This window comes from Ursus arctos, unplaced genomic scaffold (assembly GCF_023065955.2).
Source record: "Ursus arctos isolate Adak ecotype North America unplaced genomic scaffold, UrsArc2.0 scaffold_22, whole genome shotgun sequence".
NCBI classification, from domain to species: Eukaryota; Metazoa; Chordata; class Mammalia; order Carnivora; family Ursidae; genus Ursus; species Ursus arctos.
The window spans coordinates 22,454,760-22,598,938 of NW_026622897.1; positions in this window are offsets into that span (position 1 = coordinate 22,454,760).

Genomic DNA, 144,179 nt, shown 5'->3' on the forward strand with positions numbered 1-144,179 from the left:
CAGATTTGCATCTTCTAAGGGATATGGACATAAGAGGGATGAAGGCAACAGTTGTACTGACATTTGTTTGTGTTAGCACGTGAATGAATGGTGGCACCACTAGCTGATTCACAGAATCTGGAAGAAGACCAGCACCCAGCGGGAGATCACCACGTGTAGTAGACCTACTCTGAAAAGTCTTTATGTCTTCCAAGTGTATGTGTCAAATGGAGACTTAGATGATCAGTTCTAGAACTCAGGAGAAGTCAGGGCTAGAAATAAATATAAATTCGTGAGTCATCAGCATGTAGGTATAAGTAAAGTTGTGGGCAGACTGTGAAGTCCAATCCTGAGTAAATCCTGAGTATTAGTCTGTGATCAAAAGTTCCATGCACATGGGAGTGAAAAGCAAGTTGGGGTAGCAATACTTATATCAGGCAAAATAGACTTTAAACAAAGACTATAACAAGAGACAAAGAAGGACACTACGTAATCATAAAGGGAACAATCCAACAAGAAGATAAAACAATTGTAAATATTTATGGGCCCAATGTGGAAATGCCTAAATACATAAAGCAACTATTAACAGACGTAAACGAAGAAATTGACAGTATTGCAATAATAGTAGGGGACTTCAACACCCCCACTTACATCAATGGATAGATCATCCAGAAAGAAAATAAATAAGTAAACAGTGGCTTTGAATGACACACTGGACCAGTTGGACCTAATAGATATATTGAGAACATTTCATCCCAAAACAGAGAAATACACATTCAAGTGCACATGGAACATTCTCCAGAATTGATCACATGTTAGGCTGCAAAAAGAAGTCTCAATAAATTCAAAAAGATTGAAATTCTATCACATATCTTTTCTGACCACGATGGTATGAAACTAGAAATCAATCCCAAGACAAAATCTGCGAAGAACACAGATACACAGAGGCCAAATAGCATTCTACTAAACAAAGAGAACATCAATGAGGACATGGAGACATGCAAATGAAACCACAATGGTCCAAAATTTGGGGAATGCAGCAAAAGCTGTTCAAAGAAGGAAGATAATAGCAATGCAGACCTAAGTCAAGAAACAAGGAAAATCTCAAATAAGCAACCTAGCCTTACAGCTAAGGGAGCTCGAAAAAGAACAAACAAAACCCAGAGCCAGTAGAAGGAAAGAGACAATAAAGATTAGAGCAGAAGTAAATGAAATAGAGACACAGAAACAATAGAACACATCAGTGAAACCAGGAGCTGGTCCTTTGATAACATAAAGAAAATGGATAAACCTTTAGCCAAACTCATCAGGGAAAGATGAGAGAGGACTTACACAGATAAAATCAGAAATGAAGAAGGGAAGCTAACAACTGACACCCCAGAAATACAGAGGATTGTTAGAGAATATTATGAAAAATTACATCCCAACAAATCGGACAACCTAGACGAAGTGGATAAATTCCTTGAGACAGATAACCTTCTAAAACCGAAGCAGGAAGAAATAGAAAATTTGAACAGATGAATTACCAGCAGTGAAATAGAACCGGTCATCAAAAACCTCCCAAAAAACAGAAGTCCGGGACCAGAGGGCTTCACAGCTGAATTTTACCAAACATTTAAAGAAGAGTGAATACCCATTCTTCTCCAACTATTCCAAAAAAATAGAAGAGGAAGGAAAGCTTCCAAATTTTTTCTATGAGGCCAGCATTACACTGCTGCCAAAAAAAAAAAAAAAAAAAGAGTTGAGGTTCTGAAGCCAGATTGCCTTTGTCTAAATTCTGGTTCCTTCTTATACTAGCTGTGTGGCCTCAAGCAGTTCACTTCACCTCTTAGTACCTCTGTTCCCTCCTCTGTAAAAATGGAGCTAATAATACTCATTCCCTAGGGCTTTGTGAAGATTAAATGAAATAACACATGTAAAGTTCTAAGGACAATGTCTGGCACATAATAAGCCCTTACCAAATGTTAGTTGTATCTTTTGCTGGTTCTTGCTCATTATTATCATTACTATCGACACGAGGCAAAAGAAAGTGAGTCTGCAAAGGAGACACGGTTAAGGCAGTTAACATAAGCATGGCTAACACACAGATGGAAATGTTTGAATTGAGAAGTAGAGCTACAAAGAGAAGAGAGAGAAGGACTGATGTGTTCTAAGAAGAAAAGAATGACTAGGCTCCAAAGCCGAGGTCAAGATATTGGCCTTGGGTAGGAGGCTGACAGCTCTGCTATTGAAACAGGAGGGAAGGGTGGGAACAGCTGCTCATGGGGAGTGGAGGGAGCACACATCTGATAGCTTCTAGGCTTCTGTTCTTTTAAAAAAAAGTGAGATCCTCTCCTGAGAAAGAAGGTTGTCAATGTGTGTGTGTATTGGTGGGGGGGGTGCAGGGGTATGAAGGAGGGAGAGGGAGAAGGAGAGAGAGTGGCCGAGCATTTGGGGAATGTGGAGAGAGAAGAGTCCTGTAGTTGTTGAGGGAGTGAGCTGACTTGGTAAAATGTAATACGAACCTTGGCAGTTTTGTGGGACCATTGGAGGTTGGTGAGAGTAAATTTCAAGTAGAACCAATATTGTTTTTATAACTTTGCCCATCATATGTTGGTTTCATGATGCAATCAACAGACCTGGGAGATGTTTGGATTTAACAAAGAGCAATGATACTTCGAAGACAAAGGGATTTATGGTACTATTGAAATGAAGGACGGTGCAAGCTGGATGAAGGGGGACCTGGAAAGGCAGATGGATGCGAGCAAAGGGAAGGGTCCCTGATGAACTCTGACAATGACATGATGAGGGCCTGGCAAAGAGCTGAGGGGGAGCAGGCTAAGGTGAGAGAAGATGCCGGGGCTCCAGCCGTGGAGAGAAGGCACCACGGGCAGGTTCTCCCTAAGCGTTAACGCCTTCTCCACAGAGGCTCCTGCCCCACCCTCCCACGCACACTGAGGACATCTCTATACCAACGGCCAAACCAAACAGAACGTCACCATTTGCAAGCACTGAGCTCATCTAGGTGCCGTATCACTGGTCACTTTTCTCCTTACTGTCAGATCAGTAAATAAATGAATCATATATGGTGCTCTCACCTCTCTCCTTTCGTTTCCTCAGGAATCTGATCTCTGTCCCCAACCGTGCAGAAATTCCATTCTCCACTCTTCAGTGTTACCAGTAGTCTCTCTTCCACTAACTCCAGTGATATTTCCCATTAGTCATCCTCCTTGAAGAAAAGTAAAGACTTTGAGAAGCGAAGAAATAGAAAGGGCATTTCAGGTAGAAACATGGCTTTAAAATAAAGTATGTAGGCAGAACTAGGAAAGGATTATTCAAGGCCAAAAGCAAAGCCTGTGGGCAGTGAGGGATGCTGGAGACATAGGACATAAAATTGGACAAGTGGGACAGGGATGATCTCAGTTGTCTTTTGCCTACTGGGTCTCCCTGAGTAAACTTAATTCTATGAGCAATGGGGGATACTAAGAATTGTTGCTAGCAGAGAAGTGGCATGAAGACCGTGCTGTTTTAGGAAGATTAATCTGTTCAACTTCAGAATGAATTAGATATGGCTGAAGGCTATGGATTTAGTTAGGACGATTAAATGCCATTCAACAAGCCTTCCTGGGGACACGTGCTGTCCGTTGTCCTACGACATTGTCTAAAGGACAAGCAATGTGCTAGCTCCAGGTTTAACACAAAGTAAATATAATATGACATATGTTCCTTAGGACATTATAATTCCAATAATGGGAGCAGTGGGGAAGAACTTCAGATAAATAGCTCTAATGTAAGCATAGGAGATATTTCAAGCCAGAAATATTCACTAAATTTTATGTAAGTTTCAAGGAGCAATCAGCTAATACCAACCGAAGGGCAGGGTTCGGAGAAGTTCTCACAGAGGCAGCATGCGTGGGATCTTGAAGGAGGACAGAATATCTTTTGGTGGAAGGGATTACAACTGCACAAACTTGGGGGGGTTGCCACTATTGCTCTATATTTTCTACAGACTGGCTTTACAACTCCGAGCCCCAAAGTGTGGCATTGGCTTGGAGTTTCAGTTCCAATGGTATGGAGAACTTGGATATGACCTGTGTTCCATCTTCTAAATGTCTGACTTGATGGAAATCAGAACAAGGCTGCTGGAATGACCTGATTCCTGCAGTGATGAGATATTGTTGACTATTGATCTTCCAGAAAACTGCATTGATGACCTGTCCTGTTGGTAACTTGGGAGCAATGAGGAGAGAACGGTGGCCACAGAGAGTGTAGGTAATGAATGATTCAGGCCTCGAGTCCATTCAAGAGACTCTGATTCTGCTTCCTTCGGGTTCAGGGTTTGGGGGTAACAGGTTAGCACCTCGATGGCAGCGAGGACTGCTGGTAAGAACAGAGAAACGATCCGCTACATCATTGACCTGTTCTGTGTTCTCAGGCAAATAGTCTTTCCTTGACTTATTGTCCGTCCCTGTAAATTGAGGATAATAATCCGTGGCCCTTCGTTATCACACTAAGTGGAAAATGAGATCCTGTAGGTGAAGGACTTTGAAGTCACAAAGACAAAGGAGCTCTTACATAAAATTTCCAGAGAGTAGTGTCAGCACCAACTAACATTTATGAGCCCTTGCTCTGCGCAGGGGACCATCTCGTATCACGTACACTGGATTAACTAAAACTACAAATTGTGCCTGTCTGTGGAACGTCTGTCCTTCCAAAATGGTTGTAGAGGCGACAAAAATAAATTCACAGAGGAGATAAAGGTTTTGAAGGAAGAAAATATTTTTTTAATGACCAAAACTCCGTGTTTGGCGGACTTGAGAATTTTGTTTATTTTTACCACTTATATGTCTTGTGCCCTACACCCCAGGAGCAAGCAGGGCGCACTAAGAAGTCTGATCCTGCAAACTTTGTAGTCCGCTCTGGACTAGCTGCCTGTCCGCTGTGGAGCGGCAGGCGGGCAGCAGAGAAAGGCCATTGACAGACATCGATAGCAGGTACTAAGCTTGAAATCCGTCCTGGCTTGGGGAAGTGGAAACAAGCGGAGGAAGTAAACAGGCCCGTGGGCGGCGGGATCGTGCCCAGAGCGGTCTTTGATCCAGCTGTGGGCTGGAGGCTTCTGTCTAGTGGCAGCAGAAAAGAGAAGCTTCTCTCTGTCTAGGGGCTGGAAAAAGGTGGGCGCCCCACACTGCGGGGCTGGGTGCCTCAGGAGCCTCTTATCTGATGTGTGACTGCAACTCTTTTCCCAAGAAAATTAAAGTGACTTAGTCAGTTAACCTGAAATTCCCAGCAGGGTCCTGGTGGGGGATTGCAAGTTTTCTCAGCGGACTCTGGGAGCCGAGCAAGCAGGAAACGCTGAGCCCGCCAGAAGTGGGCTTCCACTGCCACCTAGTGGGCGGTTAAGGGGCTGCTTCCTTGTCCCTCCGCTCCAGAGAAAGTCAAGGTGACTTGGAAGGAAGCAGCCAAGTCAGACGTTAATTTAAAGCCCTACTGAGGGCTACAGGGTCTCGTAGGATGATTAGTGCTTCCCTCCACCACCTGAGGGACTGCACCTCTGACGACTCTTTGAGCCTGCTACTCTCCCTGAGGGGTTTGGCCCCTGCCATCCAGAATCATGAGATTCACCCAGCCTCACCCGAGAGAACCTATTTTCATATTTGAATCCAGGGAGCTTAGTCGTCTACTACCCATTCATTCACTGAAGTCAAACACTGTAGTCTAGTAATTTCTGTGTCCCTTACTGCCATCTGCCTTCTGTACTGAACATGTCACTCTGGGAACACAGTTCGATGGCAGGTGCTGGGCTCACAGTTTTATATGTGAAAAGAAGAGATGCTCATTACTCTATGGTCACAATGACACGAAAGCTTAGGGCCACTGCTCAGAAGCGGTTTATATTTTAGAGGAGAAGGCAGGCAAGTGAACACGGAAAATGTGAGAAAAGTCTGTGGTGGTGAATTCTACAGGTCAGTTTGGCTAGGTCATGGTACCCAGTTTTGAGTCAAACACCAGTCTAAATGTTGCTGAGAAGGTCATTTTTTGGATGAGATCAACATTTACAATCAGCAGACTTTTGAGTGAAGCAGATTATCCCACAAAATGTGGGTGGGTCTCACCTAACCAGTTGAAAGCTTTACGAGAGAAGATGACCATGGTCCCCAGTGAAAAAGGAATTCTATCTCCACATATCCTTTTAACGGAAGCTGTAACATCAACTCTTCCCTGGATCTCCAGCCTGCAGATTTTAGACTCGCCAGCCCCCACAACTGCGTGAGCCGATTCCTTAAAATAAATCTCCATCTATCTACCTATCTGTCTATGTTTCTGTCTGTCTGTCTTTTCATATCTCCTGTTGAGTTTGTTTCTCTGGAGAATCCTGACTAATACAGAGTTGTAACAGACAGCTGTTCAAAGCATTCCAGCATCACCATCCGTTCTGCCTGGTGGATTTACAGTGGAAACTTCGGTTATTTTTTCAAGGACAGACATACTGAGGTTCCTCAGATGATAAAAGAGAAATGAGTTTCCTAGGCAAAGGAAAGAACCAGAAATGGCCCAATCCGGGACACATGCTATCCAGTCGAGGGGTCCTAAATAACTCTAGTCTATGGTGTTCAGGATGGTGAGAGCCTGGAGATGAGAGGACAGAACAGGTTACCTAGGACCAGGTTGTGAAGGGCCTTGATTGCTAAGGGTTTGGCCTTTATTAGAGACAGGAAGATATCGACTTCATGGGTGTGAATATGCAGCACAAGGTGAAGGTAAGAGCCCAACACACGGCTTGGTCCCAGGACCCCAAGATCATGACCTGAGCTGAAATCAAGAGTCAGCTGCTCAACCGACTGAGCCACCCCAGCACCCCAAGAAGTAGGATTTTGAGTTGCATCTAAGATTGCTAGGGATAGACAAATAAACTCTAGGAGGCTTATTACATTTTTTAGTTCACATTCTAATAAGAATGATCTGTAGATGTGAACACTCAGCAATGGACCAAAAAGAATCCTGGAGAAGCAGAAATGAAATCAGTCTTCTCTCTGTTTGGGTCTTATATCTCAATGGAAGAAAGTAGAGGATGAAGGTTAAGAGGTTCCCGTATGCCATCTGACTGTGCTAGGTCAGGGTCTCCCCTCCTTTGGTTAAGTAATCTTGACCAAATTAGTCTCTATGTCCCAATTTCCTCATTGATAAATAGGATGATAACAGCACCTGCTTCCAAGGCATGTTGAGGGGACTAAATGGGATTATGCATGCAGAGTGCTTACCCCAGCACCGGGCACCTTGCAAAAGCTCACTAAACATTATTTATTATTGGGATAAGGCTACTGAAGAAAGACCCTAGCACTCACTGCTTGATACAAGGTTGGCAATTAAATAAAAGGGCAGGTGTTAGTTTCTAATACCATTCTTAAAATGGTGGCATATCAATCACACTGGCATATTAATGAAGAGCATAGACATTTGTCTTCTGTCTTTGAAGATGATCCACTTGGGCTACAGTCATCTCACCAAAGGGAAAGAAGAAAGACACCTCTTTTGAGTGTTTCAGTCAATAATCGTGGGTACAGAGAAGTTCAGAGAACATATTACTTACACTGGTGTTGACCTTGTCATCAGACCCTTAGGGCTTCCAATGGGCCATTGTGGGATTTGTGTGTAAGGGCAGTCAGAGTGTGTTGTTCCAACGTCACGTTTTAAAGGAAAATGCATTCCATAGACTCTTGACCATCTCAAGCTTCCTGCACTTTTGCTGTGAGCTCTAAATCTCTGCAGTGGGGACTGTGGCTGGGACGTGGAAGGATCAGATGTCTGAGTGATTGAGAAGTAGCCTTCTGGAGAGCCTGCGGCAGCCCAGGCCTCATTAATATATCCTGTTCAGGCCCCTGGGGCAAGAGTGACAACTGGACAATTGCACTTGTCATCTGCCTAGAAGTCGATATCAGAAAAGCGTTTTCTCCTACAGGGTTAATGCTTGTTGAATATTCCTGGGGCACCTACAGATGGGTACGGCTCAGAACATGTGATCAGCCGAGACATTTTAAGACACTACAAATTTGCACAGCTCTATGTATGACGATTCAAACATGCACACACAGTTACGCACACAGAGACATATACAGCCCTCCTCCCACCAAGTGTCACATGAAATTTAGGGCTTCCTTGTCTGCCATCTGCCAGAGAAGTTCCCAGATAAACCTATATGCCAGGTGGGACTCTCCTGAGCTTGGGATTTAGCTGTCTGACGTCTTGGTCTTCTTAAAGAAGCATTACGAGGGCTGTTGAGCTCTGAGCCCTATTTGGCTACCAGAAAGTTCAGAGTTAAGTTTTGTGTTCAACAGCAGTAGCGATTTTAAGATGAGGATAGAGACATTTCTCTTCCTTCCCCCAGACATACACTCCTTTTGATTTCTCAGCTCTTATCTTTTATTTTTGTGCTAATGATTTTCCAATATTTCATGTTTACACTGTATGTATTAAAATGCTTTCTATTTGAGGCAAGTGTTCATAGATGCATACTTGCCTCATATCTTACAGAATGAGAGTACTACTACTAACATCCCAACATCTCCATTTTCATGCTGCTTTTCAGGGAAATACACATTAGACTATAATTTATACCATATCTAATTTATAACCATGAAAGTTCTCTCTAAAGGCCTTCATGGTTATAAATCTTACGAATTCTATTTCTATAAATCCCAGAGTCAGAGTAGATTCTATGTCTTCTATGGCATCTCCAGTCCCTACCTGCCTAGCGGGGTGAAGGCTGGAGTTTGAAAGTACCCGTGTTCCAGTTAAGGGTCTGGGGGTTATTTCTCTTACTGGTACATGGGTGAGACTGTGAAACGGGTATGGTCACCTGGCAATTAGGGCGGGAAGAACTAGAGACAAAGAATAGATGCAGAAGTGGGAGATAAAGGGGGTGCCTGGGTGGCTCAGTCAGTTAAGCCTCTGCCTTTGGCTCAGGTCATGATCCCAGCGTCCTGGGATCAAGCCCCGCATGGGGCTCCCTGCTGGGGGGGGGGGGGCGGGGAGACTGCTTCTCCCTCTGCCTCTACCCCTTCCCTGCTTGTGTTCGCACTCTCTTTCTCTCTAAAATAAATAAATAAAATCTTAAAAAAAAATAAATCAGAAACTTTGAAAGACACTTAAAGATGAAAAAATTTTCAAACAAAATCTTGTGATGAGGCCAATAATAATAATAATAATAATAATAAACATTTTAAGTATTACTAAAATGGGTGGATGCAATAATGTGAGACCCACAATTTCTCCTTTAAGTCATGAAGGACATTTCCCTCAGCCTCCAACAGCAGACAGCCTTTGGCTGTCAGACATCTTTGGGGGCTGCCTCACCCCTGGTCCCACCTCCTATAAAGGCAGCCTTCAGGCAATGACTGATCAATACAGCATAAAAAGGCTGGATCCGTTATTTCAACTTATGACAGCTCCAGAGCTTTCCATGGGATTGGCCAAAGACTTAGCCAGGGCTTCACTGCAGCTGAACTTGTCCTTCTGTCTGAACCCCCTTCCCTTCCCTCCCTTCACTCCTGTGTTGATCCAAGAGCGCTCCATAATAAATGTCCTGCTCTCTGACTCGGAGCCCACTCCCGGGAATCCAGTTATGATATTAATTAATATTATACTCTTGTTATGCTCCGGGACCTATGATAAGCTTTCTCCATCATCATCTCACTTAACACCTGCAGGCCTCTTACTCGGGAAGGCGGGATAGTACAGAAGATAATATCATAATCATTAGGTTGTGTTAGCCCGGGTAAGTTCTATCATGTTGTAGTATGGAACTTTAGACCATACTTTACCTTTCTCAGTCTTGTTTTCTCATCAGTAAAATGAGCCTAATACTGATATTTATTAGTAATATTAAATAAGATATGTTTTCAAGGAATCGCATCCCAATGGCATTTAGTTTTACACGAATCCAAGTACATCTGTTAACAGAACTTCTATTGTACCACTTATGCCAAATGGGCGGTAGGGGCGCCTGGGTGGCTCAGTTGGTTAAGCATCTGCCTACCGCTCAGATCATGATCTCGGGGTCCTAGGGTCGAGTCCCGGCTCAGCAGGGAATCTGCTTCTCCCTCTCGCTCTCTCTGTTCTCTCTCTCTCTCTCAAATAAATAAATAAATAAATAAATAAAATCTTTAAAATAAATAAACAAAAAAATAGGCAGAGGAAACAATCTACCCTAAAATCAGCACACACAGCAGTAAAGGAAGGGGTTCTAGGGCCTGCCTGCTTGGGTTCACGTCTGGTGCCATCTTATGACTTGGTTTCCCCATCTGTAAAATAAAGATCATAATAATTATCATAGCATGTTTTGGGGGTTTGGGTTTTTTTTGTTGTTGTTGTTGCTGTTTTAGAGAGGGGGTGGGAGGAAGGGACAGAGGAAGAGGGAGAGAGAGAATCTTAAGCAAGCTCCATGCCCAGTGCGGAGCCCAATGTGGGGCTGGAACCCATAACCCTAAGATCATGATGTGAGCTGAAATCAAGAGTCCAACACTTAAACGACTGAGCCACCCAGGCTCCCCTATCATAGCCTATTTTGAACACTGAATGATTTAAGATACGTGAAGTACACAGAATAGAATCTAGCAAACCCAGTAGTAAATAATAGTAAATAGTAAATAAATGATAAACTCAAAAAATGTCAGCTACTAAGAAGTCATTGCGTGTTAGATAAAGAATGATTTTAAGAGTTTCTGACCACTGATATTAACACCATCAGTTTTCAGATGGCCAGGTGAGTGAGTTAAAATTGTCTCACCAGCACACTTGAGGAGAAAAATGAAACATTAATTGAGGTCCATTAACAATTGCTGACTTGCAAAGAGTCAGGAAAAGTCAGACAAGCCTAGATTCACAAAACCCTGCAAAAAGTATTAGATTTTATGAGAACTTCAAGGAATTCTCAGGGGTCACTCCAAATATATGTACTTCCTTTACCTAGAGCTGTCTCTAGGATTTAACACTTTTGGATTTCTGCTATAAAACAGTGCTTCTCGCATTAAATGTACATAATCAAATGATTAATAGTAAATAAATATAACGTGCTTACGAGGATGCCCATCACCTTGTAAATGCTATATAAAATTTAGTTACTATTATTATTATCCTTATTTTACAAACTGAAGCATATTGATGCTGACTTAACCCTCTAGGCTCCTCCCTACTTTGCTGCATTTAAAAACATGAAATCGGTAAAAGGAGAGCTGTCTAGCTGGAGGGGTGAGTGGGTGGGAGACTCTGCCCAGCTGCCCGACCTCTGCCCCTGCACCTCCTAAGTGGACCCTGGTCCTGTGGTATTCTGGGGAGCACAGTCTGAAAACCCACAGAGTACCGTGATCCTTCTAGCTCCGAAATCCTATCATCACTAATAACAATGGGTAAATCCCGGCACATTTCCAAGCCAGAGGGCCACTGTCAAGGTGGCGTCTCTGATCTAGCAGTGTAGCAAAACTCATTTCTATGAGCTAGACAGGTCTGACCCACATTCTTAGGACCGACAGAGATAGCAGTTGACCTTCCGGCCTCACATTCCATCTAGACCAGGACACGCCGTCTAGCCACAGAAGCCAGAGAACCATGGCAAATGTTCCACCCGCCCATCTCTGCTGTGTCTTCCCTGCCAAACAGTGGGAAGGAAGGACGTGGTTAACACAGGTCCAGATGCACAGATATTGAGAGCAGAGAAGAAATAATTAAGTTTTTCGATGCTTGTAGAACTTGGCTCTTGGAAGGGTATAGACTCTCCCAGTAGACAGGAAGATCTTGCCATCTGTCCTCTGACATAGCCCATTTGAACTTTTTTTCTTGCTGTCAGCCACAGGTTCTCTGACCTCCGCTCTCCAAGAAGGACTTAACCCTGTACCCGAGAGCGGCTGTAAGAATTACTGCTGAACTTTGCCCATCTGGCAGCTGCTGAACCAAACCCTTGCCAGCTGGAACCACCGACCCGTTATTTTGTAGCTTTTCCCACTGGGTCAGAGGCAGCCCTGTTGCCCAGTGGACCTGCGACCCTGCCTTCTAGAAAGAGGAAGGAGGAGAGTTCACGAGGCGTGGCTGCAGGTGCCGGCCCTTGGTTTTCCCCAGTAGGACCAGCCTCGTGTTTGAAGGAATTGCAGGAAGTGAATGTAGTAGATGACATGCCATTTTATTTATTTTTGTTTTTTATAGCAATGGCAATCATACTGTTCTTTTTTTTAATAATAACTTTTTATTATATTATGCTAGTCACCATACAGTACATCCCTAGTTTCCGATGTAAAGTTCCATGATTCATTACCTGGGCACAACACCCAGTGCACCATGCAATATGTGCCCTCCTTACTATCCATCACCAGCCTATCCCATTCCTCCACCCCCCTCCCCTCTGAAGCCCTCAGTTTGTTTCCCAGAGTCCATAGTCTCTCATGTTCTTTTTTTTTTTTTTTTAAGATTTTATTTATTTGAGCGAGAGAGTGAGAGAGAGCGCATGAGCAGGGGGAGGGGCAGAGGGAGAAGCAGACTCCCTTAGCAAGAAGCCGGAAGCCTGGCTTGATCCCGGGACTCCGGGATCATGACCTGAGCCGAGGGCAGTCGCTTAACTGACTGAGCCACCAGGTGCCCCGAGGACACGCCGTTTTAAAGCGTGTGAATTAGTCTGTGCGAAAACACTTGCGAGCTGAGTATCTAAACTCCCCCACGGGTTTGGGTCTGGAGTTAGGAAGTCCTACAGGACACAGAGGGCATTTGGGGCAGTCCAGCATGAAGCCCACGGAGAGCTGAGAGGGCTTCTGGGGGAAGAGATGAAGCAACTCAGTAATCCCATCAAAGATGCCCTCGATGCGGTGTGGAATTCGGGGTGAAAAAGTCCAAGGCTCAGGAAGGGCATTGAGACCCCACACGGGGCTTGAACAGGGGATAGGAGGCAAGGCCCGCAGGGGATCCAGGGGACTTCAGAGGCTTTGTCCTGTGAAAGAAGATTCCAAAAGAAAGCGTCACTAAGAGACTCAGTCACAGTAGGGCCCAGAGGATATTGACGAAGCCGGTCCTCTGTACCTCTTCTGTTTCAGTTTTGGAAATACCAAGGATTTTTTTTTTTTTTTACTTTTGTCAATTACAGCTTGTCAATTACAACTTCACTATAGCAACCAGACCACCTCCTGGAGCGCATTCTTCTACAGGGGACTGAAGTAGAGATAAGGTAACACCTCTTGGCTCAATAGCCAATCCTGCCTTAGACAGTCAGTGTAAACAGCGAGGACCAATCAGGATTCTCCCAAAACAACTTACATCACCTTGTGGTTTTGCCTTGATAAGCCTGCACTCCCCACTCACAATTCCCAGTTTGGGAGCGCACTTTCTGTCTCTCAAATTGCAATCCTGAAAACATCAAATAAATGCTTTGGGTTGCTTTACAGTTCTGTGGTCTTCTTGGTTGACAGTACAGAGAGGCTGGGGATGGCGGGCGTCCTTAAGGGTCACTGAGCTGGCAGAGGCGCTGAGGGCCCCCGGAGAGGTGGATCTGATGAAGGAGGCAGACCCTTGTTTGCCATGCGCCCCTTGCAGTGTTTGATCTCTGTGCCAACGCTCCCAGGGCTGTGAGGATGAAAACTTGTAATGGTTTTGCTGCACAGAGTTATTTGTGTCCGTTCTCAGCATCGGGGAGTGAGTTCATGAGGAAGAAAGAATCGATACCAAGGAGCAGCAAGGAAGGAATGGGGGCGAGGGTCAAGGCTATTATTTTCTGGTCTGGTTGAATGCCTGTGGCCCAAGGGTTTCAGAAAATGATTTACAAAACTAACCCAGTTTGACTCTGCAGGCTATCATCAAGTCTTCTTTAGGAGAAGATATGCTTTTTGTTCCCCTAATGGCTTCTATTTCTGGATTTTTTGTTTCTCTGTCTCAAACCTCATGTATATTTTTGATGGAAAAGTATATACAATGAAGTGGGGGGTTGGGCATTGCACCCATCTGGGATGCTGCAGGTGTATGTTTTCAGAAACACGGACACCAGGAGCTCAATCGAAGGAAAGGGCCGCTTTTCTTCTGGATGGGCCATCCTGGGGGCGCCTGCTCACAGGCTTAACCAAGTCAGTCCCAGCTATCACAGGTCTCATCTTACAGCTTGAACCACAGCATTACTGCGGGAAGGAGCAGAGCAAAGAAAAGACAGCACCTGTGCCATTAGGACCAGGCTTCCCCAGAACACCACATCAAGCCTCCTCAGGTCTCCTAGGCCAGGCTCGTGCTGCCAAAGCAAGGGTGTGGCCCTGGCCAGTCCGCAGATCCTGCCCCAGAGGCAATACACACTTGTGCAAAGAGAGACGGAAGAAGAGAGAAGAAGGGAGAGAGGGGAAGGGGAATAAGAGAGGAAGAGGAAGGAGAGGTGGAAGAGGTGGGAAGAGGGGAGGGAGAGAAGAAAAGTAGAAAGGAGGAGGAGAAAGAGAGAGGGAAGAGAGGGAGGGGAGAAGGAGGTAAGGAGGAAGTCTGAGCTTAAATTAAGAAGAAATGCACTTCTGGGGCGCCTGGGTGGCACAGCGGTTAAGTGTCTGCCTTTGGCTCAGGGCATGATCCCGGCGTTATGGGATCGAGCCCCACATCAAGCTCCTCCGCTATGAGCCTGCTTCTTCCTCTCCCACTCCCCCTGCTTGTGTTCCCTCTCTCGCTGGCTGTCTGTGTCTCTGTCGAATAAGTAAATAAAAAATATTAAAAAAAAAAAGAAGAAGAAATGCACTTCTATGTAAGTCTCATTGTTACCTAACTATAGAGACTTGAAAAAGTCAAATTCTTTGATCTTATAAAGTGTGGATACTTCTATCTACTCCACCAGTACATTATGAAGGTTAAATATTTAGAATACTAAAATATTTAGTATAAAAATCATTTTATACATTGTCTTGTAGGGCTAATCATTTTTTTAAAAAATGCTCCAACATGACAGCGTGATTTTGGGACCACAGGTTAATTTCCAGGAATCATTGTAATATGGCTTGTGCTTGAAAAGCCTCTGCCCCGACTGTGGACTATGAGAAACAAACTGAAGGCCTCAGAGGGGAGGGGGGTGGGGGAATGGGATAGACCCGTGATGGGTAGTAAGGAGGGCACGTATTGCATGTAACACTGGGTGTTATACGCAACTAATGAATCATCGAGCCTTACATAGGAAACCGGGGATGTACTGTATGGTGACTAACGTAATATAATAAAAAACCATTAAAAAAAAGAAAAGAAAAGAAAAGCTTCTGCCCCTACATGTGGTATAAAAAAAGAATGGGTACATTACCTGTTGACGTTCTCAGGTATTGATTTTATCGAGGCAGAAGGAAATCGCGGGTCATAGCGCAGAGAGACCACTAGATGGCAGCAGAGCCCTTCCCATGTTCCTTCAGATTTCCTAGGGCCGCCAATTAAAGAATAGCAATGTGCTTTTAAAATATGCATGCCACACCCACACCTACACTGCACTTATTTCTCTCTGCAGACGTTTCACAACTTGTTTTGTTTGCTTTCTCCGGATTTGGCAGTTGGCCATCTCAGTAGAGACATGTAGAGAAGCTCAGAGGGATTTGGCATGCCAGACAGGAGACCTTAGCCATCATACTGATAAATGTCAGTTGCATTGCCTGGAAAATGGGAACCACAGTCGAACTTCTCTCCTGGGTATTTGTGAGTTTTAAATAAAACTGTGTGTGGAGGCCCCTGGGTGGCTCAGTCGGTTAAGTGCTCTCTCTTGATTTCCGCTCAGGTCTTGCTCTCAGGGTGGTAAGATCCGGCCCATGTCAGGCTCTGCGCTGGGCGTGGAGTCCCCTTGTCCCTCTCCCTCTGCTCTGCTCCTCGATCAGTCTCTCTCTCTCTCTCTCAAATAAATAAATGAATAAAATCTTTTTTAAAAATCGTGTCTGTAAAGCACTTCGCACAGTTTGGGGGATAAAATAAACACTCAAAAAGGTTGGTAAGATCTCCTCCTCTTTCTCTTTAAACATGACAGCCTCAGGAGCAGTTGGAAAGGTAGGGCAGCAGGAGCAGGACAAAGTGGTGCTTTAGACCCCAAAACTGGTCGTAGCCGTTTCTGTCTTCTTAAGGAGTGGACTCCTTCGTGTCTGGGGTTTAGAAAGGATGCTGGTCTTTGATGAGGTGTCTGCTGTAGGGAGGTGGCCAGGCCAGGTGCCACGACGCCGATGACGGTGAGGCTGACGTTGAATGGCGCAGGGGGAGGGAGGTCAGGAGCAAGTGTGTGAAGGGGACTGTGACTCAGACAGCATCTGGGAGATGAGGGTCCTGAGAATAGTCATGGACTCAGTCGGTCAGGGAAAGAAAAGAAAGGGGGTATCTTGCAAGTAGTTTTGAATTGTCTGTTATGCTATGATACGACCGCCCTTTCTATCCCCAAGCCCTCAGGAAAGGTCTCCTGCACAGCTCCCTGCACGATGGTGCTATGGCTGCCCTCCACATGGGGCGTGGGGAAATGGCAGACCCACATCCCAAGGACACAGGGAGTTGAGAGGAGCTCCAGGCAGTGGCACAGATGGTTGGACTTCCTGGAGGTCTGCAGAAATGCTGGGAAGAGAGCTTTCCCTAAGGTGTGGCAGTGCATTTAAAATAAGCGTTTTATTTGGAAATGATTTCAAACTTAACAGAAAATGGAAAAATAAAAATAGTACAAGAACACCATATACCTTTGGCATAGACTCACCTCATGTTAACATTGAACCCTATTAGCTTTATCATTTGTTCTATCTGTACCTTCTCACACGGCTTCTTTGTTTTCTTCTGAAACATTCAAGGGAAAATTATATTCATCTTTACCCTTAAATACTTAAGTGTGCATTTTCAAAGAACAGGAACATTCCTTTACATGAGCCACGGTATAGTTTCCAACATCGGTAAATTTAACATTGGTATAACGCTAATTGGCCATTGTGTTCCCGCCTCTGTCGAGGGTCTCAGGGCGGTCTGGGAGAGCACTTTTTCTCTTCTAGTACGGGATGCGGGTTAGACACAGTCTTACATTTACTATTTATGTCCTTTTAGCCTTATTCAATCTCGAACATCTCCACAGCCTTCCATGTTTTGAATCACGGTGATAGTTTTGAAGAATACCGCTTACCAACCTTTCTTAAAAAAAATAGAATTCTCCTCATTTAGGGTTTGTCTGCTACTTCAGATTATGCATTTTCACCCAGCATGCAACATTGGTGGTATTGTATCCTTCTCGGGACATCACATGTGTGACATGTGACATCCAGCTGTCCCTCACGGGGGATGGTAATTTTGATCACCTGCTCAAGATGCATGATTTCTCCCCTGTGCAATTGCTACCTTTTCCCCTTGCAACAACATGCAAGCTGTCGGCAGATAATTAACACCATGCAGGTGTCCTGCTCTTCCCTAAAATTCCCCTCAAGAGCTCACCTCTGTTAACAGTTCTTGCCTGATCCAGTCTTCACTGTGATGGTTGCAAATGACGAGTTCTCTGCCCCCAGGCTTCGCTCCATGTTTATTAACCAGCACCCCACATTCTACTATCACCAGAAGCCCTCCTTTCCCCCATTTGTTTACCTGATTTTTTTAAAGGATTTTATTTATATATTTGAGAGAGAGACAGAGAGAGAGTGAGCACAGGAACGGGAGGAGGGGTAGAGGGACAGGGAGAAGCAGACTTAACCGCTGAGCAGGGAGCCCGATGTGGGGCTCGATCCCAGGACCCCAGATCATGACCCGAGCCCAAGGCAGATACTTAACCGACTGAGCCACCCAGGCCCCCCTTATTTATCTATTTAATATCTGTCTAGACTTAATGAATCTCTTTTTTTTTTCAATCGTCTATAGTTCATTACTGTGCTTAATCATTGCGATGCTCAAATTTTCCCAGATCCGGGAGCCCTTTCAAGCTGGCTTCTGTCTCCTTGCGACATGTTCTCTTGATGCTTTTAAGCACTTCCTTACTTTCTGACACAACAAGATATTCTAGGCTCTTCTTGTACCTACCCTATCAGCCATTCGTCTGAGGATCCTTGTTTCCCGAGGATTCTTGTTCCGTTCAGTATTAGCGACCAAGCCTCAGGCACGAGGCACACTCATTGCTCCCGGGATGTCTTTACTTCTAGACCCTTCCAGTAGACAGAGCTAGGAAATATCTGCATGCACAGACACATGCACACACATGCCACACTCACATGCATGTACGTTCATTCATGGATGCACACACACACACCCATAGTTTAGAAATCATGAAATCTCATTGATACCGCTACTGCCCATCCATCCCCATAGGAATTTTTTCTTGCCCTCCTGCAATAGGAGTATATTCCATGTTAATTTAAATACAAAAGCAAAGGTTGAGACTCCAACAAAGTAGAGGATGTGTGGCCAACTTGGCAACAAACAATAGATTACAATAGCAGAAGGAGCAAGGCACGACAAGGGGGTGGAACTGGGGTAAAGAAGTGGGAAATCACTATGGTGATCTTTCCATTTATTTATGCACGCATTTAAAAAATGCTTTTCAGCACCTGCTATGTGTCAACCGCTATTTTAGGTGTCGAAGATACAGCAGTGAGCAAAAAATCACAAGTCTCTGACTTAAACAGTCAGGCAGTGTAAGACACATAACCTAAAGTTAATATAAAATATGGAACAAATGTTCATGGTGAAATGCTGCCAAAGCAGGGAAAGGCGTGTAGGGGTGCTTGAATGGGGAGTAGTCGTTAGGCTGCCATTTTATAGAGGACTTGGGGGGACAGGTCTTTCTGATAAGCTCGTGTGTGAGCCAAGACCTGAAGGGAGTTCAGAAGCAGCTATGAAGTTATCTGAGGCTGCCATTTTATAGAGGACTTGGGGGGACAGGTCTTTCTGATAAGCTCGTGCGTGAGCCAAGACCTGAAGGGAGTTCAGAAGCAGCTATGAAGTTATCTGAGGCAAGAGTTCCAGGCAAAGAGTAGATAAAATGGCTCCTGGTAGGATGTGATGGAGGAGTAGTCAGGGGGCTGCTGTAGCCAGCGCGCAGTGAGTGAGGGCAGGGGAGGAGGAGCTGAGTTGGAAGAGGCTGGGCAGGGTCAGATCCTGCGGGGCCTCACACGCCTATGTAAGGATGTGGCTTTTATTCTGGGTAAGGTGGGAAGTCATTGGAAGGTTTTGAGCAGACCAAGGGTGTGATCTGGCTTCTCTTTAAAATTAGTGACGACAGGGGCACTGGGTGGCCCAGTTCTCTGAGCATCTGACTCTTGACTTCGGTTCAGGTCGTGAGCTTGGGTCATGGGATTGAGCCCTGCGTCAGGGTCTGTGATCAGCATGGAGTTTGCTTGGGATTCTTTCCCCTTCCCGCTCCCTTGCCCTCTGTACCTTCCCCCACTCACACTCTCTCTAAAATAAATAAATAAATAAATAAATAAATAAAATCTTTAAAAAAAATAGTGACTACAACTAAATATATACTAAATATACTAAAGATGGATATAAAGGAAATGGGGAAGTCCATTAAGGGGGGAAATGATAGTAACCAGAGATGAGCTTGAAACGATCGCAATAATCCGGGGATGATGAGGTTGGTACCAAGGTTGACATAAACGTGTGTGCTTTGAAGGTAGAGATAGGCATCCATGCTGGAGGCATTTACTGGCTGTCACTATGTGCCATGCACAACGAATAAGAAGATGAACAAAGCACAGTCTTTGAAGAACATGGTGCGTGAGCGAGCCGTGTATGCAGGATACTAAGAGCCAAAGTGCTACGCATAGCAGTAGTGGCGAGAGTGGTCTGAACCAAGTGCGGTGGCCACACTGCTGAGGGACCAGGGATCCAGATCTGCAGACACAGAAAAAGCTTCAGACAGGTGATTTTGAGAAAGAGAGAGGAGGTCATGGGGCTCTTGACTGAGAGACAAAGGGCATCCTCAGTTCCAGTCATGACCTTCAAACTGAGCATGCTTTCATGAATTGCCAGGCTTCGGGGAGTATAGTTCTTGCAGTAGCTAATCAAGAGAAATGCACCCTTTGAGTAAATGATGGTCCATAATGCCATGGATAGCTGTGTGGATCCCTACAATGTTATTTCACTCACTAGGAGTTTTTAAACTGGAACCAGGACAAAGTATGAATAAGAGTATAAAATACATTTCAAGCAAAAACAATAAAAAGTAAATTAACTGTGTGTGTGTGTGTATATATATATATATACACATATATATATACACATATATATACATATATACATATATATATATATATATATATATATATATATATATATATATATATGGTTGAAAGAGCCCCAATGCATCCTCGTGTCATCTTTGCTGTCTTCTTGGGGTCTTGGGTTAGACTTTCCTTGCGAAGGATTCTAGGGCTATCCATTGATGTTGTCATTAAAAAGCATTGACAGTTTCCCTCAGGTGTTCCAGCGGCATCAAGTATCCCCGGTCTGTCAGAGTCACTCAGTTGTTTACCCTCTTAGGCTTCCCTCTTCTTGGTTCTTACGTGACTGTAGAGACACTGGCTTGTTATCTGTTGGCTCTGAAATAAATCATTACATCACTCTGGGTCTCGTTTTTCTTCCGTGTGTAAATTGAGGAGGTTGTCGTACTCATCTTTTAGTGCCACCTCACCTATTCCCTACCCCCCCCCCAGGCCATTCCAGCTCCCTCACCCAGCAGAACTAGGTTCTGCCTCTGGAAGTTGCATCCATGCTCCCAGTGCAACTGGGCATCCCTCTCTGTTTCAGCAGTTCCCACACTGCCCTGCAAGATGGTTAATTTTCTCCATATTCAGTGAGCTCCTTGAGGTCAGGGACCACATCTCACACATCTTAGAATCCCAAGTTTTGTGTCGAGTGCCTGGCCCCCAGAGGGTGCCCTGCAAACATTTGATGAAGTGGACCCAAGTGGGTCCAAAAGATCACCTATTTGCTTTCCAATCCTAAATACCTTGCCTTTTCTAATTCTTACCAAATACAAAGTCAGACTTGTGTCTCTTTCTTGGTTGTGCGATTGAGTAGAATGTAATGGAAATTTTGTTCTACATCTTATCTTTCTGTTTCTCTCAGTTTATTTTGTTTATGGCACAAAATTTCTATGGGAATGTGGTAAGACACTGTCCCTTTTTTAACAGAGTTAGGAAAAACTGAAAAAGCAGCAAGAGAGGTTTCAAAGCTATTCTGGGAATTCAACTAGGAATGAACTCTGGTCTTTCTCAGTATTGGACCCCAGGGTGAGCAGAGAACACAGAACAGTGAGTGACTGAATCCTGTGGACCAGATCTGTGGTTTGCAGTGGAGGTGTGGTCTATATGACCTACGTGTGGAAAACTTGCAATATCTCAGACCATTCTGCTCCGAAAAGCCCTTGAAAGACCAACTGCAAGTGCACATAGAGCTTCAAAATCTGTGGTCAGTAGAAATGATGTTCGATATCTTCTGGCCAAAGGAGGGTGTGCACTCTGTGTGTGATCTGGGGGGAGCTGCCAAGATCATCTCCATGCGCAATAATGTCATTTTTCATGAACTTTTTAAAAGTCCTGTGGGGAAATCAGCCTTGTGGCCAGCATCCATCGCTTCTAAAGTGAGCAGCAAAGCCATCTTTGGCAAGACTTCTGCTCTCTCTAAGCCAAACCGCCAACAACTATTCTTTCACACAAGGCTTCCTGGCCTGACCTACACTGTGCTAACCACACAGGCAACGCCCCTCATGACTGAGTTGTAGGGAGGCCATCTTGAGGGTGAGTGGGTAGCAGGGGAGAGAGGGCATATGAAACCAATTTCAAAGTGCAGACAATAATTTGTAGAGAGTTGAGTGCAGGATGTGACAGGGGGTGATGAAGGGCTTATGAGTCAAAAATGGACTGTCTTTGTAAAGACAAGTGGGGAAAATGTGACAGGCTTTTCTGAGGGTGGTTTTGATAGAATGCTGTATCGACATATCTCTTTCCTATCAGAAATTGTTGAATCCATCCATCCCTCTTCCCTCCGTATACCCCAGAGTATTTTATCTGTACATTTGCACAGTATTTATGACAGTTGGTCATGTATTAATTATTAATGAGTATGTCAGTTGTCCCTGGCAGACCCTAGTGGGGCAGGCATTGTCTTTCATTGATCTGCATCTCCTTTGCAATGTCTAGAATAGTGACTGATCTATTTTCTGTGCTTATGTAATATATTCATTTAGGTTATTTAACTTTATTATCATAATAAAAGTAAAGCAAAAATCACTGGTGACACTTATTATGGGGAATCCATGAGTAAACCTAATAAAATCCAGAGGTTGAAAGAATTCTTTCTAACTCTTGAAAGTGTGCCATACTCTGAATAAGGTGTTATGTTAAAACAGTCACCTTCTTACTACCTGAGGAAAAAAATTCATGATCATTTGTGTCATTTGATAAACGGGCTTTGGATGAGAGTTGAGATTTTTATGTAAGTCAGTATAGTTAGAACTTCCATGTGCATTTTCTTTTTTTTTAATTATTGAAGTATCATTGACATACACTCTTCTATTAGCTTCACGTGTTCAACACAATCATTGGACAAATCTATACATTACAGTGTGCTCACCGCGATAAGGGCATCACCATCAGTCACCATACAACATTATCACAGCATTATTGCCTATATTCCCTATGCTGTACTTTTCATCCCTCTGATTTACTGTATAATTGGAAGTTTGTACCTCTTCATCTCCTTTATCTCTGTGGATTTTCATTTTAATCCATGTTACCTTTTTTCTAAAATAATAACAGCGTGAGGAAAGTAAGAAACAATGGTAATGAAACCACAGATAGCAAGGCTAAACCGGATCTCACCCAGTTAGGAGAACTGAGGCTCACAGTGCCAGCACCCACTTTGCGTCCATCATAGCCAGACCAAAATCAGTCTTTCCCTTCCGAATGGTTGGAAATGTAAATCTTCAGGCAACATGCAGGAGAAAGGTTTGCCTGTGATATGGTTTGAGACTCCGGGAATGTTGAAACAACTGGTCCTTGAAGCAGGGAGTGTTGAAATAATATGTTGTTTTAAGAGTCTTCACTGGGAGACTAATATTTCAACACATTTGAATGACTTCCTTGCCGTAAAATGTTTAGGCTTAAAACATGAAGCTGGATAAGTAATAGGAGCTTCCAAGAGAAAAAAATCACTCAACTTCGATCATTTCATGGCAGAGAAGTCAGAGACTATATAGTGAGACGCGTTCCCAGCAGGCCTCCCTCACATTGCCTTGTCCCACTGAGTGTCACTTGGAGTTGAACCCATTTCTGAAATTAAAATTTCAGATTGGTGAGAGATAAATTTGATATACCCAGTTTACCATGAAGGAATTACTGAGAAAATGGATGTGTAAGCAACCAAATTTGATTTTCTGAGAATGAGGGAAATTAAGATAAATACTTCTATCCCCCTCTACACAAATCCATATAGTATTTATATCATAGTAATTTAGTGAGTACCTATATGAAAAGAAATCCTGTGCTAGTGTTTCATTTATTGAATTTAGGTGATGATTCTGTTGCGTAAGATTAAAGTTCCCCCCACTTGAGTAGAGAGAATGTGGTCTTCCTCCTTAAAATGAAATTATCTGGGTCACAAAAGCTACACCCAGAACACTGTCTTTTCCCAATATTTATTAATTCCTTACCTAACATAAGCTTTGCATTTTTTAAGCTTTACATTTTTATTCGTTTGGTTTTCATTTATACATTCTTTTGTTTCTGATTCATCAAAAGAAATTGCATTCTTATTATTTTTATCTTTATTGTCAAAGCACATGAAAACAATGGGGATTTTACAAGATAACCTAGATTTCCAGAGCAGCTCGAAGAGGCTTTTATGAGCATCCCTAGGTCTGTAATAAATAGCAGGAACTGGTCTATTCTATTGCATAGGATTTGTGAGAGAAGAAGACTATAAGCAATGTGTTCTTGGCTTCTTTACATTTGTACATAAACCCAGTGTCTTGCGTAAACTAAGTGTGATTGTTTGTTCTTCATGGTCCCTGTTAGAAATGAAAGCGTGTCACTGTAGGTGCGTTTGTTTGAGATGGTTATTCGAATCTGGTACCCAGGAATGCCTGAATCTTGCCTTACAAACTCTCTACTCCCCTCCCCCATCATAGGGTTCCCAAGTGATAGATGTAAAAGAATCAGCAGCCAAATAAGAAACAGAGAATCACTTTAGTGTAAGCAGAGTAAAGGCCCAGACCTCAACACAGGGCTCTCTAAAAAAGTCAGTTTGCCATACCTGCTTTGAGCTAATGTCTGAATTGGGCTAAGTTGTGAGTCTGGCATCTACCTGCCCCGAAGCCAAAATCTGTATCTTGGATGTTCCCCCTGATCAGCTTCGTGAAAGACGGAAATCAAAAGATTGATGGAGAGTATGTGTGTTTGGGGGGGAGGGGGCGGAGAGAGAGCAACAGAGCACTAAACCAGCCCCAAATAATCAGGCCCTCCGTTGCTCATGCGGTCGCCCAGAAAAGATGGAAGAGATAGGGTGCCTGTCACCTACATGATTAATGGGCCCAGTCAATACCCATAGGCCAGTTCCACTGGCAGCTCCCCTCTTCTGGTGAGGAGAGCCAGGGTGGAGCGGACGAGACGCAGGCATATCTCCCCACTCCCAACCCGGAGGTGGAGCTCAGCCAGCTCAGCCATGTGCCTGCACCGACCGGACATGAGCAGACAGAAAAGAAAAAGTCACGACCTTCGGTGACCTTCTCTCCACGGCTCCTGATCTGAGGACTGATAAGGAACGTTTCACATGGTGTCACAGTCCTTCCTCTAGAGTCTGTCCACCTTAATCTTAGAAATTCTCAGGCCAAGGTATTAAAGACCCACTTTTGTGCTCAGAGGAAACAAAAGCTCTGTCACTTCTCCCCCAGCTCTGTTCCTGCTCCAGAATCCTCCTTGATAAATTGGGAAGCACATAGTAAAAATATTTTTATTTTTAATTTTTCAGTCATGTTGTTATGTCAGTAATAACCACCAACAGTTTCTAACGTGAGATAATTCTAAAACTCTTAAAATGAGAGTCTCCTGAAAGTTTTTTTGTTTTGTTTTATTTTTTTGTTTTGTTTTGTTTTGTTTTAAGCATTATATGTTGACAAACTGGCTCTGGAGAAAAGGATTTAGCTTTTCCACACCACTACCATCCCAGATTCACCTACTCCTAGATTCCTAACATTGTTATGTCACAGCACAGTAAATCAGTAGGCTTACATTCTTATGACTATGCAAGCATTGTTCATTGTTGTATCCCTCCTTTCCTACACAGCCTTTGTTATTGTCCTCTCTGGAGTTAATTGTTCCCACAAATTGTCATCTGTCTAGGGTTCTGTGAACAGAATAATTGATTTTTTCCCAAGAGCTCTAATCTCTCTGCTGTAGGCCTATCAATATTATTTTCTATATTCTCAAATATATCTTTATTTCTCTGGTGAACTCCCATCCCTGTGCTTCTGTTCTTGTGTGTTCTGTTTTCTTTCTGGGTCTCTTACCCATCTCCCATCCTGAATATTCCTTTTGGTCACATGTGTTGGATATCCTTTTTGCTGGATAAGAATTTCCTCTTTCTGACACCTTTTTACTTTAATTTTTGTTCAAAAACAAATTCTCATCTCATCCTGAAGAAAAGTGGTAGTGAGCTAATTTTTTCAATTTCAGCGTTTCTGGAATAGTCCGTCACCACATCTGATCATTTCTCTGGGTAAAGAATTTAATGTTGAAAATCATTTGTCAGAATTTGAAACTAAAGCTCTCTTGGCTTCTGACTTCCAATCTTATTGTTTAGAATCTTGTGGCTGAAGGGATTCTCAAGACTTTGGGAGGTAATAGTCTGGAGTGGTTAAGAGTGGAACCACCTGGGCTCAAATCCCTACTCCACCCTCTTGGCTAAGTGACATTTGTAAAGTTACTTAAAAAAAAACAAAACAAAACAAAAAAAAAAAAACACCAAAAAACTCCCTGTGTTTCCTTTTCCCTCTCTGTAAAATAAGGTGTGATAAGATTCTATTTAGGATAGGTCTACGTCTTATATATTATTATCTGTAGCTGGTTTTAACTGAGATGAGGAAGAAAGCATTTTGGGTAGAATTCACCTTTGTGGGACTTCATTCTGTTATGGGTGAACACAATTTTCATCTGATAGTCTGCAATGGAAATTTGCAGTAAAACAGCAACATGTCATAATAAGCACATCCTACGCACCGGAACATAAGTGCACAAAGTTATGGTACATCAAATTCTGGAAAAATAGCATGTATTGGGATAATATTTAAGTTGTAGCCTTTAAGTCATTATTATATTTTAAATATCCAAATTAAAAAAAAAAAAAGTCCAAGAGCCAAGTGTTTTTTTGCTGGGACTCTACCCAACCTTGAGCTCCTCAGTCATAGGGTCACACGTAGGCAGAAGGGGTTACTCTGAAACACTGCAGCTGAGCACAGCTAAGACTGTTGGGATTGAAAGTGGCGAGGGTGGGGGGGTGGGGGTGGGGATACAGAATGGTGCTGGATATGGCCCAGGGCAATATTCCTTTATGGAGAAAAGAATAAGCGCTGTAAATAAAGTTAAATAGGTTAACACATTTAAACAGATTGCCTTGCCCTGTGAAAGGTCTTCTGAAAACCTTTAAAATGTTAATGTGTACTGCACACCTAAAGAGATTCACTAGGCAGCTTTTCATATGGATTTAAGCACAGATTTCCTTGACTTTTGATTTTGCATTGATATTCTCCCAAATAAGTAAACAAGCTGGAGAAAGCCTGCAATTCTATTTCATTTCCAACCAGTTCACTTCCAGATCCACCTCTACGGATCTGCTTCAAAGTTCTGAACATCCCACACAAAAAGGGGTACATTCATCCAAGCAAGAGAATGAACCAGTCAATTCATTTAAAAGGGGGGATATGAAGAGGAAGGGCAGGGATGCAAGTTGCATCATTTCAAACCACCAAGAAGCAGATGCCAAATTGGGAGTGGACATAGGAGACATTGTTGGTGGGGGAGTAGGAGAAGGTAGGGGGAAACTTTGGCTACCCGCAACAGGTCTAACGCCTGTGAGGAGTCCCGCCTCCCACAAGAATGGGCTGGCCCTACTACCCAGTCCTGCCCAGTCATTGGCTGAGAGCAGTGGGTGGAAGGAAACACAGTGGGAATCCAGAAGATCAGCATATGGAGTGGTCTGTCAGTTATGCTCCCCGCAGCAGGAGCTCTGAACTTCACTGTGTCCTGGGCAACAGCGCAAGCAAATTTGTAGTCAAACAATTAAGATGCAAATGTTACAAATTTATTAATTTGGTAATGATTAATTATTTGTTGCTATCCAAGCATAATAATTTATTGTTCAGAAGTGGATTTCTCTCAGTTTATTATGGTAATTAGAGCTGGTAATGTGCTTCACACTCACAGATGTGAGGCTGAATTTTCGAAACAAGGATTTGGAGATGGAAAATATTGGCTGTTTGTTCCACCTCCTTGAGTAATTCACTTAACCTCTTCTCAGTTTCCCTGTCTGTAAATTGCTGCAGCTATCCTATTAGAGCATTCTCAAGGCTAAAATAATTTGTGTGAAAATTCTAGGTAAGTAGTATGAAAATAACTGCTAGCAGGGACTGAGCCTGAGGCCATATTTTCATGTAATATAAGCTCTTATAAAAGCAGAGGCCCTTCTTCATTTAATGCATGGTTATCTTTTAGAGCAGAAATAAATAAGCGCCTGGTTAATGTAATTTCATTAGAAATTCCATGTTGCAAACATTAAACGAGTCTTTAGCCCAAGAAAAAATTTACCACATACTCTGCTAGCTCATGTTTTTCGTGTGTGTTCTTTGTGCCATGATAGCTAGATCAGAAGTCTATGGAAGGTTGTCAGTATGCATTTTGGGTTCCATAGATCTCCTCCTCGCATTGTTGCAGCCATGTGCATGTTTGTCATTTATTTTACTGAAGATAATAGTGATATTAAAGGACATTTATTGGTGATTTACTATGTACCAGGCACTGTGCTAGCAGAAAATCTAACTCCATTTGTTGTCTTTGATATCCTAAGAGCACAATGACATTCCTGAAGCAGCATTAATTTTGTAGTCACTGTTAGATTGTATCTGAAAAACAAAAACAAAAATTAACATAACTCCTTGGGGAAGGGATGTATTGTGCAATACAGAAACAACAAGGTCTCGGAAGTGCCATGAATCTTGGGCACGGTTCAGCTAGAGGAAAACATGTTTTATCCTGAACTTGCCTTTGCTAGAACTTGGGGCTCTACACGTTCAGTGCTGTACAAGATTAAAATAATGGTGATGTGATAATGAAACACACAAAAGGTCAATGATTCAAAATCCAATATAAGCAGGACAGGATGGCTAATATGCAGTGTTTGCTGTGGAAACACAGAGAGGAACCGATAAGTCTTTCATTTTCTGATTTAATTTTTTCCTACTTTGCCTGGCAACTTTAATAGATTAAAAACATTAAATACTAGGATTTGACAGCCTCTGTGGGAAGAAAGGGCAGCCTCCAGTGTAGTGGTTGAGACCATCACCAGATGCAGACAGAGTTTTTCTATTCACTTAATGACTGGGTGACTTTATATAATTGCTGAAACTCTCTAAGCTTCAGTTTCTTTATTTATAAAATGAAACTAAGAATACTTCATAGGGTAATCATGAGGATTATATGAGGACATATATTTAAAGCAGTTTTCACTGTGCCTGATTCACGTGAGCAAATAGTAATTATTAGCTTCATGATAACCAAGGTACTATTTGTTGACTCTTTGTTATAATATTAGCTTTGTGAATATGTCCTCCTTTTATTGACATTTTCACTATCCCTTGTAAATTAAGGAATCTTAAGTTCTCCATCAGTCTTCTTAATCACGAAGGCTCAGGTCCACGGCTTCTAGAAGCACAATCGTCCAGTTACTAGTCCCTCTGGGGATAGCCCCAGTTAGCTCTTGCCCCCACTCTTCTAATAACACGCACTACATCCTTTATTTCTCCTGAAATCCAGCTCCAGAGTTGGGAATAGGCTATCAGCTTCTCCATGAATTCTGCTCTGCACTTCACTCATACATCAGAGAAAAAAAAGCCAAATTTACAAGTACGTTTCGTTCACTGAAAGCAGGTTCTGTAAATCATCCAGAGCTCCTCAGACTGAACACAAAGGAGTTACTCAGTTTATCCCACCCTTCACAAATGATAACAGCACTCGATTGAATAAAGAATGACTTGAAGAGCACCGCAGGATGCAAACTGCTCTCAAGCTTTTGGGAACCTCGGGGCCTCTCCTATCCACTTCTGTATTGGGTAGAGAGATGCTTCGCATCGTCAGGTAGCCTCACCTCAACCACCTATGAACGCCGCGGGGAGAAATTAAATAACACATTCATTAAAGCAACTCGATCCTCAGTAACATGAAACAAAACAAACAAGAACACAAAGCCGTTCAATAAACACTAAACACTTTCTCCAGCACAACACTATACCTTGGCTGATAGCCAAGAACGATAATTTCACGAATTCAGTATAACGGGATTGAATTGTGGAGTCTGTCGAGGTCTTCAATTGCATTGGCGATCTTCAACTTAGGTAAAATCCTGCCAGTTCTATTGCTACAAATACTGGTACTACTAATGATTCTGAAACAAACACAGCAGAATTTTAAAATTTGATTCATTATGCTGATCGTTTTTTCCATAGCTGGGTGTGCTTAAACTAGTTCATGATTTTTTTTTTTTTGAAAGTTAGGGTAAAAATTACTTATGTGGCAGAGTGGAAATTGGGAATTCTGGTTCTGCTGTTGAATAGGTCACTCCTTGTCAGCCCTTAGTTTCTGTCTCTAAAAATCTCTATCTTTGAAAAAAATCTATGAAATTGTTCTGCTACTATTTTACCTGCCTCAAAAGATATAAAGAGAGTTCTTCTGAGAAAATGCCGAGAACAGTGTTAGTCACTGTTAAATCCTCATTAAATATTACTTTTACCTGAAAAATAGCGTTGATAATCGTTACCATTCTATTTATGATACATCCTACCCATGGCAAGAACAATATCAACAGTGACTTTCTAATGCACTTGGTAAGAATCAGCTACTTGTGAAAATGGCTTACAGTGACCAAGAAAAGTGAAGACATACATAGGTTGGATTTATGGACAGAGTCGTAGAGTTTGAGGAATGTTAACAGGATCGCAGTACCTGTTTTAGTCATGCTTTGGTAAAGACTAAATTAAATTTCTCAGATGCAGACAAACTGGCAGAGGTACATGGAGGCTGAGCACATTCCTGTTAAAACAAGAACAAATTGAAACTATAAGAGAAATGAGGACTGCCATGTATCACTTCCAGAAATTTCAGAGAATAAGAAAGAGGTAGGAAAGAGAAAGGAAGGAAAGGGGAACGAAGGAAGGAAGGAAGGAAGGAAGGAAGGAAGGAAGGAAGGAAGGAAGGAAGGAAGGAAAAGGAAAAGAGAGAGAGAAAGGAAAGAAGGAAGGAAGGAAGGAAGGAAGGAAGGAAGGAAGGAAGGAAGGAAGGGAGGGAGGGAGGGAGGGAGGGAGGGAGGGAGGAAGGAAGGAAGGAAGGAAGGAAGGAAGGAAGGAAGGAAGGAAGGATGGATGAGCTTTAGAGAGAAAGTATAAAGCCACCAGCTTTAAAGAAGTAAATAGATATTTCCAGCTATGGCCTCATTTAATAGAATTCTTGAATAGAAAAAAAAGCAGGGGGGTGAAGAATTTGAGCAGAAATAGCAAAAATCAAGGACCAAAAAGAAGAGATTTGCAAAGACAGGATCAAAGCGATAAGGGATGAAGAGTTTAAGGGAGCATCAAAGCTCCAACTCCAGCCCTCTCGGAGTGAGCAAGAAAGAGGGCGGTGGCGATGGGCTTTGGAGACAAGACAGACGGGGTAAGGTAGTGCTGAAGGAGGCAGGACAGAGCGTTTGTGTAGAACGCCTTTAAGAGAAGAAAAAAAGAATCAAGGTAAGGCACGACTGAACAGAATATGGTTATTAATCAAAGCAGGAAGAATAAAATAATGGAGCAGCGGCCATGGCAGCTTACATAGGTAGGGGCAGGGAGGGATTGGTGGAGATGAGACGTGGTCTCGGGCAGGGCCAGGCCTCACTGCAGAGCCTCCTGTTACAGGGAGACTGGTTTACCTCTGGCAGTGGATGGCAAGTAAGAAAAGTTGGAAAGGATTAGCGTAAAGGAGAAGAGGAGACATTAGTCACAGTTTTTAAAAGAAACAAAAATATGATATTGTCAAAGGGGAGATCAATAAACCCTATAAGTTCCTTTTTTTTAAAAGATTTTATTTATTTATTTATTTGAGAGGGAGAGAGAATGAGCAGGGAGAGGGGCAAAGGGAGAGGGAGAAGCAGGCTCCGCACTGAGCAGGGAGCCCAATGTGGGTTAGATCCCAGGACCCTGGGATCATGACCTGAGCCGAAGGCAGATGCTTAACCGACTGAGCCACCCAGGTGTCCCTAAACCATGTAAGTTCTAATTAGGAAATTGTGCCAAGAAACGTGGCATGAAGCCTAGCCATTATGGCAAGAACGCTGGATAGTGCGGGCAGGGCACTCAGGGGCCAAGAAAGGGGTTTTTGGTGTCATTTGTTGTTGGTTTGGACTTCTGCACTTCAGAGAAAATGTGGAATACCCTCAAAGCAGGAAATCAGGGGGTGCTTATTCACAAAGATGTGCTGGGTAAAACAAATACTTTCCATCTAAGACAATGCAAAAATGGGTGTCCTAGAAGACGTGATAAAACCAGTAGAATTCTATGAGCAAAGGTTAAGTAAAAAATATCAGATGAGCTGATGAGCGAAACTGCAGAGAGAGCTATTTTTATGTTGTTGCCAAAGCTTTCCTATTAGAATGTTCCTGTCAGATTCTGAAGAATGGGGAAGTGAAGAAGCAAAAGAAATCATGTGCAAGCTGACCACAGTCAGGTCTTCCGAAGATAACATTACATCTGCAGTAATAGGAGAAATGCTCCGGTAATGCAAGTAAGGAAAAATACCCCAGAGGTGAAGGCATGAATCAACAAAATAAAATGCAAACCATCAAAGTGCAAGTTGAAAGAAATGCTGGTTGTCCTGAAGATGCAGTCATTGAAAATGGAGCAATGAAGATCCTCAGTGCCTGCTTTGGAAAGAAGTTAACATCGTGAAAACAAAATAATAAAAGCAATAATAATAATAATAATAAAAACCCAGCAGGTGACTGTATAAAGCATACCGGCTGTTCATCAGGGACTATTCCAACTGCATCACAGACATTAACTAGTAATAGAATCACACCAACCGTCTAAGGTAGGTGCTATTATTATGGGGAAATAGAGACATAGACAAATTAGCCAATTACTTGCCCAAGGTCACACGACTATTAAGTAGCAAAGCCTGGATACAAACCCAGACATTTTGCCTACAGACTCTATATTTGCCCACTGTGGTATGTTGCCACTGCACACTAAAATGTGGGGCTGTAAAAAGCATTATTAATCATCTTAATACCTGCATAGGACCTTGGCGTTTATGAAGCATGTGTAGCGTGATCCCGTTCTGATACCACCATGAGAAAACACAGACAACGGCGTCGCACTTCCACGGATGAGCAGATGGATGCCCAGGGAGGACAGAGGGTCTTACCCAAGCTCCCACAGTTAGGAGCAGGCCTTTTGACTTAAGTCTTTTTGTCTTAACTCCCAAGTTGTATTTACTTTCCACAATGTAGCAACTGTCTCAACTAGAAAGCAAGATAAGAATGATCAGACCGCTGATGTCAGTTTCTTAAATAGTGCCTACAAACCGTTTTCACCAACCCGTGGGGGAGCACAGCACAGTAGGGTGAACCTAGAAGGGCGTGCTGACACACTCATGTACACACGGGTGTGTAGGTGTGCCGGAGTGGTGGGAGTAACCATGACAAAAAGAAGGAAAAGGACAGAGAATACTTTTCCTGAGAATGATATGTAAGGAGAAACAGAACCCATCGAATGTATTTGCGACCGTGCGAATGCATCATGATACGAGACTTGTGACCTGGTTAACCAAGAGACTGGTTTTGTTGTTGTTGGTTGGTTGTTTTTCTGAGGGAGCCGTAGGGCAGGTTTGGGTCATAAGGGACATAAAGTAGGAAAACACTAGTGACCAAGAGATTATGGGATCTTATAAAAGTGGAAAGAAGGGAAAGAATCACATCAGTGGGAATCGTGAATTTCAAAAAAGCACAGAAGAGAACTGAAATAAGGGTAGCATACTGTGGAGAAGAGAAGAGTTAGATCCATGGAGGGTCTCAAGTTTATAAGAAATTTCAACATACTTTTTGGAAATTTTAAGGGGCTTTGGTGATGGTGAGCTAAGAATTGTACTTAAGTTAAATGTATTTTAAAATAAAAATCCGGGGCTTCTGAGTGGCTCAGTCAGTTAAGCTTCTGACTCTTTGTTTTGGCTCAAGTCCTGATCTCAGGGTCATAAGATCAAGCCCCCATCGGGCTCTGTGCTCTAGGCGGGTGGGGTGGGGGGTTCTGCTAGAGATTCTCTGCCCCCCTACCCTTTCTCTACCTACTCCCCTTCCACTCCTGTGCTTTCTCGCTCAAATAAATAAATATTTTTAAAAAATAAAATAATAAAAAATTAAAATATAAAATAAAAATGTAAATGATGGTTAAATGAGATTTGTGTGAAAATACTCTAAAAATGACTGAATTCCATTGGGCTGTCAGGCGTTATTACAGTTATGTTGTTGGTCTTATCACTGATGGTAATGCCTGTAGTGTCCCCCCTGGCTGGCCGCCTCAGTGATTTACCCAACTCCATCAGGTTTAGGGGCTATGGTTGCTTTTTATAATAAATGGTCTGCCCATCTACCCCTCTGGAGACAGTAGACTGGAGATCATCACTGATACCAACTCCACAACCTGTCTGAAAGAGACAGTGGGCTGGCTCTTTTCCACTTGCACCCAGTATGAACTATGAAGAAATGGTCATAAACTACAACAAAAGATTTAGGTTTGGAATAGCAAAACAAATAATTTCTTGCTGTTTAACCTGTTTAAACAGGTTACTGAGTGAAATCGAGCTATCTTTTTCCTTGAGATGGCCAGAAATAGTTTTCTGCTTGCCTTTGGATATTTAGAAAAGCCTCTGAGAAGTGGGGCAGGGGCTGTAAGAGGGGAGGATTTCCAGGGTCTTGTTCAAATCACCCCCCCCAACTGTATTGTTATAAACTGTCATCTGTTTATCAGTCAAGATGTGCTATTAATCTAGACTGTTATGCCTCAATTCCATGGAATTAGCTTTAAACAGTTAATGCAATTTTAGGATTATTTTCAGTTCTTGAAATTGTTGAGTACATCAGGAGTGAAAACCTTGAAAAATCTTAGCTATTTCAGGTCATAAAGAAATCAATACTGGATTTCCCTGTTTTGAATTGGTATTTCATTTTTTTTTTATCACCCAAATGGTTCTTTGCCCAGGCTGAGGCAAATTAATTTTCTTTATTCACCTCAAATATAGGATTTGATGTTTCCTTCCTTATACAACTTCCTACTCAAATCCCCTCTCTTCCCAAAGGCTGTGAAGGCATTCTCTGCTCTCTTATCCTTTCAACCAGTCCCAAAAAGTTGTTTCCCCTTTCGTTAAGAGGTATAAAAATGTCAGTGCCACTGAAAATACAATATCTTTATTCTCATCGTCTAGGAGACAGGATGTGGTGAGGGTGTTAAGTGTCAGCCATGTCAGATTTCACTTCCTGCTTCATAATCAATGCAATATGGGTCTACCAGGGTCCTGTTCTGTCCCAGCCTTTCCAAGGAGATCTTGCTTCTAATCTGACCCGGGCTGCTCTCACTTCAACTACCCAGGGAAAAAGTTAACAATACCTGGCAATATCCCTCTCCTTCCTCCACCTCCTGGCCCCTCTTCCATCTTCAGGGTTATAAAAATGAAGGAAATTTGTTACGACTGATTCACATGGCTGGGGAGTTGCTTGCTGAATGATTTCATAGTCTAGCTATTAGCTGTGAAGAAATATAATGTCATCCTTACATATCTGGTTTTAGTTGGGAGGGAAAGGCTCAAATGAAAGCCTCAGGAGAGCAGAGGGGAATGGAGAGAGAGTGAGCAGTCTGGGGACTCAGTCTGATGATTTAGTGGGGTGATTAGATGAAATATTTATGGTGCTAATGTTGGAGTTCGGCGCTCCAGCTTTTTTCCTTGCAGTGTGTATGCCAGGGTAGAAAGTGACCCCGGGGAATTACCATGTTAGCCCAGGTGGAGGGAGCTCGCTGGGAGGGAATGCACAGCTTTTCGACTGGTTGATTTCCCCTGGTGGAGGGTCTAATGATGACTCTGGCAACCAAAAGCCAGTGCTCTTAGGTTCACGTTTAGGTCCCATTACCACATGGATGGGTGGTCTTGAAGCAAAATACTGTCATAATTAGGAGGTCGGGCTCTGCGATCAGGCTAATGAGGGCTCAAGCTCTGTGACTTTATTAAAATAAACTCCATATCTTTATTCCTCAGTTTCCTTAACCATAAAATGCAGATGGTGATTGTATATGAATGAGATAATGTATGAATTATGCTAGACATAGCATTTCACACATGAAAATGGCTCAAAATTCAAGAAAGACAGACAATAGGAAAAAATAAAGAAGTGTCTGGAAGAATCCCTTGATTCGACAAATGTTTATTGAGCACCTATTTAAAATGGGCACATATTGATGTGCCCATAGTATTTTGAAATAGAGAAAGGCATCCTGGCCACAGCTCCTGTGCAGAGTGATTTCATTCTCAATAGAATCTTTCTAATACAACTTACGTATCAAGCTATTTAAATAATGAAAGTTTAGGAATTCAGGAAAGGGAATAATTATTGTAAGTTGGAGTAAGAATCTCATGAATTGTTAGAACTAGTTAGAGCAAATTAGAAAATATTTAGTGCTATTTTAATAAATTTTTAGAGGGGCACCTGGGTGGCTCAGTAGGTTAAGCGTCTGCCTTCGGCTCAGGTCATGATCCCAGGGTCCTGGGATCGAGCCCCGCATCAGGCTCCTAGCTCAGCGTGGAGTCTGCTTCTCCCTCTGCCTCTGCTGCTCCCCCTGCTTGTGCTCTCTCCCTTTCTCTCTCATTCAGTTAAATAAATAAAAATCTTTTTAAAAATATAAATAAATAAATAAATTTTTACAAACAGCAGTTAGAAAGTAAAAGGGAGGGGTGCCTGGGTGGCACAGCAGTTAAGCGTCGGCCTTCGGCTCAGGGCGTGATGCTGGCGTTATGGGATCGAGCCCCACATCAGCTCCTCCACTATGAGCCTGCTTCTTCCTCTCCCACTCCCCCTGCTTGTGTTCCCTCTCTCGCTGGCTGTCTCAATCTCTGTCGAATAAATAAATAAAATCTTAAAAAAAAAAAAAGAAAGTAAAAGGGAGCATGAATCAGAAGATAAGGACTCAAATCCAGTGGCTTTGTCACCTTTTTATGTGTGATCCTTGGAAATCATTTTACCTCTCTTCATTTGAGTTTCCACATCTGGAAAATCAATACAAGATAGACTTCGTGGGTTTTGTGAGCATAGAACAAGAAAACATGCATTAAAGTGCCTGGATTTTGTTCTGCACGAGGGAGCATTTCAATAGGTAAACCTGAAAATAATGCAAAGTCAATGCTCCCTCCCTCCATCTTTCACACAGAGCTACAGCTCTTCTCATTTGATCCTTCAGTTCCTATGCTCTTCTTGTGAAAAGGAAGAGATTCAAGCTGGTTAAAAAGCAATTGTAAGTCTGCCATGTTGATTCACTGGACAACACATTACCCTGTTTCTGCTGCGTCATTTAGCTACCTCCTGCAAGCTCCCAGATGGGAGCTTTCGTAGTCAGTGATGGTTCAAGGGATAGAGCCCAACACTCAGATGCCCGGCCTCTAGTCTTGATTCTCTAAGAGTTTCACTGGGTAACCCTGGTTGACTTACCCTCCACCTCTTGCCTCAGTCTCCTGTCACAGGGAAGCAAGGAAGACAAATTAGCTAATGCCGGAAGTTGGAAGTTGGAGATTCTTCTAGAGGAAAAGTCCTGTTTCAATTTTACATGATTCCTTTGTACTGTATTATCCTTCACTGGGTGACTCTGTCACCACTAACAGATCCAAAAGGCCTTCAAGTAGTATGATAAAGAGACCCAGTGTTTTCCCTCCAGGCCACTGTTGGCTGTTTTTCTGGGTCTCCTTAATTTCACAACACTGTCCCCTCTCCTCATACAGTGTTTTGCTAGAAATAAAAATATTTCAACAAATCCTAGGATCACAGAATATTTGATGAGAAACTTCCTCGAAGAAACCAAAGTGCAGAGTGTTTTTGAAAAATGTAGTTTGAAATTGCTGTTTCTTTTTCATCCTATTTTTATTTTCACCCTACTTTATTTTTTATCCTATCTTTCATGTTTATATTTATAACACAGATGGCCCCTATCTTCTACAGGCAAAGTTTGGATATCTCATGGTTATTTTTTAAAGTCCACTCTATAGGTTAGTGTGGAGTGCAGATGTGGGGCACATACCTACATTGTATCAATCTATTATTTTATTTATTTATTTATTTACTTACTTACTTACTTATAAGTAGGTTCCATGATAGGCGGGGCTTGAACTCACAACCCTGAGATCAAAACCTGAGCTGAGATCAAGAGTCGGATGCTTAACCGACTGAGCTACCCAGGTACCCCTAATCTATTTTTAATTGCAGATTTACTGAGATATAATTTATATACCATGTAATTCACTCATTTAAATTGTATAATTCAATGGTTTTCATATATTCACAGAGTTGTGCAACCATCACCACAATGAATTTTAGAACATTCCATCACACCAAAAGGAAATCCCATACCATTAGCAGTCACTCCCCATTTACTCCCAACTTCCGCCAGGTCAGCCTAGGCGACCACCAATCTATTTTCCCTCTCTATCAACTGGCCTATTCTGGATTATTTCATTTAAATTATTGCATATGACATGTGCTCCTTTTGACTGGCTTCTTTTATTTAACGTGGTGTTCCAATGTTTATTCATGTTGTAACATGTATCATTACATAATTTCTTTCTATTGCTGAATAGTATTCCATTGTATGGATATTCCAATGTAGGGGCCAAGGGCAGGCCACCCAAAATGTAGCACATGGCATATTAATTATTTTGATTGAAGCTACTTGAGAAACCAGTGCAAGGACCCTTAGACCCTCCTCTGTCCCCCTGGAAGCAAGTAATAAATCTCCCATATGAAAGGCACCTGCCCTGTACTAAGAAGTAAAAAGGCATCCTTATTACTCAAGATGGGAACTTTAAAGCCAAGAAAGCTGTAGAAACAAACCTTGGTACATTTTGCTGATCTACTACCTCAGCCCAAACTCCACTTAGAATTCCTTACTAATTAAAGCTCCTAAACATCTGTTTTCTTTACCCTGTCAATTTCTCACAAAGTTTTTGTCTCTTTGTTTAGAACATATGAAAATTGCCTGCCTTGGTTATTTGTCTAGGTCTCCCTGTCTTTATTGGTCCTCTGCGTGCACATTATAAAACTTGGGTTTTGTTTTTCTTCTATTAATCTGTCTCTTGTAAATTTAATTCTTAGTCCAGCCAGAAGAACCTTGAACACAGGAAAATTTTTTCCTCCCCTTCACCACATTTTATTTATCCATTCATCAGTTGACAGACATTGGAGGTATTTCCATTTTTGGTCTACTATAAATAATGCAGCTATAAGCATCTGTGTACATTTTTGCATGGACATGTTTACATTTCTCTTAGATATCTGTCTGGAAGTGGGAATGCTGAGTCATGTGGTCATTCTGTTTTAACCTTTTGAGGAGCTTCCTGATTTTCCAAAGGGGCGGCACCATTTTACTTTCTCACCAGAAGCCTATGAGTATCCTAATTGCTCTATATCCTCACCAACACATGTTTTTATCCGTCTTTGTGATTGTAGCCATCCTACTGGATGGGAACCCATGTATTTCTTTACCATTTCCTTTTGATCCTTTGACCGTATCCTTCATGACTGTAATTAAAAACTAATTTGTGCTTATCTCTTCTCTAAAACCTAAATGATTTCCAGTCCTAAATATGTCCTAAATGGGAACAGTTAAACTCCGGGAAATGGGGTAAGAGAAAATGTCTACCACAGGAAACGGTTGACAATTTTAACAGGAGAAAGCACAGTTCATTCACTGTTTCTAGGCTTTTCTTTCCTCCATCCCTATCAGCATTTTCCCCAATGGAATCAAGGTAAAACAATGAGAGGAGGTAAAACATGTGAAGCAAAAGAACAGTGCTGTGTCTTTATTACCTCCCTGAACAAAGGATGCCAGCAAAGGGGACTCACTCACTACTCTTCATACACAAAAGCTGAGGAGGGGAGACTAACACGAAAGCATCTTTCAAAGACAATATGACACTTCTGGGGGAAAAAAAAATTACCCAGACCAAAAAAAAAAAAAAAAAGGACTAGAGCTCCCCGACCGCCTCCTATGGGGCATTTTTTCCTCTGTTTTCCTCACAGAGCATAGCATGCCATGCACATAATAACCGACAGTGTTGAGGAAAGTGGGTTGAGGTTATTAAAGGTAACATTAATGAATACTTACTAGATGCCAGACATTGGAATGGGTATTTTATGTATATTTTTGCAACAACTTGATAAAGTAAGTGTGTTTGTATTATTCCCATTTTACTCAGGAGGAAACTGAGGCACAGAGAGTTTAAGAAACTTGTCTATAGTCACCCAACTAGTAAGTAGCAAAAACAGAATTCAAGCCCATATCTGCCTGATCTGGAATCCTATAAATTACCCATTTTATCTCACAGACTCGGCAAAGATTTTATTGAATAAATAGATAAATAGTTTCAAACGCCGATTTTAAAACATCCAGGGAAGGAAAAATATTTTTTTTCAAAAAATAAAATGTAAGTAAACAAAAAGATGAAGGAGAAAACTAACCGGTCCTTATCTATCTTTTTTGTATTAAAATTCAAATGCATCTACATCAAATAATTTATTGTACATTTCCACATTTTTTTAAGATTTTATTTATTTACTTTTCAGAGAAAGAGCGGGGGGCACATGAGCAGGGGGTGAGGGGCAGAGAGAAGCAGACTCCCTGCTGAGAAGGGAGCCTGACGTCTAACTCGATCCCAGGACCCTGAGATCATGACCTGAGCCAAAGGCAGATGCTTAACTGAGCCACAGGCAGATGCTTAAACTAAGACTGAGCCACCCAGGCGTCCCTCCAACAGGTTTTCCATCTGACATTACAATTCGTACAGAATCAATAGCTATGGCTTCACAAACGCCATCTCCAAAACTGCTCCCACGAAATCTCTGAAAACCTTCAACATCGAATCCGGTCGTTCCTTGGAGGGTTATCTTATCTGTGCTCACAAACAGTCCCTTGGTTACAATAGCCACATGGTATCAAGAAGATTCTTCCTCTCTGACCTAAGGGCCCTCCTGTGTGTCTCCTTCCTGATCAGCCCGTTTAGAGGGCCACACACTTGCCTCTCCAGCAGTGCCTGCCACGGAGTAGTTATATCCGTGTCAGACAATCTGCACACCCTCTCAACGCCAGAGTAGAGCTCCCAGTGCACCAAAGCTATGCAGGATTTTGCATAAATGTGGGTAGAGGGCTCCTGTCCTCTACTTTGTCACCGGAGCATCAGTATAGAACTGGTCGTGCTCTAGAGCCTCCCAAGAGATTATGACATTGTTCAAATAGCTCAATGATCTTCTAGCTGCAGCTTGACTTTTTTTTTTCTTTTTTTTTTTTTTTTAGATTTTATTGATTTATTTGACAGAGAGAGTGAGAGAGCTCAAGCAGGGGGAGTGGCAGCCAGAGGGAGAGGGAGAAGCAGACTGTCCACTGAGCAGGAACCCCAATGCGGGGCTTAATCCCAGGACCCCAGCATCATGACCTGAGCCCAAGGCAGACGCTTAACCATCTGAGCCACCCAGGCTCCCCTGCAGCTTGACTTCTATAGGACTCAAATATCAGCCACTAGTGCTCATCCAGGGAATTCAGACGGTCCTCTGGATATTTCTGTCCTTCTTTATATAGGCCCCTGCAACTTAACCCATCCAACTAGATGCCAGAGTGTTACTTGCCCCCCTAGCTTGCCAGTCAAACCCAGACATATCTGAGGCCCAGTGGGGAGTGTAGCTCAGAAGTGCCGAGAGCACTTCCATAATATTTTTTAAACACATGATTTGAAAAATTTGATCATATATTTTTGTATAGTTCAGTACCGAGAGAGGGGAACCATGTTATACTCTGCCAAATATAATTTGAGAATTGCAGCTCAAATATTTTTCCATCCCCAAATGCACCCAATCAAATGAGATTAGGATGATGGTTAGGAGGCAGCTTGTTAAAACATGAACATGCCAACGTCATAGAGATGGAATGTGTTTCATAGTTAAGCAAACAAAACTCTGTGTGTGTGTGTCTATGACTAATAATTTGAAATTTAAGGGGTGAAATTTAAGAAAAAGCAACAGATTGTGATTCACAAACTCAATGACAAGGACATGCAAGTCAAAACAAAGATTAAGAGATCATCATTATCTTTATTTTTTAACCAACTAAGATTTATTGATTTTTTTCCTATACCCAAGTTACCAAAGATAGCAAGAAAAATATAACACGTCATACAAATTAATAATTCAATGCAGGAAAACATATTTTATAATAAAGAAAGGAGAAAATTATATTTCTAGCCCCCGAAAAGGGGAATTGAATCCTCCCAGATTGTCAGTGATCGATGGATTCATTTAAGAAGCTGGCCCACATTAGGAGTTTGGCAGTTTTACCAGGTAGATCGAAAGCCACAAAGGTACTAATACCACTAAATTACAAAGTGTAAATGGTAAGCATGAGCGATGGTACGGGGCACCTTCTGAAAAGAGCAGTTCCGAGATAGGTTTAACCTCCTATTCCATGTGGTTTGGCTGGATGACACCTCCCATTCTGCCTTCCTAGACTCACTTAAGTGTTTGCCCCAACGTCCTCCACTTAGAGATTTAGCCGTAGCCAGTATCTGAGCCAATAATCAACAGAGAACAGAACACTCTCCAATCTACCGCCTGGTAGTTCTAGGGGTAGCTTTATTGCTAAAGGTCCATTATCTGTGTACACAATCAACCCCTAACTTTTTGGCCCAGCCTCCACTTCTATCTTGGTTTATCGTCCGTCCGTTTCATTTCCTGCTGAGCCCAGAGACCTAACTCAAACCAACCTGCTTGTCTAGGCCTGAGTCATGGGTCTACTTGCCACTTGATTCTTCATTCATAATCAGAGACTTAATTCTGTCTCCCAGCCTGAATTAAATATCTTTTACTTCCTGAAAACCCCCGCTATGGGGGCTTGCCCATCAGATGGGCAGCCATTGCCATCAATGCCACTGAGGCTTGAGCTCGCCTTGCCCTCCTTCCTTCCACATTGTATAGCGAATTGCTGACTCTCCCTTTCAGGGACTCCCCCCAAAGCCCCTGTTCCATCTTCTTCTATTCTCTACCTACCAATGCAACTCACACCTCCCCTTGAGCTCCAGATTTGTCCAGTAGCTTCGCGAATGTGTCCATTCCTGCAATGACAATGTGTGTTCTCCACAAATTCAACACACCCATTTGAAAACTTCGGTGATGCCTTTCCACCACACCAATAAACCCCAGCTCCTCTATATTGCATTTTATGATTTCTGCTCAATTGCCCAAGCCAGAACCTAGGGACTTTTCTCAGTTATTTTCCTTCAATAGCCACCAGTTAGTTATTAGCTGCTGCTGAGTCTGTCTACTAAATTTCTCATAGTTTCACTCCCTTTCTCCCTCCCAAATCTTACTGCCATGAGTCATGTCCCAGGTATTGCTTCCTAGACTCTACTCAGAGCTTCCTAGTTAGTACTGCCGTCTGCCTCTTCTTCCCATATGCCAGTCCACGTGGTAGACGGCAATGTTCCAGGAAAGTACCGCTGAGTGTGCCATTTTGCTAGCTTAAACCCTGTGATGACTCCATTATCTGTAACATTAAGGGGCAAACTCCTAATATGGAACCTAAAGTCTTTGTAATCCGTTCTCCAGCAGCCCAAATTATGGCGAGTTTCCCCCCAAAGACAGTGTTTTCCCCCATTGTTTCCATTGCCAGAGTTATTTTGCCACCACAGGAAAATTCTATTAAACTTTGAGGAAGCAGTTCTACACTTGCATCCCCTGTGAAGCCTTCTTGGACAATCTTTATAATCACACACACACACGCACGCACACACACACATGCGCACATGCATACACACACAATCTTCCTATGTTTCTCCTTTGTGCAATCCCCCTAACTTGCACATATTTTAATTAGAGCACTTAACTGTATGTACTATCATCATTTTTTATTGTTTATCTCCTCTTCACTATACAACGAACTGTTTATGACATCTCAGATTATTCTCCATCTATTTAAGGGTTCCTCAGTGATGATGCTATTGACGTTTTGGGTCAGTAATTCTTTGGTTTTAGTGGGATGTTCTGTTCACTGCAGAATGTTTGGCAGCCTCCCTGGGCCCTACCCACTACATACCAGTAGAGTACTCTCCCTACCCTCCCTAGATGTCTAGATATTTCCAAATGTTCTTTCCAGGAGGGCAGGGCATGGCAAATTTGACCCTTCATGGGAACCACTGAAAACCACAAAGTTGTGCCTATCATCTAACTTAATACTTCAATGAAGAAAAGAATAAGGAAAGGAGGGGTAGAGGGAAGGAGGGAGGAAGAAAACAGAGGAAGAAATATACAAAGGGTGGGATAGAAAAATATCTAACAATATGGTTAGTTATAAGGAAAGTCAAAAATTACACTCAGTTAAGGATCTGTTGGCCTAGAAGCCCAACATTCAACTATATCTGTTGAGATCATAGGAGTGATAAGGCACAAGGAGGAAAAAAATGAAAGTAGAAATATGTCAGAAACAGACTAGCAAGAAGAAGGATGGAGAGAGGAAGCAGAAAACAAGAGCTGGCTGTAGAAAGTCAAGCATCCTCAGTAGCACCCAAGTTGTATCATGGGCATCAATGACATGCTGTGTGGTTAGGAGCACGGGCTCTGGAACCACGTGTCCTGGCATCAGACCTGGCTCTACCTCTTACTACCTAACTTCAGATTCTTCATCTGTAAAATGGCCATAACTATGCTCAGGCATTTGTGAAGGATATAGGAGACCCTCCACGTAAAGCCTTGAGAAAGGTGTCTGGCACATTTTAAGTGCTTCACAAATGATAACTATATATAGGCTCTTCTTCTGTGTTTATTTCTTCTGTGTCATTTAATGGGCCCAGATTTAGACTCCTAAGATTTGTACTCCCAAATTGATAATAATGTCGGAAAAGGAGAGATCTGGGATACAGTTGTAAAGTCACCAGAAAGTAAACAATTCCTTGGCATTTCTACTGTCAACGATTTTGTTCAGGGTTTGGGTAGCACATTTGGGTTTTCAGGCCATGTGTCCTTGTGTTTTGATTATCTCTATGTAATGTGTAATTTGGAGGAACGTTTCAAGTCAAGCCTTGAGTCTTTTGGCTCTCCCTGTCACTCGGTCACTCTTGGCTTCTCATGGAAGCCATTAACCAAGAAACACTCAGGCGCAGAGCCTAGAAGAACTGGTATGAGGCCGGGCCTGAGAGAAGCTGATGCATTTATTGCTGTCGATCTAGTCATAAACGTCTTCTTCCTGCCAGGAGCCTCGGACTCTGGGGATTGGGTGCAGTAGGATGGGATAAAGGGGGTGAAGATCCTCCTGAAAGGGGGATGGTACAAAGGCAGGTCAGAGGTGAGCACTGGCCTCATTGTCCAACGTGTGCATGAAGAGGGCGCCACGGTCCTGTTGGGTGCTGTCTGGCTTTGGGCTCCCTTGGGGAGGAGAGCTGGTGCCTAAATCAAAGTATGATCTTTACTCTTACTGAGAGTCTCACGAGCTGGTGTAACACAGGAGTCAGGCTGATAGATGAAAGTGCTTGTGGCGTTTAAGAAAACAGCAGCTGCTTGTTTCCTTCCGCATTTCCGTTCCCTCTGGTGGGAAGAGGCTCGGATTGGCTGAGCCAGCAGTTGAGGGCAAAGAGTACTTTTCAGGAGTCTGGTCCTACTTATGCTATTATGTCTTTTCAAAATTGTCATTTGACCCACCTAGTAAAGGGAGATAGTTGGATTCTCTAATTTCTAAAACCCCTGAATTTCTGTGACATGAATGGGGAGTACCGCAACAAAAAATTAATTTGTCCATAACGTATGGGGGTTTGCTCAGCTCTCTAGATTCCTGCCTACCTTGACTGCAGTGACCATCTCGGGATGGGGTGGGGAGAGGAATGTTCATCCGTTTCTTTGCCCCATCACCCTGCACCCCACCTGAGCTTCGTTTTATAGAATAAGCAAAGGATTACCCTGATCTAGTTAATATTCTCCTTTTTAAATGTGCATCATGGGGGCGCCTGGGTGGCTCAGTCATTAAGCGTCTGCCTTTGGGCCAGGGTGTGATCCCAGAGTCCTGGGATCGAGTCCCGCATCGGGCTCCTCCGCTGGGAGCCTGCTTCTTCCTCTCCCACTTCCCCTGCTTGTGTTCCCTCTCTCGCTGGCTGTCTCTCTGTCAAATAAATAAATAAAATCTTTAAAAATAAATAAATAAATGTTCATCATGGAAGCATTTCACTTCTTCTGTTGAATATATTCTTCCTGAATCATCCCAGTGTGTACGTGCTAGATTTTTAAATCCCATATTGTGCGTATACACGTGCACGCACACTCGTGTATACTGGGGCCGACATCAGGAACAGAGAAGGATAGAGCACTGGTGTTAGGAGTGCCTATAGGATGAGGACACAAAGAAATTAGAGAACCAGAGAAATCTTGCCCTCTGATCTGCGTCATATTTGTGTGCTTAACTTTCTCTCTACCCTCCACATAACCCCCATACATGCGAGTTTGCTTTTTGATTCTAGTGTGATGTTTTATAATTTTCATGCTCCCTACAGGCATTCACGCACAGGAGGTGAACTTAGTTAAACCTCGCCAGCTACTTCCTGGAACTTTACCAATGATTCCTTTGGATTAAACCTGACACCTGGTCATACATTCTTCTTTTAATAAAGTAGAGCTAATACATGAGACGCCGTTCTAAGTACTTGACATGCTTAGGACAGCTCTGTGAAGTAAATATTATTGTCCTCTCCACTTGAAGATAAAAAAATGTGTCACACGGAGATGTTAAATAACATATCCCCTAAGACACAAAGATGGTTAGTGGCGGAGCCAGGACCCAAAGCCAGACAGATTGGCTCAGGACCGCCTGCTGTTCCCCTGTCTACAGTTCTGCCTGGAAGTTGAGATGGTCCCGAAAAAGCGCCATATTAGCTATTAAAGACTTCCTCAGGGATAGGTGTAAGACACGCTTACAGACCCCTGGGATCTGGGATAAGAGAGAAGTTAAAATAGTAAGGCAAGAGAAAGCTGGTAGCATTGAATACAAAATTTGTCTATTATATTGTTTTAAAAGGACGGTGAGAGCAGTAAGAATTTCTTTATTGGTGGTTACATGAATGCCACAAAATTTTAACAATGAAATGCTCTAATCAGCTGGCTTCGATCTACTCTTCCTGCTCACATACACATACCTAGTTGTCAGATGCCTATGGAACTTCAAAATGAAAACAACAGAACAAAACAACCTCAAAAACAAAAACTTGGGGCACCTGGGTGGTTCCTTCGGTTAAACGTCTGCCTTGGGCTCAGATCATGAGCTGGGAGTCCTGGGATCCAGCCCCACATCGGGCTCCCTGCTCAGTGGGGAGTCCGTTTGTCCCTCTCCTTCTGCCCCTCCTCCTACTCGTGCATGCTCTCGCTCTTTCTCTCAAATAAATAAATAAAATCTAAAAAAAAAAAAAAAAACCCGAAAAGCAACAACTTGCATACGATGCTGGTAGACATGCAAAATGGTACAGATAATTTGGAAAATAATTTGGCAGTTTTTTAAACAGTTAAACAAAGATACTTAATTTATAATCCAGCAATTACACTCTAATTTTCTATAAATAGAAATAAAATCTTGTATCTACGCAGACTCATTCACAGATGTTCACAACAGCATTACCTACAATAGCTAAAGCCCGGAAACAATCCCAATGTCCATCAAGTGGTGAGTGAATAAACCGTCTGTGATATATCCACACGGTAGAATACCACTCAGCAGCAAAAAGAAGTGAAGTCCTGACACATGCAGCAACGTGGAGGAATCTGAAAATCGTTATCCTTAGTGAAAGAAACCAGACACGACTACTATATGTGGTGTCATTTCATTTTTATGAAACTTGTAGAAAGGCAAATGTGGCCAGGCAGAAAGCATACAAGTGTTTGTCTGAGCCAGGTGGGAACAAGTAATCAACTGTAAATGTACACAAGGTAACATTTTTAGGTGATAGAAATATTCTAAAATTGAATTATGGTGATGGTTATACAGAGGTATAAATTTGGTAGAACAATGGATTGCTTTCTTAAAATGGGTGAATTTGATGGTATGTAAATAATAACGGAATAAAACTGCTTAAAGCATATTTAAGTCTACAGATGAACATAGGGGAAGGGAAGGAAAAATAAAATAAGATAAAAACAGAGAGGGAGGCAAACCATGAGAGACTCTTAGCTCTAGGGAACAAACTGAGGGTTGCTGGAAGGGAGGGAGGCGGGGGTGATGGGTATTAAGGAGGGCACTTGAAGTAATGACCCTGGGTATTGTATGCAACTGATGAATCACTGCATTCTACCCGTGAAACTAATATAATACACTATATGTTAACTAACTTGAATTTAAATTTAAAAAAATTGTCTTCCTCTGGACTTCATGAACAAGAGTTCCCTGATATTATTATTTTTTGAATTGTGGGAAAAGACACATAATGTAAAATTTACCATTTTAACCATTTTTAAGCATACAATTCAGTGGCATTAAGTACATTTACATTGTGCGTAACCATCACCGCCCTCTATCCACAGCACATTTTCCTCCTCACATACAGAAACTCTCTATACCCATTAAATAATAAGTCTAAGTCCCCTCCCCCCATTCCTGGCAGCCACCATTCCACGTTAGTCCCTATGTATTTGCCTACTCTAGGTACTTCAAATAAGTGGTATCATATAGTGCACATTCGTTGGTGTCTGGTTTATTTCACAGCGTAATGGTTTCAAGGTTCGTTTATGTTGTAGTATGTGTCAGAATTTCATTCCTTTTGAAAGAATGAATTTTTATTCCATTGCCTGTACGTGCAACAGTTTGTTTATCCATTCATCTGTCAATGAACATTTGGCTTATTTCTACTTTTTGGCTATTGTGAATAATGCTGCTAAGAACATCGGTGTACCCTGGTACTGTTTTTAAAATATGTAATTTTTCTTCTGGAAGAAGGGAATCCATGGCTTTAATTATATCTTCAAAGGAGTTTGTGATCCAAATTCTAGCCATGTGGTTGACTACAGAACACATAAATAAAGGGTTCATGAATTTTTTTTTTTCCTGAGTGAGGGATGAGTTCTAGCAACTCAGAAAGGAAAATATACTTACTAGAATTAAGGGACAACACAGAGACATCGACTATCTTATTAACCCTTTGTTATGGACCAGGCTCTGTACCAAACGCTTTTTATTCATCTAGAGTATTTAGCTCTTAGGACACACTTATGATCCATACTTGTGAAGCCGTGGGAAACAAGTAATGTGTGCAAGGTCAGTGGCGAATTCTGTCCGAGCTCAACTTCTTTCTGGTGCAAAGGCCATGTGTGCAAACTATTCTACAACACTACCTCTGGAAAGGTACTTTTTTGATTTGCTTGAGTAGTTTGAAAATGGCTGTGAGTCGGCAATGCATTTTAGGAAAGACTGATGATTTAGTTCAGGAAACAAAGCAAGTATCTCCCACACGTTGGAGTATAATGAGCAGAATCTGGTAACTAGAAGGAAGACTTACAACTCAAGCAGTGATTATGTTTTCGATCTGATTTGGGACTTTCTTATGCAAGAAGCAAGCCCTTTGGAATCAATCCAGTTCTATTCAAACTAAATCTTCTTAAATTTCCTAGTATTTTCTTCCCCACATCTGGTGCAGAGAGGAAAGGCCACTTTACCATAGCAACAAGGCCTACGAGGTCTTTGGCTAAGACACCTCCTTTTCGGGAATTCTCTACGTGAATCCTGGGCAGGTATCAGGAAAGCAGATAAAAGAAGCCCTAAGTCAAAGTGGTCTTTCCCACCAAAATATTCACATTGGCCTGGAAGCAAGTCAGGCAGCCCTTTTACGGATGGAGATTGCATTCAGATGCAAATAAAAATCTAGGGGGATACATTGGTTTTCCTAGCTTTGACAGCTACATCCTCACCTGGGTTTTCAAATAACTCCCTTGACTGCAGCTAAGAGATTCTCCTGTTAAAATGTAGACATCTGTCTATTCCTTTCTGGGGCTTTGTTTTCTGAGCCTCAGTTTCTATTAATAGAGAATTTGGGGATGAATATTAAGAAGGGAAGAAGCCACTCAAGTATGAGATTATCTTGTAGCCCGCGAATCTGATCAAAAGTGTCAGTTTGGGGAGGAGAGCAGAAGAGAGGATGAATACATATGTGATTTTATAAAAGCAACGTGGCTCATGGTAAGTCTGCCTGAATTGCTCTGTATTTTCTTCCCATTATACTAAAGCACATCTGCTGTGTTTCAAGGATGGTCACAGCAAGAAGCTGCGTTTTCTAAGGGCAACGGGTGCATTCCCCTCATCTTTGCATCCCCTTCCCATCCATCCTCAAACACCGCAGCTTTATTTTGGCAATAATGCTTCAGAGGTGTTTCTGCTTACTTTTTACTATGCCATCAGGAATAACATAATATTTAGTTTACCCACTCTAAGTGATGTTGAGATTAACAAGTAGTATCTTTTTTTTTTTCCTGCTATGGACTGATGATATACACAGAAAACTATCTCAAGAGGATTAACTTTGCCTCACTGACCTCTGTGCTTCCCACACACCCACAGGGACGTTAACTGACTGCTCTTGTTTCAGTTCTACACCTATTAAAAGGATTAGATGGATGGTCTCAAAGGGGAAAGAGATGTAAATTTGTTCTATTAGAGGAAGGGAGGACCTGTTAGAGGTGGTATCCAGCTCACTGGAAAAGAACAGGTTATGGGTTGGAAGGGAGAAAATACCACTCTGCCCGAAGGCGCCAGGCCCTCAGTTAGCAGGTGGTTCTCTGGAGCTCGCGGGCACCAAGCATCATGGTTTTGAGAGTTGTGTTAAGGATCCACATAATGAACCTGCATTATGACTGGCGTCTCTGTATGCCCAGTGACCTTGAAGAGCCTTCACCTGCTTGACGATAGCATTGTATGCCAGAGGGTGATGACGGATATGAGTGTAGGTCAATAATCATGGGCCTCCTTGCTCATCCCACATGCACTGCATAGTCTCAGCCTTTGTACCGCCACCGGAGGAGGACAGAACCACCAAAATGATTTGCATCACACATCCTAAGGACTTTGGTCACTGAGGCCTTGGAGCCAGATTTGGTTTGACTTAGCAAGGGTGTGATCATTATAGCCAACATTTCCTAATGCTTCTGTGGGCCGGGGACTGTTACTAACACAATTAATCCTTACCTTTTACACATGAGAAACTGTGGTACAGAGAAGTTAAGTAACTTATCCAGGTTAATGCAGCTAGCAGGTGCAGAGCCAGGATTGGGAGCTCAAGCAGTACTCTGCTTCCTAATCTGTGCCGCTCGTGTAAATGAGGCCTGAGTTATTTATTTATTTTTTTAAGATTTTATTCATTCATGAGAGAGAGTGTGAGAACGAGAGGGGAAGAGGAAGAAGCAGGCTCCCTACCGAGCAGGGAACTGGATGTGGGGCTCGATCCCAGGACCCTGGGATCATGACCTGAGCCGAAGGCAGACACTTAGCCGACTGAGCCACCCAGGTGCCCCAGTGAGGGGTGATTTATGTCCCTTAGAAGTTTAAGAGAAAGGATGAGACCCTCTCTTGTCCAATGAGACTCTGCCCCTCCCCCACATGCACACAAACCTCTTTTCAAGAAATATGCCTATGAGTCTCTTGATTTGCCCTCAGGTAATCGTAGGAATAATGCTCAGTTTGACAGATAGGTATTGCACTGAACTGAGGTCCACCAGAAGTCACGAGTGCACCACTCATAGTTGGAAGGAGCAACTTGGATACAGAAGAACGAAGTCTTTCTTATTTCTCCTCCCTTTCCTCCACATCCATGTTCTTACTCCCGAGACTCTCATCTACCCACTGCTAGTCTAAACAGCAGAGAGTGACTGAATACTCAACACCTGTTTAGCCTAGTAGATTCTGACAACCATACGTGTCTTGCAAATGGAGTCTTACACAGAGGGAGTACATCCAGTCAGGTCCTCAGTCCTGTTTCTTCTTTCAGGCAGTACATGCATATTTCTTCCCCTTTTTCTTACCTTCTGTCTTCCAAAATTTTCTGAGGAGAAGCCAGCTCAGTCCCCAAACAGCAACTCAGCCATTTCAAATACCCTCCTGCCCTCTCACAAACAGCTTTACACTCAAGCAAACAGCACAGCCAGGGAGGTTTGTGGTGCTAGCAGATTGCTACTGGACCCTGGCCAAACCCCATCAGCCTATGCCCAAGTGAGGTCTAATGGGGTACACTGTCACATTGCATAGGATTTATAACACCTGAGCCTTTCAAGAGCAAGAGAGGCATTCCATTTTCCTCCTCTCTCAACCTGTGATTTCCACCCCATTACTAAGGTCAGTTCATGTGGCCTAACCAAAAGAAGAGCTGATGAAAATCAAGAGTGATTTCTTCGAGAGCCCTCAGTTCCCCTTTTATCTTTCCGCTCTCCTCCATCTTGCTACCTGAACCCCTCTTGTCCTTCCACCTCATTTTTTTACCTCCATTTTGTTTTTCCTTTATTTCTGTCCCAGTGCCTTCTTTTTATTTTTTTAAAATATAATTTAAATATTTATTTGAGAGAGAGAGAGTGTATGCATGTGCAAGTAGGGTGGAGGGGCAGGGAGAGAGGGAGAGAGAGAGAATCCTCAAGCAGACTTTCTGCTGAGCACAAAGCCCAACTTTGGGCTCATCCCAGGACCCTGAGATCACCACTGAGCCACCCAGGTACCCCCAAGTGCCTTCTCTTTAGAAGAACATTATATGGCTAAACAAATAGCTTGTAAATCTTTCAAATTCTTCATGGTTTTAATAGTTAACTTATAAATACAAATCTAATTTCTTCGGAAGTGGCTTATTACCTCAGTTTTTGAAGTTGTTGTAATAAAAGACGATTTGAGGAGTGTCCGACATGGATCAGGAGATCAGTTCTGCAGTTCCTGCTCCGTCCCAGCAAGAGATGGAGATGGCTTGGAGAAGGAGGACAGAGAAGCCCCAGACACATTTAGGTATGAGAGTGAGGCAAGCAACTCTGTATGTGGAAACTCTTGCTTAGGAAAACACCTACAAGTGGAAATTCAGGTTTGGTCCATTTCTAAAATAAAAGCAATCTAATTAGAGCTAGTGTCATTCCTACTCAGTAGCAAAGAGCAATGGTGCTGACATTTTTGTGCAGCTGCCTTACGGAGGGATAGGACAACAGCAAATGCACTACACGTGAATAATGAGGCAAAGTATTTGTCCCAGCGGCAAAATAAATTTATAATTTTAAAACATGCTCAAGGGAGAAATATTCTTCCCGTACTATAGGCTTATAATTTGTTGTTTGGGGAAAAAATAAAGCTTGTTTTTTTTTTAGGTACTTATTTAACAAGTGAATAATAAAAGGAACGAGGCAGCTGGGCGCTCACTGGTGGTGAGGCTGAGTTTGAATTATAACTCACATAGGACATAAGGTCAAAGGAAGACCTCCCAGTGCCAAATCTCGAAACAGAAGGAAAGAAGCCACCATGAGTGACAGTGAAAATAATCAGCAGTATAATTTTACCTCCAAGAGCCTCATATATTAGAACAGTAATGTGCAAAATGTAAGTGTTAAATAGTTTAATTGAATAGGGAATTAAACATGAATAAGGGATGGTAGAAGATTTGAAAATAACCCTAAAGGAAATTAATTATAGGGATGAAAATTTTTACCATTGACATTTTATAAAATCAATAGATACTTTATCTTTTTTGAGAGAGAGACAGAGAGAGCATGTGCAAGTGGGGTCAGGGGAGAGAAAAGGGAAAGGGAGAGAGAGAATCTTAAGTAGGTTCCATGCCCAGCACGGAGCTGATATGAGGATTGATCTCAGGACACTGAGGTCATGATCTGAGCCAAAACCAAGAGTTGGACTCTTAAACCGACTGAACCACCCAGGTGCCCCTCAATAGATACTTTAAATAGCAGATTAGACAATACTTCAGAGAGAGTTGGTGAACTGAAAAATGAATCTAGAGACCTTATCAAGATTCCAGAGAGACGAAGAGGTATGAAACATGAAGATAAGGGCATGGAGGAAAGACTGAGAAGCACTATCAAGTAGCTAATTGAAAGTCAAGAAAGAAAATACTTGGGGCGCCTGGTGGCTCAGTTATTAAGCGTCTGCCTTTGGCTCAGGGCGTGATCCCAGGGTCCTGGGATCGAACCCTGCATCGGGCTCCCTGCTCTGCTAGAGCCTGCTTCTTCCTCTCCCACTCCCCCTGCTTATGTTCCCTCTCTCGCTGGCTGTCTCTCTGTCAAATAAATAAATAAAATCTTAAAAAAAAAAAAAAAGAAAGTCAAGAAAGAATGGAAGAAAAGCAGTATTTGATGAGATTAGAACTGAAAATATCCAGAAAAGATGGGAGGAAAAAAAACAACCCCCTGCTTTAAGAAGCCCAAAGAATGCTAAGAAGGATAAATCAATCAATCAATCAATCAATCAATCTGGTAAAACTGCAAAACACAAAAACAGAAAGCAAAAAGATATTAAAGACTCCCAAAATGGGGTGCCTAAGTGGCTCAGTTGGTTGAACATCGAACTCTTGATTTCAGCTCAGGTCCTGGGATCAAGCCTTGTATCAGGCTCCAGACTGAGCAGGGAGTCTGCTGGAGATTCTCTCTCTCCCTCTCGCTCTGCCCCTCCCCCCACTCACTCTAAATAAATAAATGAACAAATAAATAAAAATTTTTTTAAAAGACTCCCAGAATAAAAAAACAGATCGCCTTTGAAGCAATGACAGACTTAGAGCTGACTTTTCAGTAGCATTTGTGGAAGGAAAGAGTGAAATAATGATTTCAAAGTTCCGAGGGAAACCCAGATAAATTATTGTTGAAGAGAGTAGAATAAAGCCATTTTTATTAAAATAAAAAACTGACAGAGTTGACTCCAGTGATTCTAATATAAATAATTTCTGAAAGAAATACATCAGTAAAAGAAAAGAATCTTGAAATCTTCAGATGTAAAAAAAATAATAAATTGGCTGACATAATCATAATAACAATAATGTCTAATTGGGGAGTTAAAACAGCACTAACATATTAGAAAAGATAAAATGCTAAGATGGAGTAATGGAATCAAAATTAATATTGTATATTAACTTCAATTCCACGACTATTAATTTATTGTTCATAGGCATTGACTTCAGATTTGTAGTAAAATATGCATGTATTTAGAAACTACTTACAAAATAGAAACTGTGTGTATGGCCCTTCTCTTCACTACGTCTGTATCTTTGGGGTAAACACCCAGTAGTGCAATGGCTGGATCATAGGGTAGTATGCACCCCAATGTTCATAGCAGCAATGTCCACAATAGCTAAATCGTGGAAGGAGCCGAGATGCCCTTCAACAGATGACTGGATTAAGAAGTTGTGGTCCATATATACAATGGAATATTACTCAGCCATCAGAAAGAACGAATTCTCAACATTTGCTGCAACATGGAAGGCACTGGAGGAGATAATGCTAAGTGAAATAAGTCAAGCAGAGAAAGACAACTATCATATGATTTCTCTCATCTATGGAACATAAGAACTAGGATGATCGGTAGGGGAAGAAAGGGATAAAGAAAGGGGGGGTAATCAGAAGGGGGAACGAAACATGAGAGACTATGGACTCTGAGAAACAAACTGAGGGCTTCAGAGGGGAAGGGGGTGGGGGAATGGGATAGACCGGTGATGGGTAGTAAGGAGGGCACGTATTGCATGGTGCACTGGGTGTTATACACAACTAATGAATCATCAAGCCTTACATTGAAAACCGGGGATGTACTGTATGGTGACTAACATAATATAATAAAAAATCATTATAAAAAATAAAAAATAAAAAAAAATAAAAGAAGATAAGAAAAAAAAAGAAAAAAAAAGAAACTGTGTGTAGCTTATAAAACAGTAGAGTGGGAAAGGAATGTAAAAATTCAATAAATATATTCCAAGTCAAAAAAGAAACTAATGAACGTAAAAGGAGAGGCATAGAGAAAGTAAAAAAATGTTATGAATCAATATGAAGTATATATATATGTACATACAATGACAACAAACATTTAAAAAAAGATGAACTTAGTATATGCTGCTTATAAGAAATTATTCTAAAAATATAAAGGCACAGAAAAGTTGAAAATTTTAAAAATGGAAAAATATATATTGGATACATTTTACTTTAAAAATGTAGTATTTTACTATTTAGTAATAAAATTCAGTCCTAGCTTGAGATTTTAAGGTACATTTAAATTTAAATTATTGAATTTATTGATCTACAGATACAGAACACACTAACAAAAAAAATTTTCTAAGAGTTTCAGTTCACTAGTACATTTACAAATATACACAGTACATACATAAAATCATAATAAAAAAGTCTTGACATATGGGAAATAAAATTTGACCGATAAGCAAAAGAAATTGACAAGCTCACCAATAGGGGAAATATTTCAATATAGCTCTCTTAATAATTAATTGATCAGTTAGAGAAAATAAATAAGGATAGAGAACAGAGGTGGAAAACTATGGCCCCCAAACCAACCTGTCACCTGTTTTTGTGAATATGGTTTTATAGGCTCAGAGACATGACCATTGTTTATGTATTGTTCATGGCCACTTCCCTGCTAAAATAGCAGAGTTGAGCAATTATAACAGAGACAGTACTGCCCTCTGAAATATTTACTATCTGGCCTTTTACAGAAAAAAAAATTTAACAGCCAATGATACAAAAAAATTCAATTAATATTTTTAAAAAATTTATTTTGGATTATATACAATAAAATACCTAGGTTATAAGGATTTAATCAGGTAAGATTTGACAATTTTATACACCTGTGTAACCACCACTCAGAACAAGATTTAGAACATTTTCATCATCCCCAGAAAGTTCCATTCTGACCATGTTTAGACAATTTCCTCATTTCTTATATCCAATCCAGCTATCCAGAGGCAATGATTTTCTTGTATCTATCACCATAGATTAGTTTTACCTATGATGGTATTATATAATATGTACTTTTTTCTGTCTGGCTTATATCACTTTTTTAACATTATGTTTTCTTAGATTCAACCATGTATGTCCCAGTTATTGTCAAATAATATTACATTATGTGATAATTCCACAATTTGTTTACCCATTCTCTTGTTGATGGGGATTTGGATGACTCTTATTTTCGGTCATTATAAATAAGACTGCTATGAGCATTCATAGAAAAGTCTTTTTGAGACATATGTTCTATTTCATGAGTAAATGTCCAGGGAAACTGAGTCATAGGGTAGACAGATGGTAATTTTATAAGAAACTGCCAAAGAGCTTTCCAAATGTGTATTACCCTCATCAGCAAAAGATAGCATCAGCAACCTTTGATTTCATCAATCTTACTGAATTCAGCTGCCACATGAGTATGAAATACTATCACATAGTGGTTATAATTTGCCCTTCTCTGTTGACTTGTAATGCTGAGCAACTTGTCATGTGCTTATTAGCCATCCTATGTCTTCCTTTGAGAATTATCTACTTGAGTTTTTTGTCTGTTTTATATTGGGTTATTTGCATATGTTTTTTATTTGTTTGTAATTTTCCCCTTATATTCTGTATGTAAGTAATTTGATATATATATTTGATATTAATATATATTATATACAATACCAATATATTATATACACAGTACATATATATATTATATATATTGGTATTATATATAATTATTATATATTTGATACATAATTTGTTATATACATTTGTAGATATAGTCTCCTTATCTTTTGCTTGCCTATCCATCTTTCAATTAGCAGCATATTTGACTTCTAGTAAGTCCAATTTATCAAGTATTTTCTTTTATGGATAATGTTCTTTATGTCATCTATGGACCTAGAATTCACATTTAGGTCTTTAAGTGTTAAAGAAGATCTATAGTTTGATCAAGACCTTCACATAAATTCATGGCAGAACTAGAAACAAAAGTGACCTAACTACCAATTTATTCCCTGCTCTTTTTGGTAAGAGATATATTCTTTGTATCTTGAAGAGTATGTGTGTCACAAGGGTCATTCCTTTATTCAATAAAACATTATTTAGTGGGGGCACCTAGGTGGCTCAGTCAGTTAAGCATCTGCCTTCGGCACGGGTCCTCATCTCAGCATCCTGGGATGGAGCCCCCTGTCAGGCTCCCCACTCAGTGGAGAGTCTGCTTCTCCCCCTCCCTCTGCTCAACCCCCTGCTCCTTCTCTCTCTTTCTCGTAAATAAATAAAATCTTTCTTTAGGGTTTGATGTGTCAAGAACATAATGATGTCTGGGAGTAATTGTGGACAATAATATCGCGATCTCTATTTCCCAAATAATTGTTTGGATTTCAAAAATTTATTTTCATTACTGAATGTATGTCATAGGATTAAAAAAGTAAAATAGTGTTCAAAGGTTTTGTAGAAAAAATAAACTTCTTTTCATGTTTCTCATTTACCTTTCCTTTAGGAAGACTCATTATATACTTCTTACAGATTTTTTCCAGCATCGGAAGCATTATAAAAAGATCACTCTAGGAAGCCTCCCACAAGAGAGTCCACTTGGAAATTCTCCTATTTAAAATTAAGCAAATGGAGATCAGTAATGAGAGGGACTTCCCCTGTATCCCAAGGTGAAGCTCAAGGGCAGTGCCTGAGTTTCCAGCAGCATAGTAGGAGTAGACTGCCTTTAGCTTTTAGCTTCTTCTCATTCTACTTCCTTCCTTATTCCTTAATATTTAAGCTGGAGCCACCTCTGTGCAAACTTCAGCAGAGGAAGACATTCAAACATTCTATTTGAAAAGCATGAGTCTTAGTAGCATGTGGTTTGAGCATCAAAAGTGGTAAAAATTTTTGCCTCACAGTGTAAGTATTAAGACTTATTCACTGATGCTATCAGTAGTCTCTGAACTTCTGCAATTTTTTTGAGGACACTTAACACTTGTTTTTCAATCACTATTCCATTCAGAGGAAACGAGATAGGAATTTAATTTAGCTTAGATTTGTTTTAGCTTTTTTAATTTATTTTTTAATCAGTGGGCCAAGTGTTTGCTATGAAAAAGATTTGTATTTTTTGAGTCTCCTAAAATATCAAGTCATATTTTTCACAGCACAATTTAACCTCTGAGCTATTTGGTTTAAGCCATTTGTTTATCAGTGGTTAGCACTGGAGTTTGGTTTCCAGTGGCTTCAGGGAACATGCTCTGACCTTTACTCTTGATAAATTTACCTTCACATCCAAACCTGAGGATGATTTATTAGAATACTTGGCCCAACTTTTCAAACCAACTTTGTTTCAGTTCTTTCCAAGGAGTGGGGAGGGGGGAGAAAGATGTTTCACTGCACATAAAAATAAATCTTTCATTGGGTTGGAAAATATTTGTCCTGGGGAGAGTTAAGACCCAGCTGATTTCACTCCATTTTCCTGTCCAAGGATGAAGTCAGAGGTTAATATCTTGGCCAGTTTCTATCTGAATAGCACTAAGGGGAATAAAACTGTTCTCCCCAGAGCAGGAAGACTCTGGGTCTCACATGACTTCAAGATCTGAATGATCACTTTGGAGTTATTAGGAGTCTGTAATGTCTTTTGAGAAGAAATTGTATCATTTTAATTGCATGTTATACATTATTCTTGGAGTTTATGTTCTAAAGAAGTCATTAAAGATAATAATATAATTTGCAATGGTGATACATACTGATCACAAAGAAGTATATACAAAGCAAGGTGAATACGTACAAAGTTAGTACAAAGCAAGATCATGGGGAAGAGTAGCAGAGATTATCAGGCATGGAGGGGATGTGGTGTGTTAAATAAGGTCAAGGAAGAACTCTAGAGGAAATCCTGAAAGAGAGCCCTGCAGAGAAGAGTGTAGCCATGCAACAACTTGGGTTGAATATGCTAAGTAGGCAGGTGGGGCAAGTGTCAAGGCTACAAAATGGGCATAGATGTGGCATATTCAAGAAAGCCAAAGACTAATACTGCTAGAACATAACGGAGAGGGGGAAAAAGTGGCAGGAGATAGAGGTGAGGGACAGGTCATATAATGTTTTCTAGGCCATGGTTAGAAATTTGTATTTAAGGTATATGGGAAAGCTGTGGGAGGGTTTTATGAAGGAAAAAGACATATATAATACTCACCTTTATTTATTTTTATTTTTTAAATTTTTAAAAAGATTTATTTATTTATTTTTGAGAGAGAGAGCATGAGCAAGAGGGGCAGAGAGAGAGGAAGAGAGAATCTCAAGCAGACTCCATGCTGAGCTTAGAGCCCAACATGGGGCTCGATTTCATGACCATTAGATCATGACCTGAGCCTAAACCAAGAGTCGGTTGCTTATCCAACTGTGCCACCCAGTCACCCTTGTGATACTCATTTTTAAAACATAATTATGTCTGTTGTGTGTACAAAGTTCTATAGGGAGTCAAGAGCAGGGTCAGGTAGACCAGACAGGACCAGGTGAGGCAGCAGCAGCCAAGTAAGAGATGAGGTATATAAAACAATGGCAGCCTAGACTTGAGATAAGCTGTGGAGGTGGAGGCAGAGTACACACTCAGGAAAGAGCTGACAACATTTGCCAATGGATTAGATTTGCAGAATAAGGGAAAGTTTTTGGCCTGCATCATGGGAAGAATGAAGATAATACTTTATTGCTTTGGAAACAATAAAGAAGCAAGTTTAAGAGGGAAAAATAAAAATTTTCTTTTTGTTAGATTAGTTTGATATGCCTCTGTGATAGCCAAGTGGAAATGTGAAGTGGGGCAAATAAATTCCCAAGTCTGAATTCAGCAAAGAGGTTAAGGCCAAAGATGTAATTCTAGGAGACATCATCATAGAGATGGTATTTATGATCAGGTTCCTGAGTGAAGGAGAAAATGCATGTAAAAAGCAGTAGACCTGGGACTGATCTTGGAGTAGTCCAGCATTTGGAAGTCAGGAAGAGAAGGGGAGTCAGCAAAGAAGAATGGGAAGTAATGGACAGACAGCCAGAAGAAAAGCAGGGAAAGTGGGATGTTCCTGAAGTCAAATGAAGATAGTTCTTTAAGGACAGGTGGTCCCATATCAAAAGCTGTATGAAAATTGAGTAAGATAAAGAGAGAGAATTGATGACTGGATTTAGTGAGATGAATGTCATTAGTGACCTTGACAAAAACAACTTCAACACAGTGACGAGAGGAAATCTTGATTAGGATGGGTTAATGGGTGGATGCATTTTAAGGAAGTGGTGGCAATAAATATGGATTATTTGAAGATTTCTGCTGGGAAGTAGGGAGAGAAGTGATGCAAGACTGGGGGTTGTAGGGTTTACAGAGAATCGAGAGAGGATTTTTTTATTCTTAAGCCAGAAACTATTACAGATGGCTTGTGTGCTGATGGAGTGAATAAAACAGGGAGAGTGAAAAGTCGGTTAATTTGGGGAGGAAATTTCTTTGGAGGCAAAGAATGGCTGGCGTCCTGTGTGCAAAGGGAGAGACGAGCAGAGAAGGACTGATTTCAGGAGCAGAGCCAGGGAATAAAAGCCTGCAGAAATCATTTCATATGGGGGATTAAGGGTAAGAGGGATCCTAAACCATAGGCTCCTATCTTTATAATAAACTGAAAAGATAAAGAGACTCCAGAAACTAGAGCAAAATGGAAATCGAAAGGATAATATTCATGTGTGTTAGGGGTAGGTGGTGTGGGGAAGGACAAAAATTTTCCCCTCTACCTCCTATGTTCTCCAACTGGCCCTGCAAAGTTAGACCGACAAAAGACAGATGAACAAGAGATTAACAAGAACAAACAAAGTGCATCATGCATAAGCACAGGTGTATTCAGTGATGAATAACTCAAAGGCATAATTAGAACTTGGGACTTACACAGCATCTCAAAAACAACAACAAAAAAACAATGATATTGTAAGAAGTGACAAGACAAAGGAGAGAGGGTTTAGGCTTTTAGGTGGCAATTATGGGAAGGTAAATATATGGGGAAGCTAATGGAAGCTAAGGGCTAGTAAAGTTTGTTATGTAGATTCTTCTGTTGCCTTCTTTTGGCTGATAAGGTCTTTACTTCTCTGTAGTGATTAACTTCTGCCTTCCTGGTAGAAAGGAGAGGAGGGGACACCTTTACAAACATTCCCACTTTGAGGCAAACAGGCAAGGGTAGAGAGTTTTTCTTCTATCAGCTTCTCCTCAAATGCCTTCAGTTCGAAATACTCCTTCATGACAGAGTGGTATATTTTGAGGTGACATACTCTGAATCCCTTCAGTAGAACAACTGCATTTAGGGAGTCTGGTTACTTCCTATCTCTAAGGATAGATCATTTCCAGATTTCATTCGTTAGGCCAGGCTTCCACTCAACACCCCTGAGCCTTCCCATTGCAGCCCTAGAGCGCAGGCTAACTGCAGGGGTTTGAGCAGAAGTGACTCTAAGTATTGTTTGGATTTACAACAATAGTTTATATTGATTATTGATTGATATAAGAAAGATTGTGAATATTCTCTTTTTAACTGGTTAATAGGTAAAAGCCAGGCATTGCTTTCAGCATCGGGGGGGTAAGTGAAATAACCTCAGAAGTATGCCAGTTAGCAAGGATAAACCAGCCAGAGATCAGAAACCTCATAAATCATCCTAGGGAGGATAATTGCAATGAGAATAACTAAATATTGGCTGTATGTATCATAGTTTTTACAAAATAATGAAAGCTGTTAAATATTTTAAAATTTTGACAGTTTATTAATTCTTTTCATTTTTTGAGGAATAGAAGATAATACAGAAATGTGAATAAAACATTGTATGTTGTTTAACAGATGATCATAAGTGATTGCCCTTATAACTCCACAGAAGATCAGAAAGAGCGCTACCAAGACAACCCCATCCCTCTGCCCTGTGATCCATTCTATTCCCTCTCCCCGAGAAATAGATGCTACTGTGACCTCAGTGATAATCATTTACATGCTCTTCTTTGTAGTTAATCATATCTAGAAGCATCCCTATGCCCCCCCCTCTCGTACACACATACACACACACACACACACACACACACATAGACACACACACACCCTCCAAGGTACTTCTGTGCCCTTCAGGGGTTTTTTTGTTGTTGTTTGTTTGGTTGGGTTTTTTGTCCTCATTTCCCCTTGTAGATATGGACACCTACATTTATATCTTGAAAGCGAAATTTGCAGTGACTCCTCCTAAGGGTTGTTTCAGAGGACCGCAAGGGCAGAAATGACTATAAGGCAAAATCAACCAGGTACTTGTTGAGATGTGAACCTAACCTCTATCACATTATTCAACTTCACACTTGAAGAAAGTCATCAAAGTATTGTTTTTGTATGAACATACTTCCCAAGGAACCTTAGACCTTAAGCAAATTTTTTTCCTGGACTAGCCTTGGAGAAATTGGGGAACTGGAAAAATTAACCTCTCTGTGGCACTCACATCTCGAGCCCCTCGTTTTGACAGCTGGTGCCCTCCTAAGTGCTGCCTGACTCCCCAGCAGGTGACCACTCCTCTTTCAAAGTTTTAGAATTTAACTTCGTAAATCCGATTTCCTTCAAAATTTACCTAGACTGTTTTCCCATTCTGGAACTGCCTGATCACCAAGATAATAACCACATGGCCAAAATTGAGTGCAAGTTTTACTATATTTCAAGTATTTTGCTAGGCGTTTTAGATCTTTACATGCATTATATATCATTTGATCTTGACATTAACCGTACAGGATACGTCCATTATTATCCTCGTTTTACAAATGAGAAAAAACTGAAGTCCAGTATAATACACCAAGTAAATGTCAGAAAGAATTTTGACCATGGTCTGGCCTCTTGGAATATGCAATATTCTCCCTAATTATGGGATACTTACTGCTTTTCATTAGCTAATTCAAGCTCAAGTGTACAAGATATTGTACAAATAGTATACTTTGCAGGTAGTAAGTTGGCTAGTGTCTACTCAAGCTACCAAACATAGCAAAGGTATTTTTAGTTAACCTATATCTCGTGGTAGCTGTGCAGACTATAATGAGTAGAAATTATTGGTTTTGTGCCCAAGGATTTATTGCCTCCAGTTGTCTTGGATTAATGCCTCACCAAAGGTAAATTTGAAAGGATAGAAAAAATGATATAAAATGAAAATTTATCAAATAATATTTCATTAAGATATAAAATGATAAGATTAGGAAAGCTGGACATTTTATGCAAGTGTAGGGTACTACAGGCTTTTCTGTTAATATATACAGATTAGAAACTCTGATGGGTCTTCCTATAACAAAACTGGATCTAGATAAATTAAAATAAACTTAAAAAAAAGTGTACTCTTGGGGCGCCTGGATGATTCAGTCAGTTGAGCATCTGCCTTCAGCTCAGGTCATGATCCCAGAGTCCTGGGATTAAGCCCCGCATTGGGCTCCCTGCTCAGCGGGGAGCCTGCTTCTCCCTCTCCCTGTCCCTGCCACTCCCCTTGCTTGTGCTCGCTCGCTCTCTCTCTGTCAAATAAATAAATTTTTTTTTAAAGTGTACTCTCAAACAAGTAAGGAAAATACACAGATTCAACAAAAGAAAGCAGAAACCAACCACTGAAAACATCAGTAACAAACACAGACACTAATAAGCAAATGCAAAATTAGTAATTGACCTACAGATAAATGCCACTGCTCTCTCACTAAGGGTGAGGAATAGGAACATGAGACCCCCACATTCATTAGGTACCCGATAAATAAGCTAAAGCAGTCCTGGATAGATACTAACACCCAGCTCCTGGCTCAATCAAATGCAAACTGATATCGAGTAAACCATTCAAGATTTGACCTCTCAGAACACCAAATTTTGACTTATCAAGTATCCAAGGAAACAAAGCAACAGGAATAGTCTGCAGAAGCAAACATAACATCAATTTAGACATCCCAAAACTGAAGATACCTAATTATCAGATACAGAGTATAATGCATATGAAATGTTTTAAGGAAATAACACAAAATAATAAAACAATAATCAAGTAAAAAGAACATATATCTTCCTTAAATTCAAAAACAACCAATGAAACTTTTGTACTTATGTTAAATTGTTGCTTATAGTAATATTCTACTTATAATTTATAGTAAATTTATATTATCTTAAAAACAAAAAAGAAGGGTTAAATAAAAGAGACAGTTGGAAAAAGATTTAGTACACCAGATAATGGATCCAGGAAAATGACCACAAAGGGACACAGAAAAACAAAGGGAGAAAATATAAGAGGGAGAAAAACAGACATAGAGATTAAAATAGGTTTAAGATATCTAAATGAAGTCCCAGAATGAGAACGCGGAGAGAATGGAGAAAAGGCTTAATTTGAAGGGATAATGGGTAGGAATTTTCCAGATACATATAAAGAAATATAAGAATTAAATATTCAATAAATTTTTAAAAAGAGAGTTATCTACTCCAAGGCATATTTTAGTGAACTGGCAGAACCGTGATGAAAAATGGAGAATCTTGAATACATAAAGGAGGAAAGGAAAGAGGGAGGGAGAGAGAGAGGAGGGGGGAGAGAAAATCATTTGCAATTAAATGACCGCTGGACAGACAGTAGACTTTTTAAGAATGGAAGTCAGAAGAAAGGAGAATATCTTAAAAGAGAATTCAGAGAAAACAACTTTTAAATTAATATTACACTCCTAGAAAAACTATGTTCCAAGAATGAGAGTGATACAGATATTTTTTAAAAACTTCTGAGTGAGCGTAAGACACATAGACTCTCACTAAAGGCATTTCTAAAGGATTTTATTCAGGAAGAAGAAAATTATCTTACAGATATACTGATGTATACTGATGTAAAAGGGAAAATAATGAAAAGTGAAACCGGTACATGTGAAAGTTAAAAAATAATCCCTGGTATAAATAAATAAAATAGTGGAGCTACAAAAGGACAGAAAGGGGCACTTGCATGACTCAGATGGTTGAACATCTGCCCTAGGCTCAGGTCATGATCTCCGGGTCCTCAGATCGAGCCCCACATCCTGCTCATCGGGGAGTCTGCTTCTCCCTCTCACTCTGCCTCTCTTTCTCTCGCTCTCAAATGAATAAATAAATTATTGTTTAAAAAAGGACAAAGGGGGGCGCCTGGGTGGCACAGCGGTTAAGCATCTGCCTTCGGCTCAGGGCGTGATCCCGGCGTTCTGGGATCGAGCCCCGCATCAGGCTCCTCTGCTGGGAGCCTGCTTCTTCCTCTCCCACTCCCCCTGCTTGTGTTCCCTCTCTCGCTGGCTGTCTCTGTCAAATAAATAAATAAAATCTTTAAAAAAAAAAAAGGACAAAGGTACAGTACTAAATATGCATAGTACGTAAGGTATCTCCATCCTTCCCGTAGATATTCTGTGTAAGACCTGGTGGTATTGTGAGCTAGGTTCTTGAACTAATCCTCCTAATTAAAACAACTGAAATTCTTGGATAAAATTAGAAACAAAAGGTCCTTAAGGCATCAATATGCTGCTGCAAAATGTAAGAGTTCTCAGACCAAGATCTGAACTAACTCTGGAAACAGAAAGGGTATAAAGCTTTCCAGCCAGATTTCACCCAAAAAGGGCAGTTGCTAAACTTGGGAAATTCACTTCAGTTTTTACAGACTAAAGTGGCACAGAAAACACATCAAACCTCAGGCCCAACCAAAGGTGGGAATCTAATAATGGGTCAACCTTTTTAAAGCTGCCACAAAGGTCTTAGTGTGGGGTAAACAAGAAAAGTCCTCCCCTCCCCATCCCTGTCCCAAAGCCAAGGAAAAAGAAAAAAAGAAAAAAAAAAGAATCTCAAAACTTGGCAAAAAGTGGAAGGAGGAGAAAGATTTCATCTAAGAATTTGAAAAACTAACCTCATGCTCATTTGTAGCCCGTACTCACACACCCGGTCATACACAGAATCTTAATCCCAGCATTTTTAGTGATTTGAGACTGGTAGTGTCTATACGTATCCCGCAGAAGTGGATGAAATCCCTCCGAAGAAGCCAATAGACACTCCTTGTGTCAAAGAATGTGTCAAGTATTTTAGGGAATATTGGAAATTCATGGAAATTCAAATAACTAAACATACAAGTGAAATATATTTGCATGAAACTAACAAAAACAGCCAATAGCCAAAGTAGATCAGTAAGAATTTCATATAATGGAATTGTCGGGCACACACGCCAAGGAAGAGACAGAGAGAGAGAGGAAGAAGACAGAGAGAGAGAGGAAGAAGACAGAGAGAGAGAAGGAGAGAGAGAGAAAGAAGGGTAGAGGGAGGGAGAGAGGGAATATATTTAATATGTTCAAAGAAATAAAAATACAAGTGTGAATGCATGTAAGGAAGAAGAAATATTGAAATGAAAGGAACCTACTGGAATTTTCGAGGTGCAATTGTGAGTATTTAAATTAAAAATACAATTAATTAGTTAAACTAAAGATTAAGCACAATTGTTGGATTAAATCGAAAAATGAAGAAATTAACTGAAATCCTGAAAGATAAACAGAAACATGGGGGTAAAAAGAGAGTTAGAGACCTGGAGGTTTGTATGAGAAGGTCTAATTAAAAGACCAAGAATAAGAGAGAAACAAAATATGTTAAAGACAGTATCCGAAGAGCTATTATCTCAAAATTTTCTAAAACCAATAAAAGGCACAAAGCAATAGATTCAAGAAGCCACATGAATCCAAATCAGGATAAATAAAAAGAAATGCAAAACTGGATAATTTATAGTAAAGTTATAGAACTCCAAAGATAAGAAACATGGAAGTAGCCAAAGAGAAAAGACTGTTGAAAGTTGAGTCCTTACTAGCAGCAGTGAAAGCCAGAAAATGGAATACTATTTTAATAAATAAAATCTTAAAAAATAAATAAATAACACCATCCTATAATCTCTACTGAGCAGAAATATCTTTCAAGAAAATTAAAATAAAATATAATAAACTGAATAAAACGGAGAGTTTGCCATCAACAGTCCTTGCAAAAGGAAATTCTGCAAGATATTCTTTAGGTAGAAGTGGCATGATGCCAGCTGGACAGTGTGAGATGCAAGAAATAATATATAACACAAAAAGGGATAAATACATGGAAAATCTAATGACAAATGGATTAGAAAATAATGTCTTGTGGATTCTTAATAATATAATTAAAATACAATAGGATGTAAATCAAGGGAAGGCAAATGAAGCTGAAAATTAATAAGGGGGGGTGTCAGGATTCAGGGAATGACAGAATAAAGAGTACAAGGGACCCTCTCCCCAACAAGACATTTAACTGGTGAAATTGGTATTTATTGTTGTTGCTGTTGTTTTTTTTTAGAGAGGGAGAGAGAGAGAGAGTGCATGCGCCAGTGGGAGGGGGGAACAGAGGGAGAGCTCCTGCTCAGCCCAGAGCCCAACACAGGGGCTCAGTCTCCCAACCTTGAGACCATTACCTGAGCGGTAATCGAGAGTTGCATGCTTAACTGACTGAGCCACCCAGGCACCCCACTGGTGAAATTGTTTTCGCTTTTTTGTAGATTTTAAAAATATTTTATTTATTTATTTGAGAGAGAGCAAGAGAGAAAGAGCTAGAGAGAGCACAAGCAGGGGTGGGGGGACAGACGCAGAGGGGGAGGGAGAAGCAGACTCCCTGCTCAGCAGGGAATCGGACTTGAGGCTCCATCCCAGGACCCCGAGATCATGACCTGAGCTGAAAGCAGAGGCTTAACCGACTGAGCCACCCAGGCACCCCAGTGAAATTGTTTTTAAAAGTAATTTGAAGTATCTGGAAGTTGTCCTAAGGACAAATAGTAAATGGAGAAATATTCATTCAAGAAAATCTACCAAGTGTTGGTATCAACAGTCAGTCCATGGCATTTGAGCTATGCGCTGTTCTCTTACCCCTCCCACCCAATTTCTGTGTTATTAGAGGCTTTGCCTTGGAGGCTTACTGTGGCGGGTGAAGCCAGTATGACAGCAGTGCTCCCTCCCTGCAGATTAAGGTCTGGGGCTAGCAGATACCTCCCAGAAAGGACAGGCTGCTGGCATTTCTCATTTCCTCCAGTCCCACATCGCAGAGGCCCTATTCCAGGCAGTCATGGCTGGCTGAGAGGACATCTCCCCTCCCCCCACCCAGCTCCCACTCTAGGCATTGCAAGTCTCCGCTCATTGACTTGTAGGGTGACAGTTCCACACCAGGAGCAAGCTGAGAAGAGTGGGGACTGCTCCCTGCCACACACACCAGTGTCCATTCAAAGAGAGGATTGAACTCCTGGAAAAGTAGGTCCCCCTCCCCAGCTCCTGTGTAGTGAGGAACGAAGTATGCCCAGACGGGAGAGCAGGCCATGAGAATTAAGGGTTCCAGGGCTCTGCCTGTGGGAACAGGCTGTACTTTCAACAGATTGTGGAGAACTCCGTATCCAAGGGTATCCCTGAAAACAGTGGCAACCTTGACGGAGAGCGATGAAAAGGAGGTCTCCAGCAACTTGCTTTAGACAGAACAGCAGAGCAGTTCTAAGTTTAATAGAGACAGCCAGGGACAATCCCTCCTGGAATCCCGGGCAGCACTGAGGTCGGGAGGGCTGAGTGGGCACTGTAAGCTGCTTCCACACCGGAGTGATCAGAGCAGGGCATGTGGGAAAGCATTCTCCAAGCCCTGCAGACCTGTCAGCCCTGGGGCGGAAGCCTCACAAGGAGCCGGAGCTTAAATACAACCTCCATCCAAACTCAGCCTTACAGGAAGGCCAGCTAAAAAATAAAATTGCGCTCATCCCGAGTAGTCTGTAAGACTGTGCATGCTGTGTCCCTCAGGAGCAAACCTCGGAGCCAGTGGTCCCTGGGTACATCTGGGGAAAGAAAATGCAAGCTGTCTGAACGACGGTAATGGTCTCAGAGCCACACACATATCCAGTGGTAAAGCGTGAAGTTCTTATTGCGAAGGACTTAAGCAGAACATCTGAGCAATAAACGGCGGAGGGAAGGAAAACTAATTTTACCTCGACCCTCCTGAGGTCTTAGCTAAGACCACTATAATAAAAGACAGATTAACAAGTGGAAAACACAGAAGTTTATTAACATGCAGGATTCTTATATACATGGGAGATTCCTTGGAAAAATTAGAAACCCTCCAAGGTAGCTTAGAATTCAGGATTGAATGCCTTCTAGGTAGAGAAAGGAGTGGGGGAAGGATATAGGCCTCTTAGTGGAGAATAAATGACTTCTAGGAAAGATGAATGGACCCTGAGAAAAATAAAGGTATGATAGTTTGTGACAAGGTTTGTCTGGGTGTGGTGTGGACTCCTAGTCTCCTTTCCTATGATAAGAGTTAATCCTCCCTGATCGTTAAAACTCCTGGGGAGGGGATTTACAACAACTGAGTTGGGAGGATCTGTCTTTAGGCAGAAAAAAGCCTCTTTCTGCATTTGCCATGGTTCAAATGCCTACAGCTCAAAATAATCAATGTATCAAAGGGACATGTTTTGGGATGGCATGTCATAAACTCCCACAGTAATATTTTAGAGCTTATACCATTCTAGGGACCACCCTAGGTAGCCAGGATAAAAGAGGAAAAGAGAAAAATAATATGAGCAAGGGTATCATAGGCTTCACACGATGGAGGAGGAAAAAGACTTTGCAAAATTATTTCTGCCAAGTCACTAAATAAACAAATTGCCAAGCATCTGACAACAAAAGAGCCCCTCCTGAGTGACAAGGGAAATCAACATACAGAGTCACGGCAATAACACATTTCAAATAGCCGATATTCAGGTGCCTGGGTGGCTCAGTAGGTTAAGCGTCTGCCTTTGGCTCAGGTCATGATCCCAAGGTGCTGGGATCGAGTCCTGCATTGGGCTCCTTGCTCAGTGGGGAGCCCACTTCTCTCTCTCCCACTCCCCCTGTTTGTGCTCTCTCTCTCTCTCTCTGTCAAATAAATAAATAAAATCCTTAAAATAGCCAATATTCAACACAAAATTAGGAGAAATTTTTGAAAGAGGAAAGTCTGACCTATACCCAGCAGGAAAAGTAGGCAATAGAATCTGCCTTGGAAGGGGCCCAGAGAGTGGACTTAGCTGACAAAAACCCCAAGCAGCCATTTATTTAAATGTTTAAAGAACTAAAGGAAGCCATGCTTTAAAAAATAAAAACAAGTTCAATGACAATGTCTCATCAAATAGAGAATATCAATAAAGATATAGAAACTATTTTTTTAAACTGGAAATCAGCACAGTTGAAAAGCACAATAGTCAAAATGAAAAAGTTCACTAGAGGCTCATTGTAGAGTTGAGCCGGCAGAGGAATCAGCAACGTTTCAGATAGATCGATAGACTCTATGCAAGCTGAAGAAATGGAGAGCAAATAGTTGAAGATAAATAGACAGAACTTCAAGGAAAATATTTGGAGAAATAATCATTGAAAGGATCCCAAATTTGATGACCTACTTGAGAAGGTTAACAACCTCCAGGTAGGATAAATGCAGAGTGATCCATATATAGACATCTCACAGTAAAATGCCGAAAGAAAAAAAAAATCTTCAAAGCAAAAAGAAAAAAAGACTCATCTTGCATAAGGAAAATCCATTAATATTAACATTTGGCTTCTCATCAGAGACAATTGAAATCAGAAAGCAGTGTACGGAAATCAGAAAGCAAAGTACGGAATTGTTTTCCAAAAGCTGTCGACCAAGAATCTCAGATACAGCAAAACGATCTTTCAAAAATGAAGATACATGAATTATATCTCAGTGGAGTTATAAAAAAGAAAAAGAAGGGAACCAAAGATCCTTCTAGACGAGGATAAGGCTACTGTTCAAATCAGACTTTGATTAGTTGCATATGCATGTTGTAATTACCAGAATAACCATTATACAAAAATAAAAAAAATCCACGCTTTCCAAACTGATATAGGGGAAAACAGAATCAGGGAAAAGTACCTAATTAATCAAAAGAAGTTAAGAAATGAGAGGAAAGAAACAGAAAGTTAGGGCAGATAGTAGGCATATAATAAGTGGTGTATAAAAATATGTTAATCTATATGGAATTGTAATTAATGTAAATGATGAAGTGCTCAGGTGAAAGAAAAAAGCTGTCATATTCGACTTTTAAAACTCTAGCTTTATTTTTATAAGGCATGCACCTAAAACACAAGAATACAGAAAGGTTAAAAATATATATATAACCCATATATTCTAGGCATATTTCAACCAAAATGAAGATGGTGTAATTATATTAGTCTTAGACAAAATACACGGTAAGGTAAAACAAACTTGTTAAAAAATAAAAAATTTATAAAAGTACAGCGGCGCCTGGGTGGCTCAGTTGGTTGAGCATCCGACTCTTGGTTTTGTGGGTTCGGCTCAGGTCATGATCTCAGGGTCGTGAGATGGAGCCCCAAGTTGGACTCCACACTCAGTGGGGAGTCTGCTTGAAGACTCTGTCCCTGTGCCCCTCCCCCCATGTGTGCAAGCACATGCATGCTCTCTCTCTCTCAAATAAATAAATCTTTTTAGAAAATACAGTTCATAAGCAGGGAGAAATAGTTAATAAGGGAAAAGGCATAAATAAATAGAAAACAAATATGATTAACAAACCTAAAATTTGATATGAAGCAATTATAATTTTTTAACCAAATCTTTGGTGAGACTGAACAAGACAAAAATAAAGGACACAGGTAATCATCATTAGAAAGGAAAATGTGTCATAACTGCAGAGTCTAGGCCTTCACAGGATAATAAAATGTTATTACGAACATCATGCCAATAAATTTGGAAACTGAAATGGATGTATCCCTTGAAAAATATAATTTAACAAAACTAACACAAGAATTAAAAATCTGAATTCTCTTATTTCTAAAATTCTATTCAAGTAATAAATCTGTATATAACCTTGAACTGTCTCACAAGAAAATTTACACACCTAGCTGAATTCACTAGGGAATGCTACCAAATATTCAAGGAATAAACAACTTTTGTTGTATACAAACCTCAGAAATATAAAGAATGGTCACTCCCCAACTCATTTTATGAGACAGCAAAACCTAAAAGGACAGTAGGTGAAAGGAAAACTTTAAGCTTAAAAGCCATGAACATACAAGACTAATTAAGGGGGGGGGTGGTGGTGATACCCAAATTATAGTGAATTATAGGAATGAAAAATGGGATGGAATTATAGATCTTATAGGCATTAAAAATAATCAGAGATAAAATAAACAACTTTATGCCAATAAATTTGACAATTTGGATGAAATACATAAATTCCTTTTAAAAATGCAGCTTGTTGGGGCGCCTAGGTGGCTTAGTCATTAAGCATCTGTGACCCCAGAGTCCTGGGATCGAGCCCCACATCGGGCTCCCTGTTCTGCTGGGAGCCTGTTTCTTCCTCTCCCACTCCCCCGTTTGTGTTCCCTCTCTCGCTGGCTATCTCTCTCTCTGTCAAATAAATAAATAAAATCTTTAAAAAAAATTAAAAAATTAAAATGCAGCTTGTCAAAGCTGACAAAGAAAGAATAGAAATGGATAATTTCAAGTAGTGAATTCTTCCAAATACTCCAGTCTTACATGGTCTACTGAAAAGTAGAAAAGCATGTCCCAATTTCTTATACAAGGGTCTAATTCCAAAACTTGACAAGGCCATAGCAAGTATGGGCAGTTATAGATTAAGCTTTCTCATAAACATAGATGAAAAAATCTTTTAAAAATCTAACTATTCTTGGGGCGCCTGAGTGGCACAGCGGTTAAGCGTCTGCCTTCGGCTCAGGGCGTGATCCCGGCGTTATGGGATCGAGCACCACATCAGGCTCCTCCCTATGAGCCTGCTTCTTCCTCTCCCACTCCCCCTGCTTGTGTTCCCTCTCTCGCTGGCTGTCTCTATCTCTGTCAAATAAATAAAATCTTTAAAAAAAAAAAAAAATCTAACTATTCTTAGATTTAATTTGCTTGTGTGTGTGTATATATATATATATATATACACATATGTAAATAAAAGATAATATAGTTCAACAAACTAAAGCTGATTTCAGGAATACAAGGTGGCTTAACATTTGAAAATTAGGTATTGTAATTCTCCAAAGTGAAAGAAAAAACATGTAGTATAATGCTGATGGGTTAAATGAAGCAAGATCATTCGACAAAGTTCAATACCCTTTCATGATAAACTGCTTTGCAAAGTAGGAATAGGGCTTACTTAAGCTGAGAATCTATATTTTTAAAAAATATTTGTTTGTGTGAGAGAGAGAGAATTAGCAGGGGGAGGGGCAGAAGGAGAGGGAGAGAGAATCTCAAGCAGATTCCCCGCTGAGCAAGAAGCCTGACTTGGGGCTCAGTCTCACAACTCTGAGATCATGAACTGAACCAAAATCAAGAGACAGGGGCTTAACTGACTGAGCCCAGGTGCCCCGAGAATCTATATTTTTTAAATCCTATGATTTCATGTTGTAGGTTATGAGAGAGATTTATGCTAACACCACTTTTATTCAAAATTATATCCGAGGTTCTAGCCAGTGCAATGAAGGGAAAAAAAAAAGTCTAATTATGGGAAAGGAAGTAAGGTATCATTTATAGACAACATGATTGTATATGCACAAAGAAATCAAATAGAGTACAGGAAACTATTAGAATTAATAAATGAATTCAGGGAGATATTATGTACTAAGTCACAAAGATATGAACCATAAATGAAAACAAACTGATAAATTGTGTTATAATTATATTAACTTCTGTTTATCAAAACTACCAGTATGGGGGCGCCTGGGTGGTTCAGTCAGTTAAGCATCTGCCTTCAGCTCAGATCATGATCCTGGAGTCCTGGGATCGAGCCCCCCATTGGGCTCCTTGCTCAGCGGGGAATCTGCTTCTCTCCCTCTGTCCTTCCCCCCCCACCCCGCCCCTGCTCGTGCTTACTCTTCACGCTCTCTCTCAAATAAAGAAATAAAATCTTAAAAAAACAACAACCCACCAGTATGAAATGGAAAAGTCAAAGCATGGAGTACAATGATATCCATCTGTCCAATAAGGGACTAATATCAAGAATATAAAGAATTCTTATAAAGCAGTAAGAAAAAGATGTACTAGCATGTTCATAGCAACACTGTTTGTAATGGTTTCGAAAAGGAAACCACCAGTTGCTCATCAACAGTAGAATTTAGAACAAACCATGATACATTCATACAATGGGGCATGTACAACAATTGGAATAAATGATCTTCAACTACACACAGCTGTATGAATGAATATCACAGTTGTAATGTTGAGTGGAGAGAAATAACAAGCACAAAAATATATACTATATGATTTCATTTCTGTAAAGTCCAAAAGCAGGCTCATTTATCCTGTTAGGAGTGAGGATAGCAGCTATCCCTCTGCAAGAAATATAATGACTGGGGACTAGCGGAAGGGCTGCTGGGGGACTAGCGGAAGGGCTGCTGGGATACTGTACTTCACGCTCGGTTTCTTGATATGGATGCCATTACATGTGTGTTTCTTGTGTTCAGGTTGGGAAATTGATTAGATTGTAAGTGCATGGTGTGTGTACTTTTCTATAGGTATATTATACTTAAATGAAATGTTTAAAAATATTTTTAAAAAGCACACCCAGGTGGAGCTGTGCTACATGTCTCGGGACGTCACCACCCCCAAAATGGCTTTTGACACCCATGAAGTTAGTAACTGCTGTGCTATTACAGAAAACAAAAAATCGAAACAAAAGCAAAACCTTCACAATGTTGCTTCCCGACCATCAGTAACATCAGAAACAAGAGCAAACTGTCCCCCCCTCTCTCCCACCTTCCAAATATTGTGCAAATTCTTCTAATGGGTAGAACATGATTCGCACCCAGGAAAACACTGCGTATGGGTCCCAGGCTCTGAAGTACTGAAAAACACGTCCGAAGAGGGTCAGTATGGATACCGAGTGCGAGTCCCTCATTCCCACCCACCACAAAGAGTGAGATGCTCGTACCACGCATGGGCACATTCCCAAGGGAGTCAGACATCAAACTTGAACTCAGAATAGCATTGATGTCTGGGCCCTTGGGGCCATCAGCAAATGGGAGGATAGACAAAGAAGAATTCATTATCTCACTGAAGGCAAGTAGGAGGTGTTGGGGAGAAATGGCCCAAGAGTGAGACTTTGGGCAACACCAACACTTCGAGGAAGCCAGAGAAAATGAACCAGCAAAGGGGACTGAAGAAGAGCCTTCAGAAATATTAGAAAGAAACCCAGAAAAGAAAAGAGCCAAAGAATCCCCAAAATGGAAGAACACTTTAAGGAGTTCAAATATGGAAGAAGAGCCTCTGGAATTTGCTTGTGGCCAAGTAGAATATGATATTTGCAAGACACCTTCTAATGAACATCTCCAGTCTCTTCACTACCAACGATCAGGAAGTTAAGTCCCAGTAGAGTTAAATTGTTGTGAACGAGAGCGTGTCAGGTTGCAAGGATTTGAAGGATTTTGAAATCTGTTGACAAGCCGAATGGAATTAGACCAACTATTTCACCTCTCTTGGAGTGTTATTTATTCAACTATAAAAAACAAAAACAAAACTAAACAAAAAACCAGCAGTGTGCCGGGAGGATTAAGTAAGTGCCGTCATGCACCTAGCACAGAGCTGTCCCATGATGCCCTTGAGGGTTTGTGTTTTAATTCCTTCCTTACAAGTTCCTTGAGGGCAGAGACCACTTTATTCCCATTGCATCCCCAGCATTAGCACCCTGCCTCACACAGAGAGGCACTCAAGAAAGATTTCTTGACTATATGAGGGAATTCTTGATAGTATAGCTGTTTAACCAGCGTTGCAACTGGTTCCCTCATTCCAGCTCCCTGTCTTGAGGTAAGCTTCGTTGCCAGAGGCCATGGGGACAGAGCGGCATCTGCTGTAGCAGGCCGGAATGGCTGCAGCAGAGTGGAACTCCATCATCCTCCCATCTCCTGAGGCCATAGGAGTGGCCCCATGAAAGTGCAGTTTCATATATTAGCTGCCCGTCTATTGAGACCACATGTTATTCTTGCTGCATCTGTTTGCAATCACTCACGCCACTGTTCCTTTCAAGCAAGCAGAGGCCGACTGAACAAAAGGCTGCGGGGTGGTATGTGGTGTGAATTCCTCAACCTCTTGTGCTTTTCATTCAACTGAGCTTAATTCAGGCCTTTAAAACAATGCAATTTCCTGATGCTCCATCAGAATCGGCAAAGGCTGTTGGGAACAACCTCATCATCGCTGCTTCTCTGCCCCTTGAAAACAACAAAACAAGTGTTTCGATTCCAGATGGCGGGTGTGCTTGAGAATTTCATGTGCTGTCATTTTTCTTGTTGTTTTTATGGTGAGCAAAGACCAATGGGATTTATCCACTGGACAAATCCAGTCTCAAGGCTCCACCTGATTGACCTGTCGGGAACCCCCGCTCTCCTCCTAAAAGCTAAGCTCAAAGAGTATCTGAGTGGGATGGATTCTGGCTCAGAGAGCCACAGACATTCATAGTTAGAAAGGGTTTGAGAGATTACCTACTGTAGCCTCCTTTCCCTGTAGAGTAAAAGCTGAAAACAAGTGAGGTGAATAATTCGCCCACGGTCTTTTGAGGCTGAACAAAATATAGCCTCTCTTTGATCTAATGTTTCGTCCTTTCATTTAAAATGGTGCGGATTTTAAGAGAAATATAATCCACATGCTTCTGATTGAGTTACATGCACTGCATCCAAAAATCATTTTGTTCGAGCCTGTCATGCTCAAGCCACCCTCTGAGCCTCTTTGCAAGCACATAAGACTTTTGGAAATGTGACGTGGTATTTTTGCCACGGCAATGTAAAATCTCTTTGAACTAGGGCTTTTGTACTGAAAGAGGGAGAGAGAGAAAAGCACTAGCTAAGGAATAAAGAACAGAAGGGAGAAAATAAGAATTAGCTCCTACATATTATGTTTGTAAGTTGAAGATATTTTTTCTCATTCCCATGCCCCCACCAAAGTCTGGGCTGGGACATAGTAGCCTTCCAGCTTAGTTTGAAGAACGGATGGCTCTAAGACTTGGAATTCCCATTCTCAGAGGGCACCTGATCAGGTGCAGGTAATTGGTCTTTTGATCAATAGGATCTATTGATGTAGCCACAACCCCCTGTGGACTCCTCCCCTTAGGACCTGGGCTCACACCCTCACTTCTTCCCTCTGAGTTCTCTTCTTACCATAACAAACCCTGAGTGGGCTCCAGGGATAAGCAGTTTCCTCTATCTGTCATTCTGGAAGTTAGAAACAATCAACCCCACTGAACTGGATTTGTTCTGTTAGAAATAGAAATCGTGGTCAGACCCTTCACCAGCATACAGAGTTGGGAGCAGAGACTGACTCTGTGAATTGCATTAGATAAACTGAAAACCATTTAGGGGGGCCAATCGCCACAAAAGGTGAGGCACATGAGGAGACATGCCAGGAGATGACATGAACACCACCCCAAATGAAAAGTTTTTTATTACCACTAAGCTATCTCGCAATGCCTGGGATGGAGAGACCCATTTGCTGAGTGGTATGTGGCCTTAAGACAAAGTGATTGACTTTCTTCCTTTTCCATCCACACAGCCCACAGAGACTATTGATTTGGGGCTTCTTTTCCTCTTTAAAGTCCTCCTGATTTTACCCAGACACACGTCTAAGAAAGAAGCAGGTGATGTGGTAGGTGACCAGAACCCTGCTGGAGTGGTGCTGCTTGGAGGTGGCTCTGTTCAGAAAGGGAACTATGGTTCTCGAGGGTAGATGGAAGAACAAGGACCTAGTCCAGTGAGAGAGTCCATACATGAGAGTTTCCATCGCTACTCCTCTAATTCCAAGGACATGAGATCATTACTGGAAAGATCAGTTCTAACATGGCTTCAGCCTCCAGTTTCAAATGAGGGCTCAGCAGTTGCTAAGCACACTTTAAAGAAGAGGGTTCCACGGGGGCAGCTGGGATGGGCACTCCATCCCCCATTTCTTCTAGACCCTTTGTCATTTGGTCCCTAGTCAAGCAGTTTTCTCCATCTGGGCACTATTGACATGTCGGGTTAGAAAATTCTCTGTTGTAGGGGGCTGTCCTGGTTACTGTAGGGTATATAGAAGCATCCTTGCAAGAGATGCCAGTAACAATCCCTCCAACGCTGACAAACAAAAATGTCTCCAGGTACTGTCCAAATATCCCCCAGGGAGTAAAATTGCCCAGCAGAGAACCAGTGGCCCAAAGAATTCAGGTATTGATCAGTATTTGTTAATTTATTATCATAGTAGGCAGAACCTATTCTAGTGAGGTGGAATTGTCGGTGGTGGTATATTGTCCCATAGTATTATATATAAATTATGAGATTATTCATATTTCACAGGGGCCCCAAATGATCCTCAGCTTTAGACCAAAACCATTTCTCACCCCTTCCCATCGTGCTGTTTGAAGGCCATCCCAGAGCCCAGGCGCATTCCGGTCGAGGCACTGACTCCACTCTCCCTTCTCTCTGCCCTATGCCCACACACCAAGAGGCTCTCCTCTGCCTGATCTTGGAATCCTCAGCATCCTTGGAGAAGATTGTGAGAAGGAAACAGACAGAGAGGGGGGAAAATAAAGAAGAAAAAAAGCCAAGTATTTAAAAGTAAGCAGAATCGGGGTGGAGAGTAAACATGATGCCTTTTCCTTCTCTCTCTCTTTCTCTCTCTCTCTCTCTCTCCCTCACCCTCTCCATCTTTAAATAAAGGTCCTGGGCTTTCTCAAGGCAGCCGCATCTGAATCTGGTTTTCATTTGCACGCCCCACAGCCATGAGCCTAGCTTCTTCTCATAGATAATTTGACTTGATTGCTTTCTGAAAGGGCAGACAGAGCCGGAGTAGCCCTGCACTCATTTACTTGTCACTCTCCACACTGCCTTAATTTGGGTTGAGCTGCACCTCCCCCTGCCCCCCAGGACTGATTCCACGACTGGACTCAAACTCCCCTGGGGAAGAGCTGCAAGAAGACGGCCGGTCCTCCGGCCTCGGATGCAGAATGCCTGACACTGTTTGACAGGAAAGGAATGGTAGTTTAACAAAAGACCGAAGCAGGGCATTCCCCCCCGGGATGGATTTGGGCTTTTTCCCTTGACATCAACACCAGCTAAGATATAAAATAAAAGTCAGGGATAATTAAAAATCAAATTGGTGATTTTGTGAACAGAAGAACCCTGGGTTGTACTTTTTGTTTTGTTTTGTTTTGTTTATTCTCAAACATCTGGCTCAGCACTGAGCACATAGAGGTGTTGAATCAGTATTTGTTCATTTATTGCCATAGTAGGTAGAACTTGTTTTCATGTGATGGAATTGTCGGTGGTGGTATATTGTCCCAAAATATTATTATATAAATTATGAGATTATTCATATTTTCTTGTACTGTAGTAAGATATTCCAAGACCAGATAGTTTAATTTTTAAAAATTTTTGAAAAGACTTTATTCATTTATTTGAGACAGAGAAGGCAAGCATGTGAGCAGAGGGGTGGAGCAGAGGGAGACGGACGAGCAGATCCCCCACTGGGTGCAGATCTCCATGTAGAGCTCTGTCCTGCGACCCTGAGATCATGACCTGAGCTGAAAGCAAGAGATGGACACTTAACCGACTGAGCCACCCAGGTGCCCCAAGACCAGATACTTTTAAAATAAATGGCTCATGGTCATTTCACTGTAATATTGTTTATTTCGACTCTACCCTTTCTAAAGGGCTCATCAAGATTCTACATTTCTTGGCAGCTTTCTGAAAACTCCCATCTTCAATTAATTTTCCCTCTTCTAATTACTGGTAAATCTGTTTTCTAAGCTAGGGTTGAGAACTGGTGACATGTATTTTTTGGCCCACAGATTAGTTTATGTTTTTACTCGCATGTTTATCTTCTGCAAATGCCTTTTGTCAAGGCCTGTCCTCTCCAGTTCTTCCATTGTTCAGGTATTCCAAAGCCTTCTGTCTAATGTTTCACATACTTACTTTCCCTGCCGCACTCTTGTTTGAGATACCCTGGTTGGTGCCAAACATATAATACTTCGGGCATATAAAACCATATTAAATTGCCATTTCTGTTGTTTAAAATGGTCAACAATCAGTAATATAGTTTAACCTGTAACATACTGTTCATTTCTTCTTCGAGATTAGAAAGGAACCTACTCCTTGCTTCATAAGCAGGGAGGGGCTCAATTCAATATTCACAGGAGATGCGTCAAAGCCTTCTTTGGTTGTTTGAAATTTTAAGTTTGGGCATATGTTGGAAATGAGTAGAAGAGGTGGCCAAATTTTGGAATTTAGGATCAAAAACACTTTGATTTGAGAACCAGGTCAAACACTGTGTCCTTGGGCAAACGATTGAATCTCTTCACACTTTGGTTCCTTCGTCTATACAGTTCAAATAATAACAACAGTATCGATAGAATTGCATTTATGGGTGGGGTATTGTACCTAAAGAGCTTAACACAAAGCCTTACATGTAATAAACACTTGTTAGCTGCCGTCTATTATGACCATCAGCATAAAGCCTACCATTAATAGTTAATTAGGAAAGGAGACAAATACAGACACATAAGGGAAGCAAAAGTCTTATCCTGAGAAACTCCAAAAAGACTAACAATACAAATTATTCCACAAGGATGTGTATACGTGATAAGTGAGTGTATACATGTCTGCCTGTCTAACTCTGAATATGTGTGTGCCTATGTTTTGTGTTGCTGCCATGTGTATGGGAGTGGTTTCTTGCATTCAAGTTTTAGTTTTACATGTTACCTCCATTTGACAATTGAAAAGAAGCAGGGAGGTGAAGTATTATAGGCAGAAGAAACTCACGGCTGCGAAATAGCCAGCCTTTGTCACGTTCTGTTGACTCAAGGTTGTGAAAATTAAGTACAGGAATGTTGCTTTCTTTTTTTCTTCTGGCAAATGGAAAGGCCAAGGCTCAGAATTGTTGGAAGTGACAACCCAATTAATCAGGCTCTGTGCTTCAAGCTAGGTGTGGAGCCTGCCCACGACTGAGAAATTTTTAAATGACCCCTTTGTCTTCAGTAGTGCCAAAGTGAAATTCTTGTGGGATCACTTGCTTCTTGGCACCTGGTGTCTGACCAGCAAGAATGTGGGACCGAAAGTTCTTTAAAGAGCAGCCAACCTGTGCATTCGTTTCCTCTGCAAGAAAATGTAAAAGATGCACTTTTACAGGACCCAGCCGTTTCTCAAACGCCATCACTGAGTATGCCTCTGGCAAGTGGCTCTCTGCAAACAACTGACTCCAAGTCGACAGGAATGTTGACGCCATCACTCACAGGGGCAACAAAAAGGGAAGTTATAATACTCCTAGACTCACGGAGTGGAGAGCAGCCAGGAATCTGTTCATTGTATTCCAATCTCCTTCCCTTCCACTCCTCCAATTTGCTACCAGATGATAGAACGGAGAGCAAAGGGGGACCACTGCTTGTCTAAGATACCACAGGCTGAAACAGTTAGAGTGAGAAACATGACCTCCCAGTCCCCCGTGCTCGGTCCCTGCGCCATGATGAAGACTCCAACAAGAAGAGGCCTGTGAAGTAATTCTCTTCCTCCATTTGCTGTTTATATCGACTGAGAGAGATATCCTGCTTTACAAAGCCCACATAGTACTTCCACTTTATCTCAATTTTTCCTGATTGTGGTACTGGAAATTAGACTGGACCAGTATCACTGATATTCTAGTTACGAGGAAACAGAGACTCAGAAATGTTAAGGGGTTTGGTCTAAAGTCACAGGAGCTGAGCCTCCTACCCTGGGCTCTGAACCCCAACACCGTATTAGGATGGGATGGAATGATTTCAAACGATGCACGACAGAAAACAGAGATATTAAATAATTTATCTGAAGTTATACAGCCATCTCAGATTAAATAACTTTTCCCTGCGACCAGAATGTCTGATCATCAAGGCCTTTTACTGCTGTTTAAAGAAAATGTCAGCACTGATAACCTGTAACTTGAACACCAAAGAAGCAAAAGTATGTCTCGCCTGCCAATAACTTGCTCAGTGAATACTTTTTTTGTCACTTATTATATACTTGAGAACCTTGCTGGACACTTTATGTATATTTAAAATTCACCTCATTTGAACTCTGAGAGTTAAATATTACTAATCCAATTTTTCAGATGAGGAATTGGGGCTTGGAGAGAACAGTAAACTGCCCGAGTCCCATTGCTAATGAGTCAAGGTAGAGTGTGCTATGGCTTGACTCAAGAGCTGGCCGGGTGTAGGGCCAAAGGGAATCAATAGGCAGGATTAAAACCCTCATGTGTCCTACTCTGTATAAAGTCTACACCCTTTCTTCTACTGCCCAATCCCTCCAAAGTGAAGATTAGCTCTGACCTAATGCTTCTTCTTCTCTGAATAAGAGTCACTGAGGTTATTTTCCAAGGCTTTCAAGATCTCCCAGGATTAACATATTCATAAAATAATAGTTATAACTCTCTTGAAGACACATGGTTGATTACTGCTACCGTCTTGACTGATTCATTTAACTTCCCTATAAACTTTGCATAATTTGCTTTATTTCCCATGTGAGTATTACAGTGTTAGAGTGAGTAGAAGTTAAAAACAACACAGTCCTCTGTAGTATATAGTGAATTAGATCATCACAGCCCAATTTAGAAAGCAATTTTCCCAAGACAGGCTTTGTTTAAAAGCAAGGAAGAAGCTTCCATTGGGAATGCTTTCAGCAGCAAAGAGCAGCTTCTAATTCCAGTGAGATAACCCCGGGGGCAATTAGCTTTCCAGAACCTTTGATGAGCTGGTTTCCTCTGTATCCTCCCTCCAGTGGGCACAGGCAGAGCTAGAGTGTGTTAGTGCCTACTTTGCCTCAGTTCCCTGGTTCTCTTTGACTCATGCCTGGTTCACCACCTCTTTCCTAACTCTCTCCACTCTCCAGGACAGTAGCCCATAGTCTTCTTTCCCACCCAGCTGATCCTGTCAATAAGCCTTGAGAGCCTGTTGGTGAGCATGACAAATGGTAGCTCTACACAGCTGTCTCTGAACTTGTCTTTACAGGGTGTTTGAATTCTCTCTCCTGTATCTCTGGAAACATGAGCAAGCAGCATTTTAAACAGGTACAGGGGAAAACTTCCTGAAATATATACTCTGGAATACTAGCCCCTTCTGTGTACCCTCTTGATCAGTCTTTGAGAAACACTGTATACTCTGCTTCCTGCCTCATAGATTCGTATGGTATACTAGCACATTAAACTTAATGAGAAATTCTGCAGTAGAGAAACCTACTTAATTTTATTCAACCCAGTCAATAATTAATTTATTTGACCATAGAACTGTGTTTTCCAGTCAACACTAATTAACATCCTCTCTAGGCCTACTTGTTTATGGAACGTACTTTCCCAAAATGCCAGATGAGGGAGTTCTTTGTTTTATGTAAGAGTTCTCCCTGATCCCCAATTTCAAGTGCATGACAAAATTGAAGACAGTCTCAGAGGCAATCAAGCCCCAAATTTATCCCTTTACTCTGAACCCTCAATCAAACCTCCCACATCGTCACATCTCCATTATTAGCACTAAAATGTCATTCAGGTCTTGGCTCAAACATTTAAATCCACAAAGAGGTCTTTTCTGATACCCCTGGCTTAAGTCCCATTATTAGGAAAAAAAATTGCTGCAAGGATGTAATAATATACACTGAAAAGGGAACAGATATTACCTTGGGCTTTAGGATTAAGTGGGGTTTATATTTCCCTCTTTATTCTTTTCTGTGTTTTCAGGATTTTCTATAACTATTTGAAAATAGAAAAAAAATGTTCTTTAAAAAGAGGAAAATAAAGTTCCAAACAAGACTTGATGATCTCTTTGAAGTGCTCATTTTTAACTTCTCCAGTGTCTCTCTATATATCTTGCTTGTCCTTTTTCAAAGCCAAACCATAAACTTTATAAGTTTTATTGTATTTTTTAAAATTTAATTTGCTTTTCATTCCATATAGAAAAATCTGCAGATGTTTTAGCTTTACACACTTATTCATGCCATCTGGTGTTCTAAAACTTCACCCAAATGATATCTCCTGACCCATGGGATTATTATCCTATAATTAGGCCAGCATTGCCCTCAACAAGAGTCTTGCCTCAGCTGAAGGCATAGTCTGGTTTCTGCCTATGCCTTATTTGTTGTAGTATATGCTTGACCCTCATCTGTTGAAAACATAACTGTGTGATTTGACTTTGGGGAAATTTTTTTTAAATTCAATTCATTTCAGCATATTTATTTAAGTGGAATAGCCGTCTTCCAGGTCCTTGGTTAAAATAGAATGCTCCAGACCATTCACTGAGTAATCAAACACCCACATGACCCTAATACTAAGAAGTCTAAAAGTCTGGTATATTCAAGTATAAGATTCCCAATGTCATCCCTCATTATGTACTCAGGGTTCCTGTAATGCTTATGGATATTTTAAGTTTGGAAATTCAACCAGATTCAATTCTGTTTTCATGACCTCTTTGCAGCCGCAGAACACTGGCTGCTGAGCAGAAAGTGGCCATGATAACACTGGGTCTATCTTTGCATCCCATACAAGACACGTACTACCTCACTGCCATCCTGCAGTACTAAATCTTCAGGGATGAGCTGCTCTGTCTTCACTTAATGAAAGTGCTTTAGCTGAATTGTCATGCTCTGAACCTAGAACTCTTCCAATTCCCACACCTGCAGTAAAGAGGCTTCTCAGAATTGGTCAGGGCACTTCTGGATGAGCTCTGGGCAAAGTGCTGCCCCCAAAACTGGACATCTAAGCAGATACAGATAATTATGGGATACCAGAGGCGCACCCCAGGAGAAGTAGCCAGCCTCTGGAGCCAGTACCATGGTAGAACTTAAACTAATTGTTTAGTTCCTGGAGGTTCGTGGTGGACAAGCTTGAGAGTTAAAATCTCCAGGGGCTGTTGATCGTAGGGAAGTCCCCACACTTTCATCAGTTTTTACCTCCAGGAGCTCCCCTGCCCACGGTTGTTAGGGTGAAGATCAGAGAAAAATTCCCTCATCCTTTCTTCAGGGGGAAGGGAAAAGTAACTATTTTGAAATATGCCCAGAGTATTTTGTTCTCTTTAATAAAAACCTGCCTTTAAGGGAAATTGTTTCATCAGAGCCCAACTGCCTTGGGTTTTATAAGAGCCTGACCAACCTAGTGGGAGGGAAATACCTAACTCCAGCCTGCTCTAGCCTTCCATGTGGAGGAATGGAAATACATAACTCCATTCCTCTCTAGCCTTCCTGTGCCACTGAAAGGAGAGAGGGACTGAGAAGCATTGTGATGGTCACAATAGGGTCATAGGCTCATTAAAAGCCTGAGGCCTAGCCATAGGACTATAGAGATTGCCTTCCCCACACTTACTACTACATCAACAGGGTTCCCATATAACAGGTATTATAACCAAAAAAAGGGCAAGTCTCAGAATATATTTAAGGAAAAGTTTCTGGGTAACCCAAAGACAACAGAGAAGACCAAAACAAGAGCACCACAAGAAATTGTAGCCTAATTTCTAGCCACAAAAACATAAAACCTGCCAATAAAGGTCTATGTGCCTTTCCTTTTACCCAATACATCATATCCAGCACTCAACAAAATATACAAGGCACACTAAAAAGCAAAAACCAGTTTGAAGAGGTAGAGTAAGTATCAGAACCAGACACTGATAGAGCAGAGATTTTGGAATTATCAGATAAAGAACTTAAAATAACTAGGATTAATATGTTAAGGACTCTAAAAGAAAAGGTGAGTAACATGTAAGAAAAGATAAGTAATTCAAGAAGACAGATTAACAAGCTATGAAAGTACTAAAAGGAAATATTAGAAGTCAAAAACACTGTGACAAAAATGAGCAATGCTTTTGATAAGTAGACTAGACATGGCCTAGGAAACAATCAGTGAGCTTGAAGATATGCTAGTAGAAACTTCTCAAATTGAAAATCAGTAAGAAAAAAGGAACAGAGAAGAAAAGGAAGGAGAGGAAGGAGAAGGAGAAGGAGAAGGAGAAGGAGAAGGAGAAGGAGAAGGAGAAGAAGAAGAAGAAGAAGAAGAAGAAGAAGAAGAAGAACAACAACAACAACAACAACAACAACAACAATGAGGGGGGAGGAGGAGGAGGAGGAGGAGTTGATGACAGCAATGATGATGGTGGCCATATGCAGGAACACTGGGACAATTTAAAAGATTTAACATATGTGTGATGGGAATACCAGAAGAAGAAAGAAAATTGAGAAAATATTTGATGTTATAATAACTGAGAATTTTTCCAAATTAATGATAGGCACCAAATCACAGATGTAGGAAGCTCAGGGAACACTAAGCCAGATACCAAATATGTACACCTGGACATACTGTATTCAAATTGTAAGAACCAAAAACAAAGAGAAATCTTCAAAAAAGTCAGAGACGGTGGTGGTAGGGATATTTTCCCTAAGGAGGAAGAATTATAAACATTGCATTGGACTTTTTGTCAGAAACCATGCTAGCAAGAAGAGCATGGAATGAAATATTTGAACTGTTGAAAGAAAAAAAGTCACCTTAGGATTCATTATAGAGTGAAATTATCCTTTAAAAGTGAATGAGAAACAAAGAGTTTCTAAGACAAACAAAAACTTAGGGGAAATGTTGTCAGTAGACCTGCTTTGCAGGAAAGATTAAAAGAAGTTCTTCAGCGGCACCTGGGTGGCTCAGTCCAACTCTTGATTTTGACTCTGGTCATGATCTCAGGTAGAGAGATCAAGCCCTAAGTTGATTCTCTCTCTCCCTCTTCCTCACTTCCCCCACCAGGTGCAAGTGCACGTTCTCTCTCTCTCTCTCTCTCTCTCTCTCTCCCCCCTCCCCTCCATAAAATAAGTTCTTCAGAGAGAAGGAAAATGAGATAGGTCAGAAATTTAGACTTTGCATAAAGAAAGAATTATAGGACAATGAAGGTAAAATAAAAATCTCTACTTATTTTTAACTAATCTAATAAGTGCTTGTTCAAATTCATAATAGCAACAATTTATTGGGTGATTATAACATATGGATAAGTTAATAAATGACAGCAGTGTTCAAGGAATAAGAAGAAAGAGTAAGAATACTCAGTTATAAGCAGGAAAATTATAAATGTTCAATCATACCAGCACTGCAAATGAAGTGTAACAATGTTATTAGAAAATGGACTTAGATTACTTATAAATGTTTATTAAGAACTCTAAGGCAACTTAGATTTATTTTTTTAAAAAAATATATTTGATTGATAGACTGAGAGGACAGAAAGTAGAATAATAAAAAAGCTTCAAATAAAATCAGAGAAGTCAGAAAAGGAACTTAAAAAATAAACAGAGTAAGTGTAACAAATTGAAAAAACCATAATCATATATCATAATCATTTTTTACGTGGGTGTTTTAAATATACCAATGAAAAAACATAGAGATAGAACAGATATGAAATCAAGACCAGATTATACATTGTTTATAAAAAATTCACTTTAACCGTAAAAACACAGGTAGGTTAAAAGTAAATGGATGGATAAAGATGTACCATAACAGTAATCAAAAGAAACCCAGAGTAACTATATTAATTTCAGACGAAGCAGAATTAAAAACAAGGAAAATTATCAGGAATAAAGAGGGAGTATTACATAGTGATTAAGAGATTATTCTCCAAAAAGACTATAATCTTTAGCTTGCATTATTCTAACAACATAAAATCAAACTACATGAGGCAAAACTAATAAAACGAATTAAAGAAAGGACAAAACCACACGCCTGGGTGGCTCAGTTGGTTAAGTGTCTGCCTTCTGCTCAGGTCATGATCTCAGGGTCCTGGGATCCCTACTCAGCAGGGAGTCTGCTTCACCCTCTCCCTCTACCTGTCTTCCTGCTCATGATCTCTCTCTTTCTCTTTCTTTCTCTCTGTCTCTCAAATAAATAAATAAAATATTAAAAAAGAAGAAAAGAAGAAAGGAAAAAAACACTATTAGAGTTGGAGACTTCAACACCCCTCTGTCAATAATCAACACATCCATAAGCAGAAAATCAAAAATGATATAGATGAACTGAGAAATATCATCAATCAATGGATCTAACTCACATTTACAGAATATTTCATCCAACAATGGCAGAATACACTTTCTTCTCAAGCTCACATGGAACATTCAGCAAGATAGACCACATTCTGGAGCATAAAACAACATTTCAATAAATTTTAAGTGGTAGAAATCATACAAAGTATGTTCCCTTAATTCTGTTGAATTACACTGGAAACCAACAATAGAAAGATAGCTGGAAAATTCTAAAACATTTGGAAATCAAAAAACACTCTTCTAAAAAATACATGGGTCAAAGAATTCTCAAGAGAAATTTTAAAATATTTTAACTGGATGAAAATTAAAATACAATATAATATCTGTGGGAAGCAGCAAGAGCAGTTCTTAGAGGGAAATTTATAGCATTAAATGCGTGTTTTGAAAAATAAAAATTAGTACTCTAATTTTCTTTCTACCTTAGTAAATTAGAAAAAAGAAGAGCCCCACATGGGGCTGGATTCCAGGTCCCTGAGATCATGACCTCAGCCCAAGTCAGACACTTAACCAACCCAGGTGCCCCTAGGAGAGTTTTTTTTTTAAATCATAAATGCATATTTGATTTTTTCAAAAGTTTTTCCAGCAGATATTATTATTATCATGTGTTTTTATATATTGATATGCTGTATCACATTGGTATGCGATTGATTATCCTATTGTTATTGTTCTATTGATGTTCTATATTACATTAATTGACTTTTTAATGCCATCCCAACCTTTCATTCCAGTGTCATGTTGTATAATTATTTTTCTATGTTATTGAAGTTGATTTGCTAATATTTTCTTGATATTGCTGTATCTATATTCACAAAGGACTGTCTTTGGTATCAGGGGAATACTAGCCTCAAAGAATGAGTTGAAAAGTGACTCCTGCTCCCCAGTTTTCTGGAATAGTTTATGAGAGATTTGTATTTTTTTTTGTAAATGTCCTATAAAATTCACCAGCCATCTGGCCCTGAGCTTTTATCTATGAGAAAATTTTAAGTTACTAACTTAATTTCTTTACTTGATATAGGTGTCTGCAAATTTTCCGTATCTTTTTGAGTCAGTTTGGTACTTTCTGTTTTCCAATAACTAATCTATTTAATCTACATTGCCTAAATTATAGACTTCAAGTTATTTATAATATTACTCTATAATCTTTTTCATTTCTTTTAGATCTGTTGGGATATTCTTTATTTTGTTCCTGATTTTGGCAGTTTGTCTTCTCTCTTTGTGTCTTAGTTGCTGAAGATTTGTCCATTTTGCTGATATTTTCAAAGGACCTCTTTTCAGTTTCATTGATTTTCTCTATTATTTCTGTTTTCTCCTCATGTTATTATTGCCATCTTTATGCATTATAAATCCAGCAATACAGTATTATAATTATCTATGTATTTAATCATATCTTCTAAAATAATTATGACAAGAAAGAAGAAGAGTATATTTGTAGAGTCTTTTATATTACCCACACATTTATTATTATGTCTGGAGATCTTTATCTCTTACATTAGGTTCAAGTTATCATCTGGTAATCCTTCAAATTACCATTTCCTTGCCTCAAAATAACTTCTTTCCTTCACTCTTCCTGGGCTATTGTTATGATAGTAATTATGTAATATTTGCTACATCTTTATATGTTATACATACAACAACACAGTTTTCTAATTATTGTTTTATGCAGTCATCTTAAATTAAGAGAAAAATGGAGAAACATATGTATTTACACAGTTTTCTATTTTTACCTCTGTAATTGCCTTTACTAGTACTCTATTTTAATGGTTTCATTTCCTTTGAACTGGAAGCACTTCTTTTTGCATTTATTTTTTGTAAAGAAAGATTTAGCATCAACAAATTCTCTCCCTTTGTTTATCCAGTAATATTTTTGGCCGTATTTTTGAAAGGGAATTTTGTTAGATATAAATGGTTGGTATTTTTCTTTGTGTACTTTAAATATGTTATCACACTGTCCTCTGGCCTCCTTTGCTTTCATAGAGAAGTCAGCTGTTACTTTTATTGTGGTTCCTTTGTATACAGTCAGTCATTTTTTATCTCTGAATAATATTCCATTGTATGGATGTACAAGTTTACCCATCCAATCACCTATTGAAAAGTGTCTTGGTTGCTTCCAAGTTTTTGCAGTTATGAATAAAGTTGCTGTAAACATCTGTGTGCAGATTTTGTGTGGACATAAGATTTTGACTCATTTGATAAATATCAAGGAGTGTGATTCCTAAATTGTATCGTGGGACTATATTTAGGTTTATAAAAAACTGCTAACATGGCTATACCATTTTGAATTCCATCAGCAGTGAATGAGAGTTCTTGTTGCCTTATCCTGGCTAGCACTGATGTCAGCGTTTTGGATTTTAGCCATTCTAATCGATATGTAATAATATCCCATTATTGTTTTAATTTGCAATTCCTTAATTCATTCATGTTTTATTGCTGAGTTCTAAGAGTTTTTTGTATATTTTGGATACCAATCTCTCATCAAATATGTGTTTTGCATGTATACATTCTTAACAGTGTCTTTAACAGAGCAGAAGTTTTTAATTTTAGTGAAGTTCAAATTATCAGTTATTTCTTTCACAGACTCTCTGTTAGATCGATAAGGTCACTGCCAAACCCACAAACATCTGGATTTTTTCTTATGTTATCTTCTAGGAGTATTATCATTTTGCGTTTTACATGTACGCTTAAGTTTTTGTGAAGGTGTAAGGTCTGTGTCCAGATTCTTTTTTTTTTTTTTTTTTGTATGTGGCTATCCAATTGTTGCACCACACTGTGTTGAAAAGACTATCTTTTCAAAAAGACTACTGAAATGTTTTTGCTCCTTTGTCAAAGATCAGTAGATTGTATTCGTGGGTCTATTTCTGGGATCCCTAATCTGTTCCACTAATCTATTTGTCTATTCTTTCACCAAGACCACACTGTCTTGATTATTGTAGCATTATAATAAATCTTAAATATAGCATAGTGTCAGTCACTCAACTTTGTTCTCTTTTAATGCCGTGTCAATTATTCTGGGTCTTTTGACTTTCCATATAAATTTTAGAATCAGCTTAGCAATAACCATAAAATTACTTGCTGGAATTTTGATTGGAATTGCAATAAATCTATATATGAGTTTGGAAAGAACTGACATTTTAACAATATTTTTATTTCCTACACATGAATATGGAATATCTGTCTATATATTTAGATCTTCTTTTATTTCTTTCATCAGAGTTTTGTGGGTTTTCTCATATAAATCACGTATTTTGTTAGAAATACACCTAAGAATTTCATTTTTTGGTGTAAATATAAATGGCATTGTGTTTTTAATTTAAAATTCCAATTGCTTAATGCAGGTATATAGAAAACAATTGACTTTTGCATATTGACTTTTTATCCTACAACCTTGCTATAATCTCTGATAGATTCCAGTATTTTTTTTAATTGGAGATTTTCTAAATAGATAATTATGTCATCTGTGAACAAATATAGTTCTATTACTTCCTTCCCAATATTTATACTATTTAATTCCTTTTCTTGTCTTATTTTATGAGCTAGGACTTCAAGTAACATGTTAAACAGAAGTAGTGAAAGGGCATATCTTTGCCTTGTTCCCGATCTTAGCAGGAATGCATCTATATTCTCACATTAAAATATGATACTATTTTGTAGATGTTCTTTATCAAATTAAGGATGTTTCCTTTTCTTTCTAGTATAGTTGTCAAATGCTTTTTCTGCATATATGAATTCTGAACACATGGTTTTTTTCTTTGTTAGTTTGTTTCTCTGATGGATTGAGTTGATTTTTTTTTTTTTTTAATTTGTACCAGGCTTGCATACCTAGGATAAATCTGACTTGGTCATGGTGTGTAATTTTTTTTCATATATTGTTGCATTCAATTTGCTGATATTTTGTTGAGGATTTTTCCATGACCCACAGAGATATTTCTATTTTCATTTCTTATAATATCTCTACTTCTGATAATAGGATAATGTTGGATTTATAAAATGAGATAGGAAGTATTCCCTCTGCTTCTATTTTCTGGAAGAGATTGTAGAGAATTGGTATAATTTTTTTTTTCCTTAAATGTTTGACAGAATTCACCAGCAAACTCATCTGGGTCTGGGGCTTTCTGTTTGGAAGATTATTATTATTGTTTCAATTTCTTTAATAAATATAAGTCTACTCAGAGTACCTATTTCTCCTTCTGTATGATTGGGTGGATTCTGTCCTTCAATAAATTGATGTATTTCATCTATGTTATCAAAGTTCTGGGTATAGTGTTGTTCATGATATTCCTTTATAATCTTTTTAATATCTGTGAGTTTTCATTTCTGATGTTGGTAATATGCCTTTTCTCTCTCTCTCTCTTTTTTTTTTTCTTCATTAGGAGTTTATAAACTTTACCTTTTCCAAAAACTAGCTTCTGGTTTTGTTGATTTTCTCCTTGATTTTATGTTTTTAATTTAATTAATTTTGTTCTTTTTTAAAGTGTTTTTTTCTATTTCCTTTGGATTTAATTTGCTCCTCTTTTTTCTAATTTACTAAGGTAGAAAGAAAATTAGAGTACTAATTTTTCTTTTTTCTTTTTTTCTTTTTCTTTTTAATTTTTTTTATTTATTTGACAGAGAGAGAGACAGCCAGCAAGAGAGGGAACACAAGCAGGGGTAGTGGGAGAGGAAGAAGCAGGCTCCCAGCAGAGCAGGGAGCCCGACACAGGGCTTGATCCCAGGACCCTGGGATCATGCCCTGAGCCAAAGGCAGATGCTTAATGACTGAGCTTCCCGGGCACCCCACTAATTTTTATTTTTTCAAAACATGCATTCAACGCTATAAATTTCCCTCTAAGAACTGCTCTTGCTGCATCCCACAGATATTAAATTGTATTTTAATTTTCATTCAGTTAAAATATTTTAAAATTTCTCATGAGACTTCTTTGACCCATGTATTTTTTAGAAGTATGTTTTTTGATTTCCAAATGTTTTGGAATTTTCCAGCTATCTTTCTATTGTTGGTTTCTAGTGTAATTCAACAGAATTAAGAGAACATACTTATCACTTAAAATTTATTAAAGTGTGTTTTATGGTCCAGAATGTGGTCTATCTTGCTGAATGTTCCATGTGAGCTTGAGAAGAAAGTGTATTCTGCCATTGTTGGATGAAATATTCTGTAAATGTGAGTTAGATCCCATTGATTGATGATATTTCCCAGTTCGTCTATATCTTTTTTGATTTTCTGCTTATGGATCTATTGACTACTGACAGAGTGGGGCTCAGAAGGGAGTCTGCTTGCCTTTCTTCCCCTCCCCTTGCTCATGCTCTTTCTCTCAAATAAATAAATAAACTCTCCTAAAATGGAAGGGAACTTCTTCAACCTATAGCTAACATCATAATTAACGGTAGAAAACAAAATGTTCTCCCCCTTGTATCAGGATATATACTCTCACCATTGAAATTCAACATTGCACTCATTGTACTAGATAAGTCAACAGGTAAGAAAAAGAAAGACATCCGGGGCTTCTGGGTGGCTCAGTCAGTTAAATGTCTGCCTTCAGCTCAGGTCATGATCCCAGGGTTCTGGGATTGAGCCTGCATGTGCTCCCTGCTCAGTGGAGAGCCTGCTTCTCCCTCTCCCTCTGCCCCTCCCCCACTCATGCTCTCTCTATCTCAAATAAATTAATACAATCTTTAAAAAAAGAAAAAGAAAGACATCCATATTAAAAAGGCAGAAGTATACGTGTCTTTATTTTCAGTGATCTTGTGTGTAGAAAATCCTAAAGAATACGCACACACACACACACACACACCTAGAACTTACAAATAAATCCAGCAAGGTCTCATGTTACAAGATCAATATATAAAAATCAGTTGTGTTTTTATATACTAGCAACGGATTGCTAATGGATTTATTTAAAAATAATATTAAAGGAAAAATAATAAAATTAAAGGAACAATTCTATTCACAATAAAATAAAATGAAGGAAATACTTAGGAATGAGTATAAGTAAGGAAGAGTAAGACTTGTATACTGGCAACTATAAACATTGCTGAGAGAAATTTAAAAATAATAATTAGGGGCACCTGACTGGCTCAGTTGGTTAATCGTCAGACTCTTAATTTCAGTTCAGGTCATAATCTTCGGGTTGTGAGATCAAGCCCCTGGTCGGGCTCACCACTGGGTGTGGAGCTTGCTTGAGAATCTATCTCCCTCTCCCTCTGAGCCCCCCTTAAAATAGAAATAAAAATAATAATTAACTGAATGGCATTCCATATTCATGGATTGGAAACTTCAGTATTATTAAGATAGCCATCTCCTCAACTTCATCCATAGATTCAGTACAATCCTTATTCCAACAGTTATTTTATAGAAACTAACAATTAAAAGACTTAGGGGAAGGAACCTATAATTTTCAATTGCAACATTTCCTTTAAAGTCATTGCAATTAAGGCAGAGCGATACTGGCATAAAGATAAACAGTTATATCAGTGATACAGATATACCCCCAATGGAACAGAATTAAGGGTCCATAAACAAACCCTTATATTTATAGTCAGGTGATTTTTTTAACAAGGGTCCTGAAGCAATTCAATGAGGAAAGAATGATTTTTTTAACAAATGATTTGGGGACAAGTGGATATTCACAGACAATAGGATGAATTTAGATCCTTACCTCATACCATACATAAAAATTAACTGAATATGTTTCACAAACTGAAGTGTAAGATTTAAAAGTTAAAACTTTTACCAAAAACAGAGAAAAAAATCTTTGTGACCTTGCGTTAGGCAAAGACACCAAAAGCAAGATCCATTTGAAAAAAAAAAAAAAAAAGATAAGTTAGAATGTATCAGAATTAATTGTATTCTACTCATGAGTAGGGCAGACAAATGGAGGGACAACACCTTACCCTCAACCCTATAGGGTTTATCCCTACACCACTTATGGCTGACTTGATTATGTTTTCTTTGAGCAGATGCTCTAGGACACATAAGCACAGGCTGTAAGATGTTTCCCTAACGTGTGAAGTCTCTGGTGTCTATAAGGACTACTTTTTCAGTGTGGGTCCTGAAATAAAGCAGACATGGTACAAAGCCAAGCACACCAGAGCTGATGTGCATGTGACTAAGGAATTAATCAGTTTATTTTAAACCACAGTGATGTGGAGGTCATTTGTTTCTGCAGCAAAGTTAGACTAGCTGCTTATGCTCAGACTCTTCGATTGACAGCTAGCAATCTCTGCCACACTCCCCAAAAGGTAAACTTCAATTTTTTTCTTTAGTTAGCAAACATTTATCAAGCATGAGCTATGTGACCGGTATTTTGGAGGCACAGAAAACTATACACATAATAGGTATGGAGTTAATAGACAATAACCATAAAAAGTGCTTACAAGTCAATAAGAGAAAGGTCAATATTCCAATAACAAAATGGACATGATACATGGAAAGGCAAATGAATGTAAACAAGGAGAAGAAAGAAAGAAAGAAAGAAAAGAAGGAAGGAAGGAAGGAAGGAAGGAAGGAAGGAAGGAAGGAAGGAAGGAAGGGAAGAGAGAGAGAGAGAAAGAAAGAAAGAAAGAAAGAAAGAAAGAAAGAAAGAAAGAAAGAAAGAAAGAAAGAAAGAAAGGAGAGACAATGGTCTATAAGTTTATGATGCACATTTAACCATAAAAAGGTGTAAATTGTCTCAACAATACAAGTATTTTTTTCAGTCAAAGGAGTGCAATTGGCAGAGCCACAAGTTAGATAGGAGTGTCTGTGATTCTGTAGCTCTAATGGGTTTAACTAGAACCCCTCTAAGGTCTGGCAGTAAAATGCAGAGACTACAAAACTGGGTCAGCAGGCTGTAGCCCTGGCAGCCTCCCCTTGCTCCTACTTCTACTTTATTGGAATAAAGTTGGAATAAAGCCATTTTCTTAAAGTTGGTTGCTCAAATTCTTTCACTAGATTTTTTTTTAAGAAGAGCCAGTAGCTTCCAGTGAAAATGCTTTATTTTAGTTAAAATTTCATATTTCTTCCCATTCTCTCTGGTCAGGAACATCATAAATTCTTTTGCCAGTCTGTCCGGAGCAAGGGTACAGACGTGGTGAGATAGACCTGGACCTAGGTACACAGTATGGGAATGTATTTAATAGTCTGATTCTAGCAGCTTGGTAAGTGGAGCCTGATGACAAGGCGAAGTGATGCCATTCCCAGCAACATTCTTTCATCCTCCAGAAGGACTCTGGGAAGGTACCTATGCCCCTCATTGCGGAGTTCACAAACCAGAATACTGAGATTTGGAGCTGGAGAAACTTCAGAGGCAATATCCACAGATATCTGAGATTCGGGAGCAAAGGTCAATCACTGGGATTATCCTGTAATATTATACCTCAAATAAAATAGCCATCAACTCTATGGAACTCATCCTTTACCAGCTGGATAGTTATTAAACAGATACTGGAATGCTAAGCTATAAACTCTTCGGAAACAGCATTGATTTTCACCAAAATTGAACAGACTCATAAATGGGGCCTCTAACTTGTTAGGCAAACAAATCACCTTCTAGGATGTCTTTCAAGTACTTATGGTTATTTTATGACTCTTCACATGCCAAAGGTGGGGTGCTGGACAATGATTAGAGGAATCTGGGGAAATCAAGAAAAAATGGAATTTCAAAGTTATTTGGAATTCAGAACGCTGCGATACAAGATTAGTCTCAGACATTGCAAGCCCCCTGTTTGCAGTTTTATAAGGTCTGTCTTGCAAAAAGAATCAGTATAGTTTTGAGGAACTGATTTGTAACCCCGGGAAAGTACTTCCTAGCTTTCCAACCAGGCATTACAACATCCGCAGTTAACTGAGCAGCTATATCTCTGTTGTTTTTAAGACAGATACATTCAGCCCTGTGTATCTCTGTTGGGCATTATCCCTGGATGTTCTGTTTCCTGGGTCCTAGGCCTTCAGTTTTGTTCTAATTCATCTGTCCATCCATCCGTCAATTCATCATTCACTAGACAATATAGATAAGGGATAAGCTCTTGGACTCTGACATCAGATTTCCTGGGTTCAAATTTTGGCTCCAGAATTTAAAAGCTCTGTAATGTTGTACTAATTACTCAAGCTCTATGTGCCTTGGTTGACTCATATAAAAAATGTTGATAAATTTGCTTACCTCATAGAATTTTTAAGAGGATTAAATCAATTAACAATGTGAAGTACTAAGAATAGTACCTGGCAGACATTAGTTAACACATAGATGTTAATATCACCGTGAGCACCTATACTGGGAAATGCCGTGTTGAAGAAAATGTGAAAGACACATAGATAAACAACTCATTGATTTTGCTCTTAGGGAACAGTAGAGGAGAGAAGACATAAACACAAATAAATGTTAACATTAGACATTCTCAAAGGCACCAAATGTTTCCCCCCTTCCTCTTCACCAGGCCAACTATAATTTACTTCTCACATCTCAGCTGGAACTTCACTTCCTCCTGGAATCCAACGCTCCCCTGAGTTAGGAGCTCCTATGGAATACATCTGGGGCACCCTGAACTTTTCCTCCCATGACACTCATCTCACTTGGTTAGGAATTAATTGCCATACCTCTCCATCAAGTATTAGGTACACAAGAGTAGTAACCATGGCTAGTGTTCATTCTCTCCTCAGGGCTCAGTAAGTATTTGTTAAATAAATACATAACAAATAAGTGCAAGACAAAATAATCTAATAATATTCAATTGTTTAACCTTTCATCCTAGCTGTCTTAAGCTTATTAAGAGTGATTAAGCATGGGGCACCTGGGTGTCTCAGTTGGTTGAGCGTCCGACTCTTGATTTTGGCTCAGATCATGAACTCAGGGTCGTGAGATCGAGCCCCACGACGGCTCTGCGTTAGGCATGGAGCCTGCTTAAGATTCTCTCTCCCTCTCCCTCTGCCTCCCCCCACCCTCTTCCCTGGGCTTGCTCGCACGCTCTCTCTCTCATCAAAATAAATAAATTAAAAAAAATAGGCAGTAAAGTTGGCCTTTCTGACAATATCGGGTTGGGATGGGGAAGCATGGGACCTAGACTATGGTAATTATAATATTCCCTATTCTCGTTTCTATCAGAATTCTCCCTAGCAGTTTTCTAAATGGAGCTGCTAGAGAAAACGTTCTTATTTGATTATGGAGCTTTGAAAAAGTAATCCCAGAGCTGAAAAAGGACAAAGAATTGATCTACGGGCTAGAGAAAAGAAAAAATAAAAAAGAGGTGGAGGAAGGGAGGCAGGGAGAGAAGATGGTCTGGATGTCTCAAAAGTGAATTCCAAATACTGGCTCACACCTAGATGCCAGCATCAGTCACAGTGGCTTGACACATGCAGGTGTTTCTGAGTGGCCCGGCCAGATACAGACTACAGACCAGACGAGATATATGGGGGATAAAACCAAATTCTACCCAATTTCTTTAAGGATTCCTAAAATGAGAGTTTATACTCTTTATTAAAATGTTCTAAGAATTCTCAGACTTTCTCGGAGCAGCAGTGCTGGCGTGCCTTCAAACCAGGTGCACTAAGAAACTCAAAGAAATGTGAGACCCCTACCCTACAGAGACCCCCACAGCTTAGTTGAGGGAGAAGAAGCCATAAACATTGGGGGGGGGGGAGAGGAGCATTAAATAGCTATAAAATGAAAATACTATTTCAATAACACAGTTAAAGAGAATGGGGCAGTGTGTGTTACTGCCAGGAGAATAGGACAGGTAGCGCTAGAGGAATTCGAGAGAAGGCAAAGTCACTTCAGGCTGGACTGATCAGGAAAGGAAGCTGGGCTTCAAGTCAAGGGTAGCTTGGCATGGGGAGCTCTAGGCCTTCGGGAGAATCAAGGATTAGGAGGCAACGGTGATTGGCGGTTCCTAGGAGGAAAAAGAAATACTAATAACAACAAAAACAAGGATGAATAACAACCACCATCTTTTTTTTTTTTTTAAGATATATTTATTTTGTGGGGGAGGGGCAGACAGAATCTTCAAGCAGACTCCCTGCCGAGTGCGGAGCCAGAGGCGGGACTCGGTCTCACCACCCATGAGATCAGGACCTGCGTGAAACCAAGAGTCAGACTTAACCCACGGAGCCAGCCAGGCGCGCAAGGTTAACATCTTCTGAATGCAATATAGGTGCAGTATGCTAATTGCTATGCATGCATTCTTACCTTATGCTGTCTTAGCTCACTATAGCTATATAAGGTATCTAGAAAGATCACGCTCAATTTACAGATGTGAAAACAGAGCGTTTCTGGGTTAGCTTGTTACTCTGTATGACTCCGGAACACACACCCGTGTACCACCACCCGATGCTGCTGGAGAGCGCAGGCTTTGAAGTCAGGCGGTCCTGAGTGTGGATCTAGATCCACCGTCTAGAAGATTCGAGTCGTAATCTTGGGCAAGCGGCTTGATGTAATGAGCCTTCTTTTCTTCTGGCAGAAGTGAGCGTGTTCATACCCGCCTCCCACGGGAGCGAAGGGATTTAGAGCCCACCCCACGAACGATGCTTAGGAAAGCGTCTGGCGCACTAGAGGTGCCGGATCTATGCAGGGTTTCTTCTTTATATCTGCCTGTTGCCAGGTCTCCTGCTGGTCCTCTTTTTAGCTAAATATTTTAAAATTTAACCTCTATCCAGGGGGCCAGTGTGAGTGGTCTCTCGTTGCTCCTTCCAGCGTGCCAGGGTTCAGACTGCGTGGCGATCTGGGTGGGGAGTAGGCCAACCTCAGAAGGCTCATTTCGAGGCCAGCTTGGCTCACCCAGGGGATCCCTCAGTGGCATATTTTGGAAATGCTTACAACTCCTTTCGCTTCCCTCCTTCCCATCAACATGCCAACACACCCTTTAAAATGCCCTCAGATCCCACTTCCACCAGACAGCATAACAGTCAAGCTAATTAATGGTCTGCCTGCCCCTTCACAGTCTAAGTGTGCACTCCCAGTGGTTTAAAGGAATGGGGGAGTCGGGAGCAGGGGGGTGGACTTAGGGCTTTTGGGACTTGACCCCAAAGCTGTCTGAACTTCTAGAGTCAAAGCAAATCCAGGGGAAAATGGCAGGTTCTGTTCCAACATCAGCCTCCAATCAACATGGTACAATTTCATAGCTCATTATTCCTGTGCATGCCAAGGCACAATTGGGGAGGGGGTGGGGTCAGTGATGGAGGTTGGGAGGAGGGACAAGGGGAGAATCATATGGAAGCAATTAGCGGAGCCTTCATTCAAAAAAGCATTAAGGTGCTTGTAGCACTGAAGCTTAAGTGACCCCTAGGCTGGGACCATAATTCACCAACACTTAATACCATTTACCCTGCATATGTGCATTTTATACAGAAATATCAGCTTACCACTTTGAAAAATTAACCTATTGAAGCCTGTCAAATTCTGACGCCCTCGTGGGGGTATTATGTATTGTCTGCACAACTCTTTGTTTCGCCTTTCACCCCCAGAATCAGGGACCCCTAGGTTAATTGGGAAATGAGGTGGCTAACAAGGTGGTGGAGTATGGTAGAAAAATGAAGACACAAATAGAAATGCTGGTTTTCCTACCGGGGATGTACTGTATGGTGACTAACATAATATAATAAAAAATCATTATTAAAAAAAAAAAAAAAAAGAAATGCTGGTTTTCCTAAAGAGAAAATATTCCTTTCATTAGTTCCAAAACACAAAGGGTTTAAGGAAATAACCCCCCCACACCAGACTACACACACACACACACACACACACACACACAAGTATCTGGAAGTTCTAAATCAGAAAGTCCCGAGTTAGAGAAGAAGGAGGCTATTAGAAGCATGAAGAGAAAATGTGGCAAAGTGAATTAGTAAGTCTAAACCATAATTTAAGTCAACGTTTTTCATTACAATGGTGTTGATAAACCTGAGACTAGTGCAGGAATCCTATTTGGTGAAGTAAGTTTTTTTAAATTATTATTTTGTAGTAGGATGTGATGCCAATAAAAAAATTTCGATGGACACTCATTTTTACCTATTAAATTGCGATTTAAAAGCATTAATATCCACTGTGTCTTTGAGGTTGGCAGACACGGGCACCCTTTGACAATGCAGGTGGAAAACTAGTTTAACAAAATAAAACCTTTTTTGTAGACGATTTGGTGAGTTTTTCACTAGGCCTGGGAATCTGAGCTGTATCTCTTGACGCCAAACTCCACCTCTTGTGCCTTTTTGCTTGGGAGACAGGAATTTTCTTTAGAAACGGTGCTAAGAATGATATGATATAAAAAACTACTTTAAGGAAAATGCCCAACATGTTTTTAATCCAGTATTTACTGTAAGTATCATGTTCTTTTCAAGCTCCTTGTGCTTTCTCTAACGCATACTGTGAAGACCAAGGTGCTTTTGATTCAGAAATATACAAAATCGACATAGTCTTAATTTGTTAAAAAAATAAAATTCCTTAGCCCTAAAAAAAAAAAAATCGGAGAATCAACAACTTTATGGGGAGTTGCTATTGGGGTTTTAATGAGAATGAAGTCTTTTTAGTTGGTTCTCAAGCCAGAGGCGGGAGGCAGCAGCTAAATCCGAGAGCAGCGCCCCCTGCCCAAGCAAGCCGTTCTGGGCAGCATCGGCGGGAGTGCGCACAGCCCAGTCCGGACCAAACAGCTCCCTCCGTGGGAAGCCACAAGTGACTTGACGCTGGGAACCAGCAATTTAGTAAGACAGGTCAAAGACCTTAAAAATATGCCTGCATAAGACCCAGCACTTCAGCTCGTAGGAATTTTACATTAAAAATAAGTAAAGATGTAGAATCTGATATAATCTTTACTATAATTTTATTTTATAAAGAGGACAACTGGATAAAAGCTAGTCCTACCATAGGTTAAATATGGCACACACATATAGCGTAATAAAATGCACTTGTTAGAAATCATATTTTAGAAAAAAAATTATCAACGTAAACAAAAGTTTCAGGTTGGGTTACTAATAGACAGAAAAAACAAGCTGCAAATCAGTATTTGCTGCATGTTTTCAGATTTTGCAAATTAATTTTGCATGTACAGTTGACCCTAGACAAAACAGGTTGGAAGTGCGCAAATCCACTTACACACGGGTTTTTTTTAGATAAATACAGTACAGGGCTGTTAATGTATTTTCTCTTCCTTATGATTTTCTTAATATTTTCTTTTCTGTAGCTTATTTTATTATATGAATACAGTATATAATACACAAAATATGTGTTGATTTACTGTAGGTGTTATTGGGAAGGTGCCCAGTCAACAGTAGGTTAATGGTAGCTAAGTTTTTTGAAGGGGGTCAAAAGTGATACATGAATTTTCAACTGCGTGGGAGTCAATAACCTTGGCCCCTGAATTATCCAAGGGTCAACTGTAGATGTATGAATTACTACATCATGTTGACAATATCTTTGGCTAATGAGAATCAAGTTTTCAAGCTTTTGTTGTGTTTGGTTTTTCACTGACCAAGTACTATCTTAGTCCAGGAAGAAGGCCTCATGCCAATGAAGTTGGTATCATTGTCTTCTTTTATATATTTTTTTTCTTTTTTTATTTAATAATATTTTTTATTATATTATGTTAGTCACCATACAGTACATCTCTAGTTTTTGATGTAAAGTTCCATGATTCATTAATTGCGTATAACACCCAGTGCACCATGCAATACGTGCCCACCTTAATACCCATCACCGGTCTATCCCATTCCCCCACCCCCCTCCCCTCTGAAGCCCTCAGTTTGTTTCCCAGAGTCCGTAGTCTCTCATGGTTCATTCTCCCTTCTGTTTACCCCCCCCTTCCTTCTTCCCTTTCTTCTCCTACCCATCTTCCTACTTATTATGTTCCATAAATGAGTGAAACCATATGATAATTGTCTTTCTCTGCTTGACTTATTTCACTCAGCATTATCTCCTCCAGTCCCGTCCATGTTGCAGCAAATGTTGAGAAATCATTCTTTTTGATGGCTGAGTAATATTCCATTGTATATATAGACCACATCTTCTTAATCCAGTCATCTGTTGAAGGACATCTCGGCTCCTTCCACGATTTAGCTATTGTGGACAATGCTGCTATGAACATTGGGGTGCATATGGCCCTTCTCTTCACTACATCTGTATCTTTGGTGTAAATACCCAGTGGTGCAATGGCTGGATCATAGGGTAGCTCAATTTTTAACTGTTTTCCAAAGTGGCTGTACCAACTTGCATTCCCACCAACAATGGAGGAGGGATCCCCTTTCTCCACATCCTCTCCAACATTTGTTGTTTCCCTCCTTGTCAATTTTTGCCATTCTAACTATTGTCTTCTGAACCATCTTGACCTCACTCCTGAGCCTCGTTAGCGTTTCCTTTGTCCAAAAACATTTGTAGCCGCAGCACCTGCCATACCTTAGCTCCCTGCTGCTTCCCAGTCTCCCGTCCTGATCTATCCTTTGAACAGAAATCTCAGCACTCAGGGGTGTACCAGGTCAGACTTAAGGAGGTAGGAATCCAACTTTCTGATCCTTGGCAAACAAGTTTCTCTCTCTGCACTTTATTTCCCCCCTCCATAAATTAGAAACCTAATGTCTGTCTCATACGATTGCTGTGAATAAATTAAGTAAAAAAACATATGCAATGAATTTGATCATACAACAGATCAATATCAATTGATTATTAGCTATCCTTAAATAATGACTATCAGGTCACTATCCACCCCTTCCAGTTTAGCAAGTATCATCCCACTGACTGCAGATGGTGAGACGTTCACACAAAGTGTCCTCATGCCCCACCTTCTCTGACTGAACGGGCCTCCTGATAGCCATGACGAGGCCAACTAAGTGACCTCTGGCATTTCACAGTCACAGTGTCCTGCTGCTGTGCTTTCAGCTAGCATGCCTTCAGACCACAGAGATGAGGTGGGCTTCCACGGTCAATTCTCTGACTTCTCCCAGCATCCATAGGGAAATTCAAGCTGGCCTGTTTCAAGCACAGGGAGTAAACATATGTGCCCCGTGAAGCTTAGGCGCCTTGCTATGGAAAAGGGAAGGGGTGAAAGGAACAAAGGAAGGAACATTTTGGCGCATCCTGAGTGTCCTTCCAATTAAATTGCATGTTCCTCAGAAGCAAAGGCCTAGTCATTTAATTATCAGAAGGATGCACTCTCTTGAGAAGATTCAGGACTCATCGTCTTAAAAAGATTAGGTATAAATGAGCCACCATAGCTCCGTGCTCTGAGATCTGTGTTCCTCTCCATTGTCAGTAGTTTTCAAGTTCGGTAACACATTGGAATCACGGAACTTTAAAAAAGTACTGATGCCTGGATCCTGTCCTCAGAAATTTCAAAATATTTGATATAGGGAAGTGTTTCTCAAAATGAGATCCGTGGACCAGCAGCATCAACCTCGTCCAAGAGCTGAAAACCCCCAACCCCACCACAGAACTACTGAATCAGAAACTCTGCGAGAGGGTCCCGACGGTCTGTTTTAATAAGCCCTCCAGCTGTTACTGATGAATGTTCTAGCCGGTGAACCGTTGGTTGTTCTAGGCTGGGGCTTGGGCATCCAGATGTTTCCCAAGCTCCTCAGATGAATCTCATGGCATCCTGGTTTGAGAATGAGTGCTCTTTCTTTCTCCCCAAAGATTCCTGGGAGTTTGAGTCTCTAGCCTTACTTTCACATGAATTCAATGACTTTTCCCTGTGTTCTTATGGCTTCGGTGGAAACAGCTTTCTATTATTTCCAGGTGGGGTGGCAAGGTTTGCCATTGCACTAAGGGATGTCAAATTCTCTGAACCACTGATAAATGGACCAAAGCCAACTGCCCTGCAGCCACCACTTCTGGTAAGCTAGCACGCCAAGTGGCTCAGTCAGGGCCAAGAGAGGTATAAATCAGCAGAGCCAACAGAAACAGGAAGATAGGCCAGAAGACAGTCGGCTCAGCAGATCAGCAACAGCCTTGAAATGCAAGGACTGTAAATTTAAATCTAAGCCCCTTGCTTTCATGCTAGGGAGCCCACAGTAGGTCCAAGGTCTGCTTGGTTTAGATCCAACATGACTTTAAAGGACAATCGCAATATTCATGGCCCTGTTCGAAGAAACTACATGTTGGACTGGAAAGAACCCAGCCCAGGTATCTCATGTCTGGGCTAAATTTGAGGGAGGGCTTTGCCGTTAAAAGATGCACACCAACTTGAATAATTCTCTTGTCCTTTTCTGGGCCTCAATTTTGCCATCTATAAAATAATTGCTAAGGAGCATTTTCTGTTTGGTCAAGCTTGAACAGAGTTCTACAGTATTTTTAAACAAAGTTTGAGTGAGACCTGGCTGGGAGCTGAATTTGAGGATGAAGATGATGTCCAAACTTTATAAAGATCTTTATAGGGCCTGTTTCATACAACTCACCTCAAGTCACAATTTATATGTCTAGGTAATCAAAGCGCCTTATCAAGCACTTATAAAGCATGGTTGACATGATATTTCACTAACCCCCATAGGCGCTCTGAAGTAGATTAATGGCCCCATTTCACAACTGAGGAAGCTGAGGTAGATTTGAACTGACTTGTCTGCAAACCATGTGTTCGCAACTGAGCACGGTAGCAAAGTTAACATTGGAACTCAAGTCTTCTGACTCTTTCTCCTTCACAGCTGAACTACTAACTCTAGCTTGTAAAATGCATTTCCTTTCCCTGTAGCCAAAACAAAATTACATTTGGAAACCAGAATCAGAAGCTTGGTGATAGTTTGTCAAATGTTTCATAAGTGATTAAAGGAGTATCAGGGTTCCCACACCCCCTGGGCCCTCCTATTCCTCTCTCAGATCCCTGAACACTTAGTATAAATTATCTGGCATTAGGATAGAGATCTTTTCACTAGTGTGCCTTTGAAAAACATTAATGTACAGGAAAGAAAAATTCCTCTTCATAGGGACAAATGTAATCTTATCAGAGAGGAGCAGGACAATAACAGGAAGAGGGAGGGGATTCTGGAATGTAGAAGAGGGTGGGGCTGTAGGGAAAGAAGACAGGCTACAAGTGAAGCCCCAGGGAGGGCTCTAATCAGGGACTGGCAGCCATGATATTATTGTGAGCTGGAAACATGGGCAGGGAGCCATCTTTCCCAGAGCTGGGACAAGGAGGAGTGCACATCCCCACATAGTTGCCTTGGTGTCACTGTTAAGTGGGTCACAGGGCTATACGAAGACAAAGACCCTTGTGCAGAGCTCATTTTCCTCACTAATGACCTCTAAGGGAACCACATAGCAACTAAAATGATGAAGGCAGAATCCCAGCCCTGAAGCGAGAGAAGTGACTTTCTAGGACATGGAGTTCACCTCCCATGCTTGAATCCCCTATAGTATCCATCCCTTTCTGTCACAAACCCAGAGACAGCCATCCCACTGTGGACGGACTCAACTGTAACAAGCTCTACCCTGTCCCTCCTTTGTGACTCTCACACACACACACCTGGGGTTTCCTGACCACACGACATCTAAACCTTCCCACACCGGAACCCTCTATTAACAAAGAGGAATTCCCACTTTTTTCGGCTCTCAGATTTTATACCTTCCATGGCCCTAAACTTCTTTCTCGTGTCTCACCTAGCCTCTTCCTGCAGTTTAAGCTTATTTACTTTATTTGTCCTCAGTGGAGATAGGGAACAGCTGGCCAACCTCGTGGGCATTATGACACTTTCGACACTTGACAGAAACAATGGAGCCAACAGAAAGGACCACCCAGACATATGGATCTGTCTCACAAGAAAAGTCGAGGGCGGAGCAAATATTGCAGGACTTGGCAGCATTCTGCTTCTCTAATTATGCCCTATACAAAACGATAAAAACACTCAATTCAGAACTTGACTTTTGTCTTGAATATCCTATTCAGCATGGTATACTTGTCCATATAGGCACACAGACACATCTGCTCCTAGAATTCTTGCCGAGTAACTTGCTTTCCTTGCTACTTCACTTTCCCTTTAATTGTTGTCACGAATATAGCCTTTCCCGTGTCTTCCCATAATGCTCTTCCCCACTTTTAAAAGCCTTTAATCTTCTTCCCCCACTCAGACTTTCTGAAGTTAAATGATAAAATGGATCGGGATGTCAGTCCAAAAAAGCCCCGTGCTCTGAAAATCTCAGACATACTGCCTAGGAGATGGGTCTTTGGGGGTAATTAAAAGATAATGTCAATAGAGCTGGACAATGTGACAAGCTAATGGTCTCCTTCTGCCAAAGAAGAGGCCTCAGAGAAACTGAGACGTTATTTTCAAAGCCGGAGACCATTATCCTGTCACAGCACCATCCTTCGATGACTTGGCTGCTATTATGCCCGGTGATTAGAACAATAAATAAAAAAGAGGCAGCGAGGAGTTAAGTACAGATTTCTGCAGCTAACCAGCAGCCCGACTGATCTTACTGGCTTAGGCTACGGGTGAGTTGCTCAATGTAAGCAGACTGTAAATGCCTATACGATAGAGATTGTGTCCCATACATATCTAGGTGTCTTCAAATACCAATACGTGCTCTTAAGAAATATCTATGAAGTTGTTGGCCTTCTGTGAGTATTTCTCTTTGTGTTGGCTACGGCTGGGAAGGTGTGGTCTATGTTAGGACATGATGCTTAGCTCCTTCAACAGGCGAGGAGGAAGAAATAAATGTTGTCTAGCATGGGATCACGAGAATGTGAGACTGGGATAGAGTGAAAATCTTTTGTGGTCAGTTGGCTCAGGTCCCATTCTTGGGTCAATCCAATATTCTATCCCTTTCTGAAGTGGATTGGGCCTCTAGAAGGTCTAGGTCCTGGTGTCCAAGTTATTTCTGACTGCTGATTGTTTTCTGACCAAACGCTGCTATTTGTTTTTCTGCAAATTGAAGAAAAGAGGATGGTGTCTCCTGATATTGCCTCCCCATAGAATTCTCTGTGCAAGTAATTTTGCATTTAACCTTGTGGGACCTTTCCTTTTTTATTTATATGTTTAGATTTTTAGTTAGCTAGCTAGTTAGTTAAACAGAACTTTGTCACACCACACAAAGATAAGCATAGATAGAAAGCATAGATAGAATTTGTTAGTGTATGCTTATTATTCTCTCTAAACTTTAAACCAATTCTGATTTTCTTCTAACGTTTGCAATTATTTCAAAATATTGAATTCTTTATTATGTGAAAAAGACTCTATTATAGGACAGAGTTTTCCCCTAAAACCAGTAGACTAAGAATCAGAATACCTGAGGTACATTTATTTTTACCACTAATTTGCCATATGACCCAATTTGAGAATGTTTTTGTTTATGTTCTTATTCTCAAGGATCTAAAAAGGATACACAATCTATATCACGTACTTGTTTTTGAGCATCTGACAAAGAACGCATTTTTTTGCAAGTGATTGACCAAGTTATAATTGCCCTCCCTCAAATGTGGGTACCCCAAAACAAAGAAATGGAACAGCTGTCCATAGTCACCTAAAAGTATGGACAAAACCAAGCTTCAGATTTTAATCTTGTGTGTCCTAGTGTTTTGCTCCCTAATGGACACTATCAGTCAATCACAAGGCTGTATGCAGGCTTCTAGAACAGTAATCAGGCCAGCAGCCCTCAATTCAATATTACTTACTCTTGTTTCTTTTCGTCATCCTCAAGCATTTCAAGAAGATGGTTTAGAGCTAAAATCATGTGATGTAAAAGGCTAGTAAAGAATTATTCCCATGTTAGGTTCACCTTTGTCCTCAAACGCCAGCAGCACAAATACCTTTATGAACAACTGACCCTAGTACTTAGATGGGCCACCAAGTGGCTGCAGTGAACCATACTACAGCTGGGCCCTGGTCCAAAGAAAGATACAGAAACCTATGCATGGTAGGTTGAAACTTCATGGATGTCTCCAGACCCCGAAATGGGTTGCAGGTGTTTGTCTCAAAGATGAGAACAGATAATGAATAAAACATGCCTGGAGCTTTGTGTCCAGAGAATGTGACAAGCTTGAGTCTGATGACTTTGAGAATGAGATGAAATATGAGTTTGAGCTCATCTGCAAAGCTTTTAACGAATCCAAGATGCTGTGGCTGGTATTGCTGCTTATGGACTACAGTTTGCCCCAGGTTTATGGGAGGACAGAGAGAACAATGGGGTGGAAGGATCTGGAAGGGAAGAGAAGGGTGGGGGGAGACAAAAGAAGCACAAATCAAGTTCTAGCTGAAGGTGGCATGTGGAATTTTAAAAGGGGAGCCCTCCCTGGCAATCTCCTTGAAGACTAAAATTGACCTTTATTTTTGAGCCAGAAGAAAAGAGATACAGATTACTTGGCATCAGCACATTTTATAAAAATACTTGGATTTATAGATGCTGGTATTGTTGCATTTCTATATCATCAATGATTCCACTTTGACTCTGAGTGGTAAAATAGAGACATTCCTTACTGTGTTTTAGTGTAAGATTGAACATTTAATGTCATCTCTCTACCACATAAAAAAGCTAACCTTAAACGTATGGGAAGTGAGATAACTTTTTGTGACTATATTGTCCATGGGAATTTATCTTATTTCCCATATGTGTAAGTGCACATCTTGAAAGAGAAAGACGGATTGGCATTCAAATTTTAAATTTTCTTAGATTGTCAGTCTATTTCAATTGAAACATCAGTTGTAGTTTAAGAAAGTTCCAGTAGGGGGAGCTGTAACACCGCTCAATCCAGCATAGCTCTCTTACCAGCAGCAAGAAATGTCTGGAGCAAATGTAGACTCCAGGCTGCTTTGTGAACTCTGTTCTCTCTGAACTCCGAGTGAAAGACTCTGTCTCTTTCAGAGCTGTCCCTAGGTTCAAAGAAAAGACTTGAATTCAATTCGTCGTATTTTGGGACCTCCAGGGAAACATATACTCAAGTTACCAATTAGCGCAACTCCCAGAAAGAGCAATTTGGTGATGACCCCCTAGTGATCTAAACTAGTACATGCAGCTTCGTAAAATGCCACCCACCCATTCATTAGGATTCACTCTTCAGCACCTACAAGGTGAGACGCCCCTATGACTGCCATTGTCTTCACTTACACATACTTAAAAGTACAAAGCTTGAAGGAATCCAAGAGTCTAATACTGAAAGACAAAATTTGCTACCGTCAGTGGAATAACTCCGTACTCCACCCTTTATGTATGTTATAATCTTAGGAAATTCATTTTGCTTCCCTGAGCTTCAGTTTTTTTAATCTTCCCAAAGGGAAATGATTATTACACCTGTCTCAAGGATTATAGTGGGGGAAAACAATATGGTGTACATGAGAGTGTTTGCTATTATGCTATTCCAATCTTATGTTGTTGTTTCTTAGTAATACTGATTTTATCATGATAAGGAATAGCCTCCTGACTTCTGTCTAGGGCTCAGTGGATCAAAATATAAAATGAGGGGACTCCCCTCTCTGGTCTGCTTGTAAACTTCATTTCATTCTGTACCTATATCTATGTGGTTCCTAGGTCTGTACATTCATAACTGATTTTTCTAATTAGCCCTAATTGTGAACTGTTGTGGGCAGGGACTCTGAGATACTCCTCTGGCTTACCAAAACATCTGGCATAATGTTTAATGTGTTATAGTTGCTGCATAAATGTTTGTGAACTAAATATTGTTGAATAAAACACAATATCACATTTTTAAGGGTATGTTTTCATTCCATTTATCTCTTTAGTCTTAGGGGTCTTCAAATCAGATAACAGGGTAACTTCCAGGCACTTTGGGGCAATTTGGCATCACTGCAATTCTTAGGTACTTTCCCATTTTAGTGCAAACCAATCAAGACACATTAAATAAGAACAAAATATGTTCGAGTTAGTATATTACGTTATATTATTGGGTCATCATCAAGAATTTTAATGAGTGGGACACCTGGGTAGCTCAGTCGATTAAGTGTCTGCCTTCGGCTCAGGTCCTGGGACTGAGTCTCTCATCAGGCTCTCTGCTCAGCAGGGGGTCTGCTTCTCCTTCTGTCCTTCCCCCCATTTGTGTGCACACGCACTCACTCTCTCTCAAACAAATAAATAAAATCTTCTTAAAGATTAAAAAAAAATTTAATGACTGAAATGAGACGTATTGCACAGAAAGAGATTTAATTACATACAAGAAATGTGTGAAAAAGACAACTATCAACCAAAATTCAAATTCCCATTTCTGTGGTTTAGAGTTGCATTCAGAAGGGGTTATCTAGCCATGAACTACATATTCTCATCACATTTGCAGGTGAAGCCATGTGATTCGTTCTTTTCCAATGGGATAAAAGAAAAACACAAGTTTGTCACTACTAGGTTGAGATGGCATGGCGTCTCTGGTCTGTTGGATGGACACAGAAGACTCTAAGGCCTTGGAGCACGTTTAGGAGAACATGATGCAAGGTTCCCAGATCACCATTTAGAGGAAAGACATCAAGTGGCTAGAAATCTGTACTACGTCATAAACAAGAACTAAGCATCTATTAGGTTAAGCCACTGATAGTTTGGAATTTGTTAAAGTAACTCGCATTCTCCTAACAAGGCACCACATGATTTTCAGATGAATTGGGTTAATATCAAATACTTTGGATTCAGAGGAGGAAACAATCACTGTGGGATCAAGTAGGCTACAGGCTTCCTGTACAGGGCGGAGCTGGAATTGAGATTATAGAGGAGGGACCATACCCCCAGGGGAGAATCTATACAAGCAAGGAAGCCAGGAGAAGGCAGGAGACTGAACACATACAGAAAAGACACTGAGCACATAGTTGTTCCAGAATACCAACACAGTTCTGACTCCAAAGGCCACATACCAAGCGCTCGATTATCCATTCAAGTCTTCAGCTTGCTATTGTCTTCAGTGTATTTTGGGCTGCAGGCACTGAGATCTGCCACAGGTAGTTCTCTTATTACGATAATTAGACATTTCATTCTCCCACAAAAGCCTGCTTCGGATCTGATAGCGTCAGGTCTTACCAGCTGCAGAGAGCCTGAAGCACTTGTGTAACTTACATCTTTTATTTGCAATTTCTGATATTACTGAAGTTGCCATCACACCTATGTAGGAGAACTCAGAATCACTGGGATGGAGCAGGCACTTCCTGCTCTAGCTTCCCTTACAGCTGGCATCAAGAGCTGATGGGTTCTGTGTGGATGTCTTACCCTTGTTCCATGAGAATAGGGGTGATATATTATTGCCTTTATATTCTCTTCTAACCACAACCAACACTTTACCTTAAGAGAAACAGAATTATAAATAGAAAGTCAGAACAGGATGGGGTGACAGAGCTCATATAATTTGGCATACTGATTATGTTGAAGGTCATGTATTTTCCTTATTGAGAACCAAAGATTTATAAGTGATACATCTATATAAAGATGGGAACAAATCAGAGGCAAAACTCCTATAAAATATTAAATTATTTAGCCTTCCCTTTTTTCTAAGTGACTAACTTAAAAAAAAAAAAAAGAAGGAAGAAATAAGATACTAGAGTTTCACCTAAAATCTAGGGAGAGGAGTAAAGTTAGGTTTCAAGAATCATCTGAGATTTTTTTCTTCTCTGTGTCTATTTATCTATTTTATTCTTCTGTTTTGTCCAGAATAGTTTTCTCAACTTTCTTGTACACATGATGGGAAATGGCTGCTGCCAAGAGATCTCATGTCTGAATTCAAGAGAGTAGACAGATTATTTTGACTTGAAATCTTTTAGTCCCTATTCCAAACATAAGGGAAAGAATTTGATTGGAGCAATGGATTTTGGCCAAGGTGGGAGGGGGCAGGCTCATTGTTTGAATGGAACTGGGGAAATTCTTGGAAGAGAGGGGAGACAAACCAATGCCCAGTGGCTTATGCAAAGAAACACACAACTAGTTAATACAGAAAAAGGGCAGAATACTAAGAGATCATGTGCCTTACCCCAGGAAATAGCGAGAGTTAACAGAAGAGGAAGGATTAGAGTCAGCTTCTTAATTCAGTGCTGATAGTTGTTTATTAAATGTTTCTTTCTCATTGTTTCAATCCTCATGGGAGAGTCTTAGTCCCTGAAACCATTCAAGATAGGAATTTGTCTCGAATGGTCAACTTTTGGCATATAGTCTCCCTTGAGATTCTAAATACCCACCTCCAGGGTCATTTCAGACAATAATTTCTTCCTAGGCACTGTTCTTTCCCTTTCTGTTTCATGTAGACACTGTGTATGTTGTTCGACACAGATGGTCTCTTGTCAAAATGATTGCTTGTTAGAGTTGTCAAGGCAGATGCCAAAACGTACAGTTTGGTCCAGATGATGCTTTGGAAGGGGAAAGACACATTCATCACTAGGTTGAATTCACACTGCCTGAATTTGCAAAAAGCAACACAAAAAAATGAGTGCATCCCAAGTGTTGGTCAGAGTTTACCCCCTTCTGGAATTTGGATTTGCCAGGTCAGTTGAAAAGTAGACAAAACATCAACAATTAATTAGCAAAGCTGACATTTCTGTCTCAGGCTCAGCTGTGATGAGACACTTTAAAAGGTCTATACCCAAAAGCTCACATTGTTGCCGAAACTTTAAAATACCTTTTCAAGAGGATTGGCTGATTGAATGTCATCTGTTGAACCCCGTAGAATGTAGGCATATAAATGATGATAAAATAATCCCTTTAGAACTGTAGGCCAGGGTTGTCCACGGTGTTGCTGGAGACCGTTTGGATCAGAGGTTGTTGGTTCTGAGAAACCACTCTTCTGCCACCTCCAAGAAAGACCCAGACTAAGTAGCGTAGTAACATGATTGCCTCTCCAAGATACAATTGTCTCATGTGACTGGACTTTGAATTGTTGCCAACAGGTTGACTTTAGTCCTAAATTAACGTCCCTCCCGATCAAATTCCTTGATAAATATAGTGTGATATTACTCAGGAGTAATTATAAATGAAACGAATCAGGAGAAAATATATGTATTTAATTTAGAGACTAATATTGAACACTCTATTAGCCAGTTTCTTTCTGGGATGAATATTTTTGCTCATGTTCTTTTTAATAATTGCTAGTCACCCAGTCTTTTTGTATCTATAATCGGGCTAATACGGTTAGGTTTAAGAATACTGAGGTCGATTGAAGGCTAATTTTATCAGTATTTTGCAACTTGAAGATTTAGATATTCTTTTTCACATATATTTTTTAAAGAAGAAAATATTTCATGGTTATGAAGAAATATGTTCTTTTTAGAAAATCTTGATGATAAAGGAAAGTAAAACTAAGAAAATTAAAGTCACCCAGAATCCCCAAACCCAGGAATTACCACTGATGGTATTTTGAGTTCCAGCCCTTTAATCATTGGTGTGTCTGTCTGTCTAGAAATTTTCTACCTCCTTCTCTCTTTTCCCACGCGTCTCCCACCCAGTGTGAAGAGGTTTTGACTATGATAGCTAGAGGTGGTCTATATTGGCAAAAAGAAGTACTTATTTGCCTGTGGATAATTTATTCTTAAAAAAAAAAAAAAAAGCCTAAATGCTCGCAAGCAATGCAGTGCTACCCCTTCAGGATGGGCCTCTTCTCACACCCAGAAAATCAAGAACCACTTGCTGATGAAGCAGGTGACTTTGGTAAGAGAAGAGAAAGATTTAAAGACAAAAGGATTGTCAAATATGAAGGAAATATTAGATACCTCCAAAGGAGACTCCGTATTATAATTTGGAAGGTGACCTTTATATTAAAGAAAATAAATGGTTTATATCATCTTCTGGGCTCTGGGTACATGTGTACTTGTGTAAATGTAAATTTGTTTGCTTTTTCTGGTCACAGACTGGACCTGGAGTTGGGGTTTCAGCTGTTATTAGCATAACTAAGATGTATGTCATACATTTTCCAAAATTAGAATTATATTCAAAAGGCCTTCCCATCTTGCTTTTTAATTATTTATTTTGAAATTTTTTATTTATTCATTTGAGAGAGAGAGAGAAAGAGAGAGACAGCACAAACAAGGCAGAGGGATAGGGAGAAGCAGACTCCCTGCTGAGCTGGGACCCCCCCCAACATGGGGTTCGATCGCAGGAACTAGAGATCGTGACCTGAGCTGATGGCAGATGCTTAACCATCTGAGCTACCCCCCATCTTGCTTTTTAAAACTTAAGACTGTATTATGAGCATTGTCACAACATTAAATATTTTTAAAATATGATTATTTTGATGATTGCATAATATTCTATTAAGTAATGGACTACAGTTTATTTAATTGGTCATTTTATGTTGATTGGTTTAATTTTAATATTTGTTTTTCATTTATAAATGCATATATAAAATATACCAAATTTGAGGTCCATTCACTATTGTCATTTTTTACAGTAACTTCTTATAAGAAGAATTTTTGGTCAAAGGCTAAAGACATCTTTAAAATTCCTGATAAATATTACTAAGTTTCTTTCTAGAAAATGTAAGAGTTCCCATCTTCATTTTCATATATATTTACTAGTGTGAAAGATGATTTAGATTAGATCATTGGAAAGGTATCTGTATGCACACTGAATTCAACATACCCAAATTATCAATGTATCCTAGCTCTAATAATTTTAAAAGAGCAAGCCATTGTGATTTCTAGTTACAGTCAGGAATTCACTATCCCTGAATACGTTGACTCAAATGCAGGATCCACCTGAAAGCTGCTTTCAAAGATGTCAACTCTGGGGGCAACCCGCAGGTCTTCTCATAGTGAATTCAGCTAGTGCTTGCACAGGGCTCTTATGTGTGAAGCCTGAAAAAGAACATGGTCCATATTTGCACTGTATTTTCACCTAATCAAGCAGGTTGGCTTTCAACATTCCTTTGTGTTCCCCCAAGAAACACATACTAAAGTAGAAAAGTCTTTTAGTTGGCTGTTCACTGTTACCATACCTAGCCAGCTAGATAAAATAATTTTTCAGAGCATTCTGAAAGTATAATTGGGAATAAGTAGATAAAACCAAGGAAAAGACTTCAGACTTGAATGTCAGAAAATACTTCTTTGCATGCACAAAGAGTTACTTAGGAAACCAGCTCCCCAAACAGAGCAAAGGAAATCCTACTGCTTAGGACAATTGAAACTAGTTTGGAAGAATGATTCCTTACTGTCAGAGGCTGAGACTTAGGTGGTGAATACTCTATTTCTCCCTCTTTCACAAAAGGAAACTCCCCAAAGACACTAGTCTAAGAAATCATTTCTTATTTTGAACCCTGAAGTTGTGTTCAAGTACATTAAGTCTGCTGTTGTAAGATTCTGCGCACACACACACACACACACACACACACACGCGCGCTCTTTCATCAGTCACAGGGCCAGGTGAACGTGACAAACACTCCCACATACTTACTGATCCAGCGACTTACATTAGCTCCTTAAGAACTCCCTTTCTTTAGAAGCATCTGTGGGTGTGCACACACTGAAGTGTGTGTGCGTGCGTGTGTGTGTGTTTCTTAGCAATAAAGGTATTCCTAATAGACAAAAGATTTGAAGGAGGAAATAAAGCAAAGAAAAAATGCCCTTCCCTTCACTCTGATATACCATGGACTGGCTTTTATTTGTGCTGCTACCTTTTATATATGGATTCTCCTGAAAATGGTATTACTTACAATGGCAAATTATTTTTTTTTAAGATTTTATTTATTTAACAGAGAGAGACAGCCAGCCAGAGAGGGAACACAAGCAGGGGGAGTGGGAGAGGAAGAAGCAGGCTCATAGCGGAGGAGCCTGACGTGGGGCTCGATCCCAGAACGCTGGGATCATGCCCTGAGCCGAAGGCAGATGCTTAACGACTGCGCCACACAGGCTTCCCTACAATTGCAAATTATTAAGTCGATCTTTTCATAACTTAGGACAGGGAACTGAAGGCTTTTCCATCAGATATGCTAAGAACTCAGATGTTCAATGTATTTGTGAATATCATTTTTTTTTTTTACTTTTAAGGATACATTCATCAAAATAAATTTGCATTTCCCTAGCTGAGCTAAATTTCCAAGAGGCGAAAAAAAACCTTAAAAAATTCCACTACTGGAAATTGTTTGCAACTGACTTCTTAATGCCTGAACAGATAAAACCAGTAAAGCCTTTCTACCTTCTGAGCAGCCTGGTTTCCCATGAGGCTTTGATTTTCTTCACTGCATTTCTCTTTGCTCTCTTTCTTTTCTCCTTTCTTTGTCTAATCCTAGGCTTTCCCCCTTCTTTCTTTCCTTTGAAGCTTCTGTCCATTTCCTTTTTCTTTTCCTTCTCTGTCCTCAAACTTTGTGACTCTCTTTTTGTGCTCTGTAGACAAATCCATGGTTAAGAATCCTCGTTCAAGTCCAATCTGGACAGGTCTTGGGAACACTATTTCTACCATCCACTTCCTAGTCTTCTGGGTCCTGTGATTCCCCTCCATATCTTTTTGTATATCCTCGTTCTTCTCAACTCTTTCTCTTCCATGCCTATGTCCATAAAAGTTCTGTAAACTATTCTGGAATCTTCTTTCCCAATGTCTTTGGGTCAGATAAAGAGAACAAAAAAGATTCAAGGGGAAAAAGCAGACATTTTTAACGTTTTCATGATTAACTGTATTGCAGAGACAAACTGTTTAGAGCCAAGGAAAGAATCACCAAATAAACTTTCTGCTGCTTTCTTTTATCACGCTGGAAAAGACCATACCAGTAATTTCTTCTGAGTGGTTATGATGTCTCCTAAAAAACTACCTGGAAAATATGTTGACGATCAGGCCCATGCTATTGGAGAAATAGTATCAAATTCTGGGCACTTTGATATTGATTCTTAATCATAATGCTTGGAACCTCACAGATTAGTAATATCTAACAGTTATATAAGGTCCTTTGACTTTTTTATTTTCCTAAATTTAGCTTCAGCAATTATTAAAATTTGTTTATTTCTTTCATGTGAATTTCCGTTAAGAAGGTGGACTGCTGAGCACAACAAAACTTGACAATGTGTCCACTACTACCCCTGACAGTATGGTACTTGGACAGCATTGTTCCTACTAGGTATCCCTTGTACTCCTTCTAGATGAGTCAGTGTCACCAGCTTAGGCTTATGAAAAGTAAATCAAAAAAAAGAGGAAGGAAGGGGAAGGAAGAGCGAGAAAGAGAGAGTTCTGTGTTGAGGCACTCTCCTACCCATTTTCTCCCTTCCTTTCTTCCTTCTTTCCTTCCTTCCTTCCTTCCTTCCTTCCTTCCTTCCTTCCTTCCTTCCTTCCTTCCTTCCTTCCTTCCCTGTCTTCCTTCCTTCCTTCTCTCTATCTTTCTCTCTTTCTTTCCTTCTTTGTGAGTCAAGCATCAAGCATCTTCTTTCCTCCTCTTGCAGAAGATAAGAAAATGGACCCAGACCCTGGCAGAAAACTTTTAGAAGGTTATCAACCCTTGCTTTAGTACTAGATTGCTGCTCCATTTCACCTGGCCTGTTGACTTTTCGATGAGACAATATGTTATGCTTTTCTTTAAATTTGCTGCATGCCGAATACCTTCTATTTGCTCCTGCAGAGCCATGCTTGCACACTCTCCACCCTTTTCTGTGCCCCGCAAAGCTGACCCAGGTGCACGGCACCCAAGATCGCCAGTCTTCTGGTGGAGCTCTGCCGGGGGAGCTCTGCCCAGGGAAGAGCAGCAGGCAGGAGGAGCGTGCAATTGGGACAGTTATCCCCCTGATTAAATTTCTGGCAGATCACATGAGGTTAGCTCCATCTTTCCAGAAAAGCTGCAGCTGCTGTCAGAAGCCTTTCTTTATACACTTGTTTTTGGGTTCAGGTAATTGTTTGTTCATCCTTCAGGAATACGGGTAGTAATGGCTCCTGTGTTACTAACACCAGGGTCCCTCCTTAGTCCTTTGCCTAAATCCTGTTCACATCCTTGTAAATGATCTCTTCATTAAACTTGCCTCAACTCAATTTTGGTGTGCTACTTTGTTTTAGGACCCTAACCATCAATCCTGAGTAGTTATTAAATATATGTGTTACATCTATACATATATGGTGGTCTCACTCTGATAAACAGAGTGGGAAAAAAAGAGAATGTGAAAAAGCTTCATGTATATTTAGTTTATACCTATATATTGCAAGTTTCATTTCTAAGCCAAAGGGTTGATATATTGGTAGGGGGAATATCCAGATTCTTATTAATTTGTTTTCTGTTTCCCCTAATGTTCACATATAATAATAGGAAGGTTTGGTTGGTCAGCCAATAAACAAATATTTCCTGAAGTTTTATCCCATGCTACCATGTGCTAGGAGTGTGGAGCACAGCAATCAGACGGGCAGACTCTCCACCTGTAAGGAGACTGCATTATAGCGAAGACAATCAGACAACATAGAAGTAAATAAGCCAAAAGTAAGATAAAGTGGTAAGCACTAGGAAGAAGATAAAAGAGGGTAATTTCAAAAGAGAGTGGACCGTAGCAGAAGAGATTGTTTTAGGTTGGAACATCAAAGAAGTTCTCTGTGAGTAGAAGCCATGAAGAGAGATGAGGCTGTTGGGAGTAAGCCATATGGGGAAAGCCTTAGATGTAAAATGAACCCTAAGTACATATGGGTATATTTAAGACTCCAGAAAAGTCCATGGATGAAGTAAAATAAACCAGAGGAGGATGAGAAAGAGATTAGGTTGGGGACGCTGTAAGGCCAGAAAATACTGGGATGGGTAGGCTATGGAACCAAGTTTGGATTTTATTCAAAGTGTATTTGGAAGCCACCAGTGACTCTTATGTGGAGGAGGACGGTGATCTGATTTATGCTGTAGAAAGATCACGCTGGCTGCTAACTGTAGAAGGGACTCTGAGTAAGGAAGCAAATGTGGAGGCAGACAAATGACTTCAGAGGTTATTGCCGTAACCCAGGGAAGAGACCATGGTGCTTCGGGGAAAGGTGGTTACAGTGGAGATGGAGGGAAGTGGTTGGATTCAGAAAAAAAAAAAATATATATACACACACACACACACACACACACACACACACACACACACATCTATGTATGTATGTATATATTTTGTAAGATTTATTTGTTTATTTTAGAGAGAGCAAGAGAGAGCATGAGTGGGGGGAGGGGCAGAGGAAGAGAGACAGAATCCTGAAGCCAACTCCCCACTGAGCATGGAGCAGGCCATGGGGCTGGATCCCAGGACCCTGAGATCATGACCTGAGCCGAAACCAGAGTTGGATGCTTAACTGACTGAGCCACCCAGGCACCCCCAGAATATATTTTAAAGCTATAGCTGATTGTGGATTGGATGATGGGACTGAGAGAAAGAGAAGAATCTAGGAGGCCTTCTAAGTGTTTGTCCTAAGCAACCAATTGAACAACGATGGCATTTGCGTAAATAAGTAACACTTGGAGAAGTGAAAGCTGGGTGTTTGGGGCAAGCAAGAGTTCTGTTTATGCCATGTTAAGTTCCATATACCTATTTGACATCATTAGATATTGAATAAAAAGTTGCATATGCAGGGGACCACACAGGCTTCTGTTTCTTAGAGTTCTGGTCCCTTTTAAATTGAAGCATAGTGGGTAAAAATAAGGTACAATGCGGCTGGAGGCTTGCCCCTTAGCTAACTGCTCTGACCCTTGGTTAAAATGTCTAAGAAATTTCTCTGGCTTGGGGTGCCTGGGTGGCTCAGTCGGTTAAGCTTCTGCCTTCGACTCAGGTCATGATCTTGGGGTCCTGGAATGGAGCCGTGAGTCGGGCTCCCTGCTCAGCAAGGAGTCTGCCTCTCCCTCTGCCCCTCCCCCTCCCCCTGCTTGTGCTCTCTCTCAAAATGGATAAATAAAATCTTAAAAAAAAAAAAAAGAAATTTCTCTGGATTAAATTCTATGAAAAGTATATGTGAATTTTACTTTTTGTGGAATTCAGTCTGACACCAAATGTGGGTATTTTATAAAAAACTCAAGTCACTTATTTAGTCTCAGCATGATATACCCCTTTATTCTCCAACATCCACTAATTAACCTTAAGGAAATAGAAACAGACAGTATTTATAATACTTTAGTCTCTCTAACCTGGCCAGAAGCTCAAGATTAGATTTCATTCTTTTCCAGAAATTCCAATCTTTTTATTACTAGTTTGGTATTCACCCTCAATACATCCTGAGCTAAAAAATTTGGAAGAGTTTTTCATAACTAATCAATTGAAACTTATTGAATTTAGAATTTCCAGAGAGCTTACCTCAATGAACTTTGCTCAGGAGCCCAAACTTCACAGGTCCTGTATCAGAAGGGACTTTTGAGGTCACCTAATTTGAAACACTCATTGTGCATGCTAGTAATCTGACACCAGGAAGGTTAAATTGCCTGAAATCTCACAATAGAAAGTAATAGCTAAGTCTAGAACCCAAGTCTACCAATTCCCAGTCCAGTGCTATTATCATTACCTCTCCGGATTATTAATTTATTCATTCATTATATATTTGTGGAAGTTCACTACATACTATACATTGGGCTAGCTGCTTGAAGATTTAAATAAATCAATATTGTCACTATCTTCAAGTCACTTAAATCTAGTTATAAGTAAGAAAATGTTGATACAAGGCACAGTAGATGTTATAACGAAATAATAAACCAAATTATGTAAACTCCCAGAGGAAATTGAGACTTTGCCCTGGAGCTTTGAAAAAATCTTTTTGTTTCTTTTTAAGATTTATTTATTTATTTGTTTGTTTGTTTATTGAGAGAGAGCATGAGTGGGGGGAAGGGCAGAAGGAGAAGAAGAGAGGGAATCTCAAGCAGACTCCAGGCTGAGTGCAGAGCCAGGGCTTAATCCCACGACTTGGAGATGATGACCTGAGCCGAAATCAAGAGTCAGATGTTCAACCAACTGAGCCACCCAGGCGCCCCTCCAAGTTTGAAAAAATCTTAAACAGAGTTTAAAAACTTTTGTGTAGAGTCTTGAGTAATAAAGAAAAGTTGCTCAGCCAAAAAAAAGTGAAGGAAAGATACTTCAGAAATGAGTACCGGTAGAGAAACCCAGAGTAAGTAGACCAAAGTGGGAAGGGAGTGGAATGGCAAAGAGTGAGGTTATGGAGGTGAATTTGGGACAGACAGTATGCACATGGTAGACCCGTCCAAGGAGTTTGGAATCTATCCAGGGGGCCAGAAAGACGCATGGGGCTTTAAAGTAGGAGGATAACATGCTCAGATTTGTTTGTTTGTTTGTTTGTTTGTTTGTTTGTTTTTTCTGGCAGCACAATTTGCATTGGGCAGAAGAACAGGTACTGATGGGTGGTGGCTATATACTCACAGAGAGTTTGTGTCCTACTGAACAATGCTGTTGCCTATTTGGCAGTGTTCTTTCTTGTGTTTCAGCCATATGTACCTTCACAATTTCATTCAAAATCACTTACTGAGAGCTTACCAGGAACAAAGCACCAGTGTCAGTAAGACATGGTCTGGGACCTCTAGGAATTTTCCATATTTATTGCACAGCACATTGTTACAAAGGAAAAGAGTGAAAGAGATTCAGAGCAGAGAGAAGAATTAAAATAGCTTTTTTGGAGTAAATAAGATTTGGTCTGGAATGTAACCAATAGGTAGGACTTTCATAAGTAGAGAAGCTCAAACATTCTGACCAAAATGTCTGCCCTCTCTTGTCTACTAAAATGCTGATTCAATGCAGAGACCAGAGTTTCTGTTTCTAGCATCTGTCTACTATTTCTTTCTTGGAACTCAGAAGAACAAGGGTTCTACGATGCTACCAATCCACACTAAGTCCCTAACAAGCCAACATTTCTTGTTGAAAACTAAAGGAGGAAAATTCAACTGTTTTTTTTTGGCGGGGGGTGGGTGGTACATGTTAGCAGCGCCAGTCATGTTTTCATTGAGTTGACTAGCCGTTGGGGCAGTGCAGAATGTCAGCCAAGTGGTTGCCTTGAAATTCTGAGGCCTTGGCATTCACTAACACTAATTGTAGAGAACTCAGCCAGTTTTTCCCTCAAGGTTTCCAACTGGAAGCCATAGCATAAAACGCAATCTCATTGTCTCTGGCTCTTTTGAAGTTCCTTCCCACAGATTGGCCTAGATAGATTTATTATATTTTTAACTCAAGTCTAATTTCGGTAATGCCAGAAGTGCAACCGAAGTTATAAGAATGAAGGAAGGAATGAAGGAATAAATAAATAAATAAATAAATAAATCAAATCTGCCCCCATCTATAAATAATTCATTGCAGCCCTCATACTGTGGGTAATTATTACAGGGGAAAAAAGTCTTGAAAAGTTAGAGTGGTTGCTATTGCTGTCTTGGTTTTATTTCTCTGAAAGATATTATTGTCACCTGTTATATATGGCCATAAGCAAGCTCCCAACAACATAACTGGAAGGCCAATGAAAGAAATTACCTGAGTCTTTCTCAAAAGTAAGGAAGGTGCTGATAGATAACTGCAAAGCCAAACCAGTTAGGAGTAGACGAGGACAAGAAGGCCTTCTCTTTTAGTTACAAACGCATCTGGCCTGTGTCCATGGCTAGATCATATATCTGACAATATCCTCCCTTTTAATGCTTTGCAGATTCAAGGTATATTATCATACCCTAAGCCTGAACTCTCCAGGGAAATTATGTCAAGCCATAACCAAGGAAGTAGGATTGTAAAATCACCCCGGGAACCAGCTGTCTGGAAATCACCTTTAGGACAAGGAGACCATGGACCAACAGGGGGCACTGTGAGACTGCAGAATGATGAGAGATCGCTGGGATCGCCGTGCTCCCTTCTCAAGCGGTTGCAAGAATTGTGCTCAGCATTTAGCCCTGTTGGGAGGGGTGGGGGTGGGGGTGGGGGTGGGGGGAAGAGGAGAGTAGAAGTCAGTCTTATTTTTAGAACTTATCTCTGTGCACTCAGGGTGGACCTACCATTCTCATAAACTAATCTTCCCGGTTTATTTTGCATACACAACACATTCCTGATGTGGGCAGGAAACAAACTAATTTTTATAAAGCCTCTGTGTCAAATATATTCATTATTTAGTTGTGCTGACCTGTGTGATAGTGCTATTTTAGAAAAAAATGGATCAAATCAAGATGACTTATCCTTAAAAAAAGATAAGTTTTCTGCAAATTACTAAGAAATAGTTTAGCAGGAGGTTAGAAATATTAATTTGGGTAATATGGACCTAAACATAAATAGTCATACAACCCCCACCTGGAATGTTTGAGACTCTTGTCTTTTAAAAAGTGAGATCCCGCTGCCGAATTACTTGAAATGCAAGTAGGCATTCTTTGTCCACAGTGAAGCTTACAAAGACATTTTAGAAGGTTTGCAGAGAAACTGAAAAACAGAAAAGCCTCTGTTTCCTCATGACCGAATCCTTCCTTCCTTCCTTCCTTCCTTCCTTCCTTCCTTCCTTCCTTCCTTCCTTGCTTCCACATCTGTATACGCTACAAAATGACCACCACCAAACGTCTAGTTGCCATCCATCACTATCTGACCTCGTCCATCCATTTTGCCTCCGGGCCAACCCCCTTCTCCTCTGGAAACCATTCATCTGTTTGGTTTTGTCTTGTTTTGTTTCATCTTGTTTTGTTTTTTAGATTCTACTTGTGAGTGGAATCATATAGTATTTATCCTTCTCTGTCTTTCTTACTTCACCTAGCATAATACCTTCTAGGTCCACCCATGTTGTCACAAAAGGCAAGTTCTCATCTATTTTTATGGCTAATTTTCCATTGTATATATATGTGCCGTATCCCCTTTAACAATTCATCCTTTGATGGACATTTAATCTGCTTCCATATCTCGCCAATTATAGATAAGGCCACAATGAACATAAGAGTGCATGTATCTTTTAGAATTAGTGTTTTTGTATTCTTTAGATAAATACCCAAAAGTGGAATAGCTGGATCATATGGTAGCACTATTTTTAATGTTTTGAGGAACTTCCATATGGTTTTCCATAGCGGCCGCACCAATTTAGATTCCCACCTACAGCGCACAGGGGTTCCTTTCTCCACATCCTCTCCAACACTTGTTATTTCTTGTCTTTTTCATAATAGCCATTCTAACAGGTGTGAAGTGAGAGGCCATTGTGGTTTTGATTTGCTTTCCCTAATAATTTGTGGTGTTGAACATCTTTTCATGTGCCTGCTGGCCATCTGTATGTCTTCGTCGGGAAAATGTCTATTCAGATCCTCTGCCTATTTTTTAATCGGGTCATGTGCTTTTTTTTTATTGTTTAGTTGTATGAATTCTTGGTATATTTTGGATATTAAACCCTTATAAAATATATGATTTGCAAATATCTGCTCCAATTGAGTAGATTGCCTTTTCATTTTCATGATGGTTTCCTTCACTGTGCAGAAGCTTTTTTTGTTTGATGTAGTCCCATTTGTTTACATATTTGTTTCTCTTGGATTTGGAGTCAGATCCACAAACATATTGCTAAGACAGACGTCCAAGTGCATACCGCCTATGTTTTCTTCTAGAAATTTTATAGTTTCAGGTCTTATATTCAAATTTTCCATTTTGAGTTATTTTTTGTGTATGATGTTAGATAGTAGTCTAGTTTCATTCTTTTGCATGACTGTTTAGCTTTCCCAGAACCATTTATTGAAGAGACCATCCTTTCTCCCTTGTACGTTCTTGGCTTCACTGTTGTAAATTAATTGTCTGTATATATTGAATTTATTTTCTTATTTCTAACCAGGGGTTTATGGAGTAAATACTGAAGTCCCTATTCTCATTTATGGCAAAGAAAATCACATTACCCATGAAACGTTATTTCCTGAGCATCAAATACATACTTAATGTTGTGCTAGGTGCTGGAGAGAGAGAGACAAGAAAAGTAGAACCCAAATTCATTTTCCTTGAGCCAGTTCCAAAGAAATACACCAAAAGACTCTATGATACTCTTTTGATCATTACCATGGTAGGATTTGAACTAAATCCTGGTGTCTTTAAATCCCCATAGTTAGTTTTCTGGCCAAAGTTCATGGAAGTATTTAATTTCAGAACTTGAAAGGACTTGAATAGTAGCTAACATTTATTTCACTGCGATATTTTGTATGTGTCTATAAAGGGCTATGTGCTTTATATGCATTCTTTTTAATCTTTATACCAACGCCTTAGGCTTGCCCCTATTTTACAAATAAAGAAATGGAGGCTTAAAAACATTCAGTGATTTACTCAAAGTTAATAAAAGGCAAAGTCGTGAGTTTTACTCTAAATCTGTATGACGCTAGAGCCTGTGCTATGCTACACCCATTTTCAGGAGCAGAAAAACGATCCTGAGATCAAATCTACACACTTAACACACATGTTCTTCCAACTACACAGCACGTCTCTAACACACCCACCAAATGCTCACCCAGCCTTCCAAACACAAGGAACTCAACTCCCTCCTGGGGTCATTTATTTCATCTTTGAACAGTTCCCGTTATCGTCCAACTCAGATAGTCAGGTTTTCCGAGAGAGGCAAAGTCTTGGAGTAGAAGTCCAGAAACATCAGGAGTTACAGCTCACACGGTCTCCCACCCACATTCAATTGAATGCATTAGCGCCTCTAGGCGACCCGCGAAGCTTTGAAGTTGCAACAAATAGCACTTTGGAAGAGATTCGTTTCTGAACACTCTGACCTGCTGTTAGAAATCCTACAGGGGGTTATCCTTGGTGTGTGGACTGAGTTGGAAGGACAGTCTGCAGCATACCCGGTGCAGAGTAGGAGTCCCTCAGTCGCTTTGCAAATATCTGGTTTTTCACAGGTGGTGCCTGGGTCACAAAACCAAGAGTGGCTTGAGACCAGGTAGGGATATAATTCTCCCAATCTCCTAGGGAGACTTCCAACCTTCCCCTTGCCAGAAATCTGTGATCAAATGCAGTAGATTGTACACTTGCCACATTCTCCCCTCTTCTTTCATCTTTGTGTGCCTTCAAAATCAGGAATAGCAGATGTACCCCACATAGGGTTACCGAATGAACCACAGAATGCTCATTCAAATTTGAATTGCTGATAGATAACAAGTGCGATCCCGTTCTTGTCCAGAAAGATTGTTCTCTATCAGCAATTCAAATTTAACTCCTTATTCTGTATTTCTATTTCCTAAATCTAGTGACCCTTATCTACACAACAGCAAACCCATATTAGATTGGGATATAAATGAGCACAGGATTGCATATAAACGAGTTTTGAAAGTAAAAAGCTGCATTAAACTATTTTTGAGTCAAGGAAATGAAACTATGTTCAAAACATCTTTTAAGAGCTCTTTGGGGCGCCTGGGTGACGCAGGCAGCGCAGCATCCAGCTTTTGGTTTTGGCTCAGGTCATGATCAGACGGTTGTGAGATCGAGCCCCATGTTGGGCTCCACACTCAGCGGGGGGGGGGGTCTGCTTGGGATTCTTTCTCTCCCTTTCCTTCTGCCCCTCCCCCCTCTAAAATAAACAAATTATTTTTTTTTAAGTTTTTTTATAAAGCAAAGGTTAACTCCTGGATTTACAAAAATTCAGGTTTCCAGCTCTCAGATCTGTCTGAGTGAAGCACTCTTGAATTTCATTCCGCTAGTGATCACAGTGGTCTCACTGGTGAATGTCTTGACTCCAGTCACTAATATTTGTTTCCCAGAAGAAAGATTTGCTGCTGACGTTAAATGGGTAGTTTATCCTCCCCCAGTGCTGTCTCAGTCTTAGCTCGCTCTGCTCTGTGTGGACCAAGGAGGCTTCACAAATCCGAAAGCTGTACTTTGGACATAGCTTAGTGGCTGGTGAAGTAGCCAGTGTTTGGGAAGATCCCTGGCCTCAAATCAGACACTTCCAAAAGGAAAACCGGTTTTCCTTCCTTCAGAATGTTCAACTTTGTCCTGGCCATAAAGTTGCCAGATGTAGCAAATAAAAATACAGAGCTCCCAGTCGGACCTGAATTTCAGATAAATAGTCAAATAACATTTTAGTATGAAGATGTCTCATGTATTGCATAGGACGTGTTTATACTTAGACATCCTTCCTTGTTCCTCTGAAATTGAAATTTGAGTGGCACTCTGTATTTTATGTGGTGACCCTACCTGGAACACTGGGAGATGCTTGCACTCCTCAACAGTGAGATGCAAAAAGTGCTAAGTGACTAAAACAAAACAAAACAAACAGAAACAAAACAAAAATGCAAAAACAATTATCAAGACACTTCTTAAAAACACTAGGGAGTGTTTCCAAGTGCTCCTTCCAGGCTGGGCTCTTCATGTTGCCTCCATACCCCAGAACTGTTGTATCTCCCTGAAATGCTTCCCTCACTTTCTAGAAGTGATGAAGTTCTGTCTGACCTCCCCTGGGACTTATTCTTTCCCTAAACTCAGGGGCAGATCCATTTTTTGTGGGACTTGAAGCTTATACAGTGTGGGGAGGATGCTCTTTAGGAAAAAACAAATACAAAATAAAAAAATACAAAGTACAATATAAAATTAGTTTCCAAAGTAAATAAGTCCTTAGAATTAGAAGTCTTTTTTAGAAAATTTTAAAAAGTCGACAAATACCGCAAACATTATATAACCAAATGTATTATTAGCAAACTGCCTGACGTGACTCTGTAATACATTTTTTTTGGCTCTGTCCTCTTTGATCACCTTCTCAAAGGACAATTTTGTACTATCATTTTCATACAGAGAGGAGGAAGAAACCCCAGTCTTTCCTCTAGCCTCAATAATTGACTTTAAAAAAAAACGAGGGGCGCCTGGGTGGCTCAGGCAGTTAAGCATCCAACTCTTGATTTCAGCTCAGGTCGTGATCTCAGGGTTGTGAGATTAAGCCCGGCCTTGAGCTCCTCGTTCAGCGGGGAGTCTGATTGAGATTCTCTCTCCCTCGCCCTCTGCCCCTCCCCCACTTGTGTGTATGCGCACTCTCTCTTTCAAATAAATAAATGAATCTTAAAAGATATTGATAGTTGAGAATTGCTGTCAAGTTTGGAGAAACATCTGTCAGGTATTTTTCATATATGACCTATAAGATTTCAAGGAATGTTAAGATTTCTTAAGTAGTACATACTTACACGCAACCTTTGCATTGAAAATAATATTAACAACTACCCATTCTCGAGGCAGGCTCCATAGGGGCTGGTCACGTGGGAGAAGACCTCTAGCCCAGAACCACTGTGTGTGATGCTGGTGAGCTGGCATAACAGGCAATAGAAGTGATCCTAAAAGTCATTCGCATACCAGGACTGCTCACTGTGTTGTAACGATACACAAGAGTGAGTGTGAGATGTCTAAACATATCCCACTAAACCCGATTTAAATCCCTCTTAGCCAGAGCTCTGAAATGTCCAGGGCCACTCCTGCACCAGGGGGCATGAGGAGAAATGTAATGCAGTTGAAGTCAAAGCAGAAAGAGAAAATTAAAATACTTTACAATTAAAATGTCTTATTTCTGCACGTTTTACAAAAATATATAACATTGTGAACCGATTGATAAGGTCCATCCCAGAACCTATACATACAAGTGAAGGGCCCTGAAATTGAGCTTCATGAGATACATTAAATCTACTTCCATCTGATCTTTAGCAGTTCGCAGTCTTCATTTTGCACGTAGCTTAGCAGCCTGGTGCTATTAGTTATCTGACCATTATAGAAATATATGTCGTAACTTTGCATTGAGATTGCAGGCTCTCTTGAGGGCAGAAATCTTGATAACTTCTACTTTATTTTTCTTTCTGTACTTAAGTGTAGAGTCAATCATTGTAAAAATGCATGTGGATATATGTATATATAATCTATGCACATAATAATAAATATAATAAATATATACATATTTATGTATCAAGGTATACCGGCTAAATGCCCCCTTTTATATATGTCTCCATCTCAAAAATCAGTATGGCGATCAGCTCCCCATACAAATATGTACTTAGAAAACATCTGGATTGAAGCCCCCACTTTATCATGTAATGGCTGTGCATTTAAGCTCTCTGACTCAGTTTCTTTATCTGGAAAATGGAGTTGATGGAGGTGATAACAGTCTCCCAACATTCATCCTAGGATATTATGTAGAGTTTTGCAAATCAAGTGCTCTGTGTATGAAAGCAAATATGCTTCATTTATTTTTCAGGCCCGATTTTCTCTGATGAGAGAAAAAAGATGAACTCTTTGGCACTTCCTGGCACTATTAGTGAGTCAAAAATATGGGTTTTTTTTGTGTTCCATTTTTTACAAGACAAGGAGGGAAAAAGGGAACAGGGCTATGTAGCTCTTTGCTGGAATTCTCAAGGATCATTACAGTAGAAGCTAAAACCAAGAGTTAACTGAAGGAGTGGTCCCCTGACTGGTCAGCAGAATCACCTGTGAACATTACAGAACACTAATTCCAGGCTTTACAGAACACACCAGCCATGTGCTTGCTGAATTAGAATATTTGAGGGTGGAGATGTCATCCTAATGATCAGCCAGGCTTGAGATTGGCTGGTCTAGATGCAGAATAAATATGGATCTTCCCGGTAGATGTTGAAGTCTTAGCTAGTAGATACACAGAGCGATTGTTCCTCCGCCATCACCTTCTCCATGCCTTCCTCTCCTAGCAACGAAAGGCCACCATTCCCAACTCCATCACCATTTAGTGCCTTCGTTCGTACCATGTTATATTTTGACCAGAGGATTTAGGAAAACGAAAAAATAAAAGAAAAGTTAGAGATGCAGCCCAAATCTACATTCTCCCACCCGTTTAGACATCCAGTTGTACCCTTTGGTACTCACAGAGATAAAACTCCTGAGCATGCTGGTGCCCCTTGAATAATGTCTCAGATATCAACCTGGCATTGAGTTTGGGCCTTTGAAAATATGCCATGCACCCACCAAAACTTGTCTTTTATAGGTCATTCATGACTCCCACGCTCCTAAACCTCATAGGCATTTTTTCAGTTCTCATGGTTTCTGCTAATTCAGCTGCATTCAGCAAAATCAGTGACCCCTTCCTTGATCCATTTCTTCTTCCAAGACTCCTGGGATATCATGTTCTCCTGGTCTACTTCTCATCTCTCCAGATACCCTCCTCCTTCCTTCTGGGGTCTTCCTCCAAGCTGACCTCTGAAGTTGGAATTTTTCGAGCCTCAGTCTTGAGCACTCTTTTCCTCCTGGTCTACTCTTCCCCTCAAAATGATTCATTCCACCGTCTTGTTTTAAATTCCATCTCTATGATAAGGATGCAGAATTAATATCTCCCACTCTGCCCTTTCCCAGCTCAGTAAATGTCAGTAAATGTCATCCACACACAGTTGCTCAAGAAAGAAAGCAGGACATCCTTCTCACCATTTTCTCTCCCTCTCTACCTTCAATCTCCCATCACATCTTACACATTTTGCCTCCTGGATATCTCTCTACACCACCTAAGTCACTCCATTTCCACCACCTTCACCCAAGCCCAGGCTTCAAATATTAGTCACCTGGATTCCAACCTCTATATTTGCTGCTTCTCCTTATTCTCTCAATCTTGTGTCCGTTGTCCATGGAGCAGACAAAAGAAATGTTTAAAATTTTAAATCATATTATCTCTTCTACTTAAAAGGCTTTAAGTGTTGCTGTGTTGTTTGTTTTTTTTTTTAAGTAGGCTCCACACCATGTAGAGCCCTATGTGGGGCTTAAACTCACAGCCCTGAGATCGAGACCTGAGCTGAGATCAGGAGTTAGACACTTAACTGACAGAGTCACCCAGTCACCCCTTAAATTAATGGGCTTTTTTGACACTTAAAAATATAAATCTTTTCCCAGCTTTATGGATGCATAATTGATAAATAAAATTGTAAGATATTTAATGTGTACACAGTAATGATTTGATACATTGTGAAAGGATTCTTCCCATCTAGTTAATTAATATATCCATCACTTCACATATTTATATACATGAGAATATTTAAGATCTATTCTTTTAGTAAATTTCAATTATATAATATGGAGTTATCAACTATAGTCACCATGTTATACATTAGATCCTCAGACTTTATTCATCTTACAGCTGACAGCTTATGTCATTCTATCAACCTCTCCCTATTCCTCTCATCCCCCAGCTCCTGGCAATCACTTTTGTGGGTTTTTTTAAATTATTTGTTTATTAGAGAGAGAGCACTAGCAGAGAGAGGCGGAGAAGGACAAGCAGACTCCTCACTGAGCGTGGAGCCCAAAACAGGGCTCAATCCCAGGACCCTGAGATCATGACCTGAGCTGAAGTCAGATGCTTAACTGACTAACCACCCAGGTGCCCCCACGCCCCCGCATATAAAATTCTTAAAAGAAACCTCAAAGCCTTAATTTGTCTACTTCCTCCTTAACCCTTCCAGACTTACCTATACTACTTCCCATATCTCCCTATGCTATAGCCACACCAGCCTTCCCACAATTCCTGGAATTCACCAACATCCTAATCTGTGTTTCCCTCTGCTGGAGCTCCTTTTCTCCTCTCTGGAGCTCATCTCTACCATTCTTCCATCTCAGAACTTTACACCTCTTACCAGAGAAGACTCCCATGACTCAGAACACTGTACTTCCCTCTAACACGTGTCACTTCCACATTTGCATTTTCATTCATGTGATTATTTACTTAATATGTGCCTCCTCCCCTTGACTGTGGGCTTCAGAAAAGCATGAGATGTATCTGCGTGCTCACCACTCTATAATCAAAGAAAACTGCCATCTCCTAAGTATTCAGTGAACATTTGCTATATGAATGAACTAATGCATGATTGAATGAGGGGAAAAAGAGCATTCCACAGTTTTTTGGACCCGTTCTCACAGTATTGTACGTTTGGCTTGCATTTTGAGATTGTGCTGTGTTTTCTTTCCATCTGGGGTAGTTCTCCCAGGCCCAATTATACCTGAGCTCCCCCAGCTTCTTTTGCAGCTCTGGCCAAGTCACTAGGTTTCCCTGAATGTTAACCAAGCCATCTGGAAAATAGGGCATGAAATTGTACGTCCCTGACTAGCAGCAGATGCGGCAAGTGAGCTGAGTTGCATTTCCTTTCAGTAACTAATTGCACACATGGTACAATATGGAGAAAAACATTATAAATCAATTAGGCTATTACAGAAACACTGCGCTCTGTAAATAGGGAAGTAGGCCTTGTGTTGGGAAGTGGGAGATAGGAACACCTGATTCTCCTCGCAGTGGCCTTGGATAATTACCTACATCTTTACATCTCATTTGTCTCACCTTCCATCCAGGTTTCCAGGAAGGTTACTTTACTGATATTTGTTAAGGGTTTTAATTTCCTGGCTTGGAAGGTGGGCTATTGCTGGAGGAGTTTGGCAGTGAAAAAGTCTCACTGACATAAAACAATCCTCTAAGTGTTTGGTATTCAGGCTTTGGTCGATATTCAAGGTCAGAGCCCATCGTTGCTTGGGTCCAGGGTGGCAGGAGCAAGAGGAGGTTAAGTGACAAGGTAGCTGGGGAATTGACAATGTCCCTGGAAGCGCCCAAGGTTGGGGAGACTCTAATGTGGGCATCATAGGAATCGAGGGAACCTGGGATTGGGAGCCAAGAGCGAAAGAGAATTGGGGGAGGTTGGACCAAGCACTTTATATTCTCCCTTCCTCCTTCCTGCTCTACTCATTTTGGTTTTCATGGAAATTATTCTTACAATGAAAAGATCTGAATATGCTTCTGGAGATAAAGGTCTCAAGGTTTTTTTAAGCCCATAGAGGAGAGGGTAAACAAGGGAAAGAGACCAGGACTTTTACTAGGGAGGAGGGAAAGTTTTTTAAAGTAGATGAACACAGTTTCAGAAGAAGCTTCTAGATAAAATTGTTAACTGTTCAGTGACTTGGCAGGAAATTTGCAAAGCTCATCTGAATAACTTAGATGAGAATATGGCCACCGAGGTTGTTTGAAAGTTTTCTCAGAAATTTCGTGATGGACTTTCTCTAATTATCCTTGTGTTAATTTTGTCTTGTCAACCCATTGTCCTCCATCCTAGCTGTGCCATAGAATGGCATGGGAAGCTTTTAAAACTTAGTAATGTCCCCAGGGTCTCTGCAGGTAGAACCCAGGCAGTGGCACTGTTCAAAAGTTCCCCAGGTAATTCTGTGATGCAGCAGATTTAAGAGCTGAGATCTCTAACAAAGCTTTGAAAGGCAGGAGCCCTGTCTTCCGTTTTCAATATATACACATATTATAGTATTGAACCCCAGGGGTTAATAAATATTGTCTCAGTTTATTATCGACAATTTGTCTCCTCCGCAAGGTTGAACAGCTGTTTGAGGTTGCTCAGAGAGTGAGAAGTGGGAGTGGAACTGGGGCAGGCTAATTCTGGCCCGAAGGTTCCTGTGCAGAGAGCAGTGTCTCTTGTCTGCCTCAGCCCCTAGCCCAGAGCTCAGCGTAGAGAAGACCCTCCATAAGGACCAGGTTGCCGGTTCAATGGTTGAGGGAATGATCTACAATTGGATCATTTCCATGCTCAAGGCATCTTCTCTCACTGAACTGCTTAGGTAAACAGAACCCCAGACAGAGAAAGAACCCTAGAACTATTAGTCACCAGCCACACTCACAACACAGCACCTTGCTTCCTTCAAATATATTGTCCTTTAGTTAGTGTTTATCTAGGGTGTCGGGACCACAGCTGCTGTCTCTCTAGACCCAAGCCTGGGTCACAGGGCGGGGAGAAAACAATGACTATTTTGCTTGTCTGGTGATAGATATCCTCTGCCACTTTGTGTCGCCTGTTGCAAATTCAGCCCCATATCCTGTGAACTGTCCCTCCGGGCTGGAATGTCCAGCACCACACAGGGGCTTCAGGGACAATCTGTGTTCTGACCTTGGCGTCACTTGGTCCATAAATCACAGAAGGTGGCTCACACTTCAAGCAGTGGCCCAGGGACATGATAGGATCAGGGAGCAGAGAATAGAAGAGGGTGGGGGTGAGGGCCAGGGGCCGGGAGAGGAAGGTTATGCTGAGGAACAATGAGACACAGAGGGCGCTTTTCATTCTCTAAAGAAATGAGCTGTTTCCTAGACGTCACAATCCTATCAGTGAGGTGGAGCTCGCAGGAGGCTGGTTGGGGGTAGGGGGCGGAGGGAGAGCCAAGTAGATCTTTGATCACAAATGATGTACTTAGCAGACATCATTCCCAGTAAATAACTTTTGTTGGGGTGGTGGATCCTCTCCCGACAACAAATGAACCAGCTAACACTTGAGAGATGGGAGAAGCGTAAGGGACAATTGCTTGTACTTCCATCATTCTTGACGAAGCTCTATCATTCACAGCCACTCGTCATTCCTTCGGTCCACAGAGCATTGCCTCGCTGCATCTGTGTGCCAGGCCAGGGGCTCCTTGTTGGAGACAGAGCAGCCTATGGGAAGCCCAACATTCCTGACCCCCCAAGCCTGGGGTCCGGTGAGGAAAGTCGACATGGAACAAAAAGTACCGTGTGAGGAACACTGTGGGAGGAAAAGTACGGGAACTTGTTCTTATCACGTCCATTAGTACATTATGATGTCAGTTTTATCTCCGTTGTTTTTAAATACATCTTTTTTGATTATTAGGCTCATTATAAACTTTATTATTAACACCATTTTATATTGCAAAGCAGAGGGGTTAGGCGGTCACACAACAGTTAAATGATGGAGCCAGGACTTGAACGTGTGTAATCTTGGGTTCGTTGTGCCCTTTTCACTCTGTAATCATTACCTCAGAACAGCGTCAGCTTAGCGGCCCCCACGCTTCTGGCCTGAGGCCTGAGACAGTTTCCGTCGCACTCAGCACGGTGGCTCTGAGTTTCAGCCTTCTGGCCCGGCACAAGCAGTAAGCTCGACAGCCCAGGGGCCCTTGGCTTTTACGTCCAACACCTAAAGTGACCCAAGCCCCATCAACAGCTGCCATTTGTGTCATGAAAACAGCTACCCACAGAGAAAAACAGAACCATGAAAGTGGGTCAGGCCCAAACCATCTTTACACCATGTGGTTCACTGAAACCCCAGACTTATTTGCTTGCTGACATCTGACTCCCTCTAGGATACACAAGTCTTGTTTCTTTAATCATTTTTTACATTTTTTTTTTTTACACAATGCATGTAACATAAAATTTATCATCTAAACCACGTTAAGTGTGTAGTACCAATGTTAATGTGATGTGTATTGTTGCGTGACAGTCTCTAGCCCTTCTCATCTGGCAAAACTGAAACTTCGTACCCATCAGACCACTGCCCTTTTCTCTCTCCACCAACCCCTGGCAACCACCATTCATTCTACTTTCTGTTTCTCAGAGGCTGTTTTAGAGACCTCATGTAAATCAATCATGCAGCGTTTGCCCTTTTGCGACGGGTTTATTTCATTTAGCGAAATGTCCTCAAGGTTCATCCATGTTGTAGCCCATGACAGGATTTCCTTCTTTTTGAAGGCTGAGCCATATTCCTTTGTACGTACATACCACGTTTTCTTTACCCACTCACCCATTGTTGGACATCGAGCTTACCGCGTCCTCTTCGCTATTATAAATAATGTTGCATTAAACATGAGTGTGTTAATATCCCTTCGAAATCATGTTTTCAGTTCTTTGGATATATACCCAGAAGTGGGATTGATAGATCAATTAATAATTGTATTTTCAATTTTTTGAGAAGCTTCCGTACTGTTTTCTATTAGTGCCTATGCTATTTTGCAGTCTTTCCAACAGGGCACATGAGTTCCATTTTCTCCACCTTTGCCAACATTTGCTTATTTATTTATTTTCTGATAGTGGCCATTCTCCTGAGTGTGAGGTGATATCTCATTGTGGTTTTCCTGATGATGAGTGATGTTAAGCATCTTTTCATATGCTTGTTGGCCATTTGTATATCTCCTTTGGGGAAATGTATATTGTGTTGGCTTGTTTGTTTGTTTGTTGTTGTTGAGATGTGGGATTTCTCTATATAGTCTGAATATTGGCCCCTTATCAGATACAAGGTCTGCAAACATTTCCTCCCATTCTGTTAGGCTGCCTTTTTGCTCTTTTTATTGTTTCATTTGCTGTGCTGAAGTTTTTGAGCTTGGTATAGTCCCATTTATCTATTTTTGCTTTTGTTTCCTGTGCTTTTGGTGTCATCTCTAAGAAATCATTGCCAAATCCAATGTCATGAAGCATTTCCTCCATGTTTACACATGTCTTTTAAACAGGAAACTATTTATTCTTAGACACAGTCTTGGCAGCTTGAATGAAGCTACAGTCATTGTAATTTTGCACACTTACTTAACAAAAGGAACTGAATCTATTTTAAAAGTTATTATTTGCTAATCGTCATATAAAGAGTATCTCCTCCGTCTCCTCACCACTGGAGTTGAATACGGGTCAGTGTCCGTGTTTCCAGTGGGATTTCGTTATATATATACTTAACCCTTTACCCAAACACTCCTAGTTACACTTCATGTTCAAAAGAACTAGGGGGATGGGGGTGGGGTAGCCAGGTGATGGGGATTAAGGAGGCATGTGTTGTGATGAGCACTGGGTATTATATGCAACTAATGGATCGTTGAACACTACATCAAAAACTAATGATGGACTATATGTTGGCTAACTGAACATAATAATTTCCTTACAAAAGTCATGATTTGTATCTTTTCTTTCTTTTTTAAAGATTTATTTATTTATTTTAGAGATGGAGCAAGAGCATAGGAAGGGGCCGAAGGAGGGGGAGAAAATCTCAAGCAGGGAGCCTGATGTAAGATTTGATCCCAGGACCCTGAGATCATGATCTGAGCTGAAACTCAAATGACTGAGTCACCCAGGTACCCCTGTATCTATTCTAAGTCCAAGACTGAATGGTATGAAACAGGCATTCCTGGACAAAAGTGACCTAGTATTCACTTGTGACTATGGCTTTCAAATTTCTTAAAAGCTATGGAATATTGAGGTGCCTGGGTGGCTCAGTCATTTAAGTGTCCTTGATTTCAGCTCAGGTCATGAGCTCAGTGTCGTGGGATTGAGCCCTGCCATGGGCTCCATACTGAGCATGGAGCCTGCTTAAGATTCTCCCTCTATCCCTCTCCCCCTGTCCCTCCCATCACCCCTTTGAGTACTCTCTGTCTCTCTCACACACACACACTCCCTAAACAAAAAAACAAAAACAAAACAAAACAAACAAAACCCACTATGGAATATTTCTTTCTTTTCCCAAAAGAGATCTTACACAGAAATCTCCATACACTGAATCAAGTGTATCTAAGTGAGGGTCTCTGGTTGAGACAGAAGCTGACGTACCTGTGGGTGAAACTCTGCCATCACCACCGTGCGGTTCTGGGAACGTGCAGACCATGCTTTGTAAACTCCTACTCCACACGAGGACCAAGGCCACACAACTTGAACCTGGAAGGCAGAAGCATGAAAGGGAAGAACACTGGATTTTGGAATTAGAGATAGCTGTGTTTTAGTCACAAGGTCTGGGATAACTGGTTTAAGTTATCTGAAGGCAACTTTTCTCGTCTGTATCTGTGTCACAGAGTTGTTACAGAAATCAAATCATATAACAGGAGCGAAGCACTTACATCGAGTGCTCCATAATTGTATGCCTGAGATAAGGCTGGTCTCCTTACGTCTCACCTTTGTAACCCTTCCCAAATCTGCGAACCCCTTTTGCATCATGTCTTGTGCATATCTGGGGGAATTTGTGTGCACACTTAGAGATGGCATCCTACTTCTCCACTGACAATTATCTGTTCAGATGTGTCTTACTTGCATTTTGTGTATTCTTCAGTTGGAAGTGAATAACGAGGCACCAACCTTTAGCTTATCTGTAATTTTTTGGTCAAGTGTCGAATGCCCTCATCAACAGCGCTGAAAGAATTCTTTTGTAATTTGAGAATTTAAATTTTCCTAAAACAAAACACAATGACATAACTTAAAAAATAGAATACTTTCATTGTTTTCTTTCAGGACAGCCAGTGGTAGATACTTGAGTAATAGAAATTGTACTCAAGCAGACAAAATCATGGACATTGTAGACACACCTGTCAAGTTTTGACATGATGGCAGCTGACTGACCTACCTATCACAGGGAAATGTCCAAAGACAGATAGTAAGATGGAGGTGAAATTGAAAGAAAGATTGGATTACTTGAACCCTTGGCTACACATTAAAAGAAATATATTCAAATTAAGTGAAAAGAGGAGGTAGGAAAGGGTGTCCCACAAAAACCAGGGGGCAATGCAGCAACTGAGCTTTGGGAATGAAACTGTTGGCTTAAATGCTGTCAGGAGTTTGTTTATTAATGGGTGAGCATTCTCAAATAACCCCCACTCTAAATTGCTTGTTCTCCTCTTTGGGTCTTTGGGTGTGCTGACTAGAACAACAGGCACAGGTCGAGAACTGTGGGAAAAGGCGTATAGCTTTAAATTTTGAAGGCAGCAAATGGCATTTCGGGAATGGAATCACGTATAAGAAAAGAACTGGTGGGGCGCCTGGGTGGCGCAGTCGTTAAGCGTCTGCCTTCGGCTCAGGGTGTGATCTCAGCCTTCTGGGATCGAGCCCCACATCAGGCTTCTCCGCTAGGAGCCTGCTTCTTCCTCTCCCACTCCCCCTGCTTGTGTTCCCTTTCTCGCTGTCTATAAATAAATAAAATCTTTAAGAAAAGAAAAGAGAATAGAGAAAAGAAAAGAAAAGAAAAGAAAAGAAAAGAAAAGAAAAGAAAAGAAAAGAACTGGTGACCATGTGGTAGATCAACTGGATAAATGACCGATGGTCTGGATGACCAGTGGGTAACCAGAAAAAAATGAAGGCTGAGAAAGAACATTTGGAGCAAAACTGGCAAGCTATAGTGGCCAATTTAATTTATGGAATCAAGGACAGAGAAAACAAAAATATATTTGTTTGCTATTCTTTGATATTTCATCTTGACAACTAAAAGCTATTATTGTCATTGATAGTTCTCATATTTTCTAACTCCTGCTCTATGCTATATTGAAATACGATTCTTTTCCTTGCCCTAAACTTGCCTTATGTTTTTCTGACTCTACTCCTTGGCTAAATCAATTCCTTCTTTCTGAGTGGCCCTTACTACTGGATTAAATCAGTATTTAAGGGCTCATTCTGACCTTGTTTCTGGAATCCTCAAACCCACCAAGCATACTCCTGTCTCAGGACCTTTGCACTTGCTCTTTGCTCTATATTGAAAGGTCCTTTCCTCAGATACCGGCATGGTTCTTACCCTTGTTTTTTTGGTACTCTTTCATCGAAAATTCTTTCTCTGACCAGTTTGTCTTATCATAGCAGTAATTCTCTATCCCCTTACCTGGCTTTGTTTTTTTCATTGCCTGATATTTTATTATCAGAGAATAGACATAAATATCAATAATATTAATACAAATAAATGAAATGAGTTTTGCTTATTTGTTTATTGACTGTCTCTTCATACTCGTACATCAGCTCCGTGAGGACAGGGATACATGTGGTTTCCCTGTCCAGAACCTTTACCTCTTGGACTACCGCAAGGCCACGGCAGATACTCAATAAATACTTGTAGAATGAACGTTTGAGATAAGTTTTGGCTAGAGTCAGTAGTGTCCATCTTAGTTTGAAATAAAACTTTGTTAGGAATAAATCAGTAAAAGAGAAAAATTCAGAAATGGGTAATAACCTTTCCCACTTTATGTGACTTTAATTTGGCTTTGTTACTTTTGTGAGTGAGCAAACGTCTTTCTTAGAGTATGAAATAATGAAATAGGCAGATTAAGGCAGAAGATCTAAATCGAGCGAACCTGGTTTCAGATCTATATCATGTAACATTGGTTATCTTCTCTGTGCCTCAGTTTCTTTTTATCTTAAATAACCTTCAATCAATTAACATATGTGATGGATTGAATTGTGTCCCTCCAAAAGATGTTGGAGTCCTAATCCCCAGTGTCTGTGAATGTGACTTTATTTGAAAATAGTCTTTGCAAATGGTCAAGTTGAGATGAGGCCATTAGGATGAGCCTGAATCCCTTAGGACTATGTCCTTATAAAAAGAGAAAATTTGGACACAGTAACAGACACATACCCAGTGAAAATGTTGTAAAGACAAAGAGGAGACAAGGCATCTACAAACAAATGCCTGAGACTACCAGATGCTGGGAGAGAAGCTTGGAACAGATCCTTTTCCCCACAGTCCTCAGAAGGAACCAACCCTGCCAACACGTCGATCTCAGATTTCCAGGCTCTGCAACAGTCAGATAATAAATTTCTGTTGGTTAAGCCACTTTGTTGTGGTAGTTTCCTACAGCAGCCCTAACAATCTCTCTCTCTCTCTCTCTCTCTCTCTCTCACACACACACACACACAAGCACACACTCGCACTCTGTCCCCAACACATACAGTGTTATTAGTGATGCCCGTCTTTCCTCCCTTTCTTTCCTTCCAGAAGGCACAACGAGGAGAAAGACTTGGTTCAGTTCAAGGGATGCAGTTAGTTCCCAAGATCCCTCCCATTTTCTCAGCGCTTATAAGAAAGTAGCAAGAAACACATTTTTGTGAATGAGAAGCTGGCCGTGGAGCCTTTACAACATCTGTTGGAGTCTCCCAATTACTCGGGGCCAGATGCTAATGGTGTGTGCATTTGCACATGGAGGGAAGTTTCACTGCCACTAATGAGCCATTCATTGTCCTGCATTCCAGGGTTCCTCCCACACAGGCCTGTTTTCAGATGTTCTACATTAAGTGAAATGCGGCACCCTGTTTCCATAGGAACTGGAGACAAGGGCTCCCAGAAGACCTCACATTCTAACAGAGACCAGAGCTTTGGAAGACCTGCTGGGTGTTGATTCATCTGATAGTGAACAAGCATTCCTGACGGTGTACTATTGCCAGGTCCTGGGCTGGGTTTCGGAAACACAACCCAAACAGACCCGCAGAGGGAAAAATTCAGAGGTTGAGGCAGACAAGCAAGAAATACCCAATGCGAAATGCTGTTCTGCAGTAAATGTGCAGTGCTGTCTGAGTTCATAGGGTGGCATCTAACTAAACTCTGAGTCCTGAAAAAGCACTTTCTAAAGTAAGTGATCTTTGGGGCACCTGGCTCAATAGTTTGAGTAACCAGCTCTTGGTTTTGGCTGCGGTCATGATCTCAGCATCGTGGGATCGAGCCCTGTGCCAGGCTCTGTGCTCATCGGGGAGTCTGCTGGAGATTCTCTCCCTCTCCTTCTACCCCTCCTCTCTCTGTCTCTCTCTCAAATAAATAAGTAAATCTTAAAAAAAATAAAATAAAATAAAGTAAGTGATCTTTGAGACTTCAAGGTCAAGGAGGCAAGCCGGGCAGGATGGCTGGAGGAGGGCAGCTGTTCCAGACAAAAGAAACATGTGCCATTTCTCTAGGACTGTGAATGAAGGAAATCGGACTTAGAATTTCTAACTTCAAAACTCAGCTGCACTGTTGACTGTGCTCTGTGATTTGAGACTTTCATAAATCCCAGAACTCCACTGGCCAGGATGTCCCAACATGTTACGAAACATCACCCTTCCTTCAGAACATCTCTAGCTATGGCTCAAACTTCCAGCTCTGGAGAAAATGAGTGCGTATGGCGTAATGTGAGCCCTGTCGCTCAGCAGCCACATCTGTCATTTTCTTGCCTGAAACGTCATGTCACACATTCCTGACTCCTTGCACCATCCTAACACATGTGTGTTATCAAGGATTGATGTTCCCTATCTTTGAACTCAGCCTCCCCTCCTTTATATATTATTAAGGACAGGCGTAAAGCCCAGGTCCTGCCGGGAAAGTCATTCCAGTTGTCTGCATGGTCCATTTTCCCAGCAGGGTCACTCTGGTATATACAGAAAACGAGGGCCAGGGAAAGGACTTGCAAGCAATTGTTGAAAAATATTTGGCTTATACATTTCACTTGACCTTCACAATTTTCTCTGTCTGTGCCCATGTTTCTAATGACAAACCCATCTCAGCTGATACCCTACAGAATGCCTATATATAGTAGGTACTGAATATGTGTGTGTGTGTGTGTGTGTGTGTGTGTATACACACACACGCATATAGTTATATATAATATATGGTATATAATTCTGTATGGTATATGACTACATATATAAAAACTGAATTAACCTTCTTCTTCAAACTTTACATAGCAGAATGCCTTTACACATAGTAGGATCTTCATAAACATTTGTTGGTGGGCTAGCTAACTGTCTGACTCATGGGCAAAAAGAAGGAATAGATTCTCCTATCACAAGGCCAAAGCCACCTAAGAAAATAATTTAAATTTGAAACAAATTCACCCAAAGTTCTCTTTTAAACAAAAAGAAAATCTAGAGCATAATATTAAGACAAAAGAAAGAAGGAACATGATATTAAGTTTTAAGCTCTAAATCTTTCTTTTTAGAGTCTTTGTTGACATTTCCTTATTTATTTATTTGGCTGTAAGCCTGTAGATTGGAACTTGTTTGTCTGACTGATTGGGCATAATAAAACAAATTAGGACATATTGGAAAAATATGCACAAAGATTAAACTAGCACTTGGACCCCTGCCTTCCTGAAATAATGGGTGTGAATCAGGGTTTTTATCTCCAACTTGAAAAGTGGGTTGTGTGATAACAAGAAGTCAGGGTGGCGGGGTTCAAGATTTGGGACAATGTTTTAGGACTCCATTGGGGTCACTAGAGCAGAACCTCATAACCCATATTTGTATATACATCAGATGCCTCGCAAAAAAAAATGTTTTTGTTATTGCTGTTGTCATTGTTTTTGCTGGAGAATTCTTATTTTTTAAGTATAATTAACATACAGTGCTCTCTTAGCTCCAGGTATACAATATAATGGTTCAACAATTCTTTTTGTTTTAAAATTAATTTCCTACAATTCTCTTACACACACACCTGCACACACACGCACAATGCACACACATACCTATGGCAGTCTTTGTTACGGGGAAAGTCAGGAAATCACACTATGAAAGCGTTTTCCCATCTTGCAACAAGAAGAGATCATAACCATATTAAAGTACATCACAATGGGGCCTGTCCGTAGACACTTCTGAGAAAAGGCAAG